The sequence below is a fragment of the Ceratotherium simum genome, chromosome 4 (genome assembly GCF_057802395.1).
Source record: "Ceratotherium simum simum isolate JZ-2026a chromosome 4, ASM5780239v1, whole genome shotgun sequence".
Lineage (NCBI taxonomy): Eukaryota > Metazoa > Chordata > Mammalia > Perissodactyla > Rhinocerotidae > Ceratotherium > Ceratotherium simum.
The window spans coordinates 80,320,667-80,464,845 of NC_141903.1; the positions used below are offsets into that span (position 1 = coordinate 80,320,667).

The 144,179-nt window shown below is 35.8% G+C and overlaps 2 protein-coding genes across 3 annotated transcripts; one reads left to right on the forward strand and one right to left on the reverse strand.

The window, feature by feature from the left end:
* Positions 1-439: 439 nt before the first annotated feature.
* On the forward strand, positions 440-19,508 carry CCNH (cyclin H). 2 transcript variants are annotated; one of them, XM_004420384.3, is made up of 9 exons: positions 442-678; positions 2,719-2,841; positions 4,851-4,924; positions 6,009-6,219; positions 9,783-9,946; positions 13,150-13,220; positions 15,339-15,450; positions 18,604-18,664; positions 19,273-19,508. In XM_004420384.3, the coding sequence occupies exons 1-9, from the start codon at positions 562-564 to the stop codon at positions 19,309-19,311; spliced, it is 972 nt and encodes a 323-aa protein (XP_004420441.1). In that variant the 5' UTR covers positions 442-561; the 3' UTR covers positions 19,312-19,508. The 2 variants fall into 2 exon arrangements, with proteins under 2 accessions (XP_087286204.1, XP_004420441.1); XM_087430078.1 differs by lacking the exon at positions 19,273-19,508 and having other exon boundaries at positions 440-678; positions 18,604-19,221.
* A 2,304-nt stretch (positions 19,509-21,812) lies between these two features.
* On the reverse strand, positions 21,813-119,616 carry RASA1 (RAS p21 protein activator 1). Its single transcript, XM_004420386.3, has 25 exons — positions 118,428-119,616; positions 77,142-77,294; positions 75,992-76,127; positions 75,285-75,355; positions 71,922-72,039; positions 68,496-68,527; positions 64,428-64,480; positions 62,110-62,260; positions 57,620-57,698; positions 51,046-51,166; positions 50,104-50,260; positions 43,975-44,062; positions 41,351-41,428; positions 39,462-39,619; positions 38,591-38,667; positions 37,059-37,231; positions 36,567-36,726; positions 35,074-35,216; positions 33,185-33,300; positions 32,421-32,507; positions 29,719-29,786; positions 28,068-28,156; positions 26,607-26,684; positions 24,147-24,281; positions 21,813-22,927 (listed from the first exon to the last, which is right to left on the reverse strand). The coding sequence occupies exons 1-25, from the start codon at positions 118,943-118,945 to the stop codon at positions 22,844-22,846; spliced, it is 3,123 nt and encodes a 1,040-aa protein (XP_004420443.1). The 5' UTR covers positions 118,946-119,616; the 3' UTR covers positions 21,813-22,843.
* Positions 119,617-144,179: the final 24,563 nt, after the last annotated feature.

Below are 144,179 nucleotides of genomic sequence, written 5' to 3' on the forward strand. Positions count from 1 at the left end.
CCCTTGCCTGTTCTATCTGCCCCAACATCAGCCCCACCTGGCTGACAGGCCTACTCCCTCAATTCTTTCAAGTCTTTGCTCAAACGTCACCTTAGTGAGGCCTGCTCTGAACGCCCTATTGAAAAGTTGACACTATCTCAAATCCCTTCCCCACTTCTGATTACCCTGTGTGTACTGTTTATGGTAGCCCTCACACAGCCTCAATTTACGTCCCTTTCCGACGCCCCTCGACTGTCGCTTCCCCTTTAAATCTTGTGGGGGAAAGGGCGGAGCTAGGGCTAAGGCTCCCAGGAAGGAGGAGCGTGTCCGTAGGCTCCGCCCACTTGCGTCGTGGGCGGCGGTCAGACAGACGCGCGAGATGTTCTCCTCCTAGTCCGCTCCGGAAACGCGACTGCGGACGGAATTACCACGTGGTTGTGACGTCAGTGCGCCCGCGCCTGCCGGCCTGACGTCCTCGGCTTCCGCGGGAGCCCGATGGAGGCTTAGGTGCTTTACTCTCCGGTGTTGTGGCGTGTGGGGTCTTTCTCTGCGGACGCCCGGGGCGTGGTCTCGGACTTCACCATGTACCACAACAGCAGCCAGAAGCGGCACTGGACTTTCGCCAACGAGGAGCAGCTGGCGCGGCTGCGGGCCGACGCCAACCGCAAATTCAAATGCAAAGCGGTGGCGAACGGGAAGGTGAGGACTCCGGCGGCCGCCCCCTGCCCCGGCCTCCGAGCTGCTGCTGCCCACCCCGCGCCTGGGGCCGGCCGCGCGTCGGTCTCGCTCCCGCCTCCGCCCCCGCGGCGCGGAGTGCGGGGTTCTGTTTAGTCAACAGGCGCGCCCCGCGCCAGGTGCTGTGGGTGGAGGCGGACAACGCCACCCCCGTAGTCGAGGGGCAGACAGACAAGTAACCAGTCACAGGGCGAAGAAGAGACGTTTAGGGTGCTGACGTAGTGCGGGACGAGAGCCGTTCATTGTCAAGAGGGGAGGTCGGGGAAGGCTCTTCCCAGACGGGGAACGGACACTGCAGGCGGACAGAGCCCCAGGTGCAAAGTGGGAGGTCAGAAGTTTCAGGGCGGCTGCCTGGAAGGCTCACGATCGTGTGTGGCGGAAGCCGAGTACCTGTGCCTGAAAGGCTGGAGAAGGTGGGCAGGGCACTTGTCAGCGGAAGTGAGGAGTTGGAAGTTACGATGAAGGGATGGGAGTCTTGGAAAGATTTTTAATGGGAAATTAACCTTATCAGATTCAGTTCGGAGAGCCCTCTGGTGACCTAGTGGTGAATGGATTGGATGGGGCAGGGTGGAGGCAGGGAGACAGGAGAGCGTTGGCACAAACCAATTGACTAAAAATGGTTTGGACTACAGCCTGCCAGCCAAGTCTTCCTATTATAGCTCCCACCTCTGCGGTTTAATTTCCCACAAGCTCCACCACCCATTCTAGCACAAGGTTCCCTTGGGTGAGTAGTCCACGTCTCAGACCTATTGGTAATGAGGTACTTTTACATTTAAGTCACGTATATTTCATGTCACTTTATTTCTGTTCTACATAAAATAGTACATATTGTGCTGTGTGCCAGGCACTATTCTAAGCATTTAGCAAGTGTTAGCTCATTTAATCCTCACAACTACCCCATGAGGTAGATACTGTTATTATTCTCGCTTTACAGCTGAGGAACCTGAGGTACAGACAGGTTGAAGAACTTCTCAAGGCTATGTTGCAAGTAAGTGGCAGAGCCAGGATTTGAACCCAAAGAATCTAGTTGCAGCATTCCTGCTCTAAACCACAATGCCATGAACACCTGTGTTAGTTTCCTAGCGTGGCGGTAAAAAAATTACCACAAACTGGGTAGCCTACAACAACAGAAATTTATTATTTCACAGTTCTGGAGGCTAGAAGTCTGAGATCAAGGTGTTGGCTGAGCAGAGCTCTCTGAAGCTTGTAGGGGAGGATCCTGCCTTTCCTCTTCCAGCTTCTGGTAACCCCAGGTGTTCCTTTGCTTGTGGCAGCATAATTCCGGTCTCTACCTGCATGTTTACATAATGTTCTCCCTGTGCCTTTGTATCTTCATGTGTCCTTCTTATAAGGATACCAGTCGTGTTGGATTAGGAGCACACTCTACTCAGGATGACCTCATCTTAACTAATTACATCTGCGGAGACCCTATTCCAAATCAGGTCACATTCTGAGGTACTGGGGGTTAGGACTCCAACATACCTTTTTTTGGTAGTTGTAATTAAACCAGTAACAGCACCTAATGCTATTTGTTGTAAAATTGTAGTATTTATTAACCATCTAGTGTATTCTGTAGACAGTTTACAAAGATGGATAAGAGGTAATGTTTTAAGTGTCAGAATTATCCTTGAGACACTTGTTGATTTTTACTTGAACCTGTGTGACTTAATGATTGACTGAGAAAGGGATATTGAAAGCTTTCCAACCATTGACAATGTGTATACTTTTTGATTGATGATTAATGACATCAAACCTGTGAGCAGTATGCACAAACTCCATCATGATTGCTTATACCATAATGAAGCAAATGTCCAGCTGACATTCGGAGAAGTTGTGAAATGATGGTGTAGTTTTGGTTTATTATATATTTTCCTAAAGTTATTTTCCTAAAGTTATAAAGAGAAAATGAGGTGTAGTATATTTCCCTTTGGTTGGAGATCTGGACAGAGAAAAATATGTTAAGATTATTTAACTCACTGATCTTTTGTTTAACTTGATCTAAAGGTTCTTCCAAATGATCCAGTCTTTCTTGAGCCTCATGAAGAAATGACGCTCTGCAAATACTATGAGAAAAGATTACTGGAATTCTGTTCGGTGTTTAAGCCAGCAATGCCAAGGTCTGTTGTGGTAAGTTATGGTAGTGATGAAGTATAATATCTTTTAGCTGACTTCTGAAATCTTACCTCTTCTGAATTTGTGAATCATTTTCTCTATCCACTTTACTCAAAAATGCACCTTAGTTATATAAATGTGTAATTCATCTATTGGAGTTTTTGTCACATTATATATTTTTAATAAATGCCTTAAATTATAAATTCCTATATCATATCTTACCAAGTGTTTCAAGTCTCATTTCATAGTCAAAAGAATGTTGAGGTCTGCTAGGCAGGTCATGACATCTTCATTTTATAGAGAAAGAAAAAATAAAATTGAATTACTTTCCCTCCAGGTTCTCAGCTAGTTAGCGAGAGAGCTGGGAGCGGAATGTGGACTAGTGCTTGTTCGACTCTGCCACACGCATATTTGAAATAACGCACCATGCGTCGTGTGAGCTCACAGGCCCCAGCTGGAACTTTTGCCATGAGAAATTTTTAAACCTCGATTTACAGGTTTAAAAGGATCCTCCCCTACAAGCTTCAGAAGCTGAGATTTATCTTTGGATAAATAGTTGTCTCGTAGTTTCACGCGTGATTCTGAGGACCCCGTTTGTGTGTGTGTGTTTACTGTGGTGGGACAGTGGTGAGGAGAAACAGGTAGTGAGACTTTTTGGCTCTATGGGTTTACATACACTGTCTCTGTAATTGTTCCTGTTGTGTGTATTCTTGTTTATAGAAGATAAGATGCAATTAAAAAGCTGAGAGAGAAAAAGGAGTATAAAATTTTTTCCTTATTATCTCACAGGTTTGATGTGAAGATCAAATATGAAAGTCTGTGTAAGTGCAAGTCTATCTTAAGTTTTAAAGTTATACAGAGTGAATAACTTACGACCCAACAGAGAAAAACTCTCTAGGAAATCTCCATTTTTATAGTTGAAAAAATTGAAGTATATTGAAAATATCAAATCCAAAACTATTCATAGTGTTTTCTTAGTTTACCAGACCTTCATCTGAGAGATCAAAGATTCATAAAGAATTTTAGGTAGACTTGAATAGTTTCTGTCTCCAGATTTGGTTCTGTTGTTTTCTGATGAAAGAACTATAACATGAGGTAGTAGGTTTAAGTGATCTTTTCAGATGAAGAAACTGAATCCTTGAATGAACTTCTTAGTGGAATTTGTCTCTATACAACATGCTTATTTATAATTGAAAAGTTTTGTTTTTTGCATCACATAAAATGACACAACTAAACTTTTGAAATATTTGAAAGGAAATACTCTTCTTTTCTGTCATAAAATAAATAAATGTTTGCTTCATTGGTTCTAGCCAGATATCATAGTGGTTAAAAATGCATGCAAGTCTTAGTTGAATCCAGCCCTGTCCCTAATTAGACGTGTGGCCTTGAGCAAGTCAGTTAACCTCACTGATACTCAGTTTCTTTCTCTGTAAAGTGGAGATAGCAGTACTTCACCAAGCTGTTGTAAGGATTAAAATGAGATGATAGTTTTGTGCTTGGCACGGACTCTGGTACATGGGACGCAGTCAGTAAATGGTAGCTGTTGCTTCTACTGTTTGGTTTGGAGCAGTGATCACGGTTATATCACAGATCTGGAGTGGATTTTGAGGGAAGGCTTATTGTCCCAACCCTGTTATTCTGTCAGTATTTTTATCAGATTGACTGGTTAAGCTGTGAATGTTTGTATTTTTTTCTCCTTTAATTTGTCTAATTTGGGCTACCTTTGTTAGCCTGAATTCTAAAATAAACACACACACACACTTTTTTAACTAAGTCAGTGACCATAGGAAGGATAACCCAGGGTGGGTGGGAAAAGACAACAAAGGGTCTTTTGGCTGTGGTGTTTCTGTAGTAATTCATCACAATTTATTTCGATTAAGGAAGAATTAACAAGTTTTGGTATTTTGTAAGTTTTGGTAACTTTTTCAAAGAAACCTTTGCATAAATAAGATTTTTTTCCTTCAAAATTTAACATGTAATTTATGTGTGAAAAATTCTGATAACATGTGTATTTTTAACCTTAGGGTACAGCTTGTATGTATTTCAAGCGTTTTTATCTTAATAACTCAGTAATGGAATATCACCCCCGGATAATAATGTGAGTATAAGTCTCTAAATTTTTGATTTTCCTTTAAGAAGAACTTCATACTATTTGAGTGTGTGTGCAAGTGTGTGTAAAAATGACTTCCTAATAAAGGGTAATTTAGATGTGCATTCTGTTCTGAACTTAAGATCCCTCCTTATACTCATATATCTATAGTACTTCCCCCCCTGTGATACTGATGGCCTCTGAACTTCAACTTGTCCGAACTCACGTTCTGTTTTTCTCACACGAGCTTCCCTAATAGCCCTTTCTGTCAGTGGCACCTTTCTTCTCCCAGTTGTTCTGACTGAGAAGCCTTTGTAGAAACTCCTCTCTCTCCTACATCCAGTCAATTCACAAGTCCTGTGGCTCCGTATTCATTTCGGTTGAACAAAGGTCTGTTGTGTTTCTGCTCTCCACTAAGCGCTATGTTGATCATTCAAGATAAAAAGAAAGTTAGTATGAGACTCCTCAAAGAGCTTGCTGTTAATCACGTTGTCCCTGTTTGTTTTCTCTCTTTTTCCTTCTCATTCCTACCAGTCTAGGTCAGGCCCTTGTTACTTCCAGTCTTGATTTTTATGGTAATTTTATTATAGTTTCTCACTATGAAATGTATGTAGTAGCCATGAGAGTTTCATAGCTTTGTTTCTGAGGTAATAATCCCCCATTCAAATGCCCCTTCCACTGATAGCCTTCCACAATGTCCCTTTAACCTACCTTTCTTCCCATGCTCATATGGTACATATGTGTGTACTGTCCTGTTTTTTTCCCTCCCAGCTACATTTCATGATACAAAGTACTCTTATTCCTCAGTTATTTTGTTTCTCGATATTTAGGTTGAACTCTATGAAACTGCCATTAAGTCAATCAGGGTTGAATTCTGTAGCAATATTAGACGGTTCAACCTAATTTTATAGTCTCCTAATGGATAAAAAGTTTCAACAGGAAACACTCTTATTTTTAAAATAATTTTCCTGTGATTAGCGTAATCACTTGTGAATATTAGGCAGTTTTGGAGGGTACTTTTAGTAATAAAATATTTAGATATTTCTCAAAGTGAATTCATATCCCTCTCCCCTCCCCTTATTTTTTCCTCTAGGCTCACTTGTGCGTTTTTAGCCTGCAAAGTAGATGAATTCAATGTATCTAGTCCACAGTTTGTTGGAAATCTGCGGGAGAGTCCTCTTGGACAGGAGAAGGCACTTGAACAGATTTTGGAATATGAACTACTTCTTATACAGCAACTTAATTTCCACCTTATTGTCCACAATCCTTATAGGCCGTTTGAGGGCTTTCTCATTGATATAAAGGTAATCTTGTCAATATAAGATAAATTAGTAGAGTGTACTCATTTAATATTGTTCTTTAGCCAAAAGAATCCAGAATTTTATTATAACTTGTAATCACCCTAATTGTCACAACGTGGGCTCAGGTAAAACGTGAGTTTGGCCTCAAGCTCTAGGGCAGTAATTCTCAAACTTCAGTGTGCATCAGAGTCACTTGTTAACTCAGAGGGCTTGTTAACTCAGATCATTGGGCTGCAGTTCCAGAGCTTCTGATTTAGTAGATCTGCAAATACTGGTCCAGGGACTATAATGAGAATCATTGTAAGTTTAAAGTCATGCTTTTAAAGACTTAACTTTTCTCACTTCGAAGTATCCTATCATGGATCTGATTTAAAAAACCATAAAAAATTCTTAATTTTAAAACAGAAGATTGCTAAGTGACTTCTGTTTTTAGTGCATTGTGAACTAGAATCAATATGTAGGCATCAAAAATATAAGTAAGTGATCATTGACAAAAGTGACGTAAGTTGTTTTGGTCCTGAAAGAGGATTTGGATAGTATGAGCAAAATCAAACAGAAGTCAGAAACTGGTTCATTCATCTCACTTGAGCAGCAAAATTTGGGTACCTTCCATATGCCAAATATTGTGCTTGAAGATGTAGCCAGGAACAAAACAGGAACAGTCTCAACTTTCATAGGCCTTACAACCTAATGGGAAAGACATTCATCATATATTCAGTGTGCTAAGTGTTACAGAGCAGGAAATACAGGCTACTTTAGAAGGAGATAGCAACTGAGAGGAAGGGAAGACAGTTCTGGGAAGGTATCATTTAGAGTGAAGCTCACAGCAAGAGTAGGAATTAGGTAGTGGAAGAGTGTGCCAGTCAGAGAGGCTTCTCTGGTCAAGGGCCCAGATTTAAGATACCATGGTGCACTAAAGAACCTAAATAGCTTAGAGGTAGAGGGGGAAGCCTGCCACAGAGTGCTGCCTGAGTGGAAGGCAGTCTGGACTGTGGAGGTGATGTTAAGGACTTTGAGTAGAACAATGGGAAGCCAGTGAAAGGTTTAAGTCTGGAGGGTGGCATAATTAGGTTTGCAGCATAAAAAAATCATGTTGGCAAGCTCATGTATCAGTCTGCATCAGATATATTGTACATCTGTATGTGTCAGGCATAATGTGGAGAATGGATTAGAATGAATGAAGGGATACCAGATAAGATGCTGTTCAAGTAGTCTAGGCAAAAGATGGTGGTTGGTTTGATTCATGTAGAGGCAGTGGGTACAGAGAGCTTCCTGGACTCCAGAGGTAGTAGGCAGAATCAGTAGAGCTTGAGGATTCATTGCATATAGAGAATGAGGTCAGAGGAGAAACCCCCAGGTTTCCAGCCTGAGCACATAGGTAGATGGTGGTACACTTACTGATACAGGAGACACTGGCACGGGAGAGATTTGTTGATGGTGGAGGGATAGGGGGTTGATGAGTTGGGTTTGAGGCGTGATGGATTTCCATTGCCTGCAGGACATCCAGGGTGGGTAGTCATTTGTGTGTAGAGGTCAGAGAAGATGGCTAGGCTGGAGGGATAGATTTGGGTGTCATTGCTCCAGGAAAATTTAAAGGACCATTTGGCCATGAGGTCAAGTTAAAGAGTAGAGAAATACAAGAAGCTGGTAAGGAGACTGAAGAATATCTAGAGAGGTAGGACTTTTTGGAGAAGTGAAAGAAAGTAGAATACTTTTAGAAGATGAGCACAGGCAGCTCTCCAATCCTGCTCAGAATTCAGGCATAGTAAAAGTAGATGGGTAATGTTTGCTGGATTTAGTGCCAGAAAGTCATTTGTGATTTTGGTGAAATTAGTCTCCATGGAGTGTGGAGAAAGAAAGCAGATTGTAGCTGGTTTGGGAATAAATAGAAGGATGAGAAAACGAATGTATTTAACTTGAATTAAACAGCTTGTCTTTGAAGTGGAAAAAGAAGATGGGGTGATTGAGAACATGGGGGAACTGCTGGAAATAGAGGAAAGGGATGGTTTTTTGTTTTGTGGAAGAAACTGATGCAGGGAGCTAGCAGTGGGAGAAAGCTTAAAGGAAAAAATGGAAAATATGTAGCTCAAGTTTCTCTTTGGAGTGAGGTGTAAGGGGCAGGTGTGAGATTTGAAGCAAGGTGGAGGAATTGGCCTTAGAATAATGATAGCTCCTTCTTTTAACAGGGAAAGAAGAAAGCACGGGTGATGATAGTGTTATGGCTGGGGATTTGGTCGTGGCAGGATATAGAGTGTCTTTCTTTGTTGAGAGCAGAGATCATTTTCTGAGAGTGATGGAATTCCTGAGAATTATCAGACATTGAGACAGATGGAAAGTGTTTAACATAGCCACTGAAAAATGGGAGAACAAATATTCTGTGGAACATGATCATAGCTAGGCAGTGTTGAGAGCCCTGCTGAGGTCAGTGAACTTGAATTTATAGTAATATTAGCAGACTTCTTGGTTGTATTGTTTTCTAGCAGCACCCAGAAATCTGGGTATAGTTGCAAAGCAGAAGGTTGGTTGAATTCACCCACTGTTGAAGTTTTGCCAGAAATGTGTTAGCAGCTTATCAGGGCAGGGAGTTCAGGAGGGAAATGAGGACCAGTGGACACTGGTGAGTAGGAGCAAGCAGAGGGATAAGAGACCAAAGGCTCGAGGAGGAAGTCAAAGAACATCTGTGAAGTAATTGAACAAATGCGTTAGGAAGAGGAGCACTGTGGTCAGAGTGGAATGTCTGAATGTGTCATATCAGAGGTCAGGCATTTTGGATAATGACGAGACCTGGGTGAAACTGTATATTGACTCTGGATATTTTGTTTCAGAGTATAGAAAAGTTTTTTACTGCTTTGGGGCTTGAATGTAGATATCTGAAATAAATATGAGGGTTTAGGATTTAGGGTTCATCTTAAAGGATAAGAAGAATTGTCAGGATATATGGGATTTGCCATATTTCTTGGTGATATTCTAAAAATAATTCTGTAATCAAACCAAGAATCATTTCCATTTACTTCTTCCCAAAAGTAAACTTTAAGTAGATGAAATTTCAAATCAAAATGAGGTGGTGCATCGTTCCTAAATGTGGCCCTACATCTGAATCACCTGGATTGCCTAGGAAGCATTTACCTGGGAATATGTATTTCTTAGGTAGACTTTAGACCCAATGGGATCTCTAAGAGCCTCTCTTCTCCTTCCTTCTCAGGTGGAAAAGGACAGAGAGAGGGATTAACGTAAATGCGTATAGTGCCAAGTAACTATACTGGGAACATTAGATGTATTATCTTAAAGCACATATTTCTTATTATGGATTGTGTTCAAAAAAGTTTGAAAGCCACTGAGTAGAAGATTCCTAAAAGATGCAGAATTTAATGACTGCACTTTTGGTACATTGTAATGCTGAGTACAAAACAATCTCACATGGAAAAATTATTTGTTGTTGCTGGAGTGTAGAAAAGGCCTTTTATAGCATCCATTGTTAAGCACTTTCTGGTTAATATAAATATTTTTGAACTATTATTGCTCCATTAAACCCTCAGAAGTGATAAATTTACAAACTTTCTTTCTAGACTCGCTATCCCCTGTTGGAGAATCCAGAGATGTTGAGGAAGACAGCTGATGACTTTCTTAATCGAGTTGCATTGACAGATGCTTACCTTTTATACACACCTTCCCAGATCGCCCTGACTGCTGTTCTATCTAGTGCATCCAGGGCAGGAATTTCTATGGAAAGGTATTAATTTTGTTTTAACTTTGATCTTACTCCTGGAGTTGAGTTTATAAGTAAGGTTCACTTTGTGACCATAGTCCTTTATGTCTCCTGTGGTTGGGAGGGTTGGTGAGGGCAACTGAGGGAAGAAATGAAATCACTTTTTTTTTTTTTTTTTTGGTGAGGAAGATTCACTTTGAGCTAACATCTGTTGCTAATCTTCCTCTTTTTTTGCTTGAGGAAGATTAGCCCTGAGCTAACATCTGTGTCAGTCCTCCCTTATTTTGTATGTGGGTTGTTGCCACAGTACGGCTTGACGAGTGGCGTAAGTCAGCGCCTGAGATCCCAACCTGCAAACCCCGGGCCCCTGAAACAGGGTGCATTGGACTTAACCACTACACCACGGGGCCAGCCCCTGAAATCACCTTTTAAGGGAATCTTTAAAAATTGAGTAAGAGATCTTTGAGCTAAGAGGATGCTTTTATGACTCAAGTACCAGTAAATCAGGTGACCCTCGAAAAACTGATACAGCTATCAGTGTCTGGCACATTTGGAAGTCTTAGGAACTGGTAAGCAACATGAGTGCAGCAAAATGTCTGCCTTGTTGTGTCTTTATTCTCCTGCCATGGAGCATTTGTGGTGCATGAAATTCAGTAAATATTTGTTGAACGAATAATGCTTTAGGGAATGTCCAAATGAATTGGAATTGAGCTATAAATAGTAATAGCTGATAAATAAATGCACCTTGAGAACCAGGCTCTGTGATAAGCACTTCACATGAATTAAATTCACTTGATTCTTACAACAATATCTTGTGCACAGATTAATTAAATATTATTATCATATTCATTTATAACTAACTCAAGCACAGACTGGCAGCAAATTGGACTTTTTAAATTTTTAAATTTAATTTCTCCATGACCTTTGAAGCTCTGCTTAATTTCATTCTTAGAAATAGCTGAGGAAAAAAGATGATAAAACTTTCAAACTGTTTTACATGTTTGTAATCCCTCATCCATAATTTCAGAATCCATTGATATGGTGGCAGCAAACAGGAACAGATGTGATTTAGTCTTTATTCAACTTAATGGGAATATTTATATTTCCTTGCAGAAATATTAATATTACTGATTACAGGGTACTGCCCCAGACATCACTGGGGTATTTCACATTTCATTGTGTATACACCAGGTTACCTTTCTAAGACATTTACAATTCTGAATTTCAAAACAAATCCAAGATAAGGGATTTGTGGGCTTGTATTTTGTTTAATTTATGGTATGCCTCTTCTCTACAAACACAGCTCACCAACTATATATAAATATATACATTTAATCCCGAAGTGATCTATACCTGCATTTATTTACCAAGCATTATTTACTGTACTACACGTTAGGAATTTAAGAATGAACAAGCTATAAATCCTTGCCCTAGTTAGGAAACATAGCCATGCTAGTAATTGATATCAGTGGAGTTTAGGTGTGGAGCCTCCATTCTCTAAGGGAAGAAAGCCTCTTTTCCACAATTCAGATAACCAAATGTTTGATTAATCTGTTTAAGCATCGTATCTTAGGCAGTGTGTATGCAAATTCTCCAGTGGTAAGATTTTTCTTAAGTAGATAGAGATGAAACATCCTAAGGTCCAAATTAGAGTTTATTTCATCTTAGAAGTTTAGTTATAATTTCAGGTAGATGAAATGGAAATTGTGGTACCTTGGGCTCACTGCAAATTAAATAACCTTCTGAGCATTCCCAGGGACTTAGACATTTGGGCCTTTTTTTCCCTTTAGGGAAATGCTTTCAGATCATTTTTAAGTTCTGATTTACTTTGCAGACTTTTGGGATACATGGAAATTGCCTTTTCATTTATTGCTGATTTCAAAAAGAGAAAGCCCTTGTGCTGTTATATTCTGGGTGATGCTTAGATTATTACTCATAGGATGTTCTGTTGTTGTTAGTTCTGGGTTTTCTTCTTTTTCATTGGATTAAGAGCTTTATTTCTCATCGTATAGTTTGACTTCCTAGATATTCTTGTTTGCCTATGGATTTTTTTAAAAAATCAAAATACTAAAATTCTAATTCAGGATTGAGATTAAGAGTTGCTAACTTAAAAGTTTTGCAGAGGTAAAGAGTCTGGTCAGCTAACTCTTAGAATCAAATATATCACTCTTATGCTTAAGAAGTGGAAAGAAAAGGAAAAATAAAAAGAAACAAAAGAAGATGCCAAAAGTGGGAGGAGTTTTAGGGAGAAAAGGGAAAGGAAAAAACTAATTGTTATTTTGAATTATTGATAACCATAAATGCATTAGTTGTTAAGGGAGTTATTGATTTCCATATCTAAAATTAATTCCCACAATAGATAATGAAGATGTAATGTCAAATTTAGCTATCAAAACTTTTTAATATAATTTAAATAATCTGGATAATTTAAAAGCTATAAACTATTTTTTCGTTTTAAGAAACAAAATTTCTTAAAGAATTGTCATTCTGTTTTTGTAGCTATTTACAAGTACTACTTGAAAGGGAAAAATTAACATTTTTCTGCTTTCATGTTTGAAAAGATTACTTATGCCTTGAGAATCTGTTCACTTGGGCTTTTATCAATTATAGATCAAGTTCAGGTACATAAAACTTCAGAGTAATTAAAAATTTAAATATAGAAATTATATTTTCATACTATCATTGGTTCTGAGAAAAACAGGTAATTGGGCTTTATATCACATTTATGGAAAGGTATTAACACCTTTGATTTGGATTCCATGCAAATAAGATGTCATAGATTTGTAAAGAATGGGGTGATATTTTTACTGGTTTGAATACCTGTTAGTCCCAAGAAGAGCAACTATAGTTAACATGGACTTGATATTAAGGGGAGAGAGAATCCTTTCCAGTGCCAGGTTCCAGCTCTACTACTTAAAAGTATTGACTATTACTACTGTTATTTTCATACCATTTTCCTTCTGAAAACTTACATATTACAGAATTTAAATAATTAACTTTGAACATTAAACATCTTTTAATTGAAGTTGTAAATCCTTAAGACTATAAGAGTTACAGATTATAGTTTTGTGGCATTCAAAGTATTGTTATTTAATACTTCTAAAATAAATTAATTTTAAAAGTGACCTTGATGAAATGAACATGGAGGAAAATGATTTATGATGTCACATTTTCTTAAGATGCTGTATGTGTTCAATAAATTAAAACTTTTTTCCTTTCTTTACCAGTTACTTATCAGAAAGTCTGATGCTGAAAGAGAACAGAACTTGCTTGTCACAGTTACTAGATATAATGAAAAGTAAGTAAAACAGAACACTTTACAAAATATTTTATTGCAAAGCTACTTTCTAAATGAAAATCATCTTGGTATTTAACTTGAGATAACATAGATTATTGTTTAGATTTACTTTCATTGAATTATTATATCATGGAGAAATGAAGAATACATTGGTGGAGAACAAATAGAAGTACATGAAAGGAAGTAGTTTTCACACATAGAACTTATTAGGAAAGTGAAAGTATAATCAGAATCAGAAAGGTCAAAGAATCAAAACAAGGTCCTTTTAAAGTATACACAAATATATGACAGGCACTGGAAAAGATCTAGAGGGAACTAAACTAAGGATAATATGTATATTTGGAACTTCTATCTTGTAAATAAGTCAGCTTTAACTAGTTAATATGAGTCATTTGCTAGTCATTTTGTTACTTGATAGTACAAAAGCTATGGTTCTCACCTGGATGCGATTTTTGCAGTCTGGAGACATTTTTGGCTGTCACAACTTGGCTTGGGGGAGGTGGTGGCTTCTACTGGCATCTAGTGGGTGGAGGTAAGAATGCTGCTAAACATCTTAACAATTCATAGTATAGTCCCTTGGTTGACTGAAAAATGGCTCCCCCAAAGATATCAGGAAACTAACACAGCCCCTCACAACCAAGCCTAAACTGTTAGGAATGCCGACATGGGGAAACCCTGTGTTAGGGGCTGAGGAGACTTAGCTGACTGGCTACATTAGTTGGCCCTCTCCATTCTTCCTTCTTGCCCACGTCACACTGAATGCTCATGGCTACCAGACTACCCTTTAGGATTAAAAGTCAATTGTGTTTGTCCCCAAAACTTTCTGTGCCAATTGTCCTTGTTAATTGTAGTTTAATTAAAAACTGAATAAACCAATAAAATTTGAGATTGAAGATCTTGGTCTTAGTTGATAGTAGTAAATGGGTATACTTTTTATATGTTTTATATTTTAAAAGTTAAGACGCTTCAGGGCATATGGGTATCATTTCTTGATTCTCTGCATGAAATGTCTTGAGAGTTTCCCTCTTTAATTGAGAACAATGGGTTTGTAATTTATGAATCATAAAACTGTAGGTTTTCAGTTATACCACTAGAGGGTTCACTTCCAAAGCTAATTGTGATTTGGCCATAGATATAGGATCATGAAATTTAGTAAGTAGAAGGGACCTTAAAGATAACCCCCGTGCTCATTTTATAGCTAACAGTTTTATTACTGATTTCTTCTCAGTACCTTTATTTTTCTCCACTTATTTTAATATGAAATAAGAATAGCCATTGATAAAATACTCAGGTTAATGGTATTAAGGTATCTTATTCATAATTTTTCTTAAGAGTGTTGAGTCACAAGTATTAGTTCAATTGAAAACACTGCTTTATTTGCATTACAAAATAAGTCAGTAGCATAGTCACCCATTTGGAGCATGTGGCTGGCTAATAATCATCTCATCATTCCCCTAATAAATCTTGAGATTTATATTCTTTGATTTATTGTAGTTGAGTAACAAACAGAAGAGGTAGAGGATGTTTCTGCAGTTATAGAGTCACTGCTGTAGTAGTTTCTTTTTGCCTATAGAGGACATTTTTGTTTTCTTGGTGATGCTTCATTGTATAGGTTCTGTGTTTTGTTAAAGCGAAAGATCATTGACACGTTTTTACTAAACATCTTTCTTTTATGTTATGTAATAATGGGTTTTTTTGTAAACGAGAAGTACACTCTTGGCCACCATTTGTAAGATAGACTGTTGTGAATATGGTTGGTGGCAGGGAACAAAACATGTTCACTAAATCGTGGAGGGATTTTAAAAAAGCCCTAAAACTGAGCAAAAAGTGACCATGGTAAGATTTGAAAAAAATACTGACTGAATTGTAGGGCATGCTTATCTTTATGCTGTACATGATATGGGCTAAGCAGCAGACAGCTATAATTACTTGGACTAGAAGTATGGTGTTCATTGGATTTTAATGCAAAACAATACAAATCCTGCTAAGAATAATCACATCATTTCAAGACTGTTGTGTGGTTGTTCCCATAACCAGATAGGAAAATATTATTCAACTCCCTTATTAGAACAAGGCTTTTTATCATCTATTACCACTCCTTTTTTAATCTCCATATAGGCATGAGAAACTTGGTAAAAAAATATGAACCACCCAGGTCTGAAGAAGTTGCTGTTCTGAAACAGAGGTTGGAGAGATGTCACTCTGCTGAGCTTGCACTTAATGTGATTACGTGAGTAGATACGACAGTGTTATTCAAGGATGGATATCATTGTTACCCCGTCCAGCTGGGCCTTAAAAGAAATCATTTAATTGGTAAATGTTTGCACATCTGGGAAAAACTGAGTTACCCATTAAATCATTTTTTTATTGAATGGACATTTCTAACAGGATTAAACATGAGGTGATAAATAGTTTGGCGTTCATAGTACAGCTCTGCTCGTGCTATGACTAACGTGTTCTTTGGCTCACAGGCCCTGTCCCCTTCTGTTACTCCTTGTAGGATCCCATGGGGCAGAGTCTTCCTAGGGAATCTCTGAACCTCTTCTTGCCTTCTTAACCTTTGGGTTCTCTGCAGGTCTGATATCTCCTCTGAGGAACAAGTATACTGTTCCAGACTTTTCACTGCTACCTAGAGTAGGGGAACTTGACATATTGTCTTCCAGTAAACTTTATATTGAAGACAGAACCAATAGGAAAATGTGCTGTTAGATCTCCTCTTGCTGCCATAAGGAACACCCATGTCTCTTACTGATTTGTAGGCTGAATGTGGAAATCACCATATTCAGGCTCTTTATGCTTTGCAAATTGAAGGATCTACTTAAACTTGATCTTTTAAGTGTTTAAACATTTGGGGATCTGGGCAAGTAATAGGAATGGTTAAACTATTATTTTCTGTGGAATGCATTCTGATTCAAAAGTTGTTCTACCTTATTTGTTAAAATTTAGTGGGAGTTAACTCTGGCATCGTATAGTTAAGGTACACTTGAGATGTTTTTGATCTCTATAATTGGTGAAGATATGCTACTGGATAATGTCTGAGAAGCCAGAACAGCATTCCAAGGCCTTCAGATCAGGCACACATGACTCAAATTCTTTAACTATACAGTTGTAGGAGAATATCCAAGGCTTAAGAAGTGTGGGACAATTTTATTATATTCATAGCTGTAACAGAACTTAAAATTGGTAGATTTCATTCCTGGGTTTCAGTAGTAACTAACAGGAATAAAGGAGTGGTTACAGAGAAGTAAAGAAATGGTGACTTTAATGAATAAAGTATTACAGCAGTGATTATGTTCTTTTTACATTGACTTTGAAATAGTCTTAGACCAGGGGTTGGCAAAGTATGGCCCATGAGCCAAATCCAGGCCACTACTTGTTTTTAGAAATAGTTTTATAGGAACATAGCCACAACCATTAGTTTGCATATTATCTATGGCTGTTGTCACACTACAGCAGAAGAGCTGGGTAGTTGTGACAAACTGTATAGCCTATAAGGCCTAAAATATTTACTCTCTGGCCCTTTAAAGTTCATCAGTCTCTGGATTAGACCATTGAACTATTAATTCTACCCTTCTAGCTGGGTAACTGAATGGACCATAATCGAAAATTCCTAATTGCCAGAGTTACATCTTACTGCAAGTTCCCATCTGTTTTGTAATGTGCCAAGCAAATTCTACATATCTTATGAGTACTTGAGGGGTGCTTCTCAAACTGTCTGTAAAGGACTGTTGTTTTTTTTTTATTACAGACTTATACCTTTGTAAAAACAATAAATAACATTACTAGAAAAATGAAATTAAAGACAAAAGCTTAAATTTTATCAGATTCAACAGTCATAAAATTAATTATCAAATTGCTATAAAAGTTTCTAAACACATACTAACTTTCTGTACTTCTCTCACTGGACACTGGAAATGGTTCATGACCAGCACTGGTCCATGGACCACACTTTTACAAGCACTACTTTAAGATAAAATATTTGTTTTCCTTGGTCTTTAAAATTCTTTTATCTTGCTTTTTCATTACACAAGTAATAACTATATTGTCATTATTAAAGTCAGTCAATACAGGTAAACCAAAGTTCTCTTTGACCAAAACCCAAACCCCAGTTGTGATCTCAGAGGGAACTTACAGTTTTGGTGTTTACCTCTGCCAGGCTTTTCTCTGCATTTGTGTATGTGTGTATATGAAACGTTTGTTTTCTCTTTTCATTAATGTTTTCATACATACTGTACAATATTTAATAGTATCAACCTTCAACTTTTGCCAGTCAAGGTGAAAAATTAGTACCCTGTTGGTATTTTAATTTGCATTTCCCCCATTACTCTGAGGCACTGGCATTTCTGTGTTGAACAGTCATTTCTATTTCTTCTTCGGTACTGCTTGCTTAGAACCTTTGCCCAGTTTTCTGGTGGTGTTTTCTTAATTAGTAGTTCTTCATATATTTTATATACTCATCTTTTTATATATCATATAGCTATTTTCTTCAGTTTGTTTCACTTTGTACATATAGAAAATGTCTTTTGCTTTATGCTTTTACATCTAAATACATTTTCTTGCCCTGTATATACAGATAAATTAATCTGTATTTTATCTTTTGTTCAGCTGTTAAAACCATTTAGAATTGTTTGTGAATGTTGTGAGGTAATCTCATAATACTAATTTTTTCAAATAAATAACCTGTTGTACCAGCCATTTTTTAGTATTTCATAATTTCCCCTAGTTATTTTACATACTCATTCATTACAGATTAAATTCCTATATATACATAGTTTTTTGCCATTCTGCTCTGACCATTGATCTGTTTAATTCTTTGCTAATACCACACTTTTAATTACCACAGTTTTTATATATAGTTTGTTTTGTTTTTTGTGAGGAAGATCAGCCCTGAGCTAACATCCAATGCCAGTCCTCCTCTTTTTTGCTGAGGAAGATTGGCCCTGGGCTAGCATCTGTGCCCATCTTCCTTTACTTTATATGGGACGCCGCCACAGCCTGGCTTGACAAGTGGTGTGTTGCTGCGAGCCCGGGACCCGAACCTGCGAACCCCAGGGCGGAGCGCGCACACGCACTTAACCGCTATGCCGCCGGGCCACCCCCTAGTGTATTTTGATGATAACTGGGACAAGGTTCCCACACTTTGTTCTTTTTCAGATTCTTTTGCTATCTTTGCATGATCTTTCCCAGGTCAGAGAATTTTAATTAGAATTGCATTGAGTTTAAAGATTAACTTGAAAGATATTGTCTTCCTATCAAATCTTCATCTGTTTCCATTTATCCAGGCTTTGTTCTTCAGTAGATATATTTCATATAACCTTGCTAGTTTATTTTATAGTTTTTGTTGCCAGTATTAGATTGTTTATTGATGGTTGCTTAATTACAGGAAGAAGAGGAAAGGCTATGAAGATGATGATTATGTCTCAAAGAAGTCCAAACATGAGGAGGTATGTTCTCTGAAGGTGGTACAGTTTAAGTTAGTCTTGTACATTCTGGTGTGACCATAATGTTAAGATTTTATTGTTTCCGAGTGCAAGCATTATAGGTTTAGAGGTGTGGGTTTCTGAAAGCCTTCATTTTTTGGCATCCTTCATGTATGTTGTTCATTATAACATGGATTTTTCTCACTTCTGTCTTAGCCTGCTCTGAAGCAGTGTAATAGTTACTTGATGAAGAATCCTTCCTATGGTCATAGAAGGCTGCAGGAATATACATACATACACGATAAATTTTTGCTCCTTTTTTTACTCTCCAAGGATTCTTCTCCTACTCTTAAAAAAAAAAAATTGTACCTGGCAAGTCAGATATAACTGAATAATCAGAGGCAGAAGGTCACAACTGTGTAGCCTTTATTCCTGTCAATGAAGTAATCTGGTAAGATCATGCTGTATTATAGTAAGATTAAACTACTGCAGATTTCCCTGGTTTATTTACCTTCTGTGATAAATCAGCCTAGTAAAAGGAGAACAGTTTCCTAAAGGGAGGCAAGGTGGTAACCAGTACTGGTTATGCTTCAGTACAATGTTATCCTTACTACATTTTCTTTCCTTCTTAGGAAGAATGGACTGATGATGACCTGGTAGATTCTCTCTAACCATCTGAAATTGATTTGTCAATGCTGACTAAATCAACAGAAGGATGAAGCATATCTGGCATTTAGCTTTATTTAAAAATGAAATAATGTAAAAGCATCAAAATACATTAAAGTTTTCTATTTATGTTATATAAAATTTTTTCCTTTCAGAGTAGCTTTTTGTGAAATAAAACATCCTCAAAGGAGCAAGAACAGCACCTGGTCTGGATAATCTTGCCCCACCATGACTAATATAAATTAGTCTTTCTGTATAGTCAAAGTAAAGGTGTAATTTATTTGCCTATATTGTTTAAAAAAAAGTGATAAGCAAACCTATCCTTCTTGAAAAAAGGCACCACAAAAAACAAAACCCAGTAGTCAGATTTAAACGTGCTAAGGAATGGTTTTTGCGCTCTGGAAATCTTTATAAATGGCTTCTCAAATCCCGTCCTGATAGACTTGGCTCTTTGTATGTTACTACTGAAACAGAGTGTACTTCACTTGTTATGTGGTACTGAAAGCTAGTCACCCAAGGTAATGAATATTTGTTTTCCTCAATTAGTTATCTTAAAACATTTCCAAAGGGGCTTTTTTAAAAAAGAAATCAAATAATCAGAAAGCAAATATGCAGTCTTGAGTAGTTGTCTAGATAAAAATCTTAAGTTGCTATAGGTAAGTAGGTAGTAGCAAGTGGTATATTCAGGTTTATAATTAACCTGTTAGTTTACCTAAGTGAACCCAGATATAAAAATATAAAAGCACAAATGATGGCACCAGATTACTTGGGTATAAATCATGGCTGCCTCTACTTTACTTTGTGACTTTGGGCAAGTTACTAAAGCTCTCTCTGCCAGTTTCCCAAGGTGAAAATGGGGAAAATAATGCCTGCTCCTCACAGGAGTCATTAGAATAGTGCCTGCATATACTAAGTGTTTAATAAACGTTGGCTATTATAACATTTGTTCAGTTATTTAACTGTGATCTTATTATGCAGTTTCTAAGTTGAAATCAAACTATAGAAATAGATGTCTGTCAAATTTTTTCTGGCAAACTGGGTTGAAGGAATTCTGAGAAACTCAACTGCCCTGAGTCTATTTATGGATACACACCTCTCCTCAGTGTCAATGCATCCTAGGCTGTGCTTTCCAGAAGAGTGTAGGTACCACCTTACTTGCATCTTAGTATTCGAGGGCAATATTTACTATATACATATTCTCTGTAATAATTCTTTATATAAAGTTTAGGTTTGAGTTGCTTGGTTTATTTTTAATCTCTTTAATTCCTGTGGAATGAGAGGAATAAAATTCACGGAGTGCGGCTTTAGAGAAGCGGAGTAGAAGAAGCTGAAGCTGACGATGGTCCAGTGCAGTCCAGGGTAAGCAGCAGTGCTGCCAGGCTCGAGACAGAATCGCATGCTGTTCACCGTTTCTCTTGTTTCTTGTTTAGGCCACTAAACTTCAGCATCAGAGCAAAGACCATATTTATCTCTGGAAATTTTCTTACCCAGCCCCATCAAAACATGTTTTAGTTTTATTTCACCATTGACCAGCTAGTTACTACAAGGTCTACAAAGGTAAATGACAGGTTTCCTATTCCGGCTTAAGAGACAAACATGTCATTAAAATTAACAAGTAGCGTGTCTTTAGGTTTGTGTGTTTTTTTAAAAATGAAAGGCAGAAGAGGGAGCAGCATTCAGGTTGAGGAATGGCGAATAGGTTAGTATGGCTGAAGACTGAGGTGTCATTAGTGGGAGAGAACTAAACTGCGTCGTTCTAGAATTTGGACCTTATTGCATATTACTGAAATGTTTTCGGAGGTGTCACTAGTCCACATCCCTTCTGGTCTATCGTGTAACACCAAGGAACGAGACCAAGTGGGATACACTGTGGTAGTCTAGCTTGAAAAGCAGGAGAGATGGAAAAGAGGAAAGGAGTATGATACAGAGACAAGAAGGGAAGAAATGGAATTGAGTTGACATCAAGGAAAAGGAGCACGGGGTGTTCTGAGTGTTTCACTATCACTGTTCAACTGTGATTGTAGCTACATCAGAGCTAGCTGCCTTCACAGAAATCACAGCCTTTTACAGCTTAAAATTATACTATACAGATATCTTTTAAACCCTCGATTAGTTAACACTTTGTTTTTTCCTATATTTTAAACATCAGAGGGATAAAGTGTTGCTCTTGGAATCCGGACTTTTAGAATTTTTTTTTTTTTACTGTGGGAGATACTTTTCTCAATACCTCCCTTGGCTCCTCTCTTGCTCACTTTGAGTACTAGGGATATTCTGCCACATTTTTTGTGTGCCTTCTCTCCCCTCCACACTTATGGCAAGGAAGGAATTGTTGCTTAACAAATACATAATGAATTAATGGAATCTTTCAAAAGAGACAATTAGCCAAAAAAAAAAAAAAAGATCTGAAGTTTCTTCTCCCTGGGCCTTGCTCTGTCTGATTCTAAATTTGGACTGCCCCTAAAGGAGGAAGAAAATAATGAAATGCTTAGGTGTATTCAGACAGAAGTAATCAATTATTCAAGATATCCCTTGGTTTTATTTTAACTTAACCCTTGTGAATACTTCACAAAAATACACATACAGAAGCAAATAAAACTATACAGTCAAACTAAATATCCAGCAGATACAACAAGTAGTCAGAAATTCAAAGATGGATAGCTGTTAAGTGGCTGGTTTGCAAAATCAACTTGGAATTAATGAATACTTTCAACAAAGCATTCTAGGGTATTTTTTTTTAACACATAAAGAAGTCGGTAATCTATAAAATGGTTGAATGGGTAACATGCATTGATCAGTACAATGACCAATAATATTTATTGAATTCAAACTATTTACTGTTGTAAACATTTAACAAAAAGCATTATGAGATCTAAATACAGTCTTTGACAATTCCAACAAAATAAGTGGTATGTTTAAAAAATAAAGCTGATGAGCAATAGATCCATTCTATATATGTTCTTTCAACAGTTCCAGCAAGAGAAATAGCACAGTATTTTTAAAAAGTATACAGCAAAGATTGTTCCTATTATAATCGCAAACTCTGGAAACTGTAAATACAAATAAAGTCATTGAACAGTCAAACGGTCACATTCCTAATCAGGAAGAAGTTACAATAAAGAACAGTCTACAGTCCAGTTGTATTCAATTGTCAACAGAGAATGCTTTTTCTTGTCAGTTGATTTCATAGTTCTTTTTCCAAAAGACAGCAAAACTTTGGCAATTGGATGTATTGAAAATATATTTTCAAAGTTCAAGATACAGTCATACCATTTTGTTAGGTGAAAGGTGATCTGTACACCAAGGCTCAGAGGTTGGTAAAGATTGATTCCATATGTGGAAAAAGTGCAAATATCCTGCACAGATAGCTTACAAAGCTGCTGGCACAGTTATTCACCAGCAGAATCTTGAGTTTTGTTTGCATAGCTCACACATCACTGGAATGTGGAAAGGTGTGCTATTTTTTGGCAAGAGTGAAGGAGACATACTGACGTGAATGATCATGTCAAATCCCCATGCAGAACGCCTGGGCAGAGGCTGCTACCTGACATCATTGGTTTTTGTATACTGGTTTTGTTTTTGTTGAAGCAGTTCTGTTATAGCCAGAAGCTTTTTCAGTACATGCTAGACAAGGAAAAATAATATGAAAATAATTAGTAAATAAATGGAAGCTCAGTCAGAAATTTCAGGGATGGGAACGTGCATTTGAAAAAAGCCCTGTCAACTCAAAGGAATTCATAAAAGAACGTTACCATTCTACTCAAAGCATAAAATTGTGAAAGTTTCTATTCAGTCCTTGACTGAATATCTTTGGTCATAATAAAATTTTTGTACACTGAAGTGAGTAGAAATTCATTTGTTTGACATTCTCATACCTACGTATGCTAGAACAATCTCTAGGATGGAACATCTTGCCAGAAGACAGATTTATCATTATAAATGACACATATTAGGCCCTATAAGATCATAAAAGAGCAATCAGCTTGCAGCCTAGTGAATGCTTTAAAGAATCATGGAAGAAATGATTACCTTGGGCCTAAAATTGTAAACAGCTCCTTTTCTTTTAAAGTCTTAATTGGGCCAAATTCTCCAATAAGAATTCTATTTTTAATTTAATATTTAAAGCAAGTAATATAATAAACCCAGCCCCAGTGTAGCAAGAAGACATTATACATGCCATAAGCATATTAAGGAGGCCCACTGTACATATTCTGCTTAAGTTTCTAAAGTGATCGAAACCGTAATGAGCCAGACGATTATCTAAACTTGATTTTAGAGTCTCAGGTTGAAAAACACTCAGAATCACCAAACTCAGTGCTTTAATATCTTCTAGGAGGTCCCTGTCAAATGGCTGGCCAGTATAGTGACAGTGCTCAGGAGCAGCTTATTAGAAATGCCGGCTTCCAAGGCCACGCTCCAGAATCTGGATCTGGAACTTGAAATATTTGTATCAAACTTCCCAAATAATTCTCCTGTGTTTGACAGTTTGCAAATCACTTGGCCATACACTCACTGTGTGTGTGGGAGAGACAGAGAAACAGAAAAAGCCACATCACTATTGACTTACTGGCTCATTTGCTGTTTTCACAAGTCACTAGTCTATGGACACCACTGTTTTTCAGCAAATGTTAACATTAATCTAGACTCAAGACCAAGATTTGACATTTTGCAGTATCAAAATTACATACTTTTTGGATTATAATTCAGATTCTTAAAAATTTAATGTAACTGATAAATATGCTGACTATAGTGCAGTTATTTATTACCTCTCAGAGTCTTATGCTGACATTCTGCTTAAGTGCTAATGAAACATCATTGTTAACGAAGGCTGTCAGAAACCTACCTGCTGTGCACCACGCTCGTTACTAAGCGTTCGCAGTTCATCTGAATGGGCCACGCAGATCTCATGCAGTGCTGCTAAATCACGGGACAAGTCAGTTCTAGAATGTTCTGTAGTGTCCGGAAGTTCAGGTACATTCTTTAAGGGAATCATAAAACTGCATTTAGAAATACAAATCTTTATAGCCTCTTCTGAAAAGGTCCTGATTGGTTACAGTAGATAGAATTTTTAACATATAACATTCTCTTAAATTTCTCTTAAAATGTAATATGCAGTGCTAATCCTGATAAAACATAAATTTTGTGACCTCAGCATTCACATCAAAACCAGGTTCCATTTTCTTCCATAGCATGGCAGAATACTGTGCAGCATTATTGCTGTTCTAAATAAATGGGTTTCCTAAACTTTATCAGGAGTTTTTTCTTGATCTGGAACATATGGCAAATAAAGAATGTAAGCATTAACTGCTCATCTGGATTCAGTGTCACCTAAACTTAAAATTCCTCCACTCTTTCAGACTGATTTTCATTATTAAGCTACTACAGTTTGTCCATATATCAGCATATATAAGTAAGAGCTACATTATAAAAGTGTGATGAGACTCTGTCAGGCCTACAATTATCTGTGGACTATGCCCAAAACACTTGCTAATGTCTGGAAATGATCAGTGTTCATTATGGTATCTTCAGATAGGTTTCATAAAGTAACTTAGTCACTATAATAAGTTGATAGTACTTTATTAGCACTAAATACTGATGTTATTTTGAGCATTAACATGTGCTCAGATTACCAGTAGTTTTGAATAAATCCATTCCTCTCCCTAGTGGTGCCAATATTTGCTATACATTCCTAAAAACTGCAAACACTCGGTTTTCTATGGTATAAAGAAATGTAATTCATTCTTAATTCATTAATTGCCTCATTCATTTATTCATTCAGTGAATGAAGGAGTACAGAGATGAAAGACACTACAGTATTTGCCTTCAGACAGCTTACCATCTAGTAGAGAAGACATCACAGCAACACAGTTATATAGCAAAGATATGCAGAGGATACTCAGGAAGCAGAACAAAAGGTATTTAATTCAGGTTTAGGGCTCAGCAAAGCCTTCCTGAAGGAGATGTTTGAGGTGAGTCTTTAAAGATAAATTTGATTTATACTAGTAAAGGAATAGAAGAGTATGAGGAGACTGGATGAGGATTTGAATTTCGGGAGTCTTAAGCAGTGTGAAAGTCTAGATTGTGTGGTATAACTAGGAGGAAAGTGATAGGGAAAGCTGGACTGTAGATCCTTGTGATTATGGAAAATAAATGGAGTCCCAACCATAAATCTAAAAATCCAGAAATATGACTTGAGATAAAACTAGCTAGCCTTAAATACTGGACAGTTTTCACACAGATCCTTAAACATTATTAGAGTAAAAATGTTTCTTCAATTACTGACCAACTATAGTTTTTGGTAATTAGAAATATTAATACCTTCAAAACTTGGCAGGAGTTCACATATAGAAACATGATGGACATTTAGCATTTGCCCCTTTATTTCTCAGTTTCATTATAAATACAGAGCTATGCTATACATAATTTCTTACACACTAGTTTTTATACCTGAAGTTGCAAACTTGGGGCCCACAGGCAGTGCTGATTGGTTTGACTGCACAGTGGTGGTGTACTTGTGTTTTTAACTGAATCTGAATGCGTTAAGGCAGAACATGGGCACCTCACTCTCCTACCCTAGCATTTCCTAATACCATACACATGGCTAAATTCACATACACATGCTCCCTTTCTGCTTTCTCTATTTATGAACCAAATTACTAATTTATTTATTTAGTTTTAAATTGATTCAATATCTGAAGATCTATAACAATCAAGACAATTCAACTTTACTAAGAAATCCAGGGTCTTAGAAATTATTTAAAAATTCCCTATTTTTAATTTTATCATCACAATTTATTTTATTTATAAAGGCCCAAATAAGGCATAGGTAGTCCCACTGAATTAAGTATGTTATTGTTGGAAAAGCAACAAGAATACTCATTCTCCAATCCATTTACTCCTTTAACCTGGTCAGAACTGTAGGTCATCCAGCTTGTTTCAAATTCCATACAGTAGCAGCAAAGGAAAAGTAGCTCAAGTGGCAAAAGACTGTCATTGTGGTGAGATGGAATAGCTGAGAGGATCATCCAAGACAAGACAGAAACTAAAAAATGACACCAGAAGCCCAAAAGCCGCAACAGAGTATGCTTTACACTAAATAGTGTCAACTCTTTAGTGTAATAAATGGTTATAACTATAATCAAACAAAATAATTTGTTTAGGAAGGTAGACAAAAATATGCAGCTTTGTCTTTTTTTTTCTTAATTCTGGATAGAAAATCTTTCTAAAAGTCGTTGCTTAAATGAATTAACTCTCAGCTATACTAACTACCGTTCTGCAAGTACCTGAAAAATTATATACATACCCCAAGTTCATCTAAAAACATGATCATACGATGTTTGTTACTTTTGATGAATGGATTGACACCTTCCATATAGGGCTCCTAAAAATGTAAAAATGAAAAGCTTACTATATACATCCAGAACAAACATTATTGTCTGATCTATAACAGAAATCATACATGTAGCAAGAGGTCTTATAAATCAATAATTAATCATACAGTGACAGTATTTTCCTAATATAAACAAACAGCTATACTGAGAAACTGGAGTATTTTTTATGAAAGAATAACAAATTCTGGAGGAAAACAAATTAGAACACATAGTCTAGCAGACACAAATTGCTTATATGTAATTCATTCAAAAATAATTACTGAGAAACTATTATTTGCCAAGCACCAAGACAAACTTGAGGACAACCCAGAGGTTAGAATCTCGCAGAGAATATAGGGAATTAAAATACAGTGTGGTAAGGACTGCAGTAGGAAAATATATTACTCATAACCTGCCTCAGGACTCACATACATTCAAAAGCTAAGCCATATGTATAAACTGCCCTTCATACTAAAATCTTAAGCCTATTTAAAAATATGCTACATTATAATACAGTAAAGGGTCGGTATTAACAGAAGCTCTCTTAAAATCAGTAAGAAACTGAATAAGAAGATGACATAAAGACCTAAATAGTCAATTCCAAAGGAATACATATGAAAAATTGTTCAGTCTCTCCAAAAGTAATGAAATAATGAAACACAAAGTAACATTATGCCTTTCAGATTGGCAAAAATTACAAAGAATAATTCATTGAGTTTTGGCAAGACTGTAGGGAACAAAAAGTCTTAGTTTTTTTTTACTGCAAAGTTAAAATAACTGGATGAGTTTGATAGTTGTTATAGCAACATTTATTTACAGTGACAAATTAGAAGCATCTAAATATCCAATAGAGGACTACTTAATATCTACATGGTGGCATACTAAATAATCATTCAGAATAATAAAATAGTTATCTGTTTCCAGGTACGGCAAGAAGTTTGTTACATATTGACAAAAGCAGGTGACACAGTATGATACTTACAGAATATTAAGAGTCATTATCCTTAGGTAGTGGGGTCACATATGGGTGTTTTAAAAATTTATCTGAGTTTTAATATTTACAGTGAATAGTTTATTGTGAAGTAAATAAAAAATGGTTGGGGTGCATTTAAAAATATGCTCATTGATTTTTATATTTAAAAGTGGTAGAATCTGAGTTTACTGGAAATTGAAAAAATAGTTTTCCATAACGGCTAAAACAGTGGTTTTTAAAATTCCATTATTAAAATGTAAAATCTAAACAAAACATTTTAAAAATGTGAACATACCAACAAAAATATAAATTCTCTTTATGAAATATCCACTGTTGAAAATTTACTTAAGCTATATTTTATGGTTTTATCATGTCAATGTTTCATTCATTGTGACATTTTAAAGTATCAAAATGTTTTTACCTTAGCTCCAAATTCCACAAGATTTGCTAAGTTCTGCACAGATTTAGCCACTAATATCAGTGTTCTTGCAGCAATAGGAGATGGGGAATCTATAAGAGAATTGGGCACAGCTAATGACACCAACTCCAAAGATACTTCCAGGTAAACCATTATAAATTTAGCACTTTAATATTTCTTTACTGTTAAAAATACTAACATTCTTCTATTCAGTACTCATAATGCTTTTTGGAAAATGTATGACCTGTATAATTCAAAAGAACTTGAGTTAAAGGGGGGGAAAACTGAATATACCCATCAGTGCTTCTAGTTTTGTGAAAAGGGTTCTACAAGATTCAGCAATTCCCAACGGGTTGATAATATTTCAAAATACCTCAAAGCTTTATCTTTACTGCTAGGAAGACTGTCACTCCACACACACTTCGGGACAATTCACAGAGCTAATTTCAACCCACTCAGGTTAGCAATTGGCAATCTCAGCAATTCCCTGCTGCCAACCTCCACTGACTACAAACAATTCACTTAAAGCTCAATAACAAAGATGAAGTCTGGGACCTCTGCTTTATTTTGAGGAGAAAAACATACAATTTAATAAACTTTTAAAATATTTTAAAGATTAGTCAGGAAACATTTCCCGATAAAATATAGATAGTAGAATGTAAAGTATTTGTGGCTATTAAATATAAGCCCTGAAACTTATATTTTACAGTAAAAACCTGTAGGTAGTCTACCTGACTGACTGGTTTTAGATTGTACTTTGTATCTTAAGCTGCTAAACTATAAACAGTAGTGCCTAGTGATTCAGAGGCCAACATTCAGATAAATAAATCTCTCCAAAATAATTCTAAACTCTAGACCCACAGATTTAACCATTTTAGTAGCAACAGAACATAATTACAGAGATGTGATGACTATAAAGTTAAAACTTAAGTATTCCAAAAAATTTTTTATACAACTTTGAGCTTCAAAGTAAGAAAAAATGGTTCAGGTTCCTTCTGTTAATAATGGCTCATTATTATGTTCATGGTCACAAATATCACTCTTACCCTGTCTTTGAAAAAAGCCTACAACATCTGCAAGTCATTCCATAATGGACATATATGGGTAAAAAGCAAAACCAAATCTGGTTTATGGGGGTTTAAAATGGCCAATTAACATAATATAACTGGCAACAAGAAATCTCTAATCTCTCAGGGCCACTTCCTTCATAAGTATTCACAGAGCACTACTGCAAGTGTAGCTATAATTTTAATTAGATCTTAAAATCCAACTTGCAGGGGTAGTGACAGGGTGTAGCATGGGCTTAAAGCACACAGAAAGCTCTTCTTCTCAACTTGCAAAAGCCAAGTTGCAGACTAGAAAAAGTCATCATAATACGAGTTTGAGAGACAGGTAGGAATGGAAAAAAAGTGATGTGTGTCTAATGATGCTATTTTAGGCGTCAGATATTAGATGGAAAGAAAGGGTAAGAAGTAAAATGGAAAGAAAAGGTAAAGTAGCAAAAAGAAGGAAGAAAAAAAGGGTGTTTTGGAATGTTTTACGCCAAGTCTTAGAATCGGATAATAAAAAAAAAGAAAAAATGAGTAACTTTACTAAATAGTATGAAACTTCATTCTAATGTTTTAAATTTCAAAATGTATCAAAAGCTGATTACCTGAGATGATATTAAACATCCGTGGATTCAGGATGGCAGGACAGATAAGTCGAAGAAAAACAAAACCACTGAATGGGAGGGAAATTTTTTTTTTAGAAAACTACTACATATATATGTTACATTAAAATAATAAATATAAACAAAATTTTTAATACTCGTAGAACCATGAACTTTGAACTAATGTAGGGAAGCTCAAACATGGCTTTAAGAAAATAATAAGCTAAAGTATCTTACTACAAGAACATATTTATTTGCCTCTGAAATATATTATTCACTTTTCCCAAAGTTGGAATTTTAGATTTACTTTGGGAGGATTTAAGTTGTATCTGTAGCATTTACTGTCTTATCTATTTATTTATTCTAAGCTAGTAGTGCATTTTATACTTACTTTGAGGAAGTAGTGTCCTTAGGAACAGTAAGAATTTCTGAAATACTACAGGACTACAAATAAACCTTTCTATAGATACATAGTCCTATAAGGTCTAAAACTTTCATTCTCTCACTTCTCTTTCTTTCTTTAAACAGAGCAGCCCAGTAAAGTCTGTTATAAATCAAGTTAATTATATTGATTTTGTTGATGAGTCATATAAAAATAAGAACCCACTGTACTAGGGAAAAAGTGACTTCTTGATAAATGAAAATGTATACAACAGAATGCTAAAAGCTTTTATGGCAATAAAGACTAAGACATTAGGCTTTCTAAAGTTAAAAAAAAAAAAAATTCTCAAATTACAAAAGGATAATACCAAAAACAAAAATCAGTATAAAAACGCCTGGCTTAACAACCGTTGTCATATACGATTTACCTGCTAATCTGACTCTGGGAACAATGTATAATGTAAAACTGCAAGCTTCTATAGCTATTCCTAGTCTGCCTCCTTAAGTTTCCGGTAGATGATAAATGTCATCATGTAGATAATTCTTCTCTAATTCCTTTTTTAAGAGGAATCCACACTAAGAATTAACCTCTTACTTGCCCCTCGTAAAGATAAGTATTATTCCCAAAATAGTTGATAAAATTCCTTCCAGAGATTAAAATAATCGCACAGTCTCTGTTGTCTGTTAGAGTGGATTACCCAACTTCTCAGTATTTACCTTCCAACATGACAGTCTGCTAATTTTTGGACTCCTAGAAAATGAGTATGTTATTTCTCAGACAGCATTTATTGCAATTATAATATACAACAATTATTAAGTCTTTAAATTTCAGTCTTTTAAATTAATTTATGAAGAATCTTGCTTGAAAACATTTAAATACTTTAGGTTTCTGAATCTGAAATATAACCTGGCAACACTGGACCATAAAAGAAATTCGGTGGGTACATCTACTTTCTTTTGAGTTTTGAGAGGTGATTTTAAATTTAAGAGCTATACTAGGTACCAACACATAAATTTAAAAGCTCACTAGGGACAGAAATCATCAACTTGGTCATAAATGCCCCTTAAAACACTCTGTAGTATCAAATAATCCAGATAGCAGAATTTCCTGCTGTTTGCTTAACAGTTATACTTGTTTGAAATTTCTAGTTGATAGAACAGTTTTAATTTACATTACACACATAACTGTGCTGAAACATTATATGCTTGTAATTCTTTTCTATTCCTCTCAATCACTTTTACTAAAGCCAAGAAATACAGAATCTACAATTCTTAAATATTTATGTCATATCATTACTAACAAAGAGAGATTTTACCTGTAAAAAGAGTAGAAGCCTCTTTACAAAATTTAGGTTGTGGGAGCAGGATTAACATGTTTTCAAAACTAATTATATAATATTGGTGTCTTTGGTGGTTGCCTAATTTTTTTTTAATGGGATATAACATGACTGGCAGTATATATCCTACAGAATAAATTATATTATTATTAGACTGCTATATTCTCTGATGCTTTTGCACTAAATTTCCAACCGTCTTGAATGAGTTGGGGTGTGGTTAACAAAAGCCTGCAACAGTGTAGATATTAGATTAACTGCAAGGATATTAGATTGGGTCCTAGAAGGTTTGCCTTTAGTTCTACCTTAGCCACTAACTTTCTATACAACCTTAAGCAAACAAATGTAACCTCTACAGATTCTGCTTCCTCATTGGAAAAATAAGTTAAAGTAATGATAATGAAGTCCCCTTATATAAGCTACAAAATTCTGTGACTTGTCAAAGCAGTTTCTCCTAATTATTGCACAGTGAGCACACTGAAACAGCTTCAGAACCAGAGGCTCTGGCTGGAGATTAGCCCAGAGGCACAGACTGTGTTAGAAACCAATTAATTAATATCTAAATGGCTCAATTATTGCTCTTCCTTCTTAGCACCAAATCAATTTCTCTCTCTCTCCCTCTTCTTCTCTCTGTATGTGTATGCATGTATGTGTGTGTATGAAGAGTACTATATGAAGTTACCTACAGATTTTGTTGGTTATATAACTTTTAACCTCATTCTATAAGATAAAAACTCCCCAATAGTCCCCAATAGTTAACTGACTATAAATGTATGTTCAGGTTTTTAGAAAATGCATAGTACCTTCCAAAAAAACATAGTAAGTTAAAGTTTACGAGCCATCTGAACTCAGAAAATATTCAACAGGGCTCTGACATAAAAATAAAAGATCTTGAATTGTACACTGTTAGTCTTCAAACTTTCACAAATTTTTATCCCCTATCAGTATGTGTTGTGTACAACAATGTAACAAATGAATTATGAGCCTTACCTAACAACTCTTGTTCTCATGGTGGTATTTGTAGGCCACTTGTGCTGAACAGATTTCTGTAAACACCCATAAATATATCTCAGTGTCCTGCCAAAATAACACAATCATCTCAATACAGAAAGCAAGGGAAAAGACTGATCTCGTTGCTGCCGAAAGCTTAATTTACCAAATGCACGAATTTTAACACAACTGGCCTTTTCCCCCAAAAAAGTACTTTGCTAAAAGTAATGAGAGAGACATTTAGCAAGGGATAAGGAAAACTTAAAAAGTTTTCATCATCAGTTCATTTAGCCAGTTCTTTACATTTACTCTGGAAGAATCTTACCATTTTTAGACTACTTAGAGCCAGATTTTGACTTAACTTCTTCTAACTGAATAAGTGAGTTCACTAACTCTGGAAGCCATTAAGCAGATACTGAATAATTATCTGGTGGATATTTTGAGCAAGATATTCAAGTATAGATTGGATAGAAACATGCCTTATATGATCTCCTCAAATCTGAGACTATAAACTTCTATTCATTCCCCAAGTTACTACTGGGGACATACTGGCCTGTATAAAAACATGATTTATTTTAATGTAAATATTTCACTCTGGTTTCTTTAAGTCATTCTTTTTCCTTAAACACAATTCATCTTATAAAGATTAACTTTTTCAGAGTATAACATCAGGACAGTGGAAAAGCTTACACATGTTTTAGAAATACAAATTTTTCAAAATGCAGATATACAATTTCTTGTCAAATTAAAATTTCACCACTTACGGTGGAAGTATTTCTGAAGCCATGAATATTTTCTCCACAAGCTCTGAAAGTATGTTCAATAGGTGTGCTAAATTAGTGTTCACATCTTCATTTTTTTCTAACTTTGATGGACTTAACTAAGAGAAGGAATAAATCAATATAAATGCATCTTGGCAATGACAAATGCAAATGAATCAAGGTAATCAAACAGTTGTTTTCAACGTTCTCTATTTTTCCATTTTTCAATCTGCATTAGTCTTTTGAGGGGGTGAGTATAAATGGGAATTTTTAAGTAGTTTGCTACTATGGAACTCCTTCTAATGGGTTTGTTACCATTAATCCCAATTACTCAACTGAAGAGCCAGAAGTGATTATTCAACAATTTTCAGTTGCTTTGGGATCAATATACAGTATTATAGTTCTCTTCTATTTATTTAACACACTTTACCATAGACTTGCACAGGCACAGAAAATTGGATTAGACTTTATTTTTTTCCTTTAAATTTTTGTTTTTGTTTTTGTGAGGAAGATTGGCCCTCAGCTAACATCTGTACCAATCTTCCTCTCTCTTTGCTGAGGAAGATTAGCCCTAAGCTAACATCTATGCCAATCTTCCTCCACTTTGCATATGGGATGCCACCACAGCATGGCTTGATAAGCAGTGCATAGGTCCACGCCCGGGATCCGAACCCATGAAACCCGGGCCACCAAAGCAGAGCACGCAAACTTAACTGCTCTGCCACTGGGCCAGCCCCAAGACTTTATTTTAAATATAGTATTCTCAACTAGAAGACAAAAAATCCAGTTTCAGTGGCCACGTATTCACAAATATACTAGGAGTATTTAAATGTGAAGGAACATCACCATACTATTATTATAAAATCTATCTTAATTCTATTTATTTGAGGAAAAAAACTGATTTAAAATAGAGAAGCTTTTCTAAATGAGATAAGATTTATTTAATACCTAATAAAACACCAAATGCCTTAAGCAGAATCATGAACCTTTCTCAGAACTTTTCCAGCAATCCTTAAAATCCGAGAGTTCTGATCTAGAATCAGTGGAGTAGATTTCTCCATGTTAAGTCTAAGCTCACTAGCCTGGATCCAACATCCAGAGACGCTCTGCAGACTTGCTGCATTTCTGTATCCTTTACAGTTAGGCCAACTATGGCGTTCCCTCAGGTTTTCACCACTAAATCACTGATTTCTTCCCTTGAGTAAAAACTGACAACTTAGGGCAGAATTAACATTTAACAGCTCCTAGTGTAGATTATCAAAAGCAATTCCTTATTTTATTAATTTTGTATCAAATCTAAAAAATATTTACTATTTTCTTCCTGTAGTTGCTCTACCTTCAAAATAAAATGAGAGAACAGCCATATAAGTGAGATTCCATTCTTTATCTTAATGGCTTATTATGAAATTTACACTGAAGCCTTAATAATTAATCCTAAGAGGATGTTTTTTATTTGCTTTTGAGGGGAATATCTTGTATCGCTGCTCCCCCCCAAAAAAAAACCTTCAAGGACAAACCTAGAAGTTATTACGAAATGCCACACAGAACTTAACTAGGTTATACAACAGAAATCTCTAGCAAAAACTTAACAATTTATGTTATGCACACCTTCTGAAAGTAGCACATACTTTTTATCATTAGTACAGTAGGAGAAATAAAGTACTTTCACGAATTTCTGGTACAATTTGAGGTTTTTAATCTCAATATAAAGTACATCTTTTTGAAAAAATCTGTTTTGCATAACATTTTTCTAAATGTATTACAAAAGGTATAACTGCTCTGAGGAATAATTTTAGAAAGCTAATATATTTTCCTTAAAATGTAATTAGCTATAAAGTATTACCTCTTAAAATATGCTCTTTGCTGAAATACTTAAAACATTAAATTCTTACCTCACAAGACTGCTTGCTTTCCATTATCTTTAAGATACAGTCTTTCAAAGCATGATGAACAAATTGTGTGGCAGTGGCTTTCATATACTGCTCCATCAAGGTGCTTGCAAGTGTTGTGGCTCGAAATAGGGTAGTGGCTTCATCTACATAAATATTTATATTAAAAGATTATTTGTAAAGAATTGTACTAATGTGAACCAAATTGCAAATTAAGTGAACTCATTTTTTTCTCAACAATTATAGCCATTTAAGTATGCTTATTTGCATGCAGCACTGAAGTATTGATCATAATGACATCCTATATTTCTATAGACCTAACTTAAAGACTTTATATCTATTACTTCATTAGATCATAAACAGGATTAGAGATTAACACTGCCATGTTCATATGAAAAACCAAAAGCTTAGAAAGGTTATATGATTTAAGACCAAAGAGCCAGTGAGTGACAAAACTAGGACCAGAATCCAGCTTCGCTGTTCACTGAGCCCATGCTTTGAAAAATCCGAGTTAATTTCCAAATAAGATATAACATAAAATCCCAGTATAAATTAATTTATTAACCTAAAACATGCCTATTAATGACTTTAAATAGAATCCTAAGAAATACAAATATTACCAGAAAAGACAATTTCAGTGTAAAATATGTACCACCACTTTATCTTTCCTGACAAATCTATATGTTTTTACATTTTCTATGATTAGGAAGAAATAGTTCTAGATGTTATGGTTTATTTGGGGGAACCTAGAAGCAAGGCCTGTTATGAAGTCAAAGTGCTGGACCTGGTTTATTCTGACATAATTCTAAGTCATTACAAAGCACTATATGTGCTCAGCTATACTGCCTGGAAACTACCTACTATAGAAGCTAGAAATAAGATGCAGCTGACGGGCCGGCCCTGTGGCTTGGTGGTTAAGTGTGTGCGCTGCGATGCTGGCGGCCCGGGTTCGGATCCCGGGTGCGCATTGAGGCACCACTTCTCTGTCCATCCTGAGGCCGAGTCCCACATACAGCAACTAGAAGGGTGTGCAGCTATGACATACAACTATCTACTGGGGCTTTAGGGGCAAAAAATAAAATAAATAAAATCTTTAAAAAAAAAAAAAAAGATGCAGCTGACACCCAGCTCTCATGCACTGAATTAGTAAGTAAAAAATAAACAAGAGAACATGCTAACTATACCAAACTAAACAATAATCAAGCACTATAAGCCATTGCTCTGCACACAGAAGTCACTTTCTTACGGCTTCTACTACTAATTTGCCGCAAGAGAAACTTGAATCAGAGATACTAACCCCACGTATTAGCCAACGTAAGAATCAAAACTGATATTCCAACTGTAATTTTTAATGAAGGAAAAACAGAGTAACTTCTTGTGCAAAATGATGTAACTATTTATTATATTCTAAGATAGAGTCCATACATACTTGATATATAAAATCTAATCATTAACCCAGTTTTTAAAAGTATCACACTAACACATCCATACTATACCTTCCATGCTTATTTCTCTGTCATTTAGTGTACATAATAACAATGATTCAAGCTTTTCATGAAGAAAAATCCTCAGTAGGATGCTAGCCAGTAGTGTTCGGTCCTGTCCACACACATGTGATAAAGCATAGACTACATGAAGCTCCTTTTGCAGCATAAGCTAAAAATGACATCAACAAAGATTACTGAAAGTACACAGGATTCAGCATTCTCAGTGAGATTAACAGGAAATATGTTCTTTTATATGTTCTTATATTTAGGAATATGTTCTATTGAATAGATTTATTAAAAATAGAATGAGTCTGTAGCCTACATATTTATAATCACTTAAGACCAACATCATACTACCACAAAGTTTTTCAACCTTCTCTGCCTGTCAGTGAGCCACTAAGTGATGAAATTACTATATTTAATGTAGTGGATCTTTTATTAAATGTTAAATATTTCTGTTAATGCCATCAAAAATAATTAGACTGGAAAATAACTTAATACCTCTTTAAATTCACTGTACTCTTCTTCTGGCATGATTTTTTCCATAGAATATCGTGCTCGGACACGCAGGGATCCTGGTTCAATACCTTTTAATGGTATATGGGAGCTGAGCAAAAACCATTCATCCGTGGCATGCCCTTTCTGCAACCGGCTCAACTGGCAGCGCATAAATACTTTGATAGAAAAACATCAAATGATTACTATCTAAAAAGATGACAGTACAATTAGTCACAAGTAAATTTTCCTGATATTCTGTCTTCTCTATAGTGTTAAATGCTTTTTATTAAAGGCATTTTCAGTGATATCACAAATTTAATACTTAATGCTTTGCTTCATTCAGTTACTGAATGCCTACCATGTGCCAGACTCTGTGACAGACAGGGGTGTGAGACATAGACATGATTAAGACACGGTCTCTGACTTGCACAGAGGTCACAGTCTAGCCAAGAAGGCAAGAAATCAATTATACCGTGTGATAAGTGCTGTTAAGAGTGGTTAATGCTAGTGGAGAACAGAGAAACAGTATCTAATTCAGCCTTCAGAGGTTAAAAATCCATTCCAAACAGGTAACTCTTAAGTTGACTTGTAATGGGGTATGGAAGTGTAGCTAAGTAGAAAGGTAGAGGGGAAAAAAAAGAAAGCAGTCCAAATAGAAAGTATGGTGGATGCTTTGCAACTCCATGGATAATTTAGGAGCTATAAGACAGCTGGTATAGCTGCAGAGAAGGATATACAAAAGATCACACAGTGAGAGCAAGAGTGGAGGGGTGGATGAGGACAGGGCCTCTCTTCTATGTCATTACTAGGGGGTTTGGATTTTGTCTTAAAAGTAATGGGGAACCACTACAAAATGTTAAGCATTTAAATAGTACAGAAATTATAGAATAAACGTATTGTAGAGAAAAATTCAGGCTTTGATCTATTAGTACATATTGTATCTTTCCCTGAGCCTGACTTTTAAGAAGGTATTAACCTAATTCACTCTGATACAATTTTTGCTAAATCCCACCGCCACCTGTTTCAGCAACAGGCTGGGAAAAGGCCTGCCACTAAGAACAAGAACTGGGAGGGTCTGACTACCCGAAATGAATAAACAGTGTACTGTAGTTGAAAGAAATTTTTTTTAATTGAGTGCTTTTTTTCACTTACATGCAAAGTATAGGAAAGTAGGAAAAACCTAAAAAGTAGAAAGGCGGTAAAGGGGAAGCACCACAGAAAGATGACCACTGCTAGTGTTTTCTTCTTCCTATTCACTGGGGAGGGCAGGGTGAATAGCTATGTAATCTAATCTTAAAGGCTTCAGTTTACAGTATATGCAGTTTAGCAATTCTGGTCTTTTTTTCTTTCTTAGATACATTTCCTTCTCAACAACCAATACTTTTAGAAGTACAAAAAGAAACTCTCAAATTATACTACTTGCACTTCTATTTTATTTTTTAATTTCCATTTTAGACTACACCACTTCATTATGAATTTAAAACTATATAAAACATGCCTTTTGACTGTAGAAAGAAATTTCTATATTAACTTACAGATATCAGGATCTTTGCTTTTCTTTGTTTTATTACTAAGAGTTATTTCAAATCTGTTGATATCAGGAGGAAGATCACTAAAGGAGAAAGGAGAAAAGGAATTAACAATGTCCTGGCATCCAAATGTTTCATTCCTTTACTTCTGGTATCAAATTTGCCCCTATTTCTGCTACTAAACAACCTGAATGTGCTAGACTTAAAACTAGACTCCAAACATGTTTTATTATTTGGTATACAGGAATACAGACAAGCAAATTATACTTTCCCTACCATCTTTAACCTCCTCAAGTAAATCCTGGAAACATTTTGTATGTGTGTGTTAGTAAATATTTTTGGACTTGCCAGTAATGCTAATTCATATTAATAACTAGGTGAAAAACCAAGGACGTAGCACTTTACTAATAAAAGTTAATAAATACAACAGAAAAAAAATGTATGTACTATTTTTTTTTTAAACTTTTTTTTATTTTTATTTATTTATTTTTATTTTTGTGTGTGTGTGTGTGTGTGTGTGAGGAGATCAGCCCTGTGCTAACATCTGCCAATCCTCCTCTTTTTTGCTGAGGAAGACTGGCCCTGGGCTAACATCCGCACCCATCTTCCTCCACTTTATATGGGACGCCGCCACAGCATGGCTTGCCAAGCAGTGCAGTGGTGCGCGCCTGGGATCTGAACCGGCGAACCCCGGGCCTCCACAGCGAAGTGCACGCACTTACCCGCTTGCGCCACCGGGCCGCCCCTGTATGTACTATTAAAATGCCTGGACTTGGTACCTTGTTTTGCCAGTTTAGATACAAAGACCAAAAAAATGGAAAGAAAATGCAATATGGTAAAAGAAAGTGATTTAATGTAATGATAAAATAACACTTACTCGAAGACAAAGTCTTCTGACCATACAGGGTTTTGTCCTTCCCTTGCATGCGTTTTTGCTACCTGGACACTATTCAGGTAGATGTTACAATATGGATTAGTAAAATGTTTTACTGGGAGTTTATGGGCTTCTTCAATATGTAAAACAAGACTGCTGACCTAAAGAAAACACAAAAATTGTTACCCCAGATTTCAAGAATTATGCATTAGGTTTCAGAGGCAATTACTATAAAAGAAAAACCCAAAATAGCAACTTCTTTTTCCCCTTTTTTGAGAAAATATGACCTTCAGTTATAATTTCCCTTTTATGTGACATATTAAAATACAACATTCAAGCATTTAAAATAATTCTTCCTACTTAAAAAAATGCAATTTTGTTTTACAACTTATTCCTCCAATTATATTCTTGCAGAAATAATGAAATACACCTTTTCTATTATAAAACAATGGTTCAGAGAAAATGAAGTTGAGAGGAGGATTCTTCATTAATATAAGTAAACAACTATCACCACCCAAATCAAAATCCCACGTTATATAATGCTCATCTGGAAGATTTTATTTCTATAAACAGTTTCACAGCTAGAAAATACTTTTAAAACACTGATTCTATCTTCTCATTTTACAGAAAAGGATATAGATCCAAAGAAGCTAAGTTACTTGTCAGTTTTGATGCCAAAACTTAGACCATCTACCTTCTAATATCAGGTCCTCTTTCCCTCTTGGCACCTACTACTCATGGGCCTTGAACAACTCAGCCACTTGGGGCCTTGCCTTCCTCAGATATAAAATTAGGATAAAGTCTCCACTGCAAGTTGTTGTAAACATTAGAGATAATATGTGTAAAGCACACAGCAAAATACCCAACACATAAAAAGGGCTCAAGAGATGTTAGCTATGATTATCTCATAGTATACCTACAAATGATAATTTCATGGCTAAAGTTTCACATAAGACACAATTTGCAAAAATTCAATCTGATTTTCCATGGCTTAAAATATGTTTTGAGAACACAGTGATTATGTGTATAATTAAATGTTCTTGGGGAAAGGATCAGACTTAACAGTTATAGGGAACACAATCTGTAGTCATCTAAATATTAACAATTTATCTACTTCTGCCAACAGAACAAAATATGAAATTCACCAAGCTTACTGGAAATTCCCATAAATAAAACAGGAGTCACTTTGGTCAATAAATATTATACTAAACTTTCCTTAAAACTCCAAGAATGTTAAAATTACCTTTTTTCCAATTACCTAGAGATAACTATAAAGAAAAAAAGCAAAGAAATGGAGAGTATAAAGTTGACTGTACACACCTAAAAAGAGAGAATGCCTAGCTTAACTCCTCATAAATGAACACGTAGGACATGTTAAGGTTTCAAATAAGATGGGATACTACCAGTTATGCAATAGGTTTCAAAAGCAATTACTATAAAATGGAAAACTCGAAAGTTTATTGGGATTAGTACACTTTGAAGTCAGATGATCTTTTCAATAAGTACCTTTAGGTTCCACTTTTTTGAAATAGGCCAAAATAATTTTTTGAAGAAAAAACATAAAAAGGCCCAACAAAACAGTTTCTGTTGTTGTTGGTTCGGTATTGTTATTTTAAATGGAAGAAAAAAAATCGTTGGTATGTATTCAAAAGATGGCATTAAGCACCTAGCAGGTATATAAATAACATTCTCTTTCATAAAGACATAACTATGTCTCCTGCTACTGACGCAAGTGGAAGCATGGCTTTAAAACGCCTGGAAAGATTAACCTCTCTTAAGAACTCCACAGTGTTTGAAATGTTGCCTAAAATAGTTCATATAGAAATAAACATAAAGAGCAAAGTGATAAGGCAAGACGTGAGAATCACAAATCAAAGAAAATTAAGTTTCACCTGACGCAGGCGTTTATTAGATGTCCCTGGACTACTTTTCCGTAAATTGCAAAATGCCTGTAGACCTTTCATCCAATCCTACAAAATATAACACCATTTCAAAGAAATATACTATACAATAGTTTGTTTAGTTTCTAATCATCAATTTTTGTTCAAATTCAATAGTTCTTTCCTTCTCTAGACTGCCATTTCTAACTCAGAGTATGCTGCACTTTAATATATTTGTGCCCCAATAAAGCAAAACAATGACCAAAACAATAATAATAATTCTGCAAAATACTGTTTGTATTTCTGTTGAAACTCCAAATTAATGTTAAGTACACCAATGAGTGGCCATTAATTAGCCAAAAGATAAAATTTATGTAAAGTTAAGCTGTTACATTTGAGGCAGCCTAAGGCAGAATTTAACTTGATACATTTTGTGAAAGGAGGGCTAACTACAAAACCAACTGATAAGGTGATGATTGATCTGATGACAAGCATTCTTAATCTTTACCTCAGACCATTATATAGGTAGAAATGTATAAGGGGATCTGGGTTATATGTAAGCCTTTCAAATATAAATTAGATTTTAAAAAATATTTCAGCCTAATATTGAAATTAAATTGCAGCTATATTTCAAAATGTTTAACTAGTGCTCTGGAGAAAAGAGAGAACAATTTTAGGTCTATCAAAAATAAATCTAAATATTTCACTTTGGCTTACATGTTTCTAGAAAGCTCTGTACTATTGCTCTCTTCAATTATGTCATTACTTTGATGGCTACTTCAGTGAATCTGAACTCTGTCAGTGTTTAGAAAACATCTTTATAGGGGCCGGCCCCGTGGCCTAGTGGTTAAGTTCAGCATACTCCACTTCGGCAGCCCGGATTCGGTTCTCAGGCAGGAACCTATACCACTTGTCAGCGGCCACGCTGTGGTGGTGACCCACATACAAAATAGAGGAAGACTGGCAACAGATGTTAGCTCACGGCAAATCTTCCTCAGCAAAAAAAAAAAAAAAGAAAAAAAGAAAACATCTTTATAGTAAAGCAAATTAAGACCAAATCAGGGGCTGGCCTTGTGGCTTAGCGATTAGGTGCGCGCACTCCGCTGCTGGTGGCCCGGGTTCGGATCCAGGGCATGCACCCATGCGCCGCTTGTCAGGCCATGCTGTGGCGGCGTCCCATATAAACTAGAGGAAGATGGGCACGGATGTTAGCTCACAGCCAATATTCCTCAGCAAAAAGAGGAGGATTGGCATGGATGTTAGCTCAGGGCTGATCTTCCTCACAAAAAAAAAAAAAAAAAGACCAAATCAATTACTGTAGCTTTTAGAAATAGAAGAGAGTAACCAGAGATCCCATGGGCCACCAAAGTAACAGAGACCGGAAATACCAGTCATATTTTTGGACTTTAAGTGGTATATGGAAACAGAGAATATGGAAAGAATATATATAAATACAATAAGAAAATGTTCTATTTATACAGCTAAGAGAGGCATGCAAAACACACTGAAATGTCAGCAAGGTATGTAACATTTTTATTTAGAAATAAGGAACATGGTAAAATAGCTGGAAGACATACAGAAGTTTACATTTCTTCTTAACTTGATTTCTAACATTTTTAAAAAATGTCTAAGTTACTGACATGTTTGGAGCTGTACTTTTTGCATCTGAAAATTAGGGCTACATACCCACAAAAAGTTTTATGCGTGTTATATGTTAATAATGAGTATTTAATTGAGATATTTTGCAAAGATTTGAAACATGACATTCAATTGTGAACCATAAAACATAATGGTTCATTCATCAAGTTTGTTCTAAAGTCTAAAATATTTTCATAATTTATGAGTCAGGAGCCCAACCCAGGACCTAGTTTTAAGAGCATCTGCCTCATATCCAGGGTTGGCAAATTATCTTCTATTTCCAACAAACTCACTTTCTTTGACCTCTTAACCACCTTCAGGTTCCTTCCGTACAGTACAGGCAGAAGGCACATTGCCTTATTTCTACAAAATACTACTAAACACCCCAGAAACATTATGGTTCAAAGAAATCAAAATATTTTTAAAAGCAAATTTTTAAAAACATTGTTTCCACACAACGTAACTTAAAATTTAATAAAAGTTTTAAGAAGGGCATTTCACATGGATCAATGGCTAATGCTGAAAGTAGAGATTTTATCTAAACTTAGAGAAAAATAGAAATTCCTAAAATTTTTTCCCTTTTGATGACTGAACTTCTATTTTTAGACATGGAGTTCAACCAGTGAAGAAGAATAATGCTTGTTAGCAAAACTAACTGGCTTACCTTTCGAGTGTACTGAGAATATCTATAACCTTTCTGCAGAGAGGATTTTAAATGAACATTCTCAGTTGGACTCAACATCATAGAGTATTTAAAGGTCAATTTAAAATGAAGTTTTCATTCCTAATAACCCTTCACTGCGTTTTTCTGCATTTCTTTCAAAAAAATTTTTACACATGAAAGTTCTCATTCCTTAAAATAAAAAAATGATTAGATTTCAGACATCCTTTTTATCAATTTATGTTAAATGCAACAGTTTTCTATTCTAGTTAAAAAGAAAACATGGCTAAATAAAGATTATAAAGGTTTATAGTAGTTAAAGAAACAATTAACTTACCTCTGCTTGTTCTGGAGTTTCTCCAGCAAAGTAAAAGATGTAATGTTCTTCACTAAAGTGCTGAACTACTATCTGAAAACAGTTTGGCCTTCAAAATATAAACAAAGAAGTTATTAGGAAGCTTAACAAAAAGTATTTAAACACTAATACCAACTTTTAAAAAAAATCACAATACATAATCACATAATTTATATAAAATTAACATAATTCTTAGAGAAATAATTCTCCATTATACCAGTTCATTACTAAAAAGAAAATGTTAGCTGCATATATTTTAGAAAACTTTTGTGTGCACTACTGAAATTTTATCAATCTTTCAAAGTTCAAAATTTTTTTAAAGTACTGTGTAAATTAATTTTAAATGACATTGGAAATAGAAAAGTTACAAAGAAACTGAAGCAGAAATGCTAGAACCGCACACAGCTAACTAAACACTTTTTAAAGCAAATAAAATGTTACTAAACTCAATGCTTCAGGATGATGTATAATATACATTTATATGACTGGAAAAATCTAGACATGTTCTTAGACCAAAAATGTTCTTAGTAGTTATCTCTCAGTAGATTGTGGGTGATTTTAATTTTCTTCTTTATAATTTGTATATCTTCAAATTTTTTACAACTGACCATTTTTCCTCATCCGTTAAAATGGAAACATCATCTACTCATACATATGCTTATTCTGAGGATTAATGACCTAACAGTAGTATACAGTAGGTATTAGTTCTTGCCCTCCTATAGTATACACTGTACTATAATTCATTTGACACTTAAGTACAATATTGGATAGTAGTTTACTTTTTTTTTGAAGATTTGCTGGTGCTGTCTTTCCAAATAGACTTGAAAATACTTATAAAATGTTTAGTAAGGGCCTTCATGTTTTTGAAACTCAATAAATATTATTTCTCTTTCTTGCTTTAACCAAAGATTATATCTTATACTTCAGTGTTAGAAGGCCATAGCAAAATACCCAGAGTATAAGCTTAACATTTATTAAAGATAAAAAAACATCTTTTCATGCTTTGAAAATGCCATAACATAATGGAAAAGGTAAGTTGAAAACTGATTCTGAAAGTGACTTGTATCAGACTAATCCTCCTGGCTCGATAAAATATAAACGAAACAAAACAAAAAACAACTGTTTGAAGTCACTGGAGAACAACGAAAGCAGCTAAGACTTGAGGGGCCAAGATCACAGTGAGGTGAGCCCGACATTCTCCACAGCTTTTCCTCTCAAGGCTTTTGCCAATTCCTAAACTGTGTAGGGCAAGAAGCTGAGAAGAGGGGCCGGCCCCGTGGCTTGGTGGTTAAGTGCGCGCGCTCCGCTGCTGGCGGCCCGGGTTCGGATCCCGGGCGTGCACCGACGCGCTGCTTCTCCGGCCATGCTGAGGCCGCGTCCCACATACAGCAACTAGAAGGATGTGCAGCTGTGACACACAACTATCTACTGGGGCTTTGGGGGGAAAAATAAATAAATAAAATCTTTAAAAAAAAAAAAAAAGAAGCTGAGAAGCTAAAGCAGAAAGAAGCAGCTAAGAGGCTACAAAGATAACCAGCACGTTCAGCAGTTTCACTGCGCTGAGAAAGACCAATGAGTTCAGGGCCTTTAAAAGAGAAAGCTTTCAGCTGAGACCCCTGAAGGGCTATGCCTTCAAAATAAGGGCAAACCGGAAATAGAATAGCCTTCACCAACACCTCCACCTGATCCCAGAGGAGATCAAGATGAACTACCCCTACTCTAACTTATCTGGCAGAAGAAAATCCTTTCTAGAGGCAATAACATTATCCACAGCTTCTACAGTTTTTCATACACAGTGTCCACCATTCAGTAAACATAAGTAAACATTACAGGAATCAAGATCAAATGACTGAAAAGCCAAAAGAAAACAACAGACAAAGGAGAAGGACCTACATATTATAATTTAGATATTGAGTTCAGATACAACTTTCAAATAACTGTAATTAAAATGTTTAAGAAAACAGATAACAAAATAGAGAATTCTGCTAGAAAACGATCTGGAAAAGCAGAATCAAATGGAAATTCTAAATCAAAAGATGTAATAAATAAAATTAAGACCTCAACAAGTGCATTTAACTGAAGAAGAGTAGATTAGTGAACTGAAGGACAAATCAGAAGAAAATATCCAGCCTGAGGCACAGAGAGGAAAAAATTATGAAAAATATAGAAAAATATAATAGACACATGGGACATGGTAAAAGGTATATAACATGTAACATGAATCCCAGAAGATGAAAGAGAATGTGGCAGAACTGTTTAAAGACATATCAACTAAGAATTTTTCAAAACTGACAAAAGACATCAGGTCTTAGATTGAAGAAACTCTACAAACATTAGGATAAATAAAAAAAAAAAAAATTGGGGGGGGGCCAGCCCAGTGGCATAGTGGTCAAGTTCAAGCACCCCACTTCAGCAGCCCAAGGTTTCCGCGTTTGGATCCCAGGCGTGGATTTACGCACCACTCATCAAGCCATGCTGTGGCGGCATCCCACGTACAAAATAGAGGAAGATGGGCACAGCTGATAGCCCAGGGCTAATCTTCCTCAGCAAAAAGAGGAAGACTGGCAATGGATATTAGCTCAATGGCCAATCTTCCTCACCAAAAAAAAAAAAAAAAAATTCACAGTAGGCACATTTTGGTTTAACTGCTGAAAATCTAAGATAAGGAAAAATCTCAAAACATCCAGAGAAAGATGAAACACAGTACACCTTCAAGAGAAAAAAAAAGATACATTATCTCTAAAAGAGAAGCAATTAGAATGACAAAGAAAATGTTGGAAGGCAGAAAACAATCTTTAAAATGCTGAAAGAAAAAACTGCCAACCTAAAATTTAATATCCAGCAAAAACATCCTTCCTAAATGAAGATAAAACAATAAATCCTGCCACAGTGAAAGATTCAGCCTATGAAAAGATAAAGGTGTAAAACTTCCCACATAAATGTTCACTACAATAACAACTGTATCACTGAAATGTCTTTCAACTTGTGCTTCTCAAATGGTTAGTATTTAAAGTAAAGCAGTATTAAAAGCCAGAAGTTTAATGTAAAGAAATAGAGTGTTTAGAGACCTCTCAATAATACTGAAAATAATCTGGAAAAATTATACAGCTGTGCGACTGAAGCAGTGTGGGAAAACAGCCAAACGAGCAGTGCTGTCCAGCATTCCTTCCCCCTAGGCTGAGCATGCACACCCGTCACCCCCACTGCAGAGGCTGCAGTTCACTTCCACATTAGACCTCATCTGAACGCTCAGTCAGTCAGGGTATTGGGTTCTAGGCTTACACAGAGCAAGAAATGTTCAATGCCTGCCACAGATCTGATAATACAACAAAGAAGATAACAGCGTTCATCCAAATTTCCCCTTTTGTGCTACGATATTAGCATTCTATGACACATAATTTGCTATCAACCTATTTTTTTACTATTCCTATTATCTGGTAAAGGTGTCTTTTCACTTCCTTGAAATATACTTTGCTGATGCTGTTTTCCATGGCATTCAGTCTTTCTCAGTACTTCTCAACTATTTCACAGTAAGGCACACAAAAATATAGTTGACAGTAAATGGGCATACTTTGGAAAAAACTCAGTTTTTTAAAATAAAAAGATTTGTGCTTAGTTCCCATGGATATAACTTTTTCATATCAGGTTTAGACTTAGTATTATTAAATACAGCTCATGACCAAGACTTTTTAGAATATCTTCAAATTCTTGAAAGTCACCTTCAACAAGAAACTCTACATAAGAAGCTATGACCTTGTAGTAAATGGTAAATGTGTATTTACTGCTTTTTCACTACCTGACAGAAACTCCTTTCTTGATATTAACCAGAATAGGTCAGTCTCTTTAAATTGTATTTCAAAGATCTAATCTCTCTTGAACTCTAGCAGTTCTTTTCTTTAATTGGCCAGTGTAATGTCCACCTTTCTTGACAGTGAAAAATATTTTCAATCCACTTGCACCTGTTCACATACAGTATGTCAAAATAATGGTAGAAGCTTCTCCCCAAACTTACACAGCTGTTTTATTACTCTTAATAGTTCTTTAAGATTCATATACTTCAATTATAATAAGTATTACTAGTGAATCATTTTTAATCTCACTTTTCCAAAGTTGAATTTCTGCTTTGAATCCATAAACTGTCAGAACACATTAATATCTTTTTGTGTTGTACTTGTAATTTTGAGGAAGTTCACCCATTCTTCAATGAATCTGCAAAGTGAGAATCATTCACCAAAAATTTTTTGCCTGTAGATCATAAATTTTAATAAAACTCTTCTTTTGGACAGCTTACAGACTTCAGTATCAAACAGCACAGTAGCACTCTGATCCCATTTCCTCCCGTTAAACTGGAAACACACGCAGCTGAGACAGCTTAGATTTTATTAGGATCTCCACTTTATATTATTTAATGTAGAATTCAGGTCTACAGACAAACCATCTAAAACTATTTGAAGGTGGTATCTCTTCTATTTCTTTTGCTTTTTGGCCTCAAACATAGAGTGGGCTATTTCCATGCAAACTAGTAAAACAAGCAATTCTGCAACTCTGAAGCATTTTGGCTTTAGCTTTAGCTGTGAACTGCATGATCTAACAAGCTTCTCAAGTGTAATCTGATACAGTAGGAACAGATCTATGAGAGGAGGGGTTGGGGCATAGAGGGGAAAGAGAAAAGAAGCTGTTTTATTTGGAGCTTTCCATTCTTTAGTGCTATGGTGCTAGCACAATGTGCTTGGCACCACTGATTTATTCAATAACTTTTATGCAAAGAAAATAGTTTGGCTGAGGAAGAGAAGATTTACTGGATTTAGCTATCTAAATTCAATACATTTCTTATTAAGTGGCCTACTTAATGGGTTGAATTTTTTAAATTAAGGCTACTGTTTTTATCTTGTGAATTTAATGACGTTCTAGCTTTAATCGCCAAATTGCCCTTTCTGGTGGGAAAATAAATATCTGTACATTAAAGCTGATCATAAAGAAGTAACAATGAAAGAAATACCTAAGTTAATTATATTTTCTCAAGAACTCCCTTATATATTATACAATAATGAAAACAATTTTAACTTCTGTGTTAATTTAAAAAAGTGTAGGGCCAGCCCCATGGGCTAGTGGTTAAGTTCAGCGCACTCTGCTTCAGCAGCCCAGCTTCAGTTCCTGGGTGCAGACCTACAAGACTAGTCAGCAGCCATGCTGTGGTGGTGACCCACATACAAAACAGAGGAAGACTGGCAACAGATGTTAGCTCAGGATGAATCTTTCTCAAGCAAAAAGAGGAAGACTGGCAACAGATGTTAGCTCAGGGCGAATCATCCTCAGCAAAAACAATAACAAAAGTAAAAAACAAAATGAAACTAAATTTTACACATGAACCCAAAAAATAACTGCATTGATAATCAACAAAACACTGTGAATAAAGTAATAATCCAGAGTAACTGGGTGATTTAAGAAGAAAGTCAGGCGCCCCCTATGGTCACTGCAGCATTATTCACAATAGCCAAGACGTGGAAGCAACCCAAGTGCCCATCAACTGATGACTGGATAAAGAAGATGTGGTATATATATACAGTGGAATACTACCCAGCCATAAAAAAAGACAAAATTTAGTCCCATTTGCAACAACATGCATGGACCTTGAGGGTATGATGTCAAGTGAAATAAGCCAGACTGAGACAGACAAATACTGCATGATTTCACTCATATGTGGAATATAACAAATTCATAGATAAAGAGAACAGATTGGTGGTTACCAGAGGGGAAGGGGGGTGGGGGGTGAGTGAAAGGAGTAAAGGGACACTTATGTGCAGTGACGGACAATAATTAGATAACTTGGATGACCACAATGAAGTCTACTCAGAAAATGACAATAACGTACACCTGAATTTTCACAATGTTATATACCATTATTATCTCAATAAAATAATACAGTGCAGTAGATTGGATGCATAGGTTAGTCTAAAGGAAGACAAAAATTATCCTACAAAGTAAACCTGACATTTTCAGATGATTTTAGGGCTCTCAAAATTAGTTTGCTATGCTTTGAAACAATCTGAACATACCCACTGTTTTATTATTAAAACAATTCCAAAAAGAAATAGGAAATCGATTTCTTACCTGCCAAAGAGACTATCATGAACAACATAGACAGAACATACACTAAGATCTATTAATCCTTTTGGTTTTGTAGCTCGTTTTTCACTTTCAAAATAAATAAGTTGGGCATCACTGCCCTCTAAGATAAAATATAAATTTTTCCACCGTTTTCCTTTGCCTGTTAAAAAAAAATCGTTTTCCCTTAGCCAAATAATGAACTGTGAAGTCATATATATTAAAATTATAAAAATTATCATCGCTGAAAGTAAAAGTTAAATATTTCAATTTTTATTTCAAAGCTTAAATAACACACCAATCCTTACAAAATGAGAAAATGTCTGACTTATCTGTAGAAACATGACTTTTGTTATATTGCTTGTTTTAGTGAATCACAGAGTAAATGATAAGGGTACCTTAACTCTATCTTTGGAGATTTCATTATGACAAAATCTTTAAAATTCTTGCTTAGGAGTAGTTCTTTCCCAGTCATAAGAAAAAAACTCTTCCACTAACCACGTGCCCCTCCAACCCCTTAACATTTCTTAATGTCAAATTGAGGCAAATCTATAAAATAGAAACATCAATACCATGAATGTGCCAGGTGCCATAAGAAGTTTCTTAAAAAAAAAAAAAAAAGTATAAGGTTGAGAGGAGACAAAGAATCAACTCCCTTGCACTGGAACTGACCTCAGGATTTTAAGACTTACTTGGAAATATATAAGCTTGTCTCCTAAAACTTTGCTTGGAAATGTGGACTTAATATACCTAGACTCTAGTAGATTTTGAAGGATGCTTAGGTAAAAGCTCTAAACAAGGGTCAATTACTAGTAATTCGTGTCAAAACAACTTATTAAATACATCTCTCTCTTAGTGATAAGTTTTATGCCCAATATTTACAATGCTTCTATTAATCTTTAATAGTAAAATACTGAAATTGATCTTGAGTCTTAAAAGGTTACTTACCCTTTTTTAGAAGATAACCTTTTTTAACAATATTTTTATAAAAGGCGTCTTTTGTTTTACGACGAATTGTATTATAGATTTCTTTACCATCCACTGTATCATTGAGCACTTGTTCTTGATCCTGAATTTTTAAAAATATTAAAATTATTTCATGAATTCTTGATGGAAATGAAGTAAAATCTACTAAACTACCAATTAAGAATCAGATTGTCTGTCTAAACATTAAAAAAATGTTTTTAATACTAAAATCTAAAACAATGTAACATATATTAAGAGATCTTTTGCTTTCCAAAGAAATTCTCAGAAAGGTTCCCTTACCATTTCTCAAGAACATGGACAACTAATAAGCTATTTTCAAAAATACAGTCAGTTTTGTTGTGTTTTACAGCAAATAACACTGTTTTGAAAACATGAATTTTTCCCAACATGACTGATAAATGAAGAACCAATTTAAGCATAAAGCAAATTCATGTTTGCTTGTGCACAATTAGTCTGCGAGAAACACTAGGTGAATGCAGGACACTGCACCTAGCTGAAGTGAGATGCATGGGAATATACAACACACGCCTCGAATACCTAACAGCTCCTTCAGTCCACCGCGTGTTACGGGCCGTACCCATCCATCCACCTCTGGTGTTACAACGCTGACTGATTTCAGATAATCCTCCTTCTACCACTTCACAATATTCACAACCCTTCTGATGGCCTCTTGCACAGGTAAACTTCAAATCTTTTTCAAGGTCAAGTGCCATATTTATTGCAGTATTGAAATATTTCAGAACCATTTAGCATGTATAGAAACTACGCTACATCTTGATTAGGTTCTTGTCTTTCTGTGTCACTGATGAAGTTTTTAGCATTGCACCTCTAACCCCACTTTTCCCAAACCCTTTTTAATGCATGATTTTACATAACATCATGACTTTTAGGAATGCATGTGTCTTAACTGCTAAATCCCCCAAATAACAAAAAGAATTATGAGGTCAGGAAGAATATAAAGAGAAGAGCACCTTTATAATGATCTTTCCAAAATAAATCAATCTTCAATATTACCATCAGGGTCCACTGGACTCAATTTTAGTTTTTCAGTTTCTTTTTTGAGCAGTTCTTATTATTTGCAAGGATTAATATTTTATGACCTTGTTTCCTTAGAGATTTCATGGGTCCATCTGATCCTTTTCTAAATCTAAGATATGTTATGAGATCTTCGTGAATGTTATTTTTCCTATATCCTGAAACATTCTGCTGTTTCATCATCCTAGGAACCATTTCATCATTACTCAACAATTATTGCCAAGTATGCTAACGCACAGGTGTTGGCAAACCATGACACATGTGCCAAATCCAGCCCACCGCCTGTTCTTGGACATAAAGTTTTACTGGAACACAGCCACACTCATTCCTTTACCTACTGTCTGTGGTTGCTTTCACACTACAAAGGCAGGGTGTAGTAGTTGAGACAGACTGAATGGCCCACAAAACCTAAAATCTTTATTATCTGGCCCTTTAGAGAAAAGCTTGCTAATCCTTGGCCTAGAGGATGATGCAGCAGTGAAATAAAGCATCTCTACTGCATCACCCTTTGGCTTTTTTACGGTGTTGCCAAATATTGTGGCGTCTTTCAAAAAAGTATGAAAGACCATCTTTGTTGTCTTTTTATTAGCCTTCATTGAACACAGCTGAAAATTCAGAGTCCTGAATTTTGCTCATAATAGCAAAGAGAAAAACTGACAAAAGAAGATGTTTGACAATTATTAAAAGAATCAGATGAATGCAAAGAAACAGCAGCACTCGAGGATCTATTGTGATGATAAAATTGATTTTGCTAAGCAAAATCTCAGACTGTAATTCTTCAGAGATAATATCCCTGATAAATTTTCTCAAACTCAAGAATTAGTGAGTGAGGGCCGGCCCCGTGGCTTAGCGGTTAAGTGCGTGCACTCCGCTGCTGGCGGCCCGGGTTCGGATCCCGGGCGAGCACCGACGCACCTCTTCTCCGGCCATGCTGAGGCTGCGTCCCACATGCAGCAACTAGAAGGATGTGCAGCTATGACACACAACTATCTACTGGGGCTTTGAGGGGAAAAATAAATAAATAAATAAGTAAATCTTTAAAAAAAAAAAAAAGAATTAGTGAATGAAATATTTCTAGAGGAAAAAAAGGAAATATGGTGTTCTCATCTAGTTAGTAATTCAGAAGGAAGAACATCATCATGCAATATTTTGTGACAAGAATCTTGATTATCCTGTTTTGCTAAAAGGAACCAGGGTTCTTTAAATATTTATGTTTGTGCACCAAGATTCACTTAATGATTTGTAAGTAGACAAAAGGTACTTTGTATCCAAAGGTTACTGAAAGGAAACATATAATGTAGAAATTTAAAAATTCACCATAGTGATCATTCTAATTAATGTTTATAAATCTAAATGTGTTTCACACTTATGGAGCAAAGAAGACTATACTCTCCAACAAAATTATGAGCCATCAAAGTTTTTAAATGTATTGCAGTTGATGATGCAAGTATAAGAACAACAAGAAAGAATCATAAACTAGAACCTAGTAGAGATATATTTAAAACCTGGAATCAGTATTGCATTTTGACCACGAAAATGTGAGAAGAAGAATGAGAGTAATTAGAAGCAAGAACTTAATAGAGATGTATCTGAAATGTGGAATTAGGATTTACAAAATGGATATGTTCCAGGTCCACACAAGCCAGTGGATGAACAGTTAGTTGCCTTTAAAGGACACTGCCCACTTCAGGTATGTAAGCCTTTATAACCAAGGAAATATGGAACAAAAATTTGGGTTTGCTTCATTTAAATTCTTATTAAATTTTCCAATACAGTTGTTTTTGGACTATTTCTTTATTCCCACTTCTACAATTAGTTTGTAAAATGACTTAAAAATATAAAAACTTAAAAAGGACACAGGGACCCAGATGACAGTGATGACTACCTTCCTGATCATATAGATTTGTACTTATCAGTCTGTATTTCAATAGTGATAATATTTAGTATTAGCAGTAAAATGAGGCATATTTGTAGTTTGTTATTTAAAACATTATACTACACTAATATCCGGACTTAAATATCTGATTTCAAGATAATCTATACGGGTCTTTTCTAAATTATATTAAGGTAGGGGCTGATATACTGATCTACAACTCCTAAAGGATTCCAATATATTAGAAGACACTATGAGCAAGGACACACTTCACTTTCCAAGTTCTAGAACATCACTGGATGATAGGAGGGAAAGCTTGTTGACCCATTTTCTACACAGTTCTGGAGAAGGAAGTTTTATATACTTCTCCTCCAGGGAAGTTGATAATCTGATTGGTGAGAGTCTGATAGCCACTGAAGCAAGCTTTTGCAGAAAAGTTAGGTACACAGGCTCCTGAAGCCAGACTTCAGCTGCAAATCCTGCCTTTGTCACTTAACGGCTAGGAAAACTCCATTTAATACATTAATTCAATAAATGTTTGTTGAGTGCAAGGCACTGTTCTAGTTCTTGAGATACATAAGTGAACAAATTAAAGATCCTTATCCTCAAGGAACTTATATTCTAATGAGAGAAAGAATAATAAACATAATAAATAAGTCAACTGTATTGTACATTAACAGATGGTAAGTACTTTACAGGTAAGGCAAATAGCAGTATTAAAAATAAAGTGTACAGGGAAGTCTCATTGTGAAACTAATTTCCGAGCAAAACTTGAAAGAAGTAAGCGAGGCAGGCAAGCGGCTATGTGAGGGAAAATCATTTTGGGCAGAGTGAAAGCTAGAGCAAAGATCCTGATGCAGGAAAGAGCCTGCCATATTTTTAAAAACAGCAGAGAAGCCAGTATGAGTGGAGACAAGTGAGAGAAGGATGGCAGAAAGAGATGAGTTTAGAGGACCAGTGTGATGCCCCTCTAGGGTCCTGTATGCCATTGTGAGGACTTGGGCTTTTACTCTGAAGGAAATGGAGAACATCTGCAAGTACTAAACAGAGGAGTGAAATGCTCTGACTCACATTTTAAATGGATGCCTCTGACTGTTATGCGGTGTTAAGGGGACAGAGGTAGAAACAGGGAGATGAAGTCAGATTCTGGTGGTGGTCATATTCTAGATCTATCTTGAAGGCAGAGTCAGCATGATGTTCCAGACACATTGGATATAGAGTATAGGAGAGAAAGAGAAGAGTCAAGGCTGAGTTGACTTCATGCCTTGAGTAATTTACTTAACCTCTCTGGTCTCAGTTCCCCTATCTGTAAAATGGGCATAATCACAAATTGATCAAGTTACTGAAAAAATTAATTAATTAATGCATACAAGAAGCAGTGCCTAAAACACAGTGCTCAAAAAATGTTAGCTATTTTTATTGTGGGGTGCATTATCCCAAAGGGTCCTTCTTTTCTTCTAATATTTGTCTTGAGTGTTAGTTCCACAAAGTAAGCCGATCTAGCTAGGACTCTGCTCTTTCTGTTCCAGCATCTATCTTACCCCAAGTCGAGGTATGCACGGTCACCTCAGGAAGAGTGAGCTGATTCTGCTAGCTAATCAGTTTTTTCCATTAATATAAGGATATTACCAGCCTTTGTGTTCTCTACCAGGTAGAATCCTGCTGGGCGGGATAGGTAAGTGTTATGATTCCCAAACTTCTATGGTAACCTACTTTTACTCCAGGCCCAAAAGAACAGACTTCACACAGAATTTAATGGTTTTTATGTAGTAATCAAATTGCTTTGTAATCAGCATTAGTTATTTCTGAAGTATTCAATGCATTATAGGCACTTCTGCAAATGACAACAATCTGAGGTTTCTTCAGTTATGACACAGTAACAGGAGTGGGCCACACTGTATATTTGAAGTAATTCTTAAAACAACCTTATAACTTAAGTACAAAAGTTTACTAGATGTCACATGCTACTTACTTATTTTTCAAACAATAAAAAATTAAATTAGAAAATTCTAAGCACAAATTCAAGATGGGAAAAATGTCTGGCTTAAATTGTAGACAAATAAAATAAAATTTGTGGACTTATGAAACAAATTAACACCATTATTAACTCAAACAGCCAGTGTGAATTAGAATTCAGGATATAGAAATGGCACTGAGTGGCAGAATCTGTCACCTGGGGTTAAAGGCACTTCTGACCCCTAATAAAAAGACCCTGAGCAGTGGTTTCTAGAAAGCACATACTACACTATGTGGTTAGAAAAAAAAGGGGGTTAGTTTTATATATGCAGTAATTAGAAGAGTGAACAGCCAAGGGCTGCCAGAACTGCCAACAAAAATGGTACATCAATGCTGACTACGTTATTAGGAAGGTGTCAGGGAGGAAGTAAAACTTGAAATGGATCTTAAATCAACAGTATTTAGATAGGCAGAGAGGAAGAGACTGACATGGAGATAGCAACAAGCACAATGGGATTAAGACACATTAGTGATAATACAGAAAGGGTGAAGTGGGTGCTTCCTGCTAGAGAGCAGTCAGTCATTCAACTAATACTGACTGAATACCTAATGCCAGGTACTACTCTAGGCAGTGGGACTACAACACAAAACTCCTGCTCTCATGGACCTCACATTCTACCCGAAAAGCATGACGAAATGAAGCAACATACATTAAAATGTGACAAGATGATGATTCTTGAATTTATATTAAGTATCAGAATAATGATCCCCCCACCCCCACAGCTGTAATGAGTATGTAGTAGGTACAACCATCTGTAACTAATTTGTTAGGAGGAGGTAAAATCGAGAAGCTAGAGACCCTACAAATGGCTGTGCAAGTTTCTTTGGGTACCCGAAACCCCTCAGTCTTTCTTTATGTCCCTGGAATATCACTACCTCCATCTTCACCTAGGAAAATTCTTAATCATTCTTTTGAAGTATCTTTTTCTAACCCCTGCTACACTTCACAAAGTATGATGAGCAAGAAACAGAGGCTATTCAATCGCCCTATGCATTAAGCAACTAAATTCAACAGGCCTTCTTATTCAAGACCCATCTTTCTTCCTATGTTCTAGATTTTGGTCATTCTTGCCTTCTCTAGGACTTTGTACATCAGGTACTGCCACTACCCCATCCCTCTGTCTACCCACCAGTCACTCTCCTCTTTCCTATTGCTTTCCCCAGAGTACAAAGACATGCTCAAAACTCTCTCACCATTAAACTACAGGCAAAGAAAAAGTTTAAACCCCTCTCGGCCCAACATCTTCTTCTAGCTACCATTTTTTATTTATTTCCTTTACTTACCAAGCTCACCTAGATAAGCCTGGCTGTGATTTATCCTTGCTGTCTCCACTTTTGCCTTAAACAAACTCACTCCTCAACCCAGTACAACTTGGCTTCTGCCCCCACCACTGCTTGTATTCTTAAGATGCCACCAAGGACTTCCTAATTATCTAGAGCCAACATAAATAAAAAATAAGAGATTCTCTTACAATTCATTTTCTCAAAGAATCTGAATAATCTGCAGTTTTAAATTTTACCCAATTTTAAATGCATGAATATGTACGTAAACATACTATCAAAAATGCATTTTAAAAAGCTAATTATTGCTGAAGGAAAAACAACACTGACCTGCATTGGTACAGGTTCCTTAAGATAATACCCTTCAACAATTTGTTCTTTTCGATAGTGATCTATGATGTCCCCAATGCTGTTAAAATAAAAATTACCAACATTGACATAATGTATCTCATAAAAAATGCAAATCTTGAAAATACACATAAACTCTGTTAGCAAGGATTATCTATTTACAAGTTTTTTCCAAAGCATATAATCCAAATACATTAATAGACTATATGATCATAAGAGTCACATTATTTTAGAAAAACAAGAAGTTTCCAATATTGGTTTACAGGTCAGAATACCTGAGTCAGAGATTCCAATTTTCCATACACATAGTCAAAGAGTCACTGTAAGTGAGGAAAGGATTAAAAGTTTACTTATTTTTACAAGAGTATTTCTGCGAGATTGAGAAAGAAAAATTTACAGAGAAATGGCATTTATTTATTAGCAAGTAGTGAGTTCAGGTAAACTTATGTTTATCATCAAAACATTGACATATTCTGATTTTATAATAATCAGATGGAGTTAGGTCATAAAACATAAAAATAGCAGGTGAAAGCAGAAGCAAATTAAAAAAAAAAAACAGACCAGGAGCTAATCTTACATGCAGGATTATTGCTATAGCAGGAAAGGCTTATTGATGATTTTGATAAAAAGTGCTATAAAATATTCTTAATATTTGGGAAATAATGTAAATAAAACAAAAAAAACCCTGAAAATAAAATGACTATATAATGTATTTTAACGCAAGTTTTTGCATGACATAATGAGTTTTTTAACCTAAAAGTGTTTCTCTATAATCAGTAGCCATTTTATTGTCCAGAATATTTAAATCCTAGAATTTTAAACTTTCCCTTAAATCACTGATTGGGTATTTTAGGGACAGCTAGGAAACACTTCTCAATACAGATCTTATTTAACCTAACCACTTGATTTTTTCATGTTCTTGCTATTGATGTAATAATTGGAATACATATAGAGAGAGATCATTGAATACAGATGCCACTTGTTTTTTCCCACAGTTCTTCCTACTGACAGAATATTTGAAATACACATATATATAGCTCTCTCGAAATATAAAATATCTTTGCTATCCTACAAAGTTAGTTTAAACCAAATATAAATAATGTTAAAAAGCAAAATAAAGACTTGAAAAGACTAATAAAAAAGCGAGTATGAATGAATATGAACTAAATACCAGAGGCAGCATTTAACACAAGGGGGAGGGGTGGTTGAGACAAGTAGAAAGGTATTATCATAAAAAGGACAAGGAAGGTTGTAAGTTTTTAAAGGAAAAATTTAATACCACATATAAATCCAAAAATCTAAAAAGAAAAATGAAAATCAGAAAAGAATATATTTGAAGATAGCTAGATCCACCACAGAGACGACTACGTGTTTCAAAGTAAAAAGCATCAAATCTATGAAAAACAGTAAATATGAAAGGTTTCTGGCTCAGTAACTGTAAAATGCAATCGATCCTGTGTAGCAGCTCAATATAATTCTGGTCCATGAGCTAAAAGAATAGGATACCATAGTGGAGTGCAGTTCAGATTGCCCAAGAGAAAATTTACAAGTATGTGGCAACCAATCAGCTGGACTTTCAAGTTTTTAAAAAAATTACCCTTTAATTTATAGTCTACCCAGATGCACCTAAAGAAACAGTCAAGGAAGATACAACAAACCAAAATTTCCTAGACATTCCATAAAAGTTCTAGCCATGAAATCAGATAGATTTACATCTCAGAAAACTATAATATGGGGCTGGCATAGTGGTTAAGATCGCGCACTCCTCTGCCACAGCCCGGGGTTCGCAGGTTCGGATCCCAGACGCGCACCGACACACTGCTTGTCAAGCCATGCTGCGGCGGCGTCCCACATAAAGTAGAGGAAGATGGGCACAGATGTTAGCCCAGAGCCAATCTTCCTCAGCAAAAAAGAGGAGGATTGGCATCAGAGGTTAGCTCAGGGCTAATCTTTCTCACAAAAAACAAAAAGAGAAAACTAAAATATGTTCACTATAAATTTGTGAAATAAATGTGAGTTTCTAGAGATACTATGTCCTATACTTTCATTTTAGTAATTTACTTAATAAATAAAACCAAGTTTCTCTCTTCTTGAACCCTAGATAAATGTTAGTAATCTTCAAGGTCTGACCAAAATCCTCCCTCCTTTCCCTTCTTATCACCATCTGAACTACACTCTTCCCACTGATTCTCCTATGCAGATTTGTACATCCTTAAATTTATCACAGTCAGCCTACCATCTTTTCTAATAGACCTGAGCACTAATAATGTAGGAACAGTATCTTTTTCTTTAATGTATATGCACAGGATCTGTATAATATATTTCACCAAGTGGATTAGTCAATAAATGTTTGCTGAATTACATCTGCTGTTAAATGTCTCTCCTACTTTTCTAAAATTTTGAGTATAGGAACTTTAGTTATGTCTCAACAAAGCAGTTTCTAAACGAAACAGAAATGACTGCTACCTCTCTTTACCAAAGACTAATGTAGGGGTAATGGCATGACACGACAGCAGAGTATGGCTCTGTTAGTAGATTCCTTGGATAATCCCACTTTATACTTCCAAATCTACACAATAAATGATAATCACAAAGGAATTACATCATTACTGACATTAACGCTGAAATAGAGTATATATTTCCAAAACAACTATAAAAACTGCCATTATCCAGGGGTCAGATTCACATAATTCTGGCTTTCCTTAAAAAACTTTTTTTTTAATATTAAAACTATAAACAACAATACTCCAGAACTTTATAAGATGAACATATCCTTAGGGAATAAAAAGTCTAAAAGTCAAACATTTGGGGGAATGATCACGAACACTAAATTAACATATATTTAAACTTTTTAAAGTCATTTTGCAAGCAGACTAATAATTTTGCAATAATTTGGAAAGAAATATACTTCAAATACTTCTTCCTATTTCATTCTGGTCTTTATCAACAAAAAAGACTAGCTTTATATGTTTCACAGCTTTATATGTTTTAATATGTTTCACAGACTGCCTCCATTATGTAGGAAGAAATTTCACCTTTGCAGAATGTGTATCATAAGGAAGTTTAAGTCAATAAACAAGACAAACTTCCCCCAAAATAAATCTATGTACAGTCATTCATCACTTGAAAACAGAGATACATTCTGAGAAATGCATCGTCAGGCATTTTATTGTTGTGCAAACATCATAGAGTGTACCTACACAAACCTAGACGGTATAGCCTACCACACACCTCGGCTATATGGTACTAATCTTATGGGACCACCATCATATATGCGGTCCACCGTAGACTGGAAACATCATTGTGTGGTGCATGACTGTTAATTATTTTATCTTTTAAAAGTCTCCCCAATAGACATTTATAAGTTCAGTTAAGAATATGATATGTTTTCAATTTATAGTTTTACATATTCCAAGTCCCTAGAAAACTAAACAATGGGAAAAATTAATTTACCTTCATAAAGAGCTCAAATTGCAGCTAGCTACATTTTCAGTGAGGATGTTTAGATCAGACTGTAATGCAGAAAGTACTCAAGCAGCTTATATATGAGGTGTGCAAAAGGATACAACTGTCTAGACTCATATCTTCCATTTGATGTCTTATAACTGTCCACTGAACTTCTGGCAAGCAGCTAGAACTTGTTTTTGGTTTCTTGTTTTCCAGATTAACCAGCTGCTGAATCTCTATACACTCAAAGGTCAAGCTGAATTGAGAGAACTTCTAAATGGGATGGAGAATGCCGCTGTGGTATTAAGGGATTAAACAAGGCAAATGCCAGCATTTTCTTTTATACAAACCTCCCATAGAGGAAAACAATGCTACGCTGGAGTTTTCCAGTATGGGAAAACCTTTACATTAAGAAATAAAATGAAATATGACTTTCTATGATACAGAAAAAAAATAGCTGACATTCTATCATATGGTTTTTCTAATTAAGTTATCTTCCTAATCAAGTGGCTAAAGTCCACTCTGAGTTTTGGGACAAGTAAAGGGTTTACTTAGAATTTTAAAGGTGAGCAGTAGGAACCAATAATTACAAATAAGAAACGTCAACTTGAGAACACCCAATTACATGGTGACATTTGTAGTAAGTCTCAGGTTACTCTAAGAACCATTTTTGCTATTAAAATGTCTCACTGATAAAAGAATGTAATATATTTTCTTTTTCTTAGATGTTTTGCTGTCCTGAAGATAACATATGGATTTGGCAAATTTGCTGCAAATAGCTTGTGCATAATCAAAAAACTGACATAAATTATTTTGGAAGGAAAAATTATGTTATCAATTTATATTCATGTTTGACACCATCTAAAGAATTCTTGGACATTACTACTACTAAATTACATTAAAGGTCTTGTAATTTTAAAAAGTCAGAAACTTTTATATAATTTTGAATCTGATATACTATATTATCAAGATTTCAACTACTTTTGCCAAAAGTAAAAGATAACTAAAAATTTCTCACTACTTACCTGTTATAATATCGGCCTCCCATCATAAACTGATTGTTTGGTGTTGGACATATTTTAAATCGCTGAATATTTTCATTGGTCCGAAAATAAAGTGAGTAATCACCAGGAGTATTATCTGAGGGCCTCACAAGAAAACTGCAGACTTGGCCAACTGTAAAAATTAAGCTGTTAGTTTTATTCCCTAATTATCAAATAAAAAATAAAAAGTGTTAAGTAGTATAATTACAAAGTATATTCAAAAGTCATAAACATATGCAAATTTTCATCAGGAACTTGTTTTATAATAAAGACAATTTTAAGACAGTTTTCTTTTTTGTATTTTCTGGTTTATGAGTCACAACCACCCATCATGTTGCTTGTCTTTATTATATGAAAATACTGGGCAGAAGTTTGCAGCAGTGACTTCGGTTAATAATGTCTATACCTGTCATAACTTGGAAAGAATAATCTAACCACAGGTAGGGGATACTGGCTAACACTGCTACATTCTGTTCGTAAATCCCCTTAATAAGAAGAGCCTACAAAAGTTAAAGTGAATTTTGCTTAGGGATACTCTGTACTTAATCAATGCTCCTGATTAAACATTAAAAAATAATAACTAATAAAATAGTACCAAAAACTTACAAAGGTAGATTCAAAACAACTGAAATATTTGTGTATCGTATCAAAATCAATACACATGCACTATATTTCATTCAATAGGTATGATCCTGAAAAGTCATGTAGCAGCAAATTATCATGTTAAATATTTTCATATTAATTTTAGAGAAATCTTTTTGATATCTTCAACTGGCAGTGACTCTTAACACTAAGATGGTTTGCCTTTTCTCTAAGTCCTAAAAGACACAGAAAAGATCAGAGCTTGATTGCGTTTAGGAAAGCACAATGAACACAGAGTATCAGATGTAACTTTTATGTAAATTACTAATAGTTCCAATCATCTAGCCAAGGCACTTACTATCAAGTAATTTCATGTTCAATACAAAGAACAGGAATTACTGCAAAATTGTGCATACAAGTGCCTATGTGTACTTTTCAGGGGAGAAAATCACCAGATTGTTAAAAGAGCACATGACCCAAAGAAAATAAAAACTAATGTAAGGAAATTTTCCTTTTCAACTTTATTTGCCTAAAACAAGAGTCAGTGCCTCAAGTATTTGGTAGTGCAAGTTTAAAAATATAAACCTATATTCAAAATTCAGCAAATTCACTAAGACAGATATTTTGGTCCCACTTTGAAAGCTGAGTGCACGTCATTTTGGTTGAGCATTTGATCATTATTATTACCATATAGCATTATCATGTTCTTCATTTTTAACCTACCTCTCCTCACGATAAAATTGAACATTTCTAAAACTGCCTCAAATCTTCAGAAGAGCAAAGTATTACTTACATTAAAATGCAGTGCCTTATGGCTTAAGACAGTAACTCAGATAACATCGTTAATAAGCAATAGTTTATTCACCATATACAGAAACTATCGAACTCTGGTTGTTTTTAAAGAACTAAGACTTTGAAATCACATATTATGGCTTAAACTTGTCTCAAATCCTTACAATGTATGGTTTACTGAAGACATATTTGGTAGTTAAATTAATTCAGTCTTAAATATTTAGTTAGGATAAATGATGACGGGATGCTTTTTGTTTTAAATAATAAACCCATCATACAAATCAATTTTTACTTTGCATATCTCTATAACCACAAAGTTTTGGGAAATGTTAAAATTAATGTATGTTAAATAAGTCCCAATTTTATAATTCACAAGCGCACAAAGATAAATGCAAGAACATCTGCTGCAGCTGAACAGCAAAACAATGAAAACATTCCTCTATAGGAGGCTGATGATAAATTATGGTATCTATACAATGGAAAGCTTAGGGAATTAAGAAGAAGAATGAAAATTTATATATGCAGATATGGAATGATCTTCCAAAATATATCCTAACATGAAAAATGTGTATTGCATGTTCCAGTGAGCGTGTGTGTGTGGAGAGCTGAGGAAGCGAGATACACACAGACACAGGAAACTTTTAGAAATACAGGAAAAAAATTCTCATCTGGTGCTGCTTCGGGGGAAGAGGAGAGGGGTCTGGGGCAGAAGGAAAGCACACTTCAATGAATTTTATACTGTATGTGTGTTTTCAAATAAAAAATACCAAAAAACAAAAACACCAGTTTCTCTGCACTGGGCAAGAAATTACAATATGCATAAATACCAAATCAACGCTAAATGCAAAATACACGATAAATGACTGGTTCTTTTTTTATTCTTTTTAAATAAAGACATTAGAAAAGGCAAGTAAATATACAAGTACCTGTCATTAGTAAATTATAAGCTTCTTGTTTGGAAATTTTCCCGTGGAACCATCTTAAAAAGAGAACAAATTAAATATGTAAATCAAGTCTTTTTTGCTGTTATAGGATCAAAACTAAACAACCAATAAAATATAGTAAGTTTAATTCAAACTGACATAATGAAATAAATGCAATGCAATGGATCAAATTATCTCATTCCTTTTACATTTATGTTACTATACTGTGTAAACATACACAATTTCAACAAAATTTGGAAAAATTAACAACAATCTAGTATGAGCTACAATTTCCATATTAATTATCAGTATAAAAACAGCAGTGATTTTAATTCTGATGATGACACACTATTCTATGCCCACATCACAGCTAGCGTTCTCTTCCTTTTATTGGGAGAGAGGAGTGGTACAAGTAGAGCCCACTATGGAACTGCCCAGAAAAAACAATTAGTGAATTAATTTTTCTCATATTTCTCTCAAAGTAAATTTCCCTATAATATGTGATAAGTTCTCTCTTCAAATAAAATCAACATGGCTGATTCATACTTTACTGAAAGTCAGAAAATAAGATTGAGTGATGAGAAAGAGTAGATACCAACACCAAGAACTGAAAGAACAGAATGACTTAGTATTCCTAACTCTATATGAGCTTATGGCCTATCACATGAGAATGCCAGAGTATTTTACGTTCTGTATACTTAAAATAAGCCTTTAGAATTATAAATGGCATTACAGTCAAGATCTACTGCATACAATAACTATTTAAATTTTACCTTAAAATAAAATGACATATCTGTCTTAAAAAATTAATTACTAGTAATTAAGTTACTTAAAATCTCCTCTCATTGACTAAAGGACTATTATCTATCTTGCTGATTAACACATGTTAACACCAAGCTGACAACTCCAGATCACCTCTCTACCACTCTGCCATATATTAATAGGGTCTTCAACTATTTTTAACAGTGGCTTAAAGAACAAGTTGGAAAGCCAAATACCACAAGACTAAAACATATAAGTGCTCTAAAATCCAATGTTACAGGTGTGGAGGCTGTTCACATTGTTTTAAATTATCCACACTACTACTGGTCAAAGTACAAAATATAACTGAATTTTTACCGTTTCATATGAATGAAATGTCAAACTTTTATTCTCTCCTTAACTCTATTCTAAGCATTAACTCGCTAATTCAGACTTCCCGGGGCTCCCAGTGCACACTGTGAATAATATAAAGCACGTACACGACAACCGGACGAGCCAGGCTGCCCCAGAAGGCAGTGAGGGTCCACACTGCATTCAAGTGCAGTCTAAACTATGACCATTCACGACAAACGCTGGAACACAGTTTCTGTATTCCGGGGAGAGTTGATTAGAGGACCGTGAAGGCCAATTGTATATTTTTATAGCTAGAATGAAGGAAAAAAGGGAAATTCAAAGAAGGGGGGCAACAAATGGGGATTAGAGAACAAATTGGCAACATCGTTTTCTGAAAGGATTAAATCTGAGTTTCCTCATTCAGACATTTATTACCTATGTGTAAAATGTATATATTTCAAGTTCATGGTTTGTACCAATGATAGAAATGAGTCTCTACTCTTAGGAAGTCCCCATCCAATAAGAAAAAGGGACACAAATATATATAACTATAAAAACAATGTAGAAAATATAATAAAGTGCAGTGATAGGCATGCACTGAGGGTATTTTTGAAATAGCAGAGAAGGGCACCAATTCTGTAGAGTGTGTCAGGGAGAAGATAAAGGAAGATTTCTTGGGAAGAGTGATAAATGAGTTAAGTCTTTAAGTAAGAACAGGAATTAATGAAATACAGTGGAGGGGAATATTGGCCTAGGAAGTAGCTTGAGCAAATGATAAAAACAGTATTATGCATTTGAAGATCTACAAACTGGAGAGTAAAGGATAAAAACTAGAAATGACAAGAGATAGGACTAGTAAAGGTCATAAGAGCTCAATCAGAAGATCTTTTTAGGCTCACTAAGGTAAATATGGTAGAGAACCACTTAAGAATTTTAAGTGAAAAAGCGATGCTCATTTTAGGTAGATTATTCTGGCTACTGGAAGAACGGATTTGAGGAGACTAAAGCATCAAGGAAGACCAACTTGGAGATTACTGCTACATCCAGTCCCGGTAAGAAATGAAAACGGCCTGAACTGGAATACGGTTGCTTAAGATTGAGAAGAAGGCACACGTTCAAGAAATTTTTTAGAAGATAAAATTATCAGGACTTGGTACCTAGATCACGGAAAAGCGGAGCTGGAAAGAAACACAACTGTAGTTATACCAACTATTTAGTCTCAAAGGGCACTCATGGATGTTACTGAGGACACTTCACTGCCAGTCTCCACCTTAAGAAATTAGAGAGAGCTGACAAATACATAAAATAAACCGACAATGCAAATTTAGCTTATGCTAAATATCAAATGAGTAGAAAATTATAAAGTTTAGAAAATGGAACAATCACAATGATATTAAATAAAAAAGATTTCCCAGTGAAAGTGGAATTTATACTTTACACTACGAGAAAACTGGATGTAGCTTTAAATATTTACTGGCATTTGACTTACACTTTTTTCTTTTCTTTTTAAAATAAATCTATGATATTATTTTAAATAGGGATAAAAATGTAGATTTCTAGCTTCTCTTGAAAATCAGGAGGATTTCAGAACACTATACTCCCATTCTTGCACATATCAATTAGACAGGGCAGTCACCTTACTGCAGGCAAACACTTTCTAGTTTTCAACTTCCTACAGTCTTCCCTAATACAAAGAGAGAATGTTAGCTGCCATTTAATCCCACGTTTGCAGTGTTGTTTTCTTACAGTAAGGAAATAGTTCCATGTACCTTGGTCTCTATCAAAGAAGGAAAATAAGAAAGATCAAGATTATTGTAATTTGAGAAAAATGGGAACATACACAACTGACCCACTTCCCTTGCTTACATTATCTCTATGCCACATCCAAGCATTAATTAGAATTTGTAACTCCTGACATAGGTAGTGAGGAGACTTCAAACTAACACCATTAACAAGGCACAGTCTCACTGATGGAGCCTATTTTGCAGCTACACAGAACAATAAGGAAAATGAACTCAGAAAATAACTCATATGTTCCACTTAAGGAAGGGTGGGGAACTAAATAAGGTGACTGAAAGTGGAGTATTCAGTTTAACGTTTTTATGTTCTAATGGTCAGAACAAAGAATAAGAAAACACTTGAGAGGTAAGACAAATTCCATCCATAAATGCGGACAGGATGGTAAGAAAAAAATGTTCCACTGAAAAGATATTAGAAGGTGAACAGTCTATTAAAATATGAGTAAAATAGAATTGGGATTAAGAGTTAAGGTCTGTAAAATAAAACTTATATACAAATAAATGTCAAGAGGGATGAAAATGACACTAAAAAAGATCTTCCAGAACCATAATAAAATTAGACCAAAGCTGAAATACCACATGGAGTGATTTCCCGTAAGAAGTTATTGGTTATAGCTAATAACTTCTGGAATATAAGAGAAGAATGTAGCAAGTAGTAGGTGTAGTAACACCTGGTCTTTGAATGGGCTCTTATCTTAAAATCACCCTGAAAAGATTAGGAAAAGAAAGTCCTTGCAGAATCTTATTAATATGGTAAAGAACCATGATCTTAGGGAAAAGTTCTGGGACTAAAAAAAACAAAAAACTGAATCATAAAATAAATAAAAGACGTAGCAATGAAAACAAGAAATATGATGAATAAATCAATAAAAAAATAAAGAAAAATGTGAGCAATTGTGACATTCATGTTATTAATGTAATGTTTATCAAAAAGTCTTTAGTTTGGTGATATAAGAGTTGTATACAGTTATAAGTCTCCTTCATTGTTTAAAAATAAGACTTTATCACTAGGTCCTTAAGAAAATATCTAGACATCAGTTCCTGAGCCAAATAAAAAAAAAAATTTAAGTCAGCCCCAAAAGCATCAATTTTCTTTTAAATTATTTTTTGGCCAAAGTTTTCCAATTAGTAGATTTACAATATATTTTTTTCCTTTTAATAATTAACACAAACTCACATTTTGCCTTCATGTGGATCTTCTTCCCGGCCCTAAAGGGGAAGACATAAAGACAATATCTTATATAATTAACTATTAATCTATTTTTATTAAAATTAATAAAAATCATATCTTCAAACGTGTCTCCACCCTGTCCTTCATATTTATTCATGAATATACAAGAAAAGATGTTTCTGTTCAAGAAATGTCTTTCCAAACCCTCTCCCTCTCTACTACTCTTCTCTCTTTGCTGCGATTACTCTCACTCAGACCCTGTGCCTCCCTTTTCTTAAACAATTACAGCAGCCCATCTAGTATAACTACCTCCGGGCCCCATCCCACCCCACCACTCCAATCTGGATTCATCAGTTTCAACTGCAACTTTGCCCTGTGTTAAGAAACACCAAACCAAACAAAAACAAATTTCAAAAAACAAACCTTTAATACCTCTCTACTATCTACAAATTCCTCAGTTTACAACCAAAATCCTTTATCATACGACTGAAGTCTACATTTCCTGTCTCATACTACCAATTCTCTTTAGGTATCTATACCATGGTCACACATTACTACCTATTTCCTAATCTACATTCTCCCACCACTGTAGCTTGTTCTTAGAATATCCTTTCCACTCACTGCTTCCTACCTGTTAGTTAAAACCTAAACCACCTAGGCAGGATCTATCTTAAATACTACCACCTCAGGGAGACACTGAGTCCCTGAAACGTAAATAGGAACTTTTATTTTGAATAGAAAGGCATCATCCTTCTTTTATCATCTTTTAAACTTTACCTTACTCTACTTGATATTCCTATTATTTAAGATACACTAGTGTTATTCATTCCATTACAGCAGCTTTAAGCATCTTAAGATCTTAGCCATTTGTTAACACCCACCACCACCACAACCACTAGCAAAATGCTGGGCATATAATTTTCACTGAATATCTACTGAACTGTAGTCGTAATACCCAGCACCGTACCTGGCACCAAGTTTTCACTGAAAAATGAAGGAAGGGATAGAAAAATGATCTAACTATACATGGACTTACTTCTCTCAATTTGGTCCTCACTCATCAAATACCTAACCAAACTAAAATCAAACATTCTCTGGATGCCTACTATATTGCAAAGCAGTACGCTAAAAAAAATTACATAGGGCCAGCCCAGCGGCACAGTGGTTAAGTGCACGCGCTGCGCTTTGGCGGCCCAGGGTTTGTAGGTTTGGATCCCGGGTGTGGACCTGCGCACCACTCATCAAGCCATGCTGTGGTGGCGTCCCATAAAAAGTAGAGGAAGACGTGCACGGATGTTAGCCCAGGGCCAATTTTCCTCAGCAAAAAAGCGGAGAATTGGCAACAGATGTTAGCTCAGGGCTAATCTTCCTCACACATACACACAAAAAAATTACATAAAAACAAAATGCATTATCATTACCCAAAAGGAGTTAATCTCTATAAAAGAGGTTTACACAATAAATTAATTTTATACAATGTAATGGAATATAGAATTAACAAGGTGCTACAGAAACACAAGAGGAAACAATCTAGCCTAAGAAAGGCATAAAACCTATGTGAAAGAAGGGGTGACATCTGAGCTTAACCAACAAAGACGAATCAAATTTTACAAGGTAGTCTAGCAGGGTAGGAGTGTCAAGGAAGAGGGAAAAGTACAGGCACGAGACATTCATTCATTCAACAAACATTTACTGAATGCCTACTAATGCCAGATGCTAATCTAGGATACATCATTGAATCAGAGACAAAAATCCTCACAGAGCTTACACTCTAGAGTTAAGACATAAAAGTATAAATGTGCTTGAAGAATAGTAATTAGTATTTCAGAGTGGGAAACTCCTCAGATCCAACCACCAACCAAATGCCTGAAATCTAAACAATCTCCAAATGGCTTTCCAAGCTACAAGGAATCACTATGATCCAATGAAGATCATTAGGAAAATTATTCTAAATACCGAGGTAAAAACTGTTTATAACTCTAACTTGCAACTATTCCACTATTAATTCAAAGCATGACTATATTTATTTTTAGCAGCCACATCACCTTGTTTACTCATACTGAATTGTTAACTTGTTCCCTTTTTTAATTTTCTCTCCTTGTACTGTGTTAGGTCATGTCTCCTTATCTTAAATTTTTTTTCTGTACTCATTGGATAACTTTCAGTTATCCCTACTAAAGTTTACCTTGTTAAATCTGACCCAAAATTCCAAGAGCTTGAGGAAAGTTCAATTTATACCGTAATTCCTTTAAATAATCAGAATAAAGGGGGGGCGGGGGGGCAGGAGGGGTTTACAGCAGGGAGAAGAAAATTCAACATAAACGTTTTAACTAAGCAATTTTGTAGTACAACCAACAGAGATAGTAGGATTCTTCAGTATGAACAGTTCTTGCTTATACGGAATAAATCTCTCTCCTACTACAGAATACAGAACACCAATGCAGGAATTGGGAGTTCTAACCCCAGCTCTTCCACTAAGGAACTACATGACTATGCGTATGGAACGCATCATACCGTTTCCTCAACTCCTCCCACTCTTCTTCAGTGTGTTTTACTTCTATATATCAAGATCTGGCTGCCAGAATAGGCAGACAAGAGAATTAATAGCAAAAAAAAAATATTCTCCACTGCCGTCCTCCTGGAACAATAATCAGAGCACAAGTTTCAGCTTATTACAAGGTTCGTGGCGTAATTTAAAAACAGTAGCTCCGAGGGTTGCAAAAGATACAGAAAACCATTCCATCCTGCTGAACTAATCAGAAAAGGAAGGGTGAATTCCAAAATGGTAATATAATGTTTGATATGTTTCAGTGATACTGAGTATTGTCTCTGTGATGCAAATGCTGCTTGAAGGCTGACCTGCTATCTAAAAATGCACGAACACCATTATTTATACTGTGTGATAAGATGACTGATAATGATTATGTGATGACAATGAAAACAAGGGGAATACTCAAAATGTAGAACCATGTGATAACATATGTGTAATATAACTAGGTTTTTCCAAGGTTACTAGAAAATTATACATGTATTTTGGGAGATAAGGAATTTGAAAGCAAACGTGCAACAACCATTTGAGATTCCATGATCAGTTTGACATAACATCATTTACGAGCAAGACCAAGAAAACGAAAAGGGATACAGATATGCACAGATGTTAATACATTTTTACTTCTTAGAAACTCAGAAAAATTTTCTGCAAATTGGCAGCTACAGATTAAAACATGCTAGTTTGGTTATGTTCTTTACAAATAAATAGCATTTACTGTTAGCTTTGAAACAGTAACTTTTCATTTTGATGAAAATTTCTTGTACCTATAAACTGAGGTTTTTCATAAGTGTATTCATAGCTAATTTCCCTGATTATGGACAAGTTCCAAAATTTTACAAAATATTTAGAATTCTGAGTGAGAAGAAAAAAACAAAACTTACCACCTCTTCCACTAAGTCTTCAACAATAAGGCCTTGTTCATCTGTTCTTAGATTTGTAACCCACATCCATCCATCTTCTAATTCGTTATGAACAATGAACATATCTCCTTTTAGGAAACTGAAAACAGCAATTATTAAGTTACTAAAATTAAATAAAAATTTTAAACATGGAAATTTAAGTAATCATGTGCCACACACAGAGATAATATGATACTGGAAAATGCAAAGGAGTAAAGTCAAATACTCTAGATTTTTGTCCTGTTTCTGGCATTATCTACATGTAAAACTCTGAAGACACGTATTTCCTCATACGTAAAATAGGTTTATAATGGTACCTGCACTATCTACATCACTCTATTATTGTTAGATTCAAATTGGAATTTTTGTAAACAGTAATTGTACATGTATCACAGGTTTTGGGGTATAACTCCAAGAAACCTGAACTTAAAAATTTAAGTTTCAATGTTATTACTTTTTCAGATGTAGGTTAGATATAAAATCATAAACATAAAATAAATATAATTAATTCATTACACGTGCCCAAGATATACTTTAGAAAAAGTTTATTTTAAATAAGCACAATTAGCCTTATTATGCAGATGCTTATGAGAATTAATATTTTTCTCATAAAAAATATTAGGGTTTATTTAATTCACTCAGACATTCATGATTCAACATAGAGCATTCTTTCTCTGAAAGTGGTACCAAGGAATATATTATGAGAATGCATGCATGTTTTTTCTGTTACCAATTTTTGAGTAGAGGGATGCATACACAACCTAGCTTCTTTTCATTGGAATCTAGATGGTTTTAATCTCCACACAATCACAGGAGAAATAAGTTGTTGATGTTGTCATCAATATAAAACCATCAGTAATTCCTTGAACTTTTCCTTTTAGGATTGAAGAAATGCCTCTTAAGCTTTTGAGACTGACTGGTTGCTATCACTGATCTTACATCTATATCCATATCTGTCATATTGTTTTTTATCAATTTTCCTTTCAGTTTTAATATTCATAGACTAAAGTTTTAAGTAAATCTCTTCTCATACTTTTGAAAACTTTAATTGTTTTTCTCTAGAATATCTAAAGTCTCACTGTTTCTTGGACAAGTACAAGAATAGAAAACTCATACTCAACACTTTAGTTGCACTCTATTTGAATAAGCAGACTACTGCATTCTATCTTGATTCTACAACCCTTGTTAACAGTGACCAATATTTCACTAGCTGAATGGCAACAGACATGACCAATTAACCAAATAAATTATTCCTTTCTAGAACTAACTACCTAAATAAATACATTAAAGAAAATAATTATATGAGTGAGTAAAAAGGGAATACATATGGACAATAAGTAAAAAAGAAATGAGAAATGTTTCGTTTCAACTAAGTTTCATTTCTTCGTCAAAAGCAGTTGTAAGGGGCTGGCCCCGTGGTGGAATGGTTAAGTTCAGCGCGCTCCACTTCAGCATTCCAAGTTCACATGTTTAGATCCCAGGCACGGACCTACACCACTTGTTAGCCATACTGTGGCAGTGACCCACATACAAAATAGAGGAAGACTGGCATAGATGTTAGCTCAGGGCTAATCTTCTTCAAGCAAAAAAAGAGGAAGATTGGCAGCAGATGTTAGCTCAGGGTGAACCTTCCTCAGCAAAAAAATTTAAAAAAAAGGAGTTGTAAGAGATTTTTTTTTTTAATTTCAACTTCTGTTATTGTTGCTATACCATTAATTCTTTTGGTGTAAAAAACAAAAATATTCAAAATAAAAAGCTTACTAGCACAAATAACATAATCATAAGATTCATTAAGTATTGTTTTGCATTTTTCCCCAAAAGAGGTTCAAGTGCTTTATTAAATCTCATTAATCTTCAGATGTTTTTACCTAAAAGAAAAAACTTCACAGGTATATACAAATTTCAAAAAGACTCATAACTTCAAACATATTTATATCATCAAATTAAAATTTATACATTCTAATTCTTGTTTAAATTTTCATCTTCCTAGATCAGTAGTTCTCAATTTTTTTGGGGGGGGGGTCTCTCAGGACTCCTTTACACTCTTAAAAACTGATACCCTAAAATTAGGCTTTTATTTATTTGGAACTTATCTATTGATATTTACCATTTTAGAATTTAAAATATAAACGTTTTTAAATATTTACTAATTCCCTTAAAAATAATAATATAGGGCCAGCCCAGTGGTGTAGTGGTTTAGTTCACACACTTCACTTCAGCAGCCCAGAATTTGCGGGTTCAGATCCGGGCACGGACCTACATACTGCTCATCAAGCCATGCTGTGGGGGCGTCCCACATACAAAAAATAGAGGACGATTGGCACAGATGTTAGCGAGAATCTCCCTCAAGCAAAAAGAGGAAGACTGGCAACAGATGTTAGCACAGGGCCAATCTTCCTCACCAAAAAAAATAAATAATTAATAATAATAATATACCCCATTACGTGATAACATAAAGAATATGAAAAATAATTATAATTTTTACAAGTTTAGTGAGAATATTATTGTTTTACATTTTTGCAAATCTCAAAGTCTGGCTTAAATGAAAATTGCTAGATTCTCATATCTGTTTCTACATTCAATCTGTTGCTATACGTTTTTTTGCTTAAAGCAGATGAAGAAAATCTGACTTCACACAAATATGTAGTTGTGAAAGAGATGAGCATTTTAACAGCCCTTCAGATAATTAGAACTATTCTATAATATTACACCAAAAACTCAACAAGGGGTACTTTCTTGAACATCAGTTGTAATGTGCAATCTAAAACTATGTATCAATGAACTTTCTGTACCCATTCCAGTAACATCTACTGGTCTATCCTGCATTTTGACTGGATCTTTTACCCGTGCGTCATTTTGTAACATCTTGCATTGATCACTTAAAACAAATTATATATAAATCAAATTATATAAAAATAATAAAAATTATCATGTTCTGTAGTTCTATACCATTAATAACACTTAAAATTATTCACCCATCATGTATAATAGATGTTTAATCATCATCTGAGTACCATTTACAGTTGAGGCATAAATGTTATGTAGTAATAAAAGTTAAAATGGAGTACAGAGTACAACAGAACTCTCCTTATTAGAGATAGTCTAATAAAAGCTAAGATATTTGTCCTGTCATGTTCACAGTGGCCACTCATCCAAAGCCACGGTCTGGACAGATAAGCCAACACAGGAGTACAGAACAATGGACTCAATATTAAAGGCACTTTTACCTTGCTGCATCCTATTTCCTCAAATTCCAAAACCTTCCTAGTCCAAGAGCAATAAGTTTTCAAAATCTTTCACAGGCCTGTCTCAAATTCCTATAAATGAGAATATATTATAAAATACCTTATTTCATCAGTGTCTGGTACTTTTGTGTACGGTAGAATGGCTCGAACACGCCTTCTATCTTCTACTGGCTAGAAACCATAAAAAAAAGATACTAAATATAAATAACCTTTTATGTCAAAGTCAAATCAGGTATGTCCACACAAAGCCAATAAAAATCCACATTATAAACTCCATAGGATTATTCAAACTATTTTTTAATGAGGAGCTAAACACCCAAAACCTAGAAATGTTTGTCTTGTTTTTGTTGTTCTTTTTTTAGAAATTCTTTTAATAGAATACCCAACGTATTTACCAAGTAATATGAGTTATCATTTAATCTTAAATAAACTACACAGAACATACAAATTAACCTTTCTCTGATGAGGTAGAAGGCATTTCAGAATCTTGCAACAACTTTAGCATTAGCACTATGATATCAGTAATTACTCCTCATTCATTCAAAAATATCTGTTAGGCTATCACCATACAGCATTATATAAAATCTAATAACTTATATACAAAATTACAGAAAAATTACTTTTTCTTTTTTTTTAAAGAAGTAGTCAGTTTTGCTCTGACACTACAACCAGAATTAAAATTTAATACAACAAATACTTCTTGAATTATACTATAAAAAACATCACAAGAAAATGAACAAGAGCTAACCCCATTAGTAAAGCAAAATAATGAAGTTTTGAAAGATATTTTATCCAAGTTTTACTTGCCTCTGGCGGTGCAACTGGATAAAGCAATTTTTCTCCTTTAAGCAAACAGGAAACATGACTGTAATAACCTATTAGGTCTGATAGTGAAGAAAAACGTCTTCCACCAATGTAGTAATCTCCACACATAGCAATAATCCTATTGGTACAAGAAAAAAAATAAAGTGTAAACAAACACCTTTAGAGCCAGTTTTGAAGACCGATTTCCATAGAAATTATAAACCATAATTTTCAAACTCTTTTCCTTTAACTGCATCCCTTATTAAAATACCACTTATTAATACCTTCACCATACATAAATTACTTAAGATTATTTCTTTTAAAAATATATATGTATGCATTTGATATGAAATACATATGACTTATAAACCTCAATTACATAATTCATTAAAATATTTGTAAATCCATCCTCAGATACCTCTTTCCACTTTCTATATCTAAGACTGAACAGCATTTTAATAAGTTTTCTCTGGCTAAAAGTAGCTTACAGATCTCTTGAAATATTTACACATAGTATAATAATAATTTCACATTCTACATCTGATATGATAGTATTCCTAAAGCTTATGTTAAAATCTAAAAATCAAAGGTATACAAACATTTTATCAGTTAACATTATAGGCACTAGATGATTTTTTTTCAATGTCTCCCATAAAAATGAAATCAAATACAATATATATAAATATATGTATACGCGCAGACTTTGATACCTATACTTGAAAATCTACATACTTAATTGAAATGAGTGTTTGCAAAGAGTTTCAGAACAGTGAAGTAAAATGAATTAAAGGGCACACACTTTGACTCTTAAACACTGTTTCTTATATTTTCTGTTACTCCGTAGTCTATAAGTATACACTTCCTTTATTTCTGCTTTACCACTCAAAGTTTCTTTGTAATTCTTTATACTTTAAAAGTGATAGTTATATTTGGGATTAGCACAGTAAAACACTAATAATAAGATTGTTTTTAAACAAAAACGTAAACATTCAATAATATCTACTCTAAATCACTGATTAAATCATTTACCTGAAAACAAATTTCTTTCTCCATTATTTAAATGTCACTGAGTCATTCACCTTTACTAAAGCAGGTAAGTTTATGAATACTACAGCAAAACAGCTATATTACGTAGCCTCATAATGTTACTTACCTAAAATGGTTGACAACATTTGTCTGGCTAAGAAATGAAAGAACAAAGGACCCTGGCCTCCGATCACTCTCTCTTATAAGGTAACTTCCAGACTTCCCTGCCTGCCTGAGGCGTTCTTCTGCTATGGTTCTATCAAGTTTTCCATGATACCACCTAAGGGAAAAAAATTAAGAGATTAGAATAAAACAGCAACCATAAAATTACTACTGGTAGTTGAAAAACATACTATTAGAGGTTTTAAATACCTACATGTAACAAACATTTACGTTTTACTCTGAACCAGTTATGCCAATTTTAACTCAACTATTTTAACTTCTCAATGTGTTAAAAAAATTCATTTACTTAGTTTTTCATTTGTTCTATAACCTCAGGCCTAATCATCTCACATACAAACCTCTTCCATTTCTGCTCATCTCTCTACCTCCAGCATTGTCTATCTGTTCAAATGCAAACACTTATTACAATCAAATCCTTACTTAGAAAAATAAGAGTAAGATGGACAAATGGAAATGAATGATTAATACACTGCCTCTCTGTATACTAAGGAATTAAGACTTGAAATAACATGGCACATGGTACGTGTGAGAAAATAAAACTTTATTCCACTTTAGTGTTTGTGCCCTGGAACAGGAAAACAGAATGACACTATCTAAAGGCTACTGTTCTAATTTCTTACCTAAACATGAAGCTGATTATTTCTTTTGGTCTTAAGATGATCTACTCCATAACCACACATTTGAACTCAACTCCTCAAATTTACTTAACGAACACGTGGGAAATAAATAATACCTTTGTCCCTTTAACTTTCCTGCTCTCAACCTAACTATAGTCTACCTACCATACTACCAGATGATCTCCTTAAATGACTGGCTATAACTGTAGCATCACTCATGCTACCAAACTATGTCTATAAAAGTCTCAAGGATTGGTACAAACAGAGGCATGCTTAGAAATGGATTGGAATTTTCATATGGTCATGCTAACAAATCTACAAAGTAATTGTTATGAAATATTTTTACACTTTTAATGTTAATCATCCAATCTTATCCTTTGGTAATTATAGTCTATCTTGAAACACTCAGAGGAAAACAATAAACATTTATCTTACACTGATATTTAATATCTAGCCTTAAGTCAATAGTCAAAACTATTATACTACTATAACTATTTTTGCAAGCCTACTGTAATGAAAGCTTACTATTCTTGACTCCTTAGTTTAGTTAAAAAAAAAAAAAACTTAAAACTTCTCGAAAGAATTATTTTTAGTTTTCTTCTAAAAACCAACCCATTATTCAGAAGTCTGTGCTTAAGACTGAAATAAAATAACGAAAAACTTAATCATGGAGCTTCATTATAACTTAATACAAAAAACATAATTGTAAATTGTAATTCCTCTAAAATTCTAGTCTTCAGTTCAACCATTATCTTTGAGGTTATTGACAAGTAAATTTAACTCCCAAGAGCTGTTTTTTTATCTAAAAGGAAAAGTTTAGACTAACGATCACTAAAAGTTCCTTGAAGAGCTAAAATTTAATGATACGTAATCAGGACAAAATTTTGAAATTCCAGGCTAAAAGTTTACTTAGTTGTGAAAGTATATGGGACATCCTTAGAATATGAAACTGGTACATTCTTTACTACCTAAAGTAGTGGAGCTATCGTACAAAGCAGATTTACACACCGAACAAAGACAAAACTAAGAACAATTTTAAGCAAAGTCCCTATTTTTGTGTACTTAATATTTGTTAAATTTCTGTTGTGTTTTATGCAAAATGTCAGGATTAAAAGATTTTATTTAATCTCCTTCATCTTGTGAACTCACCATGAGATGATACACAGAGGTACATGAGGCATTATGATTACTAATTTACAATAAATACCCGACTAAAGATCTTTACTGATATACAAAAGATATATTTGTGATTTTTATTTTTTACAGCTATGTACTTTCTGTAAGACCCTGGCATTAAAATAGGTATTCAGTTCAAGAGAGCGACATTAATCTAAATAAACAACTTGGTTTCTTGAACATTAGTTAATTCTCTTTACGTCAAAAGCTCATAAGCTTCAAACACATAAAGCAAAACATGTCAATTCTTGATTATGATTATAAATTGAAATTAAATTATCCAACAATAGGCTTATGAGCACATATGCTGTTGAGTTTGATCCTCAAAAAGTGTTAAAACATTTCATTGTACAAGTCTCTGGCTGTTCTAGAAAAAAATTGAATGGTATTAATCAAAACTCGCTTTCTTGAATTATCTTTATTATTTCACTCCAAATTATCAAGGTGAATCATAGTAACAAGAATATTTTAAATGTGTCTGCACAGATATTTTAAAGTTACTATTGAAGCATAAAAAGCTCTTCAATTAAACTGTCATCATATGCAATCTTTATCCCATTTAAAAACTTGGAAATCAAAAAAATCAGTATCATACTAGGTAAAAGTAATTTTATTAAAATTGCATATAGCATCATGATATGCAGCTAAAACAAATATTTTCTAAATAAATCACAAATCCAATGTGACAAGATTTGATTCAAATACTTCACAGATATTCAGAACCTAGGTAAAGCTCTATATCCATTGAGCACTAATCCTTGGGTTTACTCTAAAACAATGTCTCTCAACCTCTTTTTAATCTATCATCTTTTTGATGAACATAAAAAATTTCACATAACAGGAGATTCAGAGTCTCAAAGGGGGCAATTTCTCATAGAGAATCATTACGTATTCTATTTAACCACAGCAGCAAAGAAAATGCTGTCTACCTTAACTTTCTGAAATCTGTAATATAATTCATTTTATATAAAAAATAACTTGGAATATGCCTTGTCAAAACATACTCCCATACCAAAGATATGACACTTCCCTAGAAAAGACCCTTCCCTAGTGGATATTTCATCTAAAAGATTCAATTTAACAAAAATGCTACACTTTCTACAGATAGTTACGGTAGCATCATTACAAGGAAATGAAAGAAAACATTTAATCATCCCCTCTATTTCTCTAAGTCTTTACAGTCAAAGCCTTATTATATCTCTTTTTTTATATATATATATAATTTTATTTATTTATTTTTTCCCCCAAAGCCCCAGTAGATAGTTGTACATCATAGTTTCACATCCTTCTAGTTGCTGTACGTGGGACGCGGCCCCAGCATGGCCGGAAAAGCGGTGCGTTGCTGCACGCCCGGGATCCGAACCCGGGCCGCCAGCAGCAAAGCACGTGCACCCAACCGCCAAGCCACGGGGCCAGCCCTATTATATCTCTTTAAGGGTAGTTTTGCTGGTGATTGTTTTCAAATAAGTAAAAAAATCTTATGCAACTGGAATCTAGAATACTTCAAAGGAACACAGAATAACTGAAGTGTCGTATTAGGGTATGAGGATATTCTGAGTGTAACATGAAATTACCAAATACCTATGGGCTCCATCACCTAAGTCAAATTTTTTACTCTGCTTATATTTGTGGCAGTTATAACTCACAGACAGTACCTGGCACATAGCAATACTAATTTGAAAAGTATTTGCTGAATGAAAGAAGTGTCGAATCATAAAACATAACGTTGGAAAAGACTTCAGAAGTCTAATCCAAACTCCCTGCCACTGTAAAAAAAAAGTCTTCTTCAATGTGCACACTAAGCAAGTTCTGCTCTTTGAGGACTGCTAGCTATGTCTGAAAAGAATATGAAAACAATTTAGGCTGACAGAGCTCAAAGAAGGATGGCTACACTGACACCTCCTAAACTTACTAAAAAGAGACTAAGCCAAATTACCAGAAACCTCCACAACTATAGTCAAGTCTCTACATTTTGACCTCATTACCACGACTTGTAAAATAAGGACAATTATCTCCACTTCAACCTCAGAATAAATTAAATATTTGTCCTAAACTCCTTCAAAAAAATATAAAAATGAAGAAGTACTGTAAGTCTATATAGTTAACAGTTAAGAGTAAAGACTCGGGAGGCACTGCTTGTGTGGGATCCTAGCTCTGCCACCTGGCTGTACGAATGCAGGCAAATTACTTAATTTCTGAGCCTCAGTTTCCTCATCTATAAAAGGCATATAATAACAGTACCTATCTCATAGAAGGCTGCCTTGATATTATTAAATGAACTAACAATAAAAACATATACATATAAATTATGAATATACATATAAAAGACTGCAGGACTGATTACTACAACTTCATCAACGAAAATGTCAAATTTTATGACTGTTGCATAATGGATGATTAATTTTTAGATCATCCAAGTGCCAATTATCTCCCTATTTTCCAGTCTTGTTTACCTTCCATCAAATTTTGGGAAGGGAACAAGAGAAACCAATCTCTGTTTCTGCGAAAGCATTGATTTTAAGAGGAAATTTCTTTTCCCAAAACTCCTTTTTTGGACATTACAGATCATACACATTGATTGGGGCTGCAGGCACCAAGATGGGGGAAAATGGCAGGTCATTTAAGAAGTAAATACATTTTTCTCAGCTAGCTTTACAGTTTTTTGTTGAGAAATCTTACAGGCAGATATGGAGTCCCTTGATTTCATTTTCTTAGAAACTACACAATCAGTTTATCTAAAATATAACATCCAAGGTGAAAACTATACATTAAATAAGTCAACAATAAAAGAGACAAGTTGGACAAGCTACAGGAATCATTTTTATTTTTAAATTTGGAATCACATGAACTTTTTCATAAACATATACTGTATATTGGTGGAGCACTTCTGAGGTGCCTTAGAAGTGCCTTTGTACTTTTTAGCCTGTCTCTCCTGATCAGGAAGAATAATACAGAACTCCAGGCAATGAGAAAACCATCTGGTGTGAATACAGACAGACACCTCATTCAAACTACACAATTATTTAAAACTAACTTGACAATCCTAAATGGAAACTACCTACTACAGTAGAAAACAATTAAAATAGTGCTACCATCAACAGACTTTCTTCTCCTGAAAAGGAAACTAAATTGAAGTTCCCAGCAGATCACTTTTACTTTCCACTATGTTATGTCACTGAAGGCATCAAAGTCCTTACAGAGAAACATATATGCAGAAATCCAACTGCAAAGAAATCTCTGGTCACCTGAATCACTTAGGACTCTGTGTGCCTGATCATACCACACACTTCTAAAGTTCTTCTGTAACTTTCAAAAGATTTAGACTTTCTTACAATGCTTGTCCTTTCTGAAATTAAATTGGTTATTTCAGGCTGATAAGACATATACATATAAATTTGCTAAAACTACTATAAATCTCCTAAAGCCACCACATTTCCTTTTAACAAACATAGTTCCCACAGTCATACAGTCTGAACTGACAGTTAAGAAAAAGAAATTGACTTTTTAAAGTGAAGGGGAAAGTAAAGAAAATATACCTTACACTAAGTCATTTTACTCTGTCTTTTCTTTCATATCACTATGCAGAGAGATTAAAGTTTGGTCACTAGTAAATTAACTTGAACAAACACTAAACTAAGCGTTATATGTACAATACCCCTTAGACCAACTATATCACTTCAACTTGAGAAGAAATACTTATATGTATATGTTAGATATCTTGAGTATGTTTGTGTGTTCAGGCAAATATCAAGTGTGTGTGTGTGTGCGTGTGTGTCTGTGTGTGTTTATATACGTATTTAGTTATATATCAGATCAAATTAGCACAAAGCAAGAGCAGAAACTTTATTTCCTTTTGCCACAGGTAACATATTTACAGAGTCCAAAAGAGGTTTCAGTTCTGTGAGAGTATTTCTAAAGAAACAGCCCTGTCACATGTTCTATCTACCCAAAAATTCAATCCACTCAGACTAATATACAAAAGGTGGGAACCAATACAATACTTATATTGAACTGCAATCAACCAAGATAGTCTCATTCTCACTACCCATCACCCTAGAAAACAGATAATGAAGGGAAGAAAAAGCCACACCTTCTCCAAAAATGTTATGCACTAATCAAACATGTTAAAAAAAAAAAAAAAAAAAAAAAACAAGAAAAAGCACAATACCTACCAGCAGGAGGCTAACATCAGTCACTAACTTACATCCTCAATTTCTTATATCTGTGTAATTTCACTCCTCAAAAACTACCAATTCTGGGGCTGGCGTGGTGGCATAGTGGTTAAGTTCGCATGCTCCGCTCCAGCGGCCTGGGGTTCGTGGGTTCGGATCCCAGGTGCAGACCTACACACTGCTCATCAAGCCATGCTGTGGTGGCATCTCATATACAAAGTGGAGGAAGACTGGCACAGATGTTAGCTCAGGGACAATCTTCCTCAAGCAAAAAGAGGAAGACTGACAACAGGTGTTAGCTCAGGGCCAATCTTCCTTACAAAAAAAACAACTACCAATTCTTACAGTTGAGTTTTTCTTAAAACTTCAACAATTACAGTGTCATACCTGTAACTAAGTGTATGAAAACAAGGCAAGGAAATGACTTGTGGCCATCTGGTCCGACCCATCGCTGCAACACAGTTGTAAGCTACCTTGAAGCAATCCTTTACTTAAAAAGAAACACTGGTTTTTTTTTTTTTCATTTCACAATGCTCAATCTAAAACTTTGGCGGGTATGGTGATTCAGTGGCTACCTATTGAAACTGAAACATTTTTTAACCTGTCTTTTAAGATGGACCTTTAAAACACTGAATCTGAAGGCGAAAAGCAAACTGTAGTATAACATTGCCTTTTATTTAGTCCATCTCCAACAACTAGATGCCAGGCATTGGGCTACATGGTAGAAAAACAAGTTAACACCACAGAACACCACGACGGAAGTTTATGATCTAGTGGAGAAGAGAGACAAAACAGGCAGTTGCAGTCTGGTGCAGTAAGTACTGGAATGTGGGGGCACAGAGAAAAACATCAGTCTTAGGGTTTTAGTGTACACTTCCTGAAAAAACTGATGGCTATACGGAAACCTAAAAGATAAGTAGTAAGTGATTCAGAGAAAGCAAGGGACTGAGAAGGTGAGAAAGATGTCACAGGCAGAGGGAAAGCTACACGCAAAAAAAGTTTATATGTACATATAGGAACATGAGACTACTTTAAACTTTCAAAAAATACTTTACAAGTCTAAGTCTTATCAGATGAAACGGAAAGAATATAAACTTTGGAACTGGACTAGATTTACAAGCTTACTTGCTGAATCAGTTTTTCAAACAGAAATATATCTCAAAGAACATTTTAAAAGTTCAAAATACTCTCAGATCTATCCTCTCATCTGGTCCCAGCAATAAGCTATGGGGGTAGAGCGTGGGGACGCGTATTACACCACAGTACTCAAAAGTTCTCCACTATATGCCCATTATAAATCCCCTATATCCCAACCAAATTATATTTATTCATTCAACAAATATTTTTTAAGCACCTACTAAGTTTTAGGTGCTGTTTTAGACATTGGTTTTCTCCCTCTTTCTTAAGGTGTTTCTTCCCATATAACATTTTTTAAAAATGAGGGTGAAAAGATTATGCAATTTAGCCAAAGGTCATCCTAAAATTAAGGTGTTTTCTATGGGTTTTTTCCCTCAAAATTTTCTATTTATTTATTCTTACTTATGGAAATATCAGTACCTCCTCAGCTCAAACTATAACCTCTTTGAGGATGATTCCCAAATTCCTCTCTCTAAACCTGGCTTTCCTCCTAAGCTTCAGGCCTAAGTTAATAAGTACCTGATAAGGATCTTCACCTTAAGGTGAATATAAAATCAGCAACTCCCCCCAAACACAAACACACACACACACACACACACTCCTCTTCCCCTTTACTCCTCTATACTGTTAATGGCACCAGCATCCTTCCTAGTTGTTCAAACTCAAAACTTCAAAAGCAACTTTGATTCCTTCCTCTCTCTCTAGCCCTAAAACTACTGTCAACTTGTACGTTGCATCTCCAACACCACTGGAGTTGCAATATACAAGTTACTCTCCAGTTTTCCATTCCCTCCTCAATTACTCTAGTTCAGGCTCTCTTTTCCTCTCAGACTGTTTCAACCCTTCCTACAACTGTGGAAAGCTTCACCTTCCTAATAGGCTCTTCCTAAACCCCAGGTTTAATCATTTCACTCTACTAACTCAAAAGTCTACAAACGGCTCCCCGTTACCAAATGAAGTACAACTTAGTAAACTTGGCATTCAAAGGCCACCACAAAAGGTTCCACCTACCTTTGAGGGAGAAGAGGTGCAGAATGTAGAGAAGAGAAAGATGAAAAAGAAAAAGAGGTTTAGATTTTGAAGAATGTTTGTGATTGTCAAATTTAACTGCTTGTCTGCTGATTACCTGGAAATCAGAATAAGCGATCCACTGACTTTTGAAAAGCTGGTTATTTTTTCCACAACTATGTTTTACATTTCTTCAAGTGCATAGGAACCAAGAGGCCCTCAATAAGACAACCACAGTAACCATGCAAAGAAAGAATTATTCTCCAGGTACCATGGCCAGAACACTGATACCTTAGGGGGCATTCGTTAAAGACATGAGAGCGGAGGCACAAGCTAATAATTATTCCTCATAGTACTTGTTTCACATTTATACTCTTCTAGCTTGTCTTTTCAAATAAATAGATCTGGTCTCAAGGCATTCTAGCACAAAGAAATTAAACATTATCAGCTCTCTTAAATTTATTCACAAAAATATCAGTTTAAAATATATTACTTTGAACATCTTAAATTTGAACATCTTAAATTTTTGTCTTAAATTTTTTCTAAATTATAATAAAATTACAAATAAATTGAATTACAAATAAATTATCTAAGAAGCCACTGAAAATTGTGATTAAAATTTTGGACTTTCAGAAACAGAAATCAAAGGATCAGCCTACATATTCATTTTTAAAATTAGGAGTTTTTTTTACCTGTAGTGTACTCTATCTTATATCAACATTGTTTCTTAAGCAAAACAATAACCATTATTGCTATGAAGTATTTAATTTGCTTCATTAATATATAAAAACAATGGAAAACAAGACTGTTATTCTCAAACTGCTACTTGTTTAATAGTATATGAAATATAATAATACCAACAGCAGTAGTTCAACCCTCTCCCATATCTAGCATACTAACATGAGATATCAAACAGTACTCTACACCTACTCAAGATTGAGATGTTCTCTGAAAACCCCAGAAGATACCGTGCTTCTTTAAAAACACAAGATTTCTAAAAAGGAAGCATTTGCCTGTTAGCCATTAATAAGAGATGCAACATAATTCTGTACTTATTTATGAACACAGTGAATATGAAAATCAGAATATATCCATTTTAATATAAAACTCTTTATATTTTAAATAATTTGGAAACCTCATTCTGCCTAGCTCCCAAATATAATGTCCTCAAAAACAGGTATAATATTCAAGAAGATTTTGTTTAGGATCTCCAAATCAAAAAGGGGAGTGCCACGTACATAATCTAGATCACATATCTATCATACTCATCTAGTGCCATGATACAGAGTATTTACCAGTGTAATCATTCCTAACTCTCCAGTTGACCTTAATGCAGACCTGCATTTCTAACAGCTGCTGGACTTTCCAATCTGGATGTCTCAACAGACAACGCAAACTCAACACATCAAAACAAGGACCTAATCATCATTCTTCCCACATCCCTTCTCCTACCCTCTTCTTTCTCTCCTGCTTCTCATCTCTACTTACGTCATACATCAACCCATTCACCCAAGCTATTAAGTAGACCCATACTTTGCTGTTTTTTTAAGGTCAAAGAGCAATTGCGTATGGTTCCACCTAGGGGACACTTCTCATCAGTATCTGTGACTTACTCCTCTATGCTGTTTCCCTCATATCCAATCAGTCAAAAAGTCTTAACAATTCCAAAGTCTCCATGCCCTTTTATCTATCTAATTTTTTCCTTTCCCACTGTCAATATCCTCCCTCATCATGTCCTGTAGCAGTTCCTGCAATAGGTCTTATAGCTCCACTGCTCCTCCATTTCCTTCTACATCTGTAATAGTACCTCCAGAAACAGCTACACCTGAATCACAGCTCAGAAACTGAAATAGTCCCATTGCTTACAGAATAAAGTTCAAACTATTGGTATGGCATTAAGTAATTTTTATGACTTTTCCAGTCTCCACAGGACTACTTGTCATTTCCTAAACATATCAAGCACACACTTTCAAGCCTCCATCCATTTGATCATGCTATCCCTCTCATTTGAAATGCCCTTGTTGCCAGGCCTTTGACTTCGGAAATCCATGTCACCCTTTAATGCCTAGCTCAAGTGCCATCTCTTTGATCCACTGGTCATAATTAATCTTCTACCATGTTCCTAGCTTATTTCTTATACTCTTTTTTTGACATTTTATCTTATCTGTAATACAGTCAGTCATTTTCACATCTATTTTCTCCATTAAATTGAAAGGTACTTGAGGCTACTGGGGACATTTAAGTCACGTTCACAATCCTCTAGTCTAGCACCTGGCACAATGCTTTGAACATAGCAGGCATTGACAGGTGGGAGGCTGAGAAAAACAAATTTGTCAAAAATCTTTGCCTACACTGAAATTCTAAAGTCATAATCCCTTACTGGAATCCACTTATCTAGCCAAATTGGAGAATGCCTTGCATTCTCCCATTCAAACTATTTCCTCAACCTGCATTGTCCTCCCACCCCCATCTAGAGATTTTTTACCATTCTTTCCTCCAGGGAACACCCATGCCTCCAGGCAGAGCCAAAATTCCACCTCCTCCAAGGAATCATCTAAAGACCACTCTTGCCCAAAGGGATGTTTTAAATCTAAAAACCACCTAGCAAATAATGCCTTGTGATTACATCAATTTTCTCACTAGAAAGGCTGTGGACACTCCAACCTCCCCTACTCGAACTCCCATAATATTTGCAATCTATACAACTTGCTGACACTCAGAGATGCTGATTTGGGAGCTGCCTGTTCAGCACCCATCCCATTCAGAGAAAACACTCACACTCATACCCCCTTCTCTGGGAACTCTTTCTCCCCCAATTCCAACAACTGGCTTCTGAGGAAGCTTTCATTTTCTTTGAAGAACCTGGCCTAGTCAAAATTGATCATTCCATGGTGAGCACCTGAACCAAGCAGAGTTGAAATTTCAAGCACTTTTTGCACACTGGAACTGAGAAAAAGTCAGTCTTACTCTGATGGCAAAAGCTATAGGATGCAAGGTCAAAGAAAGGATTTTTGTTTATTTATTTGCTAGGTTTTCCACTACTTAGAAGAGCCAGTCTATAAGAAAAAATGAAGCTGACGGGGCCAAACAGATAAAGAGATGGAAATGGAGATTCATGATAGCATTAAAATCTCTGACTCCAGTCACTCCTAAGATCCCAGTTACAAGCCTACCCTTCCCTTAGGTTAGCTTTCACCTCACCCTTTTATTACCTCTAGACCAGTTTTTTGGGGTCTAGGTCCTTTCAGATGTTTAAAAAGTTACTGGACCTCCAAAGAACGTTGTTTATGTGGTTTATATCTATCAATAACAACAGTTTTAGAAATTAAAACTGAGAACATTTAAAATATGTGTACTATTAATTTTAAATTAACACGTGAAGTTATCGTTTATAGAAAATATATTCTTTATGTAAAATAACTATATTCCAAAACACATTTAGTGAGAAGAGTAGCATTATTTTACATTTTTATACAACTCTTTAACAGCTAACTTAATGGAAGATAGCTGGATTCTCATATCTGTTTCTGCATTCAATCAGTTGCTGCATATTGTTTTGGTTCACAGTATATGAAGACTGTTACTTAACGTAAATACTTAAAAGTTAGATGAAATGTAGAATCTGGACACATCTATAAACGTTCTGTACTCTGATCCACTAAAATCCATTAGTCAATCATTTACTCATGCAAATTTTGTAGCATCATGCAATAGTCATTTGGCATTATTGGTTCACCCAACTATGAAGATCTTCCTAGTGTTAACGCATTTTATTTTATAATATCAAAATGTCACATTCTTTATATCACCACTATGTAGTAAAGTAGGCCTGGGTTGTCCAACTCTGCACATTTGGCCCTTGCCCAGCTCCTGGGAGATAACCTCTAAAGCCTTGAAATATCCTACCAAATAAGACCCTTGGGCCATGCCAGATCGCTTATGCTAACGTGATTTATGGCAGGGGCCTTGGTCCACATAATGTCAGTCTGACCACTGGAGTCAAACTGATGGAGTAACTAAGGTCAGCTACACGGGGGCTCAAGGCCTACATGACCAACTCACCATAAAAATTCTGGACCCCAAGGCTCAGGTGAGCTTTCCTGATTGGCAATACTTCATACATGTTGTCACACATTATTGCTGGGAGAATTAAGCAATGCCTGTACGACTCCACTGAGAGAGGACAACTAAAAGCTTGCGTCTAGTCTCTCCTGGACTCTGCCCTATGCACTTTCTTCTTTTGCTGATTTTAATCTGTATCCTTTTGCTATAATAAACTGTTAACAGTGAGTTAACAGCTTTGCTGAGCTCTGTTAGTCCTTCTAGAAAATCATTGAACCTGAGGGTGGTTTTAGGGACCTCCAATAACAACCATCAATATCACCAGAAAAGTCATTAAGGAAGCTCTCAAACTCACAGTTGCAGATACAAGGTTTCCAAAATTCTAATTTTTACTGGAAACCTCAAATTTTGCTTGCAAGCACCAAATACTGTCAGTTATTTTCCTTAAAGTGACAGAAAAAGACCTTTGTTCTTTTTCAAGAAAATGTCTGTCCAATACTCAAGTCTAACTAATCATAGTTTGTCTGTCAGTCGTTCTTTATAGTAAAAACAGTGGGCCATAAAAGACGCAGCTAGTTCAGCTCTCATCTCAAATAATCACACAACTGCTTCTCCTCAAGACAATGTACTTAGGGATGTAGCATTATGTGTATTTTCCATTTCTCCACACAGAATATTAAAAAGACATACACACAAGGATTGCAACTTAATAAAATTAATAATTTTTACTGCTCCATCAAAGACATTCTCAACTGAAATTGGCTTATTTTTTGTCTGCAAGTGATGACTACAATAACCTCTCGTACAGTTTGGTGCATTAATTTATACTAAAGTACCAGAAGTTTTACCTCCCATTGCTTTGCACCATCAGTGCAAACGTCAACAAAGTGAAAATGGCAAATAATAGCTTTGTATTACAAAAACCATTTTGACTTTACAGACCTCCTGAAAAGGTCTCAAGGAACATCAGAGCTTGGAACCAATATCCTAATCAAAGTAGACTAGAAGAGACTACCAATCCCAAGGAAGCAATTCCAACCTCTTTCTTGAAGAGTTTCAGCTAAGCCTGTCAGCTTTTATACGGAAGACAAGGCCATCACCAATATTATAACCAAAATTTTAATTCTTTCCTCTCTAGTTCTTTATGCCGGGCCCACCCAGCCTCCATTATTTATGAATTTTTGGTTGTCACTGTTTTAAGCAAGACTGTTATACTCTGTTATAAAGGACCTAATTTCCCAATAATTTATTAACGCAAATATTATTTTATTTTACTGATATGTTTCAGGATTTTTTAACTTCCTAGCTTTATATCTTTCTTCTGCTTACTAATATTTTGATGATCATTCCATTCTCTTTAGATTACTAATTTATCTTCAGTTAAATCACTGGCTTATGGAATTCTTTAAAATTCTTTTAAAATTCTTTAGTTTCTACTTGATGCTTTGCTATGTTCCTTACCTTTAACATAATTTTAACATTTTTTTTAGGATTATCTTTCTTATGGATCACTCTAAGTTATGCACAAAGAAATGAACTTCACACCAGCCAATTATCATCTAATTGATCTTCAACATCAATAAGCTCCTTGACATTACTTGCCACAGCCAATAACATAAGGCTTTCCTCTACTCAAAACATTACATATACCTCCTTCCTCTTCTTCCCCCTAAAGCCTTCCCTCAGGATCACTCAATCAGCAACACATTTTCAACTATCATGTACACATCAATTCCAGAAAACGACCATATCACATATAAAAATTTAATATACACTGGGAGGCATATCACAAAATATATTCAATAAATAGTCCTACAACAATCAATTAGAGGTTTGGAAAGTAATCAGTTCAGATTCCCAAACAATAACAAAATAAATGCCAGAGAAATTAAACAATTAATTTTTTTAAAAAAAAATCAAACTATTTGGTTTACATATAAATTTTGATATATGCTGTGGGGGATCAGAATTGGCCACCCCAAAATGTGTCTCTTTGACTTAATTATTTTTAAGTACAAAAGACTCTGAAAGAAACTTTGACCTTCCCCCTAACTGCCTAAAAGAATTTAAGACAGAAGGCGCGTTCCAGGAAGGAACTAATACCAATTGATAACTACAGTATAATATAAAATAAGTGTGATAAGAAAGGCACCAACAAGCCCATCTTATTGAAAGTCTGTCTCTCTCGGGCCACATCCGCTATAGGTGGCCCAGTAAACAAATGTCTAACAAACATTTGCTCATCTATCTCCATGTGAATTGCCCTCCTCCCTTCTGAAGTCCCAAACTACTACCCACAACGTCCTCCTTTACCTGTACCTGAAGATGCTATTTAAGATAACAACCTCGGCCACATGGCTGAGTTAACTCAGTTTCCCTGGGTCTCTCCCATGTGTACGTGTTATTAAACTTTGTTTTATTTTCGCCTGCTAACCTGCCCTAATTATTTGGCCAGCCATAAGAACCTCTCAGGGGCGGGGGGTGGCGGAATGATTCTCCCTCTTCCCCAACAATGCCAATCTACGCTTCAAAGCCAAAAAAGAAAAAACACACACACACACACACACACAAAAAGACTGAGATTTGACAGCACAAAAACTGAGTATGTCAAAATAAAAGCAAAATATTAAATGCACACGTGCTCACACAACACACATAAGAATCATCACTGTAGCTGCTTACAATATCATAAGATTAGATAAAACTTAATTATTTAATGATTAGAGATCTGAGTAAATAAACTTTGTACACCCAATAGAAATGTAAAACGTAAATATTATACATCCAATAGAAAACAATGTAGCTACTTAAAAGAACAAGGTAATTCAAACATACATAAGTACACAATTTAAAGACTTAAAGGTACTTGACGTACCTTTGCACAAAAATCTCCTCAATGAGTCCTATTCCAGCCACCCTATTTAAAATTGTACCCTCCCTTCTGGCACCACCAATATCCCCTTTATCTTGTCCAATTTTTTCTTCTTTTTTTGTCATAGCACTTATTACCTCCAGCATTTTGTACAATTTATTTATTTATTATGTTTATTGTCCTTCTCCTTCTAGCAAAATGTAACCACCAAAGGAGCACGTATCTTCATCTGTTTATTCATTTATCCTAAGCATCTAGAACAGTGCCTGGTATAATTAGGTTCTGAAAAATTTATCTATTACATAAATAAATAAAGAGTGGTAAATAGCTGACCTTAGAAAATGTAACTGGAGAACTGAAAGCCAGTGGTAGAAGGAGATTTTTTTAACCAAAGAATAACTTTTTATACAAATTGCCTTTTGTTCCTGTGTGCAAATACATATTGCCTATTGGAAAACTTAATAGTCTTAACACTCATAACAATCATATATATGTTATACATATATATGAATGAACAAACATATACATATATAATAGCAATGGTTACTACTAAGAAAAAGATTAAAGCGGTATTAAGTAGCTTTTCTTGTATTGTTCGTTTTTGTTTTGTTTTTTCCACACGAGGTATTCGTGTAATACTTGTAACATTACCTGCAAAAGAACAATCCTCCCACCAAGAATAACTAGAAAAAGCAAATAATACAAAAAAAAAAGGCAGATTGTCTATTTTAAGTCATCCAAGAGTTGTTGAGGCAATCAAAACATAAGGAGACAAAATTCCACAGAAAGTAGAGTGCCGTTCTGCAACCACTTTGCCACTTTCTCTCTCAGAGTATTTGCCAATTGTGGTCACAAAGCAAGAGGCTGAGAATCCAGGCAAAAGAGCCAGGTCTTCTGCCTGGGTCCTATTAGGAGGAAAAGAATCCAGTAGAGCTTTTGGTAGTATCACAAAACCAGTGAAACACATATTAGAGACTTGAAGGGCCAGGATTCTGGCCATAAAGGAGAGACAGAGAACTGAACCATAAGCTGAACTAGCTCCCCTCTAGAGACATTTACTGAATTCTGAAGCTACAGGGATAATAAGTTCTGCAAAGATGTTGCATAGCAAAATGGAGTTATTTGAAAATTTTATACTAAAATGATTTGACTGCATTCCACCTGCTTAGCAGAGGAAAGGGTAAATCACCCTCTGTAGCAAATTATCATTCAGATCCTCTATAAATTGGCAAACATAATCTCTGGCATTTAATTAAAAATAGCATGCCAAGAGACAGGACTCCATAAAAGAAAACAAGCTAGCAAAAAAAATGAAACAAACATATAATATAAAACTTCAGGAAAAAATCAAAAGTTGGTTCTTGGTGAGACTAACAAAATGAACAGATTCTAGCAAGACTGATCAAAAGAAGAAAGATGTCACAAATTATCAATTTCAGACCCACAGGTGAATAAACTTGAAATTAATAGACAGAGACTAACGATTCAAGAAAATATAGGAAAAAGATAAAATAGATATAAAAATGGAATTTAACCATAAAATTGGAATGATTAGAGTAATCAAATTTACAAAATTAAGAGCTAAATATGAAATTAACAGCAGATACGGCATATTTTTAAAAAGCAAATAAACGGGCAACATTCATAGAAAATATCTTTAGTAAAGCATAAGAAGAAAACAAGGAGAGAATATATAAAAGATGAATGAGACATAATAAAAAAGAGTGGTTAACATATATGCAGAGTCTCAGAGGAGGAGAGAAGGAGAATGGAACAAAAGCAAAATCTGAAGAGAAAATGGTCAAGAATTTTCCAAACCCAATGAAAGATATCAACCCAAAGAGTCAAGAAACTCGGTATACCTCAAGCAAGATAAAACAAGGAAAGCCACATCTAAGCACATCATAGTAAAGATGCTAAAAACCAGACAAGACTACATTTTAAGAGCAGTCCAAACAAAAAGACATTATCTTCAAAGAAATAACAAGAAAAATTTTTGCTGACTTTGCAACAGAAATACTGGAAGACTGAGAGAATGGAATATCATCACATTTCTGAAAGAAAATAACTGCAAACCTAGAATTTTATGCCCAGAAACAATATCCTTCAGAAACAAAAACAAGTTATGTTTTCAGATAAACAGAAAGTAAATTTGTTGACATTAGATGTTTACCAAAAGAAATACTAAAAGGTTCCCATGGAAATGCAGTATAAAGTAAAAAGGTAAATATATGGGTAAATCTAAATAAACAGTGACTATACAAAGCAATAATATCTAATGAGTATTAAAGTACATGTACTATGAAAATTCAGGACAATAATGCAAAAAGCAGAAGTGTAAGTAGAGTTCAAGCGATCTAAGTTCTTAGCATTGTTAGGGAAGTGGTAAAAGTATTTTCAATAGACTGCGATAAGTCAATGATAGGTGTTGTAATCTCCGGGGCAACCACTAAAAGATCAAGATTGTCAGAATGGAGAAACAACACTTATAAGAGATACATCTTAAATAAAAGAACACAGAAAGGTTGATAATAAAGGATGGAAAAAGTTACACCATGCTAACAATAATCAAAAGAAAAATGATGTCAGACAAACGAGATTTTAAGACAAGAAGTATTATTAGAGATAATAAGGGGCATTTCATAATAACAAAGGGACCAATTCACCAGAAATTTATGCTAAGCTAACAGTGCATATACCCAGTAATGTTAACATCAAAACATAAACCATGGTAGGTTGGGAAACTTTAACATACTCCTTTTAATAGTTGATAAAATAAATGAACAAAAGAAAAAAAAAATCAGTAAACATAAAAAGATACGACCAAGATTCATAAAAATAATGTAACGACCTATATGGAAAATAGTATACAATAACAAAAGAATATATATCCCTGTCAAGTGAACAGGAAACATTTATCAAAACTGCCATATGCTGAATCAAAAAGGAAGCTTCATTTCCAAGGACTGAAATCATTCAGAGTATGTTCTCTGGCCTTAATGAAATTAATCAAGAAATCACTAAACAAACAAAAAAACCCAAAAACAACAAAAACAAAAAAAAACCTACTTACAACTATTTGAAATTAAGCAACATACTTTTTGTGTGTGTGTGTGTGTGTGTGAGGAAGATCAGCACTGAGCTAACATCCATGCCAATCCTCCTGTTTTTTTTTCTGAGGAAGACTGGCCCTGAGCTAACATCCGTGCCCATCTTCCTCCACTTTATATGGGATGCTGCCACAGCATGGCCTGACAAGCAGTGTGTCGGTGCGCACCCGGGATCCGAACCAGGCCGCCACCAGCAAAGCGCGTACACTTTACCGCTATGCTACCGGGCCGGCCCCAAGCAATACACTTCTTAACATGAAGTTCTTGACAATAATTATTTAAGTATCTATCTCAAGAAATTAACGAAAGAACAAAAAGTTAAACCTAAAAAAGGCAGAAAGTAAAAAAGAACAGAATTAATGAAATCAAAAGCAATTTAACATAAAACTTCAGAAAAAAAATCAAAAGTTGGTTTTTGGAGGGGCCGGCCTGGCGGCGCAAGCGGTTAAGTGCGCGCGCTCCGCTGCGGCAGCCCGGTGTTCGCCGGTTCGGATCCCGGGCGCACACCGACTCACTGCTTGTCAAGCCATGCTGTGGCAGCGTCCCATATAAAGCAGAGGAAGATGGGCGTGGATGTTAGCCCAGGGCCAGTCTTCCTCAGCAAAAAAAGAGGAGGATTGGCAGAAGTTAGCTCAGGGCCGATCTTCCTCACAAAAAAAAAAAAAAAGTTGGTTTTTGGAAAGATTAATAAAATTGAAGAATGTAGCAAAACTAATTAAAAGAAGAAAAATTTCACAAATTGTCAATTTCAGTAACAAAAAGGGAGAAATCCTATAGGTCCTACAGAAGAACAATTAGTTATGCTATCATTTATCAGGACTTACCCCAAAGATAGACAAGTTAACCAAAGGAATAGAATTGAGATGTAACAGACTCACACATAGACTGCCATTCACTTACAACAATGACAAACCTGAAAAAGATAATCTCTTAATTAATGTTGCTGGGTCAACTGGATATCCATATTAAAAAAAAAAATCTTGAGCCCTTCCCTACTCCATACACAAAACTCAATTTCATATATATGTTACACCTATAAATAAAACATAAAAAACAATAAAGCTTCTAGAAAAAACATCGGCAAATGTATTCATGCCCCTAGGTCAGGCAAAGCTTTCTTAAACATGACCCCCAAAAAAGCACCAATCATAAAGAGAAAAATGGCTATATTAAAATTAACAATTTCTGTTCATTAAAGACAGCATTAAGAGAGTGAAAAGGCAAGATACAAAATTGGTATCTTTAAACCATATATCCAACAAAGGACTCACAGCCAGAATAAACAACTAGAAATCAATAAGAAAAAAGAAGACAAGCCAATAGAAGAAAGGTAAAAGACTTGAACAAATAATTTACGGAAGAGGTTATCCAAATAAATCAATAAATATGAAAAGATACACACCACTATTATTCAGCACATCGGGAAAATACAAATTGAAACCACAAGCGCTATTTCATCACCCACCCACCAAAACAGCTCAATGAAAAGGATAAGCAATACCAACTGTTGGCAAGAATATGGAGTAACTGGAATTCTCATACATCACTACTGAGAACGTAAATTGGTACCAGCACTTGGCAAAACTATTTAACAATATCTACCAAGCTTATTATATGAACATCCTATGACCCAGCAATTCTAATCCTAGGTATACAACTAACATAACTGCACATATATGTTGATCAAAAAACATTACAAGAAAATTTACAATATACTATTTGCAATAACAAAACTGGACACAACCTAAATGTCGTATCTATCAATAGCAGAAAGGATAATAAACTGTGGTATAGTCACAATGTAACACTACAAGCAATGAAATGAGTGAAATATTGCTACATGCAACAACACAGATAAATCTCATGAACAGAACAATGTTTAAGAAGTAACACAAAAGAATGCATACTATATGATGCAATTTATATAAAATTCAATTTACGTAAAATTCAAAAACCCAAAAATAATCTATGGTATAAGAAGTTAGGATTGTGTTTATCTTTGGGAGAGGTAGTAGGGGTACTAGACTGGGAGCAAGTACAAAAGGACTTCTAGAATGCTAACATTCTGTTCCTTGATTTAAAGATGGATTACATAAGTGTTATTAGTAAATATGTTAATAATGTATTAATACGTATTAACACATAGTAGTATACATAGATAATCCTATTAATACAATATCTATGTATTAATACATAGGTATTGTTAAAATTCAGTGAGATGAAAACATGATACTATATTTCACGCATGTTATACTTCAATAAAAAGCATACTTAAGAAAAAAAGTAATTCACAGTACAGAAAAACTCTTTATACCAAAACTTCAATTTTAACATTAAAGGGGAGCACGCTTCAATGTATTTTTACACACACACACACAAACAATATTAGGCAGTCAAAGTTATAGCTACATTAGACACCTTATAACAGTATAGTGTCAGACTACTGCCCTCCCCCTCACCTATTACATCATCTTGGACTCAATCTCCCTTAACCCTCAATACTGCCAAAGGTTTGCATACGTCAAGACTGTGGTAACCTTTGCAAACTTCCATTATGTTCCGCTCAATAGCCTAGGACTCAATGGTATGGTCAGTATCAGCAGCTGAGTCACTGGGTGACACAGAGCCAGGCCCTAGCCCTGTCTCATCTGTTCTGTCTTCCTACGACTAACAACTCATGACCACTGAGGTCAGAGACATGATGGGAATACATGCTTCTGCCTCTTTGGCACGTGTATTTTTATACCGCTCAGGATTTTGTCACCATTTTTCACTTTCTCTATTCATTAAGTAGTTATGTAAATTTTAATCATACCCATCATTTTTAATCTTTTTCAATAACAAAAAAACCTGACTACTTTAGTCTCTCTTCATATAAAAAGCTCTTCCATCCCCAATTATCGTAGGCATTATTCTAAAACTTATACAGTTTTAACTTCTTTAGAACAAAGCAATTAGAAGCAATTAGAAACAATTAGATGTTATCTCAAAAACAACTGCATGTGATTTTATCCAAAAATTTTCTATCATGTTTCTATTCTATTTCCATCATTAATAAGTAGGATGAGCTTCCCTGCTAGGGACACTTCCTCTCATCTCTGTAAATCTTAAAAAGTAACACTAAAATGTATATATTTATTCTTGCTTTATCATCATCTTGTCCTGCCACATATTATAGTGTGTGCAGAGAAAAAAATTACATGAAAACATAAGGTCTTAGCGCTGCTGCCTCTACATAAAGTTAACAAACCATTTACTTTGTACTTGATCCATTCACTATGTCAATATTTACACAGGTTTCCGATTTCTGTGACAAGTCACATCAGTGTTACCTGCCCCCACAAAGTAGGAATCAGATGTTCACCTTCTATAAGAACCATATATAAATCCTGTATATAAGTGCTCTACTAAAGCTTTTTTGATAAATTATAAAACATTAACATCACTGTGAATTAGAGGAGAAAAGTCACCATATTTCACAAAAGGAAAACTGAATCATGAGGCAATTAAATAAAATTTCCAATATAGTGATTCACTAAAAGCATTAAAAACAGAAACTCAGGTTTTCCAAAGCCTCAACTGTGGGTTCCTTCCTCTGTACTACTAACGCTGTAAGCACCAGGTGGATAGAAACCTAGCTACTTGCTATTACCATGTTTCTCAAAGCATGCTCTGTAAAGAATGTTCACTAAGCATGTAATTAAGCTTAGGAAAAGCAGAGTTAACAAAAAAGTTTGTTTAGTACATTAAAGACTCAGGAATCCTGTACTATGTGCATTCTAGATTTCCAAGAACACAGACTCAAATTATTTAACTGTCAAAAAAGTCACAGAATACCAATTCCTGTAACTGAACAATGCAGTGCATAATTTATAAAATGCTATGAGATGCTTAAGAAACAGTGGACACTTGCTAACTGGCTAGTAATTCCCTCTATTTGTTCAAAACTGCTTTCGTCTAAGGATAAAATCTCTCCCTTAATTCCTTAGATTTTGACTAAATATATTAACATATTGAAAAATAAAGCACAACTTGCTTTTGAATACACTGGAGTAAAAACAAGAAATCCAAGCTAAATGACTGTTTAAAAAGACACCTAAATATTTACTATTAGGAGTAAAAATATTCTCATTCAAATTACTTCTCTTGGCTATATTGAAAAAGCTGCTTACTTTGCTATCCCCTGTAGCTACCATTCTTCTGAAGGATTTAGCCTCCAAATTCCCACAAACCAAATTCTTTTTAACTTCTTTAAAACTTTTAACTTAAAACTCCTTTAAGCCACTTCCAGCTTCCAGTCAGGTGTATAAGGAACTTAGAAGTCGCTAATCCGTCCTAACAACAAGTAAAAAGCTGAAGAAACTGAAAAATCAACAATTCTTCTTAGATCTATCAGAGAAGTGAGGCCTTAGGGCAAACCGCTGCCCCCAAAATTGAGAGACAGGCAGATAAAGAGAATCATAACTTACCTGAACAGAAACCCAGCAGGAGAAATCTCCCCAGGAACCAGCACCAGAGTAGGGAAACCTGAACTATAATCAATGAATTACTAGAGGCCCACTGTGGACACTCTAGAGTTAACGACTCCAGGGTGACCCAGAGATGGGGGGGGCCCAACACTTCTGTGAGTTTTACTTTCAGGAGCTCAACCAGATCCTCACAGTAAACATCTGAGAAAAATCACCTCATGCTTCTGACAGGTGGAGGGAAAGGAACCATTTTGAAATATACCAGAGTATTCTGTTCTTCTTAACAAGGCCTGTCCCCAGGGGAAATTAATTTACCAGACCCTAACCTGCTGGGGTTTTATCAAGAGTTTAACCCACCTGAGAGAAGCGAAATACCCAACTCCAGCCAGCTCTAGCCTTCCATATGGGGAAGGGAAATGCTCAACACCAGCCCTCTACAGCCATCCTGTACCACCTAAGGGGGTAGAAAAACAACAGAAGCACTGAAGTTCAACAGTCCCAGGGAATAGGATGGCCAAAAGACTAAGTCCTAATGATAGCACTATAGAACACTTCCTTCCCTCACACCTTAGCACTACATCATTAAAGGCCTATCTACTGCAGTTACTTTTACCCAGTACACCATGTGCACCTTTCAAAAAAAAAAAATTACAAGGCATACTAAAAGGCAAAAAACAAATTAAAGAGACAGAGCAAGCATCAGAACCAGAGTCAGATGTAGTAGGAATGCTGGAATTATCAGACCAGAAATCTTTTAATGGAAAAAGTAGACAACATGAAAGAAGGATAATATAAGCAGAGAAATGCAAATTCTACAAAAGAATCAAAAAGAAATTTTATGAGATCAAAAACACTGTAACAGAAATAAAGACTGCCTTTGACTCATTAGCATGCTGGAAACAACTGAGAAAAGAATCTCTCAACATGAGAATATGAAAACAGGAAACCGAAAAGGAAAGAGAAAAAAGACTGAAAAAAACAGAACAGACTATCCAAGAACTGCAGGACAACTATAAAAGATATAATATACATGTAATGGGAATACCAGAGGAGAAGAAAAAGAGAAAGGAAGAGAAGCAATATTTAAGCAATAATAACTGAGAATATCCCCCTAACTAATGTCAGACACCAAACCACAGATCCAGGAAACTTAGAGAACACCAAGTAAGATAAATGCCAAAAGAACTACACCTAGACATATCATCTTCAAACTTCAGAAAATCAAAGATAAAGTTCTGAAAGAAGCCAGAAGGAAAAAACACCTTACCTATACAGGAGCAAAAATAAAAATTAAATCTAACTACTCCAAAGAAACCATGCAAGCAAGAAGAGAGTGTAGCGAAATATTTGGAGTGTTGAGTGAAACCACCAACCTAGAACTCTGTCCCATGCAAAATTATCCTTCAAAAGTACAGGAAAAATACAGACTTTCTCAGACAAACAAAAATTGAGGGAATCTGTTGACGGTAGATCTGCTTTGCAAGAAATGTTAAAAGTAGTTCTTGAGAGAGAAGAAAAATTATATAGGTCAAAAACTCAGATCTACATAAGGAAAGGAAGAGCATCAGAGAATGAATAAGTGAAGGTAAAATAAGTTTTACTTTTTTATTCTTAATTGACCTAACAGATGAAAAGCAACCAAATAATAGCAACAATGTATTCAATTATGTATATATTATATATACAAGCTTATGGTATAAGTGAAATGAATGACAGCAATGATACAAGGGATGGGAAGGAGAAATTAGGAATATTTTGTTACAAAATAAATGCACTATCTGTGAAGCAATATAGTATTATTTGAAAGTGGACTTATATTAGCTGTAAATGTGTACTGCAAAAACTAAAAAAAAGTAAAATAAGTATAATTGATATGCTAAGAAAGGAGAGACTATGGAATCATATAAAATGATACATTCTCCCCAGTGGCCTAGTGGTTAAGTTTAATGCGCTCCACTTCGGCAGCCTGGGTTTGGTTTCCAGGCAGGGACCTACACCGCTGTTAGCTGCCATGCTGCGCTGCCGGCCCACATACTAAAAAAAAAAATAGAAGAAGATTGGCACGGATGTTAGCTCAGGGCAAATCTTCCTCAGCAAAAAAAAAAAAAAAAAAAAAACCACAAAAGGCAGAATAAGTGTGTTAGACAAAAATAAGAACAAAGAACAAGGGCAACAAATAGAAAACAGTAATATATATGGTAGATACTAATCCAACTATATCAATAATCACTTTAAAGGTCAATGGTCTAAGGCACCAATTAAAAGACAAAGATTGTCAGAGTGGATCAAAAAATGAGACACAACTATATGTTGTCTACAAGAAACCAACTTTAAATATAAAGACACATAAAGATTAAAGATAAAGACATGGAGATCTTAAAAGTTCTCATCACAAAATTTTTGTAACTTTGTGTGGAAAAAAAGTAAAAGAGAAGAGGAAAGATATATCATGCTAACACTGATCAAACAACAAAAGCTGGAGTAGCTATAATAATTTCAGACAGAGCAGACGTTAGAGCAAGGAAAGTTATCAGGGATAAAGAGGGTCATTACATAATGATACAGGGGTCAATACCCCCAGGAAGACGTAACAATCCTTAGCATGTATAAGCCCAACCAGAGAGCGTCAAAATACGTCTGGCAAAAACTGATAGAAGTGCAAGGTGGAATACGTGAATTCACAATCATAGTTGGAGATTTTAACAATCTTCTATCAGAAATAGACAGATCCAACAGGCAGAAAATCAGCAAGGACATAGTTGAACTCAACAACACCATCAATCACCTGGATATAACTGACATCTACAGACTATTTCATCCAACAACAGCAGATAACACATTCTCCTCAAGCTCATATGGAACATTCACCAATTAAATTTAAAATAGACACCATACAATGTCTGGTCTCAGACGACAACGGAATTAAAATAGATATCAATAACAGAAAGATAGCTTGAAAATCTCAAAATACTTGGAGATTAAACAACAAAATTCTAAATAACACATGCATCAAATAAATCTCAAGGGAAATTTTAAAATATTTTGAACTAAATGAAAATGAAAATACAACTTATTAAGATTTGTGAGATGTAGCAAAAATAGTCCATAAAGAAAAATTTATAGCACTGAATGCGTAAATTAGAAAAAAAGATCTAAAATCAATAATTTAAGCATCCACCTTAGGAAACTAGAAAAAGAAGAGCAAATTAAACCCAAAGTAAGCAGAAGAAAAGAAATAATAAAAATTAGAGCAAAGCTCAGTTTTTTGAAATTGTAAACAGAAAATCAATGAAACCAGAAGGTGGTTTTTTGAAAAAAATCAATAAACTCAATAAGCCTCTAGCTAGGTTAAGAACAAAAAAGAAAACACAAATTACTATTATCAGAAATTAAAGGGCCGACCCCGTGGCTTAGCGGTTAAGTGCGCGCACTCCGCTGCTGGCGGCCCAGGTTCGGATCCCGGGCGCATCCCGGGCGCGCACCAACGCACCGCTTCTCTAGCCATGCTGAGGCCGCGTCCCACATACAGCAACTAGAAGGATGTGCAGCTATGACATACAACTATCTACTGCGGCTTTGGGGGGGGGGGAACGAAATTAAAGGGGGTCAGCTGGGTGGCATAGTGGCTAAGTTAGCATGTTCTCCTTCAGTGGCCCAGGGCCGGTCCAGATCCTGGGCACAGACCTACGCACGGATCATCAAGCCATGCTGAGGCGGCATCCCACACAGAAGAGCTAGAAAGGCATACAACTAGGATACACAACTATGCACTGGGGCTTTGGGGAAAAAAAAAATCTTTAAAAAAAAAAAAAAAGAAATTAAAGAGGGGACATCATGACGGATCTCATGGACATTTAAAATGAACACTACAAACAACTCCATGCCCACAAATTTGATAACCCATATGAAATGGACCAATTCCTTGAAAAACACAATTTGCCAAAACTCACACAAGAAAAAATAGATGATATGAATAGGCCTATAGCTATTAAAGAAATTGAATCAATAATTAATAACCCTCCAAAACAGAAAGAACCAGGCCGAGATGGGTTCACTGGTGAATTCTACCAAACATTAAAGGAAGAAATTATACCAATTCTCTACAATCTCTTCCAGAAGATAGAATTAGAGGGAATACTTCCTAAGTGATTCTATGAAGCCAGCAAAATCCTAATACCAAAACTAAAGAAATTACAAGAAAACTGCAGACCAATATTTATCATGAACATAGATGCAAAATCCTCAACAAAATATTAGCAAATCAAATCCAACGATGTATAAAAATAATTGTACACCATAATCAAGTGAGATCTATCCCAGGTATGCAAGGGTAATTGAAGATTTGAAAATCCATTAATATAATCCATCACATCAACAAGCTATGGAAAAATCACATGATCATATAAATAGATGCAGAAAAAACATTTGACAAAATATAACGCTCATTAAATGATAAGACAAAAATCTCTCAAATCTAGAAACACAAGGGAACTTCCTTAACTTAATAAAGGTCTTACAACTTTAAAGAACTTGACAAAAAAACCTACAACTGACATTACCCTCAATGGTGAGAAACTTGAAGTTTTCCCACTAAGACTGGGAACAAGGCAAGGATACCTTCTCTCACCACTCCACTTCATCATCGTACTAGAAATCTTAACTAATGTGTTAGACCAGAAAAGGAAATAAAAGACATACAGATTGGGAAGCAAAAAATAAAACTTTCTTTGCAGATGATGATTGTATATGTACAAAATTCAAAAGAATCGACAAAAAAAGTCCTGAAACTAATAATAGATTATGGCAAGGTTGCAGGATACAAGGTTAACATACAGTAGCTTTCCTATATACCAGCTATGAACTAGTGGAATGTGAAATTTAAAACACATTACCATTTTTATCAGCACCCCAAAAAATGAAAGACACAGGTATAAATCTAACAAAATATGTACAAGATCTATATGAGGAAAACTACAAAACTCTGATGAACAAAATTAAAGAAGAACTAAATAAATGGAAAGCTATTCCATGTCCATGGACATGAAGACTCAATATTTGTCAAGATATCATTTCCTTCCAATTTAATCTACATCCTAGGCAATCCTAATCAAAATCCCAGTAAATTAATTTGTGGATATTGACAAACTATAATTCTAAAGTTTATATGGAGAGGCAAAAGGCCCAGAATAGCTAACTCAATATTAAAGGAAAAGAACAAAGTCGGAGAACGGCCATTACCTGACTTCAAGATTTACTGTAAAGCCACAGTAATCAAGACAATGTGATACTGGTGAAAAAATAGACAAATAGATCAATGAAACAGAATAGAGAGCCCAGTAATAGACCCACATAAATACAGTCAACTGATCTTGGACAAAGGAACAAACGCCATACAATGATAGTCTCTGAACAAATAGTGCTGGAACAACTGGACATTCAAATGCAAAAAGATGAATCTAGACACAGATCTTACCATCCTTCGCAAAAATTAACTCAAAATGGATCACAGACCTAAATGTAAAGTGCAAAACTATCAAGCTCCTAGAAGATAATGTAGAAGAAAGCCTGGATGATCTTGGATATGGTGATGACTTTTCAGATCCAACGAAGGCATTATTCATAAAAGAAATAATAGGTAAGCTAGACTTCATTAAAATTCAAAATTTCTGCTCCGTGAAAGAGAATGTCAAGAGAATGAGAAGACCAGCCACAGACTAGGAGAAAATATTTGCAAAAGACACATCTACCAAAGGACTGACACCTATTAGAATGGCCAAAATCCAAAACACTGACACCAAGGGCTTCCCACTTAACAGGGTTGCAGGGGGAGAGTGAGCTGGGAAGAGATATATGCAGGCATTTATTTTTTGTTGTTAATAGAAAAATTGTTGTAGTTTCTTTACTAGTCACTTGTGAACTTCGTTAGAATGGACCAACAATCTTGAGTCCAGTCAACTCTTGAACTTGACTAACTTAAATTTGAGTTGCACACCCTGGAGAAATCACGTTTGCTATTGCTTCTTTATGAAGTCTCTTGGCAGCCAGCAACTTAATTCTGTCTAGCACCTTACCCTTTTGTTTCACGTGTTTTTACAGTGATCTTTTCAAAATAATTAGGGCTAGGAGGATGCATATCAAAAAGGCATTTGACTTAACAGTTAAAAGTGATGGATAATTAACAGGAATGCTATTTGAGTAAAATGGTGAATGCTTGTAGATAGGCTTAAAGGAGTGTTGTATTTTTCCAACTCCATTTTTTTTTAATTAATAAACTTTATTTTTAGAGCAACTTCAAGTTCAAGGCAAAATAGAATAGAAAGTACAGAGAATTCTTATATATCCCCTGTCCCCACACATATACAACCTCACCCACTATCAACATTCTGCAGCACAGTGGTACACTTGTTACAATCAATGAACCTACATTGACACATCATTATCACCCAAAGTCCATGGTTTACGTTAGGATCCATTCTTGGTGTCATACATTTTATGGGTTTTGACAAACGTAAAATGACATGTATCCGTCACTGTAATATCAGACAGAGTAGTTTCACTGCCCTAAAAATCCTCTGTGCTCTGCCTCTTCATCCCTCCTTCCTCCCACCCTCAACCCCTGGTGATCTTTTTACTGTCTCTATAGTTTTGCCTTTTCCAGAATGTCATATAGTTGGACTCATACAGTTATGTGGTCTTTTGAGTTTGGCTTCTTACACTTACTAATATGTGTTAAGGTTCCTGTATGTCTTTTCATTATTTGATAGCTCATCTCTTTTTAGTGCTGAAGATTATTCCATTGTCTGGATGTACCTCAGTTTATTTATCCATTCACCTACTGAAGGACATCTTGGTTGTTTCCATCTTTGTTTTGGCATTTGTGGATAAAGCTGCTATAAACATCCGTGTGCAGCTTTTTTATGGACATAAGTTTTTAATTCATTTGGGAAAATACCAAGGAGTACAATTGCTGGATTATATGGTAAGAGTATGTTTAGTTTTTAAGAAACCCCCACACTATCTTCCAAAGTGGCTGTACCATTTTGCATTGCCACCAGAAATAATGAAAGTTCCTGTTACTCCACATCAAATGGAAATTATAGAACTGAAAACCACAATAAGAAAAAAAAAAAAAAAAACCTTATTGGATGAGCTCAATGGTAGGAATTACACAGAACAGAATCAGTGAACTTGAGGACAGATCAATAGAATCTACCCAGTCTGAACAAAAGAGAGAAAAATGACTGAAAAGAAACTAACAATCTCAAAGACCTATGGGACAGACAATAACAAAAGATCTAACTAAGTCCCTATCATTGGAGTTCTGTGCAGAGAAGAGAAAGAGGGTGGAGTTGAAAGAGTATTCAAAAAAAGAACGGCTGAAAACTTCCCAATTTAGAGAAAGACATGAACCTACAGATTCAAGTGAGCGAACCACAGAAAGGTACACCCACAGAAATTACACCTTGACATATCATCATTACACGTCTGAAAACAAAGACAAAGAAAAAATCTTGAAAGCAAGCACAAAAAAAGGATGCATTATGTATAGGGGAAGACCAATTCAAATGACAGCACATTTCTCATCTGAAACCATGAAGTTCAGGGAAAAAGTAACAAAAAATTTTTCAAGTGCTGAAAGAAAGGAACTGTCAACCATAAACTCTGACAAATGTCTGACAAAATTATCTTTGAGGAATAAGGGGAAAGTAAAGACCTAAGGAGGAAAAAGAAAACTAAAAGAACTTATCATTAGCAGACACGTCCTTCAAGAATGGCTAAGAAAGTTCTTCAAATGACAGAAGAAGGAATCTTGGAACATCAGGGAAGAAGAAAGAACAATGGGAAAAGCAAAAATATGGGTGAAAACAACAGATAGACTCAACAGACTACCCTTCTACTCAAAGAGGTTTTAAAATCACAGTTGATGGATGAAATAAAAATTACACAGGCCAAAAACAACAGGCAAGTTGGAGTTTATCAAAATTAAAAACCTCTGACACTATCAACAGAGTGAAAAGGCCACCCATAGAATGGGAGAAAATATTTGCAAACCATTTATCTGAAAAGGGATTGATACCTAGAATATACATAGAACTCCTAAAACTCAACAAAAGAACAAACAACCTGATTAAAAAATAGGCAAAGGACTTGAATAGACATTTCTCCCAAGAAGATATACAAATGGCCAATAAACACATGAAAAGATGCTCAACACCACTATTCATTAGGGAAATGCAAGTCAAAACGACAATGTAATACCATTTCACACCCATTAGGATAGTTATTATAAAAAAATAATAATAATAACAAGTGGCAGTAAGGATGTGGAGCAACTGGAACCCTCATGCATTGCTAATGGAAATGTAAAATGGTGCAGCCGCTACCAAAAACGATATGGCAATTCCTCAAAAACTTAAACACAGAATTACGATGTGATCCAGAAATTCCACTTCTAGGTATATTTCCAAAATGAAAGTAGTGACTTGAAAAGATATTTGTACACCATGTTCAAGCAGCACTACTCAAAATAGGCAAAAGGTGGAAGAAACCTGTGTCCATCAATGGATAAATGGATAAAAATAACATGGGATAAGGCTAGAATAGTATTCAGCCTTAAAAAGAAAATTCCAATAAATGCTACAACACAGATGAGCCTTGAAGACATTATGCTAAGTAAAATAAATCAGTCACAAAAGACAGATATTGTATGACTCCACTTACAGGAGGTACCTAGAGTAGTCAAATTCAGAGACAGAAAGTAAAATGACGGTTGCCACAGGCTGTGGGAGAGGGGAATGGGGAGTTACTGTTTAATGGGTACATAGTTTCAGTTGAGGAAGATGGAAAAGTTCTGGAGATGGATGGTGGTAATACACAACAGCAATGTGAATGTACTTTACGCCACAGAACTATACACTTAAAAATGGTTAAAATGGTAAATTTTATGTCAGGAATATTTTACCAAAATAAAAATATATATATATTAACACCATCCAACGAGCTGCTCAATGTGTGTAGAAGAAATAGTCAAGACAATGATATTTACAAAGTGGGATGGCAAAGGGATCTAAATGGAAGAATAGTTTCCAGACTTCACTCAAACTGATAAAATGTTTACACCAATAGACTGTGGTAATTTACATATGTATATTTTAATACTCAGGACAACCACTAAGAAAACTCTACAAAATGATAAATTTAAAAAACATTATGAACAAATTACGATGAAATCCTAACAAATGTTCAAGTAACCCACAGGAAAGCAAAAAAAGAGAAACAGAAATGAGAAACAGAGAGAACAGGAGACAAAAAGTAAAATGACAGACTTAAGTACTAACATATCAATAATTACTGTAAATGTAAATAGTTAAAATACAGTAGTACTCCCTTATCCATGGTTTCACTTTCTGTGGTTTCAGCTACCCATGGTCAATCTCAGTCCAAAAATATTAAAAGGAAACTTCCAGAAATAAACAATTCATAAGTTTTAAATTGCACGCAGCTCTGAGTAGTGTGATGAAATCTTGTGCTGTCTGCTCCATTCCACTCGGGACATGAATCATCCCTTTGTCCAGCATACCCACGCTGTACACGCTACACGCCTGTTACTCACTCAGTAGCCATCTCGATTATCAGATCAATTGTCACAATATCACGGTGCTTGAGTTCAAGTAACCATCAACATCGCCTGCTCCTGACATCCAACCATTGACATTGTCATGGCTTGATGATCCTCCTTCTGATGCATGAAGGTCAACAGTAGCCCAACACTACATCACATCATACGATCATATAAATTAACCCAGAAAAAGCATTTGACAAAATCCAGCACCCATTCAGGATAAAAACTCTCAGAAAACTAGGAAGAGAGGTGATCTACCTCAACTTGATAAAAAGTATCTATCAACCCCCCCCCCCCACTAAAGAGCCTCCAGTTAACATCATACTTAATGCTAAATGCTTTCCACTTAAGACAAGGAACAAAGCAAGGATGTCTGCTCTCATCACTCTCATTCAATATAGCATTAGCCGCGGCAATAAAACAAGAAAAAGAGGGGCCCAGCCCCTTGGCTTAGCCATTAAGTGCAGGCGCTCTGCTACTGATGGCCCCGGTTTGGATCCCGGGCGCGCAGTGACACACTGTTTGTCCGGCCATGCTGAGGCAGCATCCCACATACAGAAACTAGCAGGATGTGCAATGATGACATACAACTATCTACTGGGGCTTTGGGGAGAAAAAGGGAAAAAAAAAAGGAGGAGGATTGGCAATAGATGTTAGCTCAGGGCCGGTCTTCCTCAGCAAAAAGAAGATTGGCATGGATGTTAGCTCAGGGATGATCTTCCTCACAAAAAGATAAATAAATTAAAAGGTGGATTAATTTTTTTAAAAAAAGACAAGAAAAAGAAATAAAAGGCACACAGATTGGAAATAAAGAAGTAAAAACTGTCTCTATTTGCAGTTGACATGATTATCTACGTAGAAAATCTCAAGGAATCTGTAAAAAGCCTCTTAGAACTAAAAGGTAAGTTTAGCAAGGTCGCAGGATAGAAGACCAACATAAAACACAAATCACATTTCTATATACTAACAATGAACATGTGGAAACTGAAATTGCAAACGTACTAACATTTACAAATTTGTTCCAAAGAAAACAAAAAATTAAGTATAAACTTAACAACAGGTGTGCAGAACTGACATACCAAAAATTACAAAATGTTGATTAAAGAAATCAAAGAAGACCTAAATAAATGAAGACATATACTATGTCAATATGGTAAAGATGTCAATTCTCCCCAAACTGATCTACAGGTTTAATGCAATTCCTATGAAAATCTCAGAAGTTTTTGTAGACATGGACAAGCTTGTTCTAAAATCTGTACGTAAAGACACAAGCCTCAGAATAGCTAAAACCATATTGAAAAGTGAGACAAATCACTCTACCCAATATTAAGGCTTACTATATGGCTACAGTAATCAAGAGTGTGACATTAGCAGATAGAGACATACAGATCAATGAAACACAATACAAAATGCAGAAGTAAACCCATACATATATGTCCAATTGATTTTTGACGAAAGTGCAAAAGCCATTCAATGGAAGGATATCTGCCTTTTCAACAAATGATGCTGAAGCAATCAAATATCCATAGGAAAAATATGAACCTCAATCTAAACTTCATATCTTTTATTAAAATGAAATCAAAAATAGATCATGGACTTAACTATAAAACATAAAACTTATTATAAAACTTTTAGAGAAAATTAGGAGAAAATCTTCGAGACCTAGGCTAGACAAAGAGTTCTTAGACTTGCCTCCAAAAGCACAACCTACGAAAGGAAACATTAATAAATTACGCCTCATCAAAATTAAAAACTTTTGGTCTGGGCCGGCCCCGTGGCTTAGCGGTTAAGTGCGCGCGCTCCGCTGCTGGCAGCCTGGGTTCGGATCCCGGGCGCGCCCTGATGCACCGCTTCTCCAGCTTCTCCAGCCATGCTGAGGCCGCGTCCCACACACAGCAACTAGAAGGATGTGCAACTATGACATACAACTATCTACTGGGGCTTTGGGGAAAAAATAAAAAGGAGGATTGGCAATAGATCTTAGCTCAGAGCCAGTCTTCCTCAGCAAAAAAAAAGAGGAGGATTAGCATGGATGTTAGCTCAGGGCTGATCTTCCTCACAAAAAAAACAAAAAAAAACTTTTGCTCTGCAAAAGACCATTAAGAGGAGAAAAAGACAAGCTATAGAATGTGTATTTAATCTGCTCCAAAATCATCCAAAGCCATTTTTAAAGATGCAGGGTTACCCAGTGTATCAGTCACCTGAGGCTACTATAACAATATACCACAGACTGGATGGCTTAAACAACACAAATTTATTTTCTCACAGTTCTGGAGGCTGAGTCCAAGATTAAGGTGCTAGCAGAGTTGGTTTCTAGTAAGGCCTCTCCTCATGGCTTGCAGATGGCAGCCTTCTCACTGTGTCCTCACATGGCCTTTCCTCTGTGCACATGTACTCCTGGTGTCTCTCTCTTCTTTTTTTTTTTAAATGTAAATAGCAAAATGAAATTCACTTTATTTATTTTTTTGTGAGGAAGATCAGCCCTGAGCTAACATCCACACTAATCCTCCTCTTTTTGCTGAGGAAGACCGGCTCTGAGCTAACATCTATTGCCAATCCTCCTCCTTTTTTGTTTTTCCCCAAAGCCCCAGTAGATAGTTGTATGTCACAGCTGCACATCCTTCTAGTTGCTGTATGTGGGATGTGGCCTCAGCATGGCCGGAGAAGCGGTGCGTCGGTGTGCTCCTGGGATCCGAACCCAGGCTGCCAGTAGCAGAGCGCGTGCACTTACCGCTAAGCCACGGAGTCGGCCCTGTCTCTCTCTTCTTATAACACCAGTTCCTACTGGCTTATGGACCAACCCTTATGACCTCATTTAACCTTAACTACCTCCTTAAAGTTCCTATCTCCATATACAGCCACATTAGGGGTTAGGGCTTCAACCTATGAATTTCGGGAGGACACAATTCAGTCCATAACATCCAGAGACCAGCCAGCCCTGAAGTATATTAAGATTTGTATGGGTACACATACATACGTGTGTATTCTATGTACTAGAAAGGGGACAAGGCAAAGGAAAAAGTAAAGTATTTGCATTAGAATTCCAGTTCTATCATTCAGTTTTCTCAACAATAAAAATGTAGATAATATCTATTCTACTGTATAGTTGTGAGAATTAAATGAGATAATCTATGCAAAGTGCCCAGCATATGGTAAATGATTAGTCAATACTGGGCATCTGTCTTTCCATCCCCTCCCCCCAAAAATTAATTATAAATATTACTCAAATCTAAACATACCTGACAAATTATGGAACTGGATTCTGTCCCAGTTCTACCACCACACAGCTATGTGACTTTAAGCAAGCACTCTACCTGAGTCTGCTTCTGCACCTGAGCAATGAGAGTTTCCTCTATCACTAAAATACTACGTACTATACATAGCACTCTTATGAGTATAATATCAAACATCAATGCTACAAAAGTTAATCAAACTTTCTATAAAACTTCAGTAAAAGAGGATTATGGCATGAAATTTCAATCATTCTTTCATATACTTTCATTCTTTCAACTCTTCCACAAGTATCCTCTAATTTGAAAAACATATCTATACAACGTGTCTATAATTTAATTTTATCATCTTATTTCTCTATCATTTAATGCCTCATCTTCCAACTGGATTGTATATGCTTTTATATTTCTTTTTGTCCCCCATAATGTTCATTGTTTTACTCATTAATCACTGAAACACCTAAAATTATACTCCAAATCCTGTTGAGATATGATTAGACACATGAAGAAGTTATCAGTAAACTGTATCTGATAACAACTACTTTTAACTTAGCCCACAACTGAAATGTACTGCAGATAATTTCAAGATAACACACCGATCATACATACACTTGCATATTCAAACAATGAGCCATAACCAACATCTATACTCAATATCTTTGGTTTAAAATTAAGATAATGGTGGTCAGAAGCAAAATCTATTGTGGGGATATTTGTATCATTTAATAAAAGACAATTTACCAAGTTGAGCCTAAGGAAAGAACTCGTAAGTACTTGCCCTTTCTCCCACCTTCTCCCTCACCACTAGTATTCTAGTATTATCTGATATTACATGTAAATGAATAACACATACAGTAGGCTATACTTTGGTACCCCCAAGAAATCTCACCTCCCAGTATCGATGCCTTTGTATAGTCCCTTCCCATATTAAATCTGGACTGAGTCATGTGATTAGCACTGGCCAGTGGAACATTAACAAACATGAAGAACACAGCGGCTTGATGAGTGTTGGCACAGCGAGGCTTGTCCTCTTGGATAGCTCCCTCCTGGAACCCAGCTGCCCATGCTGTGAAGAAGCTCAAGGTAATGATGTGGAGAGGCTACTGGGAGGAGGGGAGAGACAGGGAGAGGAAGGCAGGGAGAGGGAGGGAGGGGGAGAGATGCCTAGCTAGCCACCAGCTGTTCCAGCCATCCCAGCTGATGTACCAGACTTAAGAAGCCACCTGGGACATTATGGCCAACAGATGACACAAGGAGCAGTCTCCATCAGACCCTGCCCAAATTTTAGAATCAAGAGCAAATAAATGTTGTTTTAGCAACTAAGTTTTGGAGTGAAGCAATACTAACTAAAACAACACATGTAAACCAATTAGAACGTTCCTGCTACATAGTAAGCAACCAAGGAATGTCAGCAATAATAATTGTTATTAATGATCATTATAAGTGCCCCCCCCCCGCCCCCACCAAGGTACTGTTTTGGGTATTTGAGGTGCTCTTAAAGGCATTCTCTCATTCTCCTAATGGCCAGTAAAGAGATAGGAGCAAAGCAAGGCCTACTCTTCATTTTCCCTTTCTTCTTCCTAATTTAGCTGTCCTTTTTCTTTTTGTCTCTGTCAATAATGTTTGCCTGGTTTCCCCAGAGTGGCTAATGAATGATCCAGACCAAGTCTAGCTTGTGGCTGTGCTCTGCATTTTCAGTAACTACAGGCACCCCCTTCAACCTCCCTCCAGACCACAGGTAAACAATTAAGAGTTCAGTAGGACAGATACCACCAAGGGTCAAGTTTATATTTATTTAACTCATAATTCTTTTTCATCTGACAGAATCATTAGGCAAAGGGCATAAGAACCAATAACTTCTTGTTCAGAAAATAAATTAAACAGCAGGAAAAACATACCTGCTACTTTTCCTCAAAGACTTTATTGATCCTAACTATAAAAATTTCTTATTCTTTTAACCTCCATGACCCTTTGCACATACTTCACGTATGATATTTATCTTAAGCTAGCGTGAATCACAGTAATCGGTTTACTTAACTTCCTACTAGATCTAAAATTCCCCCAGAAGAAAGACTCATTGAGAAATGTGGCATCTTACTCATTGTTATATCCCTTAAATTAAACACCTACTACACTGCCCTACTACTCATACAAATACAGTGAAAATATCTGAGCCCTGGTCAGCAACCACTCTGTCCATAGGTAATCTTTGCAATTCTCACCCCCATTTTTTAGAAATAATGACTCATCCATAGTTACAATGCAATCACTGACAAAGTTAACAAATGGTACATGTCCTAACATTATCCTTTAACAATTATTTGACTTAATTAAGAATGATTTTATTTTGTAGAGACAGTAGATGATTTTTAAGGAAAAGAAAGGTATTATTTACAGTTCTTATTTCTTTTTCCTTCAAGTTTCAGGTTTGAGGGTATATTAGGTCCAGGGTAAGATAGATCTAGGCCAGATACCAGGCAAATAATATCAAAGGCAAAGCAGGCCTGGTGGAGACTTACTGGAGAGCTCAGAACTCATCTAACAGGGGCAGCCACTACTCAGCTCTAGCAAGCTACTCTCAAGCAGAAACAGCAACCAGGTAGAGCTAAGTCCTGTGATTTCTCAAGCAATGCTAGAAATCGAAACTTCTTAAATGTGAAGTCTCCCTATTTTTAAACGGTGGTAACTAATCACTAAATGTTCCAAATACACTCAGAGCAAGCAATATTCATCTCTGGGTTGCATTCAGCCCAAGGACCTCCTGCAGGCTCACAGTTTAAAATCTCTTTATATAAGTGAAGGTGGACTAAGGGAACAATACTCCTGTACTATCATCCATCACCTCTAGGAAGAGAAAAATAACGAGGACCATGAAAAGCAGCTCCATAAAATTACAGGGAGTACCAGCGACAAACTTCTTTAACCTTTCTCTCTCTTGAAAAAGAAATTTGTTAGCAGTTTTAGATGACGAACCTTTTGTAGCATAAAAATATATGGGGATAATTTTAATTTTTTCCTCAAAACTTGCAAAAAGGAAAATATTCAAATAAATGTAATAGTTAAAATTATACAAACTTTTCCAGCCTTAAGTAATCTGATGAAAATGCTCAGTAATAAACACAAGACTAATGATTCACCATGCACACACAAAAAAACAAGGTACAAAATACTAATAGCCTTAATATATTGGCACTCGTCTATCTACATACTGTCACTTGACTCTCTTGTGAGCAACACACCACACTAGCTGGATACAAGGTGGAACCCTAGTCTAACACACCACTGTGGACTCAATCTTGGGACCCCAACTTCCTTAATACCATGCTATCAATAACTACAGTGAACAGTAACTAGTCAAATATTAATTTAGTCCAAAAACATTTCTTCAATACTTTTATGGGAAATTTGACATTATTTAACCAAGTCACTAAGGCTTTTTTCTCCTTTCATTGAAAATAGGAATTTATAGAAAACACTTGAATTTCATCTCTGAACCTGCTTAATCTGCTAGAAGCTTTTATGAAGTAAAAATAAAATTTTAATATAATTAATTATGGCAGACAGGCCTTTGGAGTTCAAAACATTCTCTAAAATAGCTATTAGGAAAAGAGTCCCTATACCAATAGAATTAGTAGGCAATTTAATGACAATAAAATTATATTCTTGTTATTTGGGGAGACTATTTACTGAACACTTACTATGTGCCAGGCACTGTGCTGAATATGTTCAAGGTTTTCATTAAACTTTAAAAACGACCATATGAGGGAGGTACCATTATTATCCCCATTTTACAGATGGGGAAACTGACCTTTCCAAGATCACACAGCTAGTAAGTGGCAGAGTCAGGATTCCAACCCAAATCTTGTCTAACTTCAGAATTTGCACGCTTAACCACTACACTGTATTGCCTCCAGTGACTCTGGGTTGATATCTAAGATAAAGAAAAGAGGGAAATTTGTACTTCTCAGTGGCAAATTTAAAAAACATACTAGAAATGGAGGATACTTTTTAGAACATGAACAATTCTCATATACAGTCATACAAATATTATTTTTATTCCCAAATACATATACGTGATAATGATGAAAATCTTACACAATGGACTTCTCACAAACACAATTTGTCCTATGTACCCATTCATGTTTATTATTAAAAATTTAATGGGAATGCTCTGTATTTTCTGCTCAATTTTGCCGTGAACCTAGAATTGCTCTACAAAATAAATTTGACTTAAAAAAATTTAGAACTACAATATACTAAATATGCCTAATTCAATTCAGTTAGGAACTGGAATAAGACTATATTCTTTGAGTATGAAAAGTTGCACTTTATTATAACCACAGTGCTGAGCATATAGTGGGCACTTAATATTTAAATCTGACTTTTTCAAAATGGCTTGAAGGTGAAACAGTGCTGGAAACTGGAATTTTTAACACTCTCAGAACACCTTTAGAAAAGTCTGCAATACATAGACATAACATGATAAGTTGGAGCAAAATTAGACAAAAAAATTTAACTCATATTGAGCACTATAAAAGGAATACAACACCCCCATACTATGGCTGACATAAATAAGACTAACTTTAATTTTCCACCTTAAGTATCAGAAGATGTAGCCTTAAGTGAAAAATGGATTACTACAGAATCTTTTCCTAAGTCATTTTTTAAGTCCTTTCTAAATCCTCCAAAGATGCTTATCCAAAAAAAAAACCTTTCAATGGTCCAGAGTGACTGTCAACATATAAACCAAATCTTTTTTCCTCTGATACTCATCAAAAGTTGTCGAAATTCTAAAGGTCAATTAAGACAGATCTGAGTGATCTATAAAACAAGTTTTGTCTACTATTACCACTTCCCATCAACATTTTCCTCTCCTCAAGGTCCACCTTTATAAATGCATCCATAAGTTAACCTAGGTAGAGAACAAGTAAGGGGGAGGTGCTAACTTTATATAGACAAGTCATTTGTCCTATATATTCTGCAGTAGACTGTCAAAATTAATTCTCAAATAAAATATTGTATCGGCCACCAAGAAAAAGTGTTGAAGGGAAGTACACTATTAATTTGTTTTACTTCAATGTTGTACTTACAAAGTCACAACTATAAAAGAACTACACTAATATTAATAAATGGGAATTCTATGGCACAAGTTACGGACATTGCTGGAGTATGGGCCCTTAATCACACCTGTAATTCACGGAACTCCTTTCCTTCCTCGCTGACCCACGTTTTCATAAGTGATCCAAAGACTTTTCTGCACCTCTAGGTTTTCACTAAGCAGAAGGTGGGATTTGCAGTGCAACAAAAGCAAAGCATTCTGACCAATGCATGTTTCAAATGATATCAGTACAATACTGATTCAAATACTCGTATTCAAAGCTTCTCACTCATCATCTAGCTTCAATCGGGAACACACACAAGTTAATACAGACTATGACTGCCTCGGCGGCTGCAAGCTCTGCTGAATCCCAGGCCGCCAGCTCAATTTGGAAGGGGCAGAACCATATCCGGTTCTCACTGGATACACATTTTCCCATCTTAAAAACTTTACATCTTCCCAGAGGAGCAATAAATAGACAAAGACGCCAGGGAGTATGCCTGTAGGGAAGATGAGAGATCATATTAAATCCCTACGCATGGAACCTGAAGCTTCCAAACTTCTCAGAACAAATCACAGCAGAAAGAACGAGGTACGTTTTCCCACTTCCTTCCAGGAGCCAGCTTCCCCAGTCCCAGAACAGTGGTCTTGACTTACTGGTTAGTTGGAGGAGCGGTCAGCGGGATGGCCACCTCTTCCTCCTCGTATTCTGGTCCATCCAGAGAGTCACCTTCGTCCACTGTTCCCAGGCCGGCGCCCAAAGTGGGCAGCTGAGGAGGCGGCGGCAGAGGAGGGAATCCGCCGCCCGCCCCGAAGGGCTCGGCAGGCAACGAAGTGGTCCCCTTGGTGGGAGCCATCTCCCCGCCAGGTCCGGCGGCGGCAGCACCAGCCACGCCAGCAGCAGCACCTCCCCCTGACAGTCCGGCTCCCCCCAGCGCCCCCGCCACGGACACGGCCCCTAGGAACCCTGACCCCGCAGCGGCTCCGCCACCCAGAGTCCCGGCCACTGCGGCCTCCGCCAGCCCAGGATACGAGGCGGCTGCCACAGGCAGGGCCGCGGGGATCTTCACCCGACACACTGCCGGATAGGCACTGGAGCCCGCGGCCGCGCCGCCTCCTGCGGCCCCGGCGGTCACCGGGCCGCCCTCCTCACTGCCGGCCTCGGCCGCCATCATGTTGAAGCCCGCTCGACTCTGCCCTCCCCTGCCCGCCCGGGAGCCCCGAGGGCCACCAGGCCCGGGCTCCGAGCCGCCCCACCCAGGCGCGTCCCCCCGTCAGCTCCCCAGGCGGAGGAAACAACAACAAAAGGAGACTCTGCCCGCCGCCGCGCCCCCTCCTCGGGCCACAGCCCAGGCTCCGGAGCTGCCCGGGTTACGGGAAGCGAAGTGGGCAAAAAACCCAACGCCTGCACAAACGCCGCCCAAACCTTCACCTTACACACCCACACTCACGCACACACACATGCACAGAAGCGAAAAACTTCCTGGCTGCCCTAAAGAGGAAGGGAAGCGCAGGGGAAGCGGCTGGGGCGGCTGCCGCTCCTTCAGCCACCGCCGCCGCCGCCGCCACCGCTTCTTCACCACCCCAGTTCCGGCCACCCCCACCGCAGCCACCGCCGGTGCCGCTGCTGGGGCTGGGGCCACTGCAGCCGCTTCATCCTCCACCGGGCTAGAGATGGGAGGGGTGGGGAGAAAAGAGGAAGGGGGGCGGGGTACTGGGGAAACCGACTGAACTGCTCCCAACCTGGAGCACTCAGTGAAATCGACCAGAGAGAAAGGAAGGCGGGGCACAGGAGGAGGAGCGGAGGGAAGGAAGGGCGGGGGAGGAGGGAGACGGCGCTTCTGCGCAGGCGCGTTCCCGGCGCGGGGGTGGGGGGGCTGGGCCTGGAGGGAGGAAAAGGAAGAGTCGGGAGGGACGGAAGCGGCGGGGACGCGCGGGGAGCGGACGCGCCGGCTGTCCCGCTCCGGTTCTGGCGCGTGGCGGCGCGGGCGCTCCTCCCGTCGGTGTCGCCGGCGGCGCGCGCCTGTCTCCCTGGGCTTTGTTCGGTGGGCCGGTGGGGCGGGGCAGGGGAGGAGTGAGTACCTGAGCACGCGGCCGCCCGGCGCGGTGAAGACGGGAGGGACAGGGAGCCGGTGAGAGGACGAAATGGGGAAGGGGAAAGGAAGATGCCGCGAAGCCAGTGCCCCACTTCCTGGCCCGTAGAAAACACACCCTTGGCCGGCGGCGCAGAAACCAGACGCCCAAGGCCCCGGGGGAAGGTGGATATTGCTTCGAAGGTCCAGGCAGTACTATTAATGTTTTCATTTTCGTTGCCTAATATAAATCAGTATACCACTATTACAAACTAAAAAATAAAATGAAATAAAAAACTAGGTTCTGAAACTCAAGAGAGGAAAACGAAATGGATAAAGGGGTCCATATGAGGAGGGCTAAGAATTTTGGTGGAAATAGTGGTTGTGAAGCCAGATTTCTATACACGTTTTGTTTTCTTTACCAACCATCCGTATTCTCCCTCCCCCCCCACCCCCGCGCTCGCGCTCGCTCTCTCGCTCGCTCTCTCGCTCTCTCACACACACACGCACACACACACACACACACTTACCTGTGCCATAGCAAGTCTGTTGAGTACCATTGCAAGTCGGTTGAGTATTAATGAGGTGTGGAAGAAGAGGGATGCCAGAGACATCACTAATCAACGCACTTTTGTCCTCGTTTGTATGCAAAAGACGGCAGGGCATGCTTCGCGATGCACACGTGAACGCACAGAGCACCTTCAACAAGGCAAATGTCAAGAGGGTCCCCAAGTGCCGGTTACAATTAAGTATAGTTTCAAAAATTAGCAATAAACTGAAATCTCACCCTTAATATAGCCAAAGAGATGAGTTTTGTTTTGTCTTCTATAATAAAATACATGCATTCATGTACGTGGGGGAATCATTCCCATTGTTTGAAATTACAGTACCAGTAATTTGCCCTTTTGGATTCATATATTGTTCTTATCTTTTAAATTCTCCCAGGAGGAATGCCACATTAAATACCATAAAATATTGATCTCAAACATCAATATTTAATCTTTCTAAATATCTTTTTAATATTTAATCTTGATTTAATCTTTGAGATCAATATTTTCTCTGGTAAAGATGATCAAACCAATATAGTACCACATAGGGGATGGGAAGGGGCTGTTATAGAGGCCCAGGAAAAAAGGAATAGACCACTAAAAGAGGGCGAAAGGTGCACGCAAGACATTTTCCTTTACTTTAGAAGTTTGCATAAGCCTATTTGCCAAATCACTGACAAACTTGATTAAACGGTAATCCTGAGGACTCCCTCATCGTGCTCACCTCCTATGCAGTGTACCACTGGCAGAGTGAAGATGGACTAGTCACAAGAGTGGTCTCAGACCAGCACTATCCTAGGTACTGGTAAAAATGCAAATTTTGGGGCCCCACCCCAGACCCTCTGAATCAGAAACTGTGCGGCAATCTATGTTTTAATGAGCCCTCCAAGTTGACACATTTACGTTTAAGAACCCCTGTCCTAGAGTGTAGTATGCTAATCAAGAGGGAGGTGTGCAATTATCCTGAATGAGAGAAAGAATAGATGAGAAAGCCGGCTCAATGTCATTCATTAGGTAGGTGGGTAAGAGATGTTGGTATTGGGTTGCTAAGCTCTGTGCTGTTCTAGAAAGGAGGTTAGAAAATGAGAAAGTGCATAATGAAGTAGAGCCATGGTCTTTAAGAGAATAATCAAGTCCTACTTCTTACAGTCACCTCCCTGAAAATAGTTTTTCTTTTAAACTTAGACCCTCAGAGTTAGAAGAGACCGTCAAAGTACCTATTCCACTCACTGGCAACAAATTTTCATGTAGCCTGTGCTTGAAAGCCTGCAGTGTGTTAGCATCCCAATCCTGCAACACTCCCACGCCAATTACCATCATCAGCCTCTGAATGTAGGACATTATTCCGGCGGGTTATCGCCAGCTCTTGGTTATCACTGATCTTCTCTAAGTGCCCACGCACCATCTGAACACTGCCTGAGATTCCAGATCAGGCTCACTACTCTAATTTGCACAATTACCTCCTCCCCCTTTTTTGAAAATTCTTTAGCACTTAAAGGCCAATATTTAATGCAGTCCAACACCAACTGTATACTGAGTTATACTGTTTTCTAGTTACTTTTAGGTGTATGTATCCACAAAACTATTCTGCTAAGAGAACCTGTGGTTTTTCCTACTGCCTAGCCCTGTGCTAGGCATCCTTGCCAAATGCTTTAACAGATCTCCATCCTTTTAACAAATGCTGGATTAAATCAGCTCACATCTTTGGACATCAGTTGCTCAACTAGTAGGAAAGATCTGCTATGTCTATTTGTATATCAACCTAATACCAGTATCTTACCTTATATTCAATCTTAGAGTTGTGCTTTTTCATCCAAACAGACTACCACATTTTTTTGATGAGGTATTTTCAAATATTTTATATACTCCTTTTACTGGACAGATCTAGGCTTTGATCACTATTTCTTGTGTATTTCCTTAATCTCAAATCAGTCTTCTATCTTCAGTGACTTTATTTTTTCCAAAAGGGTTAAATGTTTCTACCTTCTTTATTTTTGTCTGTTGCCTTTTTCTTTTTCTACTCACCTTGATCTTCTACCCTTCTCTCATTTATAGTCTCATGTTCCTTTTTTTCTGTTAATTGCTCCCTCAGTTTCTACTTCTGTGTTTCCCTTTTCTTTTCTTCCAAGCCCCTGGATTTTCTGACATAAGACTATACTCCTTGAAGTATACTCCTTGAAGTTTCATGAGTCAAAAACCAAGAACAATTTAAAAAAAAAAAAAACTATGAAATATCTATTTGGAGAGAGGCGTTACAGCACAGAATTGGTGTTAGGTGTGGTGTTACATAACATCAGTTAACAAAGGGAAGTAAACACTCTGTTAATTAAATTCACAGATAATATTAAACAAGGAGGTACTGAAAAACAGAACAATATACAAAAGAAAAGAGAGGAAAATTCAAAATAGATTTTACCTTTAGTAAAACAATCTATGGTATCTGTGATTTTAGAAAAGTTACTCCCAATATTGAATTAAACATAGTATTCAATGAAGAGTAAATAATCAGAAATGCTGGACAAAGACTTGTGGGTGAAAAGAGTCTGAACATTTAGTTTAAAAAAATTAATTTGGCTCATTCTGATTTTATTGGCAACTCAAATATGAATAATACATTCTGAAATATTTCACAGTTTTAATACCTCAATATGTGAAAAGGTAATTCTGGGTCAAAAATACAATTTTAGAGAACCTCAAGGGGTTCAGAGCAAATATATGAGGAGTTACTGAGAGGAAGACTAAGCCAGAAGTGATAAAGAGCTTACACCTGTGTTTGAATAATCCCAAATGTGTTTTAAGCCCCAGTACATACTCAGCTGTACAAATAGCCTTCCAAATATATAAATAGTGTAAAAATATTTCCATGACCCAAAAATTTTGAAAGGAAGCCTTTACTCCTAACCTCTAACATCCCTACTGCATTTGTTGGCCTCATCTTAAAATCCTGAACAGCACAAATTTCCTCATTAGGGAGATGTCTTGAGAACATAACATGGAGGAGATACAAGTTAAAGGAAATTATTTTGATGAAAAAGTAAATAGCTCTGCAGGGATTACACTATGTGGTATAATAACTAAATAAGATTTATGAAAATTATAAACACCTTGAAGAAATTAAAGAATAGTATGATCTCTGAGGCTATAAGACTTCAGAGGAAATTATCAGGAGCCCTCTTGAAACACTCAAACTTATGTATGGTTATGTATGGTTATATATGGTTAAAGGAGCTTGGAGCAGTTGGATCAAAGTACCCCTTCTCTTGAAAGAGGAGTAGAAAAATGTCTTTATTTTTTTGTTATTTAGTTTACCTTTATTCTTCTGTCTTTATTTGCTGATTTTTCATTATTCTTTATCAGAAATGTTCCCTTTGTTATTTCTAGTTTATTTTTCTTTGCCTATTATTTTCCTCTGACCAGGAACATTTATATATTTCCTTTCTGTGCCTTGGTTCTTTTCCATGACAGTGCCCCATGGTAAAAGTGAAAGAAAAAAGGAAGTGGAATGGTTTCAGGGCAAAGAAAATGGGAGAGTCAGGGGAAGTCCATGTTTCCCTCATAATTACACTCCCATTCTTTGTGTATGTCAGCAACAATTTAAACGCCACCTGAAGCAGAGTCATGGAATCCAACTAACCTTTGACTTCTTCACCTTAGGAGTCCTGCGAAGTCTCTAATTCAGGTTGCGTTCTTTGGTCTACCTGAGAGTCTCCCGGTAACCCCTTCACCTCTAAATTCAGTTCTCATGCCGAAGACACAAGCATCTTTGATAGTCTTTAAAATAACTAGACAATGAAAGGGTTAAGTGGAGCCTTGAGCTGAGATAATTATAGATAAAATGAGGTGAGAGTTTTAAGTTCATCAGAAGAAATTGTGAGTAATGTAACTTTACTAAACTAAAACTACCTTCCTAAGGTATTCCTAACTATAATTATTTCTCAATTCTCATGTTCCTTTGAAGAACTTTCACCTGTTATCTTAACACAACTTTTTTGCTTTTCACTTTCTATTCATTCTTTATCTAATTGTTAAAATAACAGTGAAATATAACATGTAGCTTAGCAGTAATTTCCAGATTTCTGGACTTTACAGACTAGTAAAGCTTCAACAAAAATTGAGAGACTATTGAATTGTTATGAATTTGCCAACTTTAAATTTTGTGAAGTGAGGAATATTTTGTTGTTATTAACTACATTTTCAACCATTCTATTTCATTAAAAAAAAGGACATTTCAAGACAGAGAGAGAGAGGAAGAAGGAGAAGGAGAAGGAAGGGAGAGGGTGGAAGGGAGGGAGAAAAAAAAAGAAAAGGCAAGGAAAGAATTCCAGAAAAAAAGGAAAGTCTTTTTAATTACATAAATTTAGCTTCAGGAAATGCACATCGTATATTATGTCCTTCTCTTTCATTTTTCCACGGATTTATTAAAAATTGGCATTGGTTTGCAGACCAGGTAGCTTAGTTTGGGTTTCCCCAGAAGCAGACTCTGAAACTAGGACTTGAGTGTGAAGTTGTTTATTTGGGAGGTGATCCCAGGAAATTTCAGGAGGAGAGTGGGGAAGGGAAAGAAGCCGATTCAGGATGTGTTAATGAGCAGGATACTGCCAAGATCAGTGGGGCTCAATTCCACTGTGGAGCTCTGGGAGACAACACAGCACCTGCCTGAGAATTGTCTCACCTGAGAGACAAAGAAACTGTGGTTTTTATTGCTCAGTTCCCATTTGTCATTGGTTGAGGGCTGCTCCTGGAAGCATCTCCTCTCCAACACCTCCAGACTGCCTTGTGTACAGGCTGAGAGTCTCCCGGGGCTAGAGAAAGCCCTCAGGTAGAGAGTTCCTGGTATTTGCAGTGAGAGGCCATTGCATGCCCAGAACAGGTGAGTGCTAAGGAGGTAGGGGCTTGGGACTGACGGTACCTTCCACACCAGGGTTTGAGAACCCCTGTGATGAAGAACTTGTTTCTGTTAAATATAGATACTTTGGGATGTTATTTTTGTTATATTTTGTTATACTTGACCATTTTATATTTAATTTATCCTACTCTATGACCTACTAAGGCTATTTAGCACAAACGGCTAAGAAGTTATTCAATGTTAATCATGGTGTGGCTGGGATGAGAACTCATTGTTTCCCAGTAATGCATATATGGAGCGATGCCGACCAGAAGGAATGGTTTTCTAAGACTATCTATTTATTGCTTGATTCCAAACTTGTTTCCTGTCTTTTCTTTTTTTAACATGTATTTTGAGTTAGATAATATAATAGAAGCAAAGGTGATTATGCATTGGACATAAAACAGCTTATTGACAGCCAAATGGGAAAGATTCAAGAAAAACTATCATGAATATTACAACAGCATTTTTGAAGAAATAGTTGGATAATATGTTTATTTTATTAAAAGTAGTCCAAAATTCATGCCTTGTATTCATAGAAAATTTTAAAGTTGTCAGAGTGCTTTCTTGTGTAGTGTCTCTCTCACAACTCTGGAAAAGTATGACAATATTATTATCCTTAATTGACAGATCTGTAAGCTTTTGAGTTCCAAAAGTGTGATCAATTCACCTCAAGTGATGAAGGTTTATTATAAAGATTCCTGAGGAAGTCAGAGAAGACAAGAAAACTGTCCCACTATAAAATGTCTAGTCTCGTAGGGAACCATAATATCTTTTATTGTTCGGCATCCAGAAGCAGCTCTAGGGAACTAACAGGCATGCTTGTGGTCATGTCTGAAGAATGGGGACCGTGTTATTATCTCCTTCAGTGGCAGCACCATTCCCATGACTCAAGTGCGCTGTCACTATTTCGTTCTGTTTCTCTGCTCAACACAGGCACTGCTTCTACTAATTCTGACTGTACCCCCAGTACCAACCACCCCTCTCTAACCCGTGATTCCCGCTTACTCATGGCTTCCACTGCTTCTTTGCTCCCACTTATAAATATTTATTAAGTGCTAGGGAAACAATGGTGAGCCAAAATAGGCATGGTCTTTGCTGTCATGGAGCATACAATGTAGAGAGAGGGGCAGACATTTAATCAACTAGCCACATAAATAAATGCCACATTTGACACTAAGATAAATTATATTAGGAAGAGAAGAACTAAACTGACTTGAAATCTTTATGGTTTCTATTGTCACTCGACAAAGTCTTTGGTGAGTATTCGCAGAGTGTTACAGTGTAATAATGCAGACAGTAAATCAGCCCCAAACCTGGGATGCTGGGACAGATAGATTGTATTTGAGTCCCTCCTCTGCCACTGCTGCCAGCTCTGTAACTCTGGCCAAGTTGCTTAACCTGAGTCTCAATTTTCACATCTGTTATATGTATGGATAGCAATACCTACTGGTGTAGGTTGCGTTCTCCCAGAAGCAGACCCCAAGACTAGAACTGGATTGTAAATTATTTGGGAGGTGATCCCAGGAAGCTCCATTGCCGTGAGGGGAAGTGAGACGGGGATGGGAAGGAAGGCAATAAAGGGTGTGTCATCAAACAAGAAATCACTATGGGCAGGAGGTGAGGGCTCAGCTCCCTGGGGCAACTATAGGAAATGATGTTAAACTGTGGGAAACCATGATGTCTCAGAGATATCCTACACGAGGAGTGAGGAAGCTGGAGGTACTTATCCTCCAACTCCCTTCTATCTTGGGTGAAGAATCCTCTTAGATTCTTTAACTCCCTGCACTTCCGAGATGTTCCATACTCACAAGCAAGAGAGAAAGCTCACAGACAGATAATCACCAGGTAGACTCCATGGTCATGCACTAGAATGGTGACAAGGGAATATGAGTGGGGTGCTGACAGCATCTACACCTACCTTCAGGAGGTTTTTATGAGGATTTAAGATAATGAGATAATGGAACAAAGTAGGAGCTCAATGACTTGTATCTATTGTCGTGGAGAAAAGTCTTGTTGAGATGATGAGATTTGCACTTATGAAATGTTGACATAATAATACACTAGAATGTAAAATTCAATGTGTAATTGTTAACATGAGTTAACCTGTTAGATTACTGCAACGGCAGTTGGGAGGAATCAAATAGTTTGTGTCCTGAAGCAAAATGGCAGAGCTTTTCCTTGAACTTCAATTAACTTTCACTATTAACTACTTTAATGAAAAGAAAGAAGTGGAAGAAGAGGGACTGGATCTCCCAACCCAGGAGATAAGGAAAGGTGAGAGGACAAGGTAAACAGTTTCTCTGGTAGAGAAGGAAGAAGCAAGCCATACTAGCGCAGAGAATTTGTAATCAGAAAGGACGATGAAGATGAAGTTGTAAGTTAGGGCAAAGTTATGGAAGTTTTTTAAAGCTAGTCGGAGGCATTTGAATTTTATCTTGAGGCAAATACGCAGCTGCTGAGGATTGTTGTATAAGGAAGACTATCATGGAAACAAAACTATAGGGACAAACAACGAGACTTAGATCTTGAAAAAGATGTTGGAGTTCAGCTAGTGTTAGTCCTACTCAATGCAAAAAGCCTTTCTAGCAAGTCTGTGACTTGGTGAAAATGTGAACATTTTCAGTGATTCGATGTTCACAAGATATGGCATCATCTGTAAGTGTTAGAAAGTACTTCCCTTTATTGAGCAGAAATGTGCTCCTGGTGACTTCCTCAAATTGGTCCTGGTTCATGTTTCTAAATTTATATTAAACACAGAGCCTTTGAAATACTTGAAGATAACTAAGTCCTGCAAGACATCTCTTCCTCACATGAAAAATTCCTGTTGCTTTTGTAATATTTCAAATGGCCAGATATCGACCCCTCACCACCTTGCTCCTAATCTGGACACGCTCCCATTGTCCCTATCACTTGATCACGGTGCCCTACATAGCAGGCAAAGATATATTTTGACCAATCTAGTATGGATGGTAAATTTTATGTCCTTTATTCTATGTTTTTATTAATACAGTTTAGGACTGCACATATCCTCATCTTAACTGTTCAGCAGCATCTAACAGTTGGTCCCTTCCTCCTCCTTGAAATATTTTCTTTACTTGGCTTCCAAAACATCACTCTCTTTTAAGTCACTGGCCTCAACCCCTTTGAAGATGATTTCCCTCTTCTTAAATTCTAAATGTTGGGAGTACCCTTGGCTTTCTTCACTATTGACTGTTCTTCCTAAATAATTTAATCAATATCCATGACTTTAAATACCATACATATGCAGATGACTCCCAAATTAATATCTCCAACCCCAGCCTCTCTTCTTAGCTCAAACCATCCCTTGGCATCTACATGTAGGTCCTGTCATCTCCATCTCCACTCCCCTAGTGGCCAAAAACCTAGATAACATCATCGATTCCTCTCTTTCTCTCATATCCCACATTTAATTCATCAGTGCATTCTGTAGCTCTGTCTTCAAAATGTATCCTGTATTTGATTGCATTTCAATGTTAATTGCTACCACTCCAGTCTAAGCCGTCATCGTCTCTTACCTAGACTTCTATAATAGAATCTGCCAGCAGTCTTCCTGCTTCCACTTTTACTCCTCTTGTGTATTCTATACACATTAGGCAGAATGACCTTTTTAAAATGTAAATCAAATCACTTCACATCCCCTTTTAGAATCTTCCCGTCACACATAATAAAAGGCAAACTTCTTCCCCTGATCTATAAGGCCCTACATGACAGGGCCTCTGCCTCTCTCGTAAACCTCAGCCCCTACCACACACCTCCACCCCTCTACTATAATCCTGTCACACTGAGTGTCTTCTTGTTTCCTGAATATACCAGGAATTGTACTATCTCTGAGCCTTTAGACTTACTATACCCTCCACATGAAATGCTCTTCGACAGAGCTTTGCCTGGCTGACTTCCTTCCTTCACTGAAGTCTGCTCAAATGTTGTATCCTCATAAAGTTCTTTACTGACTGCTCTAACCACAAAAAGCCTCCACTTAAACACTGTTCGATTTTTCTTCTTAGTGCTTTACAGTGCCTGAAGTTATGGCATATTTTTTATTTGTTTACTTGTTTATTGTCTACTTCCACAAATAGATTGTTAGATTCATGGGTGTAGGATTTCTGCCTATATTGTTAACTGCTATACTCCATTTGCCTAGGACAGTGTTTGCCACATAGGAAGTACTCAATAAATCTCTGTGGAAGGAAAGAAGAATCGGAAAAAAATGAAGGAAAAAGGAAGGAAGGAAGGAATTAGAATTCTTGGCAATTCACATCCCACTGTTGAAAAACATTGTTTACAGCAATTACTATTGAAATATTTTCCTTATTAATGTTTATCAAGTTAAGTTTACCCAGTGCTGTATTTGTGCAACTCATAGTATTTATCTGGTGCATTCTTTTAGTTCGGGCTAAACTAGTATTTCAAGCTTTCAAGATTTTTTTAAAAATCTATATTATGTAATACAATATATTGACTATTTCTTCCACCTTTTTGGTATTTGTCAACTTTGCTAGGCTATGCTACCTAGTTATTTAATTAAATACTATCTAGTTGTTGCTGTGAAAGTATTTGAAAATGTGGGTAACATTGACTATAAGTAGAGGAGATTACCCTCAATAATGTGAGTGGGCCTCATCTAATCAGTTAAAGGCCTTAAGAGCAAAAACTGAGATTTCCTAGAGAAGAAGAAATTCTGCCTCAAGACTGCAGTGTCACCTCCTACCGAGTTTCCAGCTTGCTGGCCTGCCCTGCAGATTTTGAGCTTGCCAGCTCCACAATTGTGTAAGAAAATTCCTTAAAATAAAATCTCTCTCTCTCTTAGATATATAGCTATACATATAGATATATATAGAGAGATCTCTTTAGAGAGATATAGATTATAGATAGATAGGTTAATATCTCTATCTATCTGTCTATCACCTATTTGTTCTGTTTCTCTGGAGAACCCTGACTAATACAGTGCCCAATTATGTGAAAAGCAAATCATGTATATATCACTCAAATCCAAATCAATAATACAATGAAGAACAAGTACAAAGCTAGCAATCTCTTTGTGTGGACAAAAATCCATTATTAAATACTATTTAGGTGTATTTGTTCAACAAGCAACAAATCCTCTTAACCTACCTTTCTCTTATTTTGATGTATATTATAAGTGATTTTGAAAAATACCTTGTTATTTCAAAAAGAATGTCTGCAGTATTTTTCTATCTGTCAACTGAATAACCTTATCAAAAGACAAAACAAAATAAAATAAAAGAGAGCTTGGTATGTCTTGTTATGAATTTCTTCATATTGAACTTAGCTAATCGTGGTTTCCCACTCTACACTCAAAACAATTGGTTAATAATCTTTCCTTGGGCCGGCCCCGTGGCTTAGCGGTTGGGTGTGCGCCCTCCGCTGCTGGTGGCCTGGGTTCAGATCGCGAGCACGCACCGACGCACCGCTTCTCTGGCCATGCTGAGGCCGCGTCCCACACACAGCGACTAGAAGGATGTGCAACTATGACATACAACTATCTACTGGGGCTTTGGGGAAAAAATAAAATAAACTTCATTAAAAAAAAAATAATCTTTTCTAAAGTTTAGTTAGGCACTGGTATATTTGTTATGCATTTCTGGAAACTTTTTTTTTTTTTTTTTGGTGAGGAAGATTGGCCCTGAGCTAACATCTGCTGCCAATATTCCTCTTTTTGCTTGAGGAAGATTGTCCCTGAGCTGACATCTGTGCCAATGTTTCTCTGTTTTGTATGTGGGATGCCACCACAGCATGGCTTCATGAGTGGTGTGTAGATCTGCTCCTGGGATCTGAACCCGCAAACCCCGGGCTGCCAAAGTGGAGCACACGAACTTAACCACTACACCACTGGGCTGGCCCCTGGAAACTTTTTTTTTAACAGAGAAAAGAGCTAATATTTTAAAATTGTACGCTGTGTTATTTGTCATCTCATCTCATTTAATCCTGTCAATGACCTTATGAAATAGATATTACTATTCCCAGTCAGTAAATAAGAAAACCAAAGCTCTCAAGTTTAAACTACTTGCCAAAATCAAACTATACCATAGCGCATTTCTAATCAGAATATGTATCCAACATCCATCTTCTGGTTTCTCTTGTAATAATTACACAACTCGTCTAACTTAGAGAATCCACTATCACATCTGTAAGTTCTTTCAGCAGACTAAGATGTAATTTTTATGAAGCTGATTGTTAGAGCCCATTCAAAGCAACCATATTCCCATTTTGTATTCTCTAACTTTTCTTGGATCACAGAACCTTCTTAGGATGACCTCCAGTCAAGCAATACTCAGAGCAGATTGGGGGAAAGAATTGAAGCGAGTTTGTAAGTGACTGGATGTGAGAAGCAAAGAAGACAGAGGTTTTTGTTTTGTTTTTTAATGACTCCAATCTATTTAGCCTAAGAGTATAGGACTGGTAGATGGTATTCCTCAGGAATTGCTCCCTGCTTATCTGTAAAAGGATTATATGTCCCCATCATTGCCATGTGACTAGCAGTGTCTCCCAATCAGTGGAGTGTACTTTCTTGACTCATGGTCATGTTTGGCTTTGTGATTTGCTTTGTCCAATGATATGTAAACAAAAGTGACATAGGCCACTGGTTATTCCCACCAACAATCTTTTTCTTTCCCATTGCCCTAAGAATAGAATGTTCTACACAGAAACTGTTCCTTCAGTCAGGGTCCCAGAATAAGGAGATACATGGAGCAAAGCCACAGGCAAACTTGTCAGCCAGTATGTAATGTAAGCAAAGAATAAGCCATTGTTATTTTAGTTAACCAATTTCTAGGACCATTTGTTACTGAAGCAAAGTTAACTAATAAAGGCAATGGGTCTATAACAAATAATATCAAATATAGTGAAAAGTAATGGTGATTTAGGATTATGCTAATGGATTGGAGAATGCTGAAAGTTTATATAGCCTAAAATCTAAATTATAAATAAACTTTTGCTACCATTTGGAAATAACCAGAAATATCTTCCGTAAGATTATGAAGATTATTGAAGAATGAAAAGGCTTTAAAATCTGAATTATCTAGGTAACTGTCTATGTAGCCATAGCTAGGTCAAAATGTATTGATTTAGCTGCAGTATTTGAGTAATCATGATAGATAGCACAGATAATTAGGTTTTTGTTTGGAATAGCGATTCTCTGTTCTTTTGGAATGAGGTGTAAAAATTGATTTTATATTTTCAGTTTTGCCATTTCTCCATTTGCTTTGTTTATTAATAAATCCTAATGCTGATGAGGGTTTCTAAATTTGTATTTGCTATTTGTTATAAATATTTTTTATGTCAGCTAATAAAAAGAATATTTGTTAAATTTCTATACTTTTGGGGATGCTTGAACCAACTAGAAAAGCATGTCAAGGATTTTTTTTTGTTTGAAAATCAAAACAATACAGTAGGTTGAAAAATATAGTGCCATATTATTTTCCCAATCAGCTAAAAATTTATGACTTAAGCACATAGCCTGACTTGTTTAAAATTGTGCTTTCATCAAGTAAAATAATCGGTCTTTTAAGACTTGGCATTAACCAAAGCATGAGACGATTTTGGCCTGAAGTTTCTAAAATGCATTATATATTGATGTTGTTATTTCCTGAGCTCTCTGACTGAGGTCATGGACAATATGCTGCTTATATAATCTTTGTTCTTAGATGATATAAGTATGTTTAGCTTTTTAAAACATTCTACTAAACCAGTCATCATAACATCACAGGACTAAATTCATCTAAGTAAATAATTATTGGAAGATTATATACTTATTATTTTCTTTTCTATATTTTGCAACTATAAAGGCTTCATATTATATTGTTCGTCTGATATGAATAAAAGTTCTGAGGTTTATTAAATGAATAAAATCTGTGATTTATTTTCATCTAAAAGAATTTTATATCCCTTATAGTGATTATTTTTATTTTTAAATTGATTTAAAATTTTCTTTTTTGATAAGTTGATAAAATATTAACATTTTCTTTCATTTTATATAAGCTAGGTAAATACGTTTTCTTTAATTAAGACCATCCATTGTTCCATGTTATAATAATAGTACTTATTTCTAAAACTTATATTAATAATATTCTATAGTAGCAAATATTTTATAATCTATATTTTTGATTAATTTTTTTTTTTTTTTGGTGAGAAAGATTGGCCCCAGCTAACATCTGTTGCCAACCTTCCTCTTTTGGCTTGAGGAAAAGCAAAAAGCTTTTCATCAAGCTTTTTTGTACCAATCTTCCTCTATTTTGTATGTGGGATGCCATGACAGCATGGCTTGATGAGCGGTGTGTAAGTCCGTGCCCAGCATCCAAACCCGCGAATGCCAGGCTGCCGATGTGGAGCCTAGAAACTCAACCACTACACCACTGGGCTGGCCCCTGATTAATTTTTTGATATGTCAGCTCTTATTTTTACTTATGTGATTAAAATAAAATGTTAAGAAAAATAAAAATCAGGCAATGCTATGCCAAGATTTAAGGATTCTGCAGGGAAAGGACACAGTAATTATGGCAGATCCTGTTAGTTGTTTATAAACCTCTTCCCACCTCCTTTCTTGCTGACTGAATCTTGATTTTGTTCAGGGTGGCAATGTGTCCAGCCTGAGCAATGAATCCTAACTGCTCCAAGTCAACTTTAACAATCCTGTTCCCTTTGACAGACACTTAATTTCCCAGACACCCTTGCAACTAAACATGGCCGTATGATCCAGTTGGGTTCCTTCATGGCTTCTGGATTTGTGTCATAATTAAAAAGATGTTTTCCATTATAAGACTATTCTTAGAAATTATCCCAAGATATCTTCTGGTGCTTTTGTGGTTTCAGTTTTTATGTTGTTTAAGTCTTTAATTCACCTGAAATTTATTTTGGTATAAGGAGTGAAGTAGTCATCTACCTTTTTTTCTCTCTCTCTAAATATAACTTCCTTCTTTCATGGACTTAGTTATTGTCTTTACTTTGCTTTTTCTATGATTAAATACTTACCCTGCTTTAAAAAAGTCTTCGACTCTCAAAGTGAAGTATTATCAAAAGGAGGAAGTAACATTAGGGCACTCATATTTTAATTATCTTTGGCATTCAGGGAAAGCTTCTCTCATATTTAAAAGTTTGGATAATGGGACATCAAGAGCAACCTACTTGAAATACTCTTCCTTCCTCCACCTCCTACAAACATCCACTTTAGAGTGAAAATACCAAAGAATAAAAGAGAAACCTCTATAAATATATGTGAAATATGATGATTTATCCAAAATTTTGTTGAAAATTTTTTTGAGTGTCAAAGAGATTTCTGACACTACACTTTTCAAAAGTCAAACAGAGGCCTTTTGTAGTAAAACACTGTATTTTTAACAAAGGAAAGAATCACCTCTTGCTTTCTGCAGAGGAGATGTGCTTCGTGTATTCCTTTTTCCTCGGAATGGATCATCATTCTCTTTGCAGATAGAAACAGAATACAACCATTTACAGTTATGACCTAGGTTAGGAACAAAGGTTGAGGAAGATCTCCTTTAAAATAATATGCATCCTTATCAATAGATTTGAGAAAGGATAAATTTTTATAGAACTGGCAAAACATGAATACCTGTTCAAGCTGGGTGATGATGGTACTTGGAGGTTTATCATCCTATTCATTCTATCTTATGTATGTTTGAAAAGTTCCATAATGAAAAGAAAAGAATGATATTTTAAACTTATATTAGTCATTTATACTTTACTTTGTATAAAGATCCTTAGAACAATGAGGGAGGAGTTTCCAGCAAGAGATGAGGAGGGCTTACCTCAGAGAGATGCATTCACATCAACCGACCACTGGGAATAAAAAGTTATCATTTCCCAAGCATTTGGAAATAAGCTTTGCCCAACCAAGAGGAAGGAAAAACTTGAAAGGAGGATAGTACAAAATGGATCTGAAAATATCTGCCAAACATTCTTGAAAACACAATGTCTTTCCATTCCACTGAAGTTGCATTGCAACACTCCATTAGTGTGGCTGACTAGTTGCTATGAGTCAATTACACCCCAACTTTTAGGACATTATGTCATAGTTTTGTAGCTATTTATTATTTCTTTTGTGAACAAAGGGTCTTTTTCTTTACTATAGTTTTAAACTGTTAAGGCAAATTTAGAATCTAAAATGAAAACAGTATGGCATTTAGATTAGTAAGGACCAAAATAAATAAATTAATGAACAAACATATATGTGTATATACATATATATATGTGGCCTCTGATTTCCATTTCAATTCTAAGATTCAAATATTCTTTGATTTAAAATGAACTAAGACTGAAACCACCTGATGTTCATTAAAGCCACATTTGTATTGAATTCTCAAATTTTTCTAATCATATCACTTCATTTTTGTCAGGATTCACTTCTGCAAAAATGTTAATTAAAATAACAAGAGGAAAGGGTTGGTGAATGTGGTGTAGTTTGTTCCCAAAGCAGATCCCTCTTGTGGGTGATTCAAGCCAAAAGTTAAATCATGTTTATTCTCCTCTCCATCTCCAAAAAAAAAAAAAGGAGACAATGGGGTGGAAGGGACCAAGAAAAAGCAACAATCAAAATTATTTTCAAGTATGTCACAAATATGTAAATGAAAGGAACTGGAATAAGACTGACTTGTTTTATATAATAAAGAAGTGGCAACAGAAGGGAGAAATAGGTAGGAGAACAAAACAGTATGAAAGTGAAGAGGGGAGTTGTGTTTCATTATTGTTTCTTTTATTTTGGTAAGCAGAAAGAGGAATTTTGAGTAAACTAAGATGTGTAAAGAAGATTTTTATGAAGTTTTGAAGAGTGATTAGAATATGCATAATTTGCTTTTAGAATTATATCTGTATTAATTTTGGATGTATTTCCAAGTTGACATGAATATGAAGTTGAAATAAAGTAGGTTTTATTCAAGTTTGGGTTCAATAAAATGACCTTCACTTATGTTGGCCTAAAGCTTATTTGTTAATGCTGCTCTTTAAGCTCACCTTATAAAGATGTTATGTTAATTTCATTATCAATGACTCAAATATTAATGTTAAATGAAAAGACTGGGAGGAGACATTATACATGGAAAGGCCTCATTGCTCATTCATTTTTCCACTAAATTCAGGATACCGTGTAATAAAAAGATCACAAGCATTGGTTTTACTTAGAACAGCTGGTGTTCCAGATCCACCACATACAAGTTGGGTAATTTTAGGCAAATCAAACTTAATGAACTTCTGTTTCTATATTTGTAATTTCAATGGCTATATTTTTTAGTTCTAAAAGTTCTGTTTGGTATTTTTTCAAAATTGCCTGGTACTGTTTGAGAATGCCATATTTTTTCTATTTTTTTAATCTCGAATCGTTTGAAACATGATTGACTATGTTATAGTCAATATCTAATAATTCTACTTTCTGAAGTTCTTGGGGTCTAAGCATGCTTTTTTTGTGTGTTTGTTGACTTTAACTCATGATAGATTATTTCCTCATGTGTTTTGTAATTTTAGATTGTGAGTGCATTTTAATCAGAGCTTTATTTGTGGGAATCCTGCATAGAATGTCTTTCTACAGTGATTTGTACTTCCACATCTAGGCAAGATGGAGTAACAGGGACTGTATTTATTCTTCTGCCTGAAACAACTAAAACTCTGGACAAAATATATGAAACAACAGACATTAAGACAATGATCCCAAAGAGACTGGAAACAAATGAGGTAAGCTCCATGATTAAGAGGGTTTCAAGGGACACCTATACATACTTCAATAAAAATAAGAGGGTTTCCCGGGAAAGTGTGCGCAGGAGGAGCCTGGCAGGTTTTCTGAGGTGAGGAGATGGAACTGGGAATGTGGAAAGGCCAAGGAGGGTAGAGTCTATGAGTCAGAATATCAAGGAGGAGAGAGATACATAGAGATAGAGTTTCAGAGATTCGAGGGGGTCTCTTCAATTAAAAGGTAGATATCGACAGATTAGATAAAAAAGCAAAACCTAACTGTACACTATCTATAAGAAACCTACTTTAAATAATAAGATATAGTTTAAAGGTAAAAGGATAGAAAAAGATGTACCATACCAACACTAATCAAAGGAAAGCTGGAGTGGCTATGTTAATAACAGACAAAATAGATTCCAAAGCAAAGCATATTACCAAAGATAAAGAGAATCATTTAGTGGACTGATTTGGTGTTTCCTTCTGTAAGTCTGCCCCTGAGTATTATTAGCTTTGATATTAATGGATACATAGGGAGAGGAGAGTAGGCCTTAGACAAATAAGAGGATAGGAATTGGCACTGAGGCTGGGAATTTCTTAGCTTAAAGGTTTCCAGGCCCTACAGAGAGTATAAATTCTAAAATCACAACTGAATGCTGTTCTGAGGCAAATCCTAAGAGGAAACTTTGTTTTCTGACCCAGAATGCAGTGAGATGACAAGCTTCTCCATCTCCTGGTATTGCTGTGTTAATTTTTTTCTACTTCATCCTTTCATTGGATCCCAGTGAGCCCATCTTTTTTGCAGAGGATCTCAGTTCTAACGCCCCACCTTGCCTGGTCCAAGCCTTACCTCCCCAGATATCTATGCTTAGAGTGAATAAGAACAACCCCTGTGTCCACCCTAAGACAACCCCACCATCAGTTCACACTTTTAGCTCTAGTTTTTAGTTTTCTCTTCATGTTTAACCTCTGGGGATTTCTTTTACTTTCTTGCAAACTCAGCTATGCATTTAAAAAGATGTTTGTTATATTTTATCCAGCATTCTTTTGTGTGTTTTTTGGAGGTTTTTCAGATATAGATTGCCATATTGCTGGTAATAGAAGACGGTCTTCCTCTAAGTGAAATGGGAGTAATAGTATCTACCATAGGGTGAGGGTAAGATTTGAGGATAATATTCATAAAATGCTCAGCACAGTGTCTGGAGCATAGTCAATGCTCAGTACAGATAGTTATTATGGGGTGAGTGTCTATGGTGTCAAAGCCATGATGCTTTGGAGGTTACAAAACCCTGGAAAGAATGCACTCTGGAGAGTATAAAAATAGGTTGGACACAGAGGTCTTGTTATTTTTGTAGACTTTCTATAGGAATTTATCAAGACATTTTTCAAGAACTTCCTATTTTTGTATTAGTGATTGTAATTTTTTCTTTACATGAAGTACTCTTCCCTTTTTTGTGAGAAAAAATTGTGTATAAAATGGCTTAATTATCTGAGAATGATTACTGTCAAAAAGGACTAGGTATGTATTGGATAGAAGATTAATCTAATTCTGAAAGAAGGAAAAGTTCATCTGTGTCTTCATTAAAATTAGTATTAAAGATACTGAGAGCCAGGCCTGATGGCCTAGCGGTTGAAGTTCAGTGCACTCTGCCTCAGCAGCCCGGGTCCATTTCCTGGGCACAGAACCACACAACTCATCTGTCAGTAGCCATGCTGTGACAGGGGCTCACATTGAAGAACTAGAAGGACTTACGACTAGAATATACACTTATGTACTGGGGCTTGGGGAGACAAAAAAACAGAGAGGAAGATTGGCAACAGATGTTAGCTCAGGGTGACTCTTTCCCAGCACAAAAAAAAGATACTGAGACACAAAAGAAATGGTTTTTTCCCTAAAGGAGCTGGGGATCTGGTGGAAATATGAAATGCGTGCATACTTGCAAAAAAGCAGCTGACTATATTACCAGAAAATATGGACTTTAAAAAAAAATAGTTACAGATAATAAATACTATGGGAAGTTTGGAAGAGGGAAAGCATCTTGGGGTGAATTAGTCAGGAAAGACTAGAGCTAATATGAGGATGATTAGGTAGAATTAGGTAGGGAGAAGAAAGTAGCCAGAAGAGAGGAAAAAAAGATAAGCATGGGCATGGAAGCAGTAGAATGGAGAACTGAGAAGCCTAGCCTAACTAAGGGGGATAATTTGTAAAAAGGAGCAATGAAAAGGAGGAAAAAGTACATCGAGGAAGGTCCTGAATGTCAAGAACTTATATTTTAAGCAGCAAAGAGCAAATGAAGATTGAGACGGAGTGTCATAGTGCAAGAGTCTCTACAGGATAATTGTCTTTCCCAGATGTTATATGTTATACTCTTTATATATGTATCTTCCTTCTTGCTCTAAAACATATGCTCCCTGAGGACAGGGGCTTCGGCTGTCTTGTTCAGGGCTGTAGTCTTAGCATTTAGACCAGTGCCTAACAGAGGTGCCAAAGAATGAATGAGTGGATGAATGAATAATTCATCTGGCAGCAGTGTACAGAACCAACTAGATGTAAGGACTGTTTAGAGGCAAGACAACTAGTTAGGAGGCTTTTGACATAAAGCCAGTGCAGTGAGAATGGAAATTGAAGCAAACCGTGTAAAACCACTGCACTAGACACTGAGGTCCTTGAAGCAGGGGTCGTGACTTACTCACTGTGCCAGTTTTGATGCCTGGCATGGTGCCTAAACAGCAGACCCTTGGTAAGTGCTTACTTTATGAATGAGGGGAATGATATAACCTAGTGACTCTATTTGTTACGGGCGTATGGTAGGGAAGGGCATGGAAGATGACTTTGAAATTTCTATTATTAGTGACTTGGTGGATGGTGATGCTGTGAATAGAAATAGATAAATTAGGAAGGAACAGTAGTTTCAGCGAAGAAAATGCTGCATTTTATTTTAGAAATGTTGAATACAATTTAAGCTCTAAGATATATGTAAATGCTTGTAGTTATTAGACAAACTCAATGACAGCTTATGTTTCATAGGTGTATTAGCTACAAAATAATTTGTGTCTTTTTGCAAGGATTTCTAGAGTTCTTCTTTTTGTAAAATATGAGAAAAATTCAATAACATCCTTGCATGTATTATTTCTCTTAAAATGAACTATTTTAGGATAAAAAGTAAAAGTATTGGTAATCCAAATTAGTTTCTATTAAATTGCATATTGTACTTTAGCATGATAATGTTAAATTTATATAGTTTTATGTTTACATTGTATTATCTCTGTAATTTTTAACACATCACAGTTTCTCCTCCTTCTTTAAATATATCTATTACATTTCTTCTAATCTTCATATCATAACAAAGTGGATTTTTAAATTCATTAAATACGCTTCTTATGTTGGGAATTTATATATGACTAATGTGCGCCTGTGGTAAGCAGGATTCTAAGACGACCCCCAAATCCCCACTCCTTGGTGTACAGACCCTGTGGAAGCCCCTCACCTTGAGTAAGGGTAGGGCCTAGGAATGTGATGGGATGGTCACTCCCTAGATTAGGTTATATTATATAAGACTCCATTTAAGCAGACTGAAGGGACAGATTCTCCTGCTGGCCTTAAAGAATTGCCCTTTTGTGGAAAAGGCCATGTGGTAGGGAATGGTGGGCAGCATCTAGAAGCTGAGAATAGCCCCCAGCTGACAGCCAGCAAAAAAGCAGTAAACTCAGTCCTGCAGTGGCAAGAAAATGAGTTTTGCCAACAACCAGTGAGCCAGGAAGAGGACCCCAGAGCTTCAGATGCGATCGTCACTCTAGCTGACACCTTGATTTCAGCCTGATGAGAGCCTGAGTTGAGGACTCAGTTAACTTGTACCTAGACTCCTGACCCATGGAAACTACGACATAATAAATTTGTGCTGTTTTTAAGCTGCTGAATTTGTGATAATTTGTTATGCAGTGATAGAAAACTAACACAGCACCTATAACTTTATTATAATCCATCATGCTTCATCTTATATATTAAATGCTTGTGTCATGTCCTATTTTTTAATTTTTAGACACTGATGACCTTAGTTTATATATTTCTTTGTCCTTAATTATCCAAATCTTAGACTTTAATGGCCTCTGTCATGGATTAGTAGCTTCTGGATTATTATTTTAATTTTTTATGATGTCTTATTAGAAGATTAATTGTCACTGACAAACCATAACCTTCTCCTCAATCTTTGTTAATCATATAATTCAAATGATATTTTTAGTTACATTTAAAATACAAATTGATGTTCAGATATTAATTAATTATAGATAGTCATCTTTGCTACTACAAACAAAGGAATGAAACCGTGTGTGTATGAAATATCTATAGGTCATTAGCATGCTTTTTTGATTTCAAATAAATATTTAGTGATCATATAGTTTTATCTGAAGTTTTAGCAACAGGCTTAGCAATCTTTGAAGTGTTAGCTTTTAGTTAGTCAACCCTTTCAGGTACATAGGGACAGATCCGTGAAGCTCTATTCTGTTGAGGATTTTTGGTGGTGAGGTGGATGATTGCTTTAGTTTTGCTTTTTCATAAGATATTAGTGACATATAACATATGCATAGAAGTGTACAAATCATAACTCCATTGGTTTTTACTCCCAAGTAATCAGCAACCAGATCAATAAATATAATAAGAACAGAATCGCAGAAGGCCCTTTCCAATTCCTAACTCCCTTGCCCAATGATAACCACTAACCTGACTTCCAACACACAGATTCATTTTGCCTGTTTTGAACTCATATCAACAGACTCATACAGTGTATTCTCTTTCGTATCTGGATTCTTTTACTCAGCATTATGTTGTTGTAGTTGTAGTTCATTCTTTTTTATTGCCATATATTATTTCATGGTATGAATATACAGTAATTTATTCTACTGTAAATGGACATTTGGCTTGTTTCCAGTTTCTGACTATTACAAATAGTGCTGCTATAAACGTTTTTACCTATGTCTTTTGTTGAACATATGTATACATTCTGTTGGGTTTATACCTAGGGGTGAAATTCCTTGAACGTATGGTATGCATATACGTAGCTTTAGTAGATGCTGCCCAACAGTGTTCTAAAGTGGTTGTTTCAATTTATACTCTCAGCAGCATATATGTGTTCCAGTGTTCCACATCTTCGCCAGCACTTGATATTGTCTCTTTTTAATTTTTACAATGTTGGTGATATACAGTGGTGTCTCTTTATGATTTTAATTTGGATTAGACTGACAAACAATTAAGTTGCTCACCTTCATATTTTATTGGCTCTTTGGACATACCCTTTTGTGAAGTGCTTTATTAAGTCTTTTGTTTGCTTATCTATTAGATTATCAGTCATTTTCTTTTTTATTTGTGTGAGTTCTTTGTGTATTTTGAATATGAGTTATTTGTTAAATATAAAAACAGCAAATATATTCTCCCACTCTATGGCTTGCCTTTTGTTAATAGTGTCTTTTGGTAAACAGAAATTTTAAACTTCAATGTAGGCCAATATGCTTTGTTTCCTTTTAGTTTATCACCTTCTGTGTCCCATTTGAGAAAACTTTGCCTGCTCCAAAGACATGAAGATATTCTTCTATGTTTTCTTCTAGAAGCTTTGTAATTTACCTTCCACATCTAGCTGTATAATTAATCTTTTATTTATTTTTATTGCAGAAGCACTTGAAAGCAGTTTGTATTCTAATGTTGTTGGATGCAGTGTTCTATCTATGCTAGTTAGTTCAAGTTTGCTAATTGTGTTGTTTAAATTTTCTATACCCACAGTGATATTTTGTCTGCTCTTTTTATTGACTCTTGAGAGAGGTCTATTATGCTTGTGGATTTGTGTATTTCTCCTTTGAGATTTTTCAATTTTATGGTATTTTCCTAGTGGATTAATCCGTTTATTGTTATAAAATTTCCTTCTTTTTCTCTAGCAACACTTCTTGCCTTTATGTCCACTTTGTTATGATATTATTATAGGGGTGTTTTAGTTTCATTTCAAGATCTCTTTGATTTAGGCTGTTTTAATCTTAGATTCCCCCAACATGAAAGAAAAGTAAGATTCTGGTATTATGGGACAACATAATATGTTTAAGTGCAATACTAATGACATCTTGTTTTACATGATGTTTTTAACTTTTTTCAAAGTACTTTCATATATGTCATATTATTTTCATAACCTACCTTTCTAGGCTGGGCTTATTTGAAGATATTAATATCCAGGTGACTAGTCAATATATTTAACTACTAGTAATGCATGGGTAACAACCAATCAGAACAGATGTTGTTAAATAGGGTATAATAGATGTAGAGTGAAAAACAGCTCAGGTAACACCTAAAACACTCTTTCTTCAATTGTCAAGCTTATTCTAGTAATATCAGAGCATTTTGAATATCTACATAATGAGAGATAAGATGAAGATAGGGAATTAACTAAAAGTGAATCAGTGGAAATTTGATAGTACAAAAGGAAATTGGGAGAAGACCAGAACAGAAATTTTGTACCTGTTCTTAATGATGGTTTTCTAGTATTTTTTACTGAAGAAAATTCCACTGACTAGCCTTTATAGTCCATATGCTATATATATGTGTGTGTGTGTGTGTGTGTGCGTGTATAGTATATTAATATATATACACACATATAAAATATATTTTATATGATATATATCATATACAAATATATATATCATATATTAAATTAAACATATATACTTATAGTAACTATTTAATGGAATATAATTATTGTTCTATATAGCTCCAGAAATCCTTACCAAATCTTTTCTCCTTTATAAAAATCATAGTTAAGGAACTCAGCCATGTATTTTTATAGTTAAATAATTCAATTAAGATAATCTACTGGTGCTCAGAGTGGGCAAGACTAGGTGAACCATACCCCTATCAGAATGTTGTCTAACAATTCTTTCTGCCTTGGTTTTTTGTTAACATTTTTTGTTGTACCATTTTGTCACTTTTGTAGCATGTTCTTTGACTTCTTTTCGTAATAGCTACATATAACGTTGCCCAAACTATAACTGCCAAGGGTGATATATCAACCTCTTTCTTGATTTAAAAAAAAAGATGTCATGAGAGTGGCCAGATTAAAGGAAACTTATAAGATCACTTATATTTTTTCTTTAATATTGTTTTAATAGTATATCTCCTTCCTTACAACAGATGTAGCCAGAGCCAAAGTTAATG

Coding starts and splice junctions, on each gene's coding strand:
- CCNH (XM_087430078.1), top strand. CDS start 562: ATGTACCACAACAGCAGCCAGAAGCGGCACTGGACTTTCGCCAACGAG. Junction 4,925..6,008: donor TATCACCCCCGGATAATAAT/GTGAGTATAAGT, acceptor TTTTTCCTCTAG/GCTCACTTGTGCGTTTTTAG. Junction 15,451..18,603: donor CTTGCACTTAATGTGATTAC/GTGAGTAGATAC, acceptor GCTTAATTACAG/GAAGAAGAGGAAAGGCTATG.
- RASA1 (XM_004420386.3), bottom strand. CDS start 118,945: ATGATGGCGGCCGAGGCCGGCAGTGAGGAGGGCGGCCCGGTGACCGCC. Junction 75,356..75,991: donor ATCCAGTTGCACCGCCAGAG/GCAAGTAAAACT, acceptor TATGGTTTCTAG/CCAGTAGAAGATAGAAGGCG. Junction 33,301..35,073: donor AAAGCAAGCAGTCTTGTGAG/GTAAGAATTTAA, acceptor TCCTTCTCTTAG/TTAAGTCCATCAAAGTTAGA.